Source organism: Kryptolebias marmoratus, linkage group LG7, assembly GCF_001649575.2.
Source record: "Kryptolebias marmoratus isolate JLee-2015 linkage group LG7, ASM164957v2, whole genome shotgun sequence".
Lineage (NCBI taxonomy): Eukaryota > Metazoa > Chordata > Actinopteri > Cyprinodontiformes > Rivulidae > Kryptolebias > Kryptolebias marmoratus.
This window is the reverse complement of record NC_051436.1, coordinates 13,866,917-13,985,294: the sequence shown is the minus strand read 5'-3', so window position 1 is coordinate 13,985,294 and position 118,378 is coordinate 13,866,917. Positions and strand designations below refer to the sequence as shown.

The following is a 118,378-nucleotide window of genomic DNA, read 5'->3' as shown; positions in this document are numbered from 1 at the left end:
CATTATTTTAATATGTTTTTGTTTCTCTGTTTTAGACATATGCTAAATNCGGACACAAAACATCTTGAGAAGATATTCAAAATAGACATCTTCCTCCTGTTCTACCTGAGAGACAAACCTAAAGCTTTGAAAGTATTACAAAAACAGCTCTCTTTAATTGGCTGCACGCTGGAGCTAGATTTTGATGAAGAGGAGGCCGTGGTCAGGGGGGATATTGAAAAGAGGGCTGGAGGAGCTTTTAGTGCTGCAGAGAAGTGGGAACTACAGGTGGATCAGATCTTTATCACTTTCACTGAGAACTACATCTGCCATCATGTGCTTGAGCCGAAAAAAGTAAAACAGGTTCTCCGGGATCCCTCCTTTGTGACTGACAACATAAAAGTCTACCCAGAGTGCGGTTATGCTGTGGTGGTGGGAGAGACTGAAGCTGTAAAGGAGAAGATAGCAATTCTGGAAAAAAGCATGCCAACCCAAAAGGAGCTGCCAGTTGTGGAAAATCGATTCAAACTGGTTGAAGACGAGTTCAGTCGAGAAATGAGCGCACATTATCCAGAGATTAAAGTCACCAGAGGAACAAACATCACCATCTTACAAGGTCCTGATGAGAAGGTCCAATCAGGAGCTGCAAAACTTGATGAACTGATCAAGAAAATAAAAGAAAAGAGAGTTCAACTTCATCCAAGTTTATTAACCTTCATGTCAATCAATGGCATCACCTCCAAGTACGAGACTCGCTTCCTGCAGAGCCTCAGAAGTCCTGTTACTCTGGAGGTTGGGTCAGACCTGGTTCTGTCCAGTTTGTCCTCCAATGCCCTGGATGAAGCAGAGGCAGCAGTTCTGAGAGATCTGAGTGTGGCCAGAGTAAAGCTTCAAGGTGCTGCAGCTGTTCCTCCAGAGCTGACCAGAGTGCAAGAAATCCTCAATGAAGCCAGGAGCCAGGTGAACCGTGGGGAGGTCAGAGTGGAGGTTAGATTCATTCCTGTTTCCAGTGGAACTCCATCAACCAAGGTTCAGCTGGTGGGTTACACTGAACATATAAACAAGCTCAAAGAGCTCCTTCATGACTACCAGATAAATCAGGTTTCAGCTCAAGAGGTCTTGAACCTGCAGTCTCCTGAACTGGTGGACAGCTTTGATAAAATCTTAAAAATGATTGGCATGAAGCAAACAGATGTGACTTTGAAAGCTTCCCATTTTCCAAACCCTTGTGTTCTGGTGTCTGGTCCTCGTCGTCGGGTTCATGAGACCCTGCAGGCCCTACAGTCTACTTTGGCCAGTCTGACATCAGACACTTTGGTTCTGGATGGACCAGGAGCTCTGCGCTACTTTAAAGGAGATGGTAAAGTGAGCAAGGAGCTGGTTGAGACTTCCTGTCAGGTTCTTATCTGGGAACAAGAAGGTGTTCAAACCAAACCAAGAAGCATCAGTAGCCCCAACAGTTTGAGCAGCTTTATACCCCGACCCTCAGCTACTAGAAGTCGCTTCAACACCGTCGGAGGCAGTGGAGACAATAAAATAAATCTAGAGATCAAGATTTGCAGTTTAGAAGAAGTCCAGGTTTGACTATTTTTTATGCAACCTTCATTTTTTGTAAAATAGCATCAAATATTATGTTCTTGTTCATAATATTTTGTAACATTTTCACAGGTGAATGTTATGGTGGCGCCCATGTTGAACAAGCTGTTGACTTCTACAAATGTTGGCAATTGTTTGCTCAAAAAAGGAGGTAACACGGTTCAATCAAGGTTTGATTCCAGAGCTGCAGGATGTGCCCTTGTCCCTGGTGATGTTCTTCAGGTTGACACAAGTGGATCTTTGAGTTGTTCCAAGGTCTTCTTCATAGAGTGCTCAGTTTGGGACGGAGTCACAGGAAGGAGTGTACAGGTAAAAAAACTTGACAAAACAAAAACAAAAACAACACTTACAGTTAGTAGAATTTTCAATTACAAGTTTATTCTGTTCCAACTGGTGATTTTTGTTAAAAGACATCCAGCTTGGAACAGCACGACTAGAGAGATGACAAAAAAGTCACTGTTTTGATGCATTAGACTAGCATTAGCTTAGCACCTTCCTATGAGACCACATCGGCAGCTTTTACTCATTAAGCAGCTTGTTAGCAGCGTTTCAGGTTAATCAATGACTCAGAGTGGTAGACTGATGTGGATAGTCGTTTTTCGCCTCATCCACTCTCCCCATCTAATTCCCTCTCCTCAGAATGATGTGTAACACCACCAACTGATAAGGACTGTGGATCAGGACAACAAACTCAAAATAAAATTAAATTAAATCAAATAAAAAACAAACAAACTACCTCTTTATGGCTCTCATTGCTCTTCCTCTACCCCCTCAACTAAGAGGTGAACGTTATGCTGCCTTCAAGTGGTTTTGTACTATGGTATCAGAACACTTTTACAAGTATACATATGAGTACACACACAACATATCAGAACCAATATCCAATACTGGTATTTAAAAGCTGTATATATCTCTATATATCTGTGGATCCTCCAACTGTATAAATATTTTATGCATATTCTAATAAATTGAATGCAAAGGTTCATTTTCATAACCTGAGTAAGTATGTCACTTACACAATAGTTTGGTGGTCAATGCTGCAGTCTTGTAATCCAGAGGCTGCAGATTGAATCCCATTTGCGTCAGGAAGTGCATCTCATGTAAAACAACTGCCAAATCTTTCATGTGAGTTTGCTTCCTGTGGTAACCTCTGCACAAGGGAGCATCTGAAAGAGCAACAAAGAAGTAAGCCATTTTTGTTTTTTAGGCTCTTGGTAATGGACTGAAGAAGTGTTTGGACCTCTGTGTGCAGCAGGGCTTCAGTTCAGTAGCCATACCTATCATTGGACCCGGAGTGGTTCTCCAATACCCACCAAGTGAAGCCATCCAAGTGCTAACGGAAACCATTCACCAGTTTGGATTATCTGCAGGTTCCACGTCTCTCTCCACCATTCACGTTGTCATTAAACCTGGTTACCCTGACTCAGAGACGGTAAGTATGAAAGCATTTGGAAAAGCACAAGTGGAGTTTACTGACATGCTATTTGATGTTTAATATTTGATTTCTATTTATAGTGCTACCATGAAGTGTACAAACGCCTCAGGTCAAACATGAACCAGAGAGGTCAAGGTAAACCAGAGATCTAGTCAGGCCAAGTCTGACAACAGTTCTTAAGGCGGGTATTGGTATTAAACTATTATTGTCTAACATGAAACTGAATGTCCTGATGCTCTTCCTTTCAGCATTTTTCAGCTGCCTCACCAGTGACCTCGATGACGTCAACATGACTGTAGGAGGCGGGGCTAACCTACAGGTGGTGTTTGGTGACATCACCAATGAGACCACAGATGCTGTGGTGAACACGACTGACTTTAGAAATTTCCACAATGGTAGGTGACAACTGCTATGGGAGAAGATGTTCAAAGTGCAGACCTGATAAAAGTAAAAAATATAAGGAAGGAAGAAAGGAAAGGAGGGAGGAAAGAAGTAACGAACAAACGAAGGAGCCTGTTGTTACTAAAATTACTCAGCTGGGACAGATCAGAATAAAACCTGATCTGTTGATTTATGTATTTCCTACCTTGTTGCTGTATGTTCAAACATAAATTTTCCATGTCAGTGAATCAAACACTTATTTGTTTCTGGATGGGAGTTTTGTCATGTTCTTATTTGTTAAATAAAACAAAACAAAAACTTGCTAAGAGGAAAAACCTAATATAGCACTTGAATAATATTATAAAATTATATCAAGAAATTTTGTCTGTGTTCCTGGACAGCACAAATGTCAATAGTTCACTGAAAAATCATTGTCACTTTGTTATGAGCATGATGTGCCTGGAGCTTTTATTATGAAAAAGATCATTTAACCTATGTTTACATTATCACTTGAAACCCTGGTCACATTTGATGAGAACATCTGATGTTATAGCAAGGAATCAGAAAACAACATCATAGGTTGTAGCACATTGTACGTCTGAGGCCTTTATATCAATAAATGTTTCTATTTTTCAGAGGGTGTGTGCAAAGATATCTTGACTGTAGCTGGAGCAGAGGTGGAGGCTGAGCTGAAAGCAGGTGAGAAAGGAGGACCATTGAGACATTTCAGCCATCACACACTCAACAGCTTCTTACTCCACTTTACTCTGCTTGTCTGTAGCTAAATGGAACCGAGGAGATGTTTTTGTATCCAAGCCCGGACAGTTCCCCTGTAAAGCTATTTTACATGTTTGTGGAGAGAAAGATGCTTGTGTCATTGAGGAACTTGTCTGTAGCATCATTGACCAATGTAAAAACTTTACATCTGTAGCGATTCCTGCCATCTGTGCTGGTAAGTTGAATGATTTTCCAGATGTTTGTTTTAAAACACAACACTAACCATTCAATGTTATTAAGTTTTCATTCTGATGGAGAACAAACTTATTCTGCAGGAGTTGGTGGGTTGGGCCCTTCTGTTGCGGCTGGTGCAATCCTTCGAGGCATCAAAGCTGCCACCTCCTCCCGTCTTTACAGCCTCACTACCATCCGCCTCGTCCTGATTAAGATCAATGTCTTCTTGGCTTTTAAAAACGAAGCAACACAGATGTTTAACACTGTAGTCAGAAAAGGTGACAGGAATTGTATACAAACATTTTTCCCTCAAGGATTTTTTTTTAAATCTTCCTTTGGAGTATTTTTTTAAACAGCATTGTCATTTTTAAATAGAATTGTATTTAAATATATATATATATATATATATTTTGATTTGTCTTCCAGTGTCCGTTCCTCAGTTGCCTCAGACTCAACAGCAGACATCTCTGAGTGCAGACCTGAGCTTTCTTAATATCAGTCCTGTAGGTCAGCAGTCTGGCTTCCAGTTCCTGGGTCTTTGCAGAGAGGATGTTGATAAAGCCATGGCAAAACTGAAGGATCTGTATAAGACACAGTGCTCCACTCACACCTTCAAATATGAGGAGCTGGAGGGCCTCACTGAGGACGACATGTTGGCTTTACAGCAGCTGGTGGACAGCGAGGGCCTTTATATGCAAAATGACCCGACCGGCAACATAACAGTGAACGGTATAAAAGATGGAATCAACAAGGTGATTAGGATAGTTCATGCATCTCTGCATGGTTGCCTTAGAGAACAGGTGAAAATCAGGGAGCAAGATGAGCTGTACACACGTGTGATGTGGTGCATTCTGGGGCAAAGTAGAGACTGGGAAAGATTGCCCAAAACAGCCAATCACAACTTGGAAAATAAGGACACAGCCAGAGGAATACAAGATGCACAGGGAGTCCTGTGGCAGGTGGATCTACAGAACATGGAGGCTACAACACGTGTACCCGGACAGAGAACGAAACTGAAACGACTTGAAAATCTGCCAGGTGAGAGGAGCAGGTTTAGAAATGTTTTACAGTATTGGTCATGAATCCATGAGGTCAGATGTTGTGGGTCAGGATGATGTAACACAACTTAGGCCCATTAGCATTATCATGTTTTAGTTTAGTTATCTTAGCATTTTTTCATGTTACTGTTTAGCGGGCATTTTTGGTACTATTAGTTAGCCTCTTGGTATCGGTAGTTTAGCATTATCATGTTTCAGTTCATGTTAGCTTATTTAGCCATCCTGTACATTTAGTTTTGTTTAGTTTATCTTAGCTCATATTTAAGATAATGTTAGATTGTTAGATTCCTAATTGTTGTTTAGTTCAGCTTTAACTTTATCATGATTTCATTTAGATTATCTTAGCTACTATTTTGACTGTCTTAGCTCATGTTTAGATATGTTTAGTTTCATGATTATAGTTTCAATATTTCTTTTGATTTCAGTAAATCTTCATTCCATTAAATGTCACAGTTCTATCTGAACATTTTGCAGTAAATTATGATTTGAAGCTGAAACTAAGAAGCCTACTGGATCCTTTGTATTGTTTGAGACCTTTTTGATTTCCCGACCTAATAAAACACGAGAAATCTTTTTTTTTTTCTGATATGTCTTCAGACTTCATTTACCCTCTGTACTGGGACAGCATGGCTCCTGGTGAGGCCATGAAGGTGGTTCCACTACAGCCTTCCTCTCAAGAGTACCAGACAGTAAAGGAGGGTTTTAAACGATCCTGTAACAAGACTGTAATGAAGGTCTGATACTTTTTTTATATTCTACCCATTATATATTTCCTGCTTTAACAGATGTAGAAGCATGAGAGAATATGTTGGAGTATGCTGATTTTAAACATGACTTTTTGTAATTCTGTAGTCATTTCTGCAGATGACACATTTTATTGAAGGAACTGAGAATTTTTTGTGGTCCTTTTTTTTACATTTAATGACAAAATAGTGTATTGTATTAGGTTTTTAAATAGGACATGAGCTCAGCAAAAAAGTTTTGATGTCCCCAAGAAACAAGTAATTTCTATTTATAAGTTACCTTTACCTTACAAAATAGCAGTTAAAATCTAGAAAACCAAAAACAATTTTCAATTGCATGTAAATGTCTGTTCTCCTCAATTTCAATTTATGTGCTGAGTTGGAGTTTTGAGACAAACATGACACTGACATCTAGTCTAATCTCTAACTATGCTTTTTAAAAATCACAACAGGTGCATGTTTTATACTTTAACAAATTCTACATTCTCTAATGTAGACAGCTTGTCAGCTGACTGGTTCTTTGGTTCTGATTTTTCCTGTTAGATTGAACGTTTGCAGAACATTCATCTACGTCGTGCCTATGAGGCTCAGAAGAAGCATCTGACTGAGAAGAACATCCAGTCAGGAGGAGCAGGTGAAAAGTTCCTGTACCACGGAACGACGCAGGACAGCTCTGACTCCATCATGAAAACTGGATTCAACAGGCGCTTCGCTGGGCAAAATGGTAATGATTTTCTATGTTGTCTGCAACTCTTTGTTTTCTAATTCACATTGTGCTTTTCATCTAATAAACAGCAAGGTAATTGTCAGAAAAGAGATAAAATATTATGTAAGGAGCAAAAAAGAAAATGCTGCTATGATTAAAGTCTTAATGACTATAGGTCTGTGGCTCTGATGTCTGTAGTCATTAAGACATTTGAGCGACTGGTCCTCTTCCATCTTAAGACCATCACCGCCCCTCTCCTAGACCCGCTGCAGTTTGCCTACAGAGCTAACAGGTCTGTAGACGATGCCATTAACCTGGCCCACCATTTCATCCTGCAACATCTGAACACCCCAAAAGCCTATGCCAGGAGCCTGTTTGTGGACTTCAGCTCTGCATTCAACACAATCTTGCCACACCTGCTCCAAGTTAAGCTCTCTCAGCTCAGTATGCCCAACTCCATCTGCAGGGGGATCACCAACTTCTTGCTGGATATGAGGCAGTACATGCAGCTGGGGAGACCATCTCGGAAACTCGGACGATCAGCACCAGTTCCCTCCAGGGCTGCGTACTTTCACCTCTGCTCTTCTCCCTCTACACCAACTGCTGCACCTCCAGCCATGAGTCTGTAAAACTGATTATGTTTGCGGATGACACTACCGTCATTGGCCACCACACCCTCTCATTGTAAAAAGACCTCACCATCGCCACTGTGGACTCCTTCCGCTTCCTGGGTATCACCATCACCATCATCATCAAAAAAGCACAGCAGAGGATGTTCTTCTTACAGCAGCTGAGGAAACTCAAAATGCCAACTGAGCTGATGGTGAAGTTTTACACAGCTGTCATCCTTACCACCTCCATCACCGTGTGGTACACTGGGGCCAGGAGCAGGGGCAAACAGAGACTACAACGCGTTGTGCGCTCCGCCGAGAGGGTGATTGGCTGCAACCTCCAACATGTACATGACCTGTACTCCTCCAGGACTTTAGGACATGCAGGTCGAATTGCAGCTGACTCCTCTCACCCTGGATACAGCTTATTTAATCTTCTCCCCTCAGGCAAAAGACTACGGTCCATCCGGACCAGAAATTTCCGCCACATGAACAGCTTCTTTCCCCCAGCCACTAAACTGCTGAACAACAGATAATTGACTCTAGCACGATACAGCCACTTTACCCACTTGTTATTATGCACATGTACACTATAATGAATTTCTTCTTTCATTGTTTACTTATTCATTTGTATTTGTTTTATTTGCACCATTACACCAAAATGATTTCCTATCCTGCTAACTTGTTTATTGGCAAAGGCAATAAAGTGATTGTGATTCTGATATTCTTATGTTTTATCACTCTCAGCCACAGCATATGGTGAAGGAACCTACTTTGCTGTAAATGCCATTTACTCTGCCCACCCCACTTACTCCAAACCAGCTGCTGATGGTTCTCAGCTGATGTTCGTAGCCCGAGTCCTGACTGGCGTCTACACTCAGGGGCAAAGTGGGATGAAGGTGCCTCCAGCTCGAGATGCTCAGCAGCCCCACGACCGTTATGACAGCGTGGTGGATAAAACCAACAACCCTGACATGTATATTGTTTTCCATGATGACCAGGCTTACCCAGACTATCTCATCACCTTCAAGTAAAAGTGAGAGCAAAGTACTGCATTTGGATTTTTTACTTCAAAGTGCACAACTAGAAACACCAGAACCTTTCAGGAAATTAAAGAAATCTAAAATAAAATTGTAAATGTGTGGGGAAAAATTGTTTTTTTAATCAAAATTTAGAAATGTTTATGTAGGAGACCTTAAAGTTTATCTTCCATTGCACTTGTTGTTTATATTTTCTTATGAAATAAGGTCTGAATAAAACTGTTTAATGATTGAGACTCTTCTGCAAAAGAACCTTTCACTGTCTCACTTTCACAAACGCCCACATGCAGAAAAAGGACCATGTCACAAAATAATGTGGTGTTTAATCTTTTATTCAGTTGATATTTCCATTCATTTAAAAAAAAAGAATAAAGGAAGACAAAAATTTGTTTATTCGGAAACATTTAAATGTGAAAAATTAATTAAATTTTTTGGGGATTAATCAATATTTCCTGTAATTTATTTTGAAAAAAAAAGTCAAACCTGTCACTCAAATCTATAGAATACAAATAAAAAGATTTTCATTGCTTTGCTGTTTCTGACCAATCATTTTAATTTTAGGCTCTGTTCAATATCCGTTTCCAAAAGCTGCATTTTTAGCAAGTTTTTTGTTTTTCTCACAACTGAACTGTGAATTTATTTAGCTATTTTTGGCCAACGTGTTATAGTGATGACCTTTAAAAGATGTCAGATCCGAGTGTCTGATTCTTTTTCAAAGGAATTCTGGCTTTATTGGCCAAAATGGACCACAGCCTAAAGTTTTAAAACTAAATAAAAACCCCCAAGATTTAAATTCATTGAAAAATCTGAAATAAGTGTTCTTTTTTCTTTCTTTCTTCAGCTTTACAGTAAATTCAAACTGTCCTGTTATTATAGATGCTTAAGTTCATTACTCTTATAATTCTGTTTTTCTGTAATAGGCCCTTATTTGAGCTGAAGTCTAACTGAAGCAGAAATATTTTGGATGTCAGTAATGTTGCGGTGATCCTCAAGCCTCGACGTTGATGGACGCCTGGCCGGAGACCTGTCTCAGACCAGAACAGTCCAAAGTAGCGATCACTCTGGTGCTGCCGGCCCTCTGAGGCCTGAAATTCTCGGTGCAGGTCAGAGAGGAGCCTCCTGGGATCAGACTGAAATCAGAAGGCTCAGAGTTAGATACCAGCAAGACTGGATTGGTTTTAAAAAAACATAAATATGGAATCTAAACACATGATAGCCCCCAAGTAGTGCACAACTCATTGGTTCCAGTTATATTCATTTATGAGTCTTCAGTTTAGTCAGAGTAGATTACTTAGAGAGGGTATTTTACATCCATATAACAGAACATTTTAAAAAGCAAACAGAAATTTATGACACATCTAGAATAAACTCCTGTATAAATGTTCACAAATCATTAATGTTTTACGTGTGTGCTTTATATCCCTACTTTAAAAAGACAGGATCTCTATAGCTGTCTTAAATGTATTAAATATGCCATAGAAACCAGTCAAGTTTTCAAAACATCTACAATTAAATATTTAGAAAATGTTATATATGTCAACACATTTTAAACTCACAAAACCATTGAGCTAATTTGATATTGTTGTCTCAGGTCTCTCTCACGCTGGTATATGACCCCACTGTGACATAAAAATCAGCCAAAAATGTGGATGGTCTTTTGATTCTAGGTAACATCTTCCAAAAAGTGAAATTAAAAACACTGGGCTCCCCATTACACGTGACTGAGCATGGAGGGTTTTGAGCGTACACAAAATGTGCATAGTGAGATCCAGCCATCCATTTTCTTTACCCACTTCTCCTTTCAGAATCGTGGAGAGCTGATATCTCCAGCAGTCACTGTGAGAGAGGCGGGGGACACCCTGGACAGGACCCCAGTCCATCACAGGGCCCATAGCGAGGTTGAGGTGGATAATCAATCATTGTGAGGCAGCATGCTGGGGTCCTGGGTGGAGCCTGGTGACAGTGGGACCACGGTGTGGGGCCAATGGTCATGAGTAGACTTTGCTTGGTTACCAAAAATTTGAAGAAGTACTGGCCCTGACTAGGCTTTGATCAGTGGCTTTGAATCAGTTATGAACAAACTTTTAACATTAATTATAAGTTTATAATCTGTGAAAGCTGATTAGTTTAATATGAAGATGGTACTTAGTGGGTTAATACCTGGTACTCAAAGTGAGTACTCGCTATGTGCTCTGTAAGGACCTGTTTTTAATTTTAAAGAGTCATCTATTTATTTTGAGTCAAACTCACCTGTAATATTTCTTTACAGGCAGCATGACCCCTGGTCCTTCCATACGAATGTAGACATTCTCAAGATTATGAGTGAAGGGGTTTGTAAAGTGCACAGTTGCAATCATCTCCTCACTCACTTTGTTGCTGCCAGACACCTGGAGTGCACACAGAACAAAGAACAAACCTTACAAAACGCAACATATAGTTGCAACAGTTGTGGCTAATTTCTTTTCCATAAACAAATGCTGTATCATTGTGCCCATATATACTGTAGGTCATGTAACTTGTCATCCAACCTTTAACAGACTTTAGCAAACGATATTACTCATGTTTTTAAAAAAGACAAACTAGACATTAAAATGATTGCTCTGACAATGAAATATCTTTAACACAAAAAATACACTTGTGAGATTGTTTTAATAGCAAAATTTGTACTGCTTTGTCTGAGGTGACCCTAATCCCTGAAAGATCTTAATTTAAAGGCCCCGACAGCACGGCTACCTCTTTGTCATTCCTCTACATAATCAGTGTAAATGCAGAAAATGTGTAGGGGCGAAATGGGACTCAGCCTAATTATAAGATAGAAACTAGCTAACAATTTAGTCAGAATGATTTTGGATGAACTGAAAAAAATCAAATAAAAATCAGACCTCAACGATGAGTTTTGGGTTGTGCAGGGTGACGATTTTCATTGCGGTAACGATCTGGCTGGTTTCTTTGATCTTCCCAGTAACGATAAAGTGAAGATTAGCCTGATCAACCAGATGATCCATGTAGTCTCTTGACTCAACAATCACCAACTCCTTCACACCTGCAACACGAACAAAAAACTATTTTATAATCACTTTTTTAATTTAAATCAATTAAAAACATCCTGTGACAAAATTATTCTTTATGCCGCTTTTAAGTTAGATTTTAGGATCCCTTCTTGAATCTCCCCTTTCTTACTTGTTTTTGGCTGAATTGTAACAGTGGGGGTCTCAAAGAGGAACTCGTGGCTGGCGACTCCGGTGTAATACACCACACTCCCGCTGACGTAGGCCTCCACTGTGCGCTGCTGGTCACTGCGGTTGGTGAACTCCAGGTTCAGGTCGAAATCATCGCCAACGCTGATCTCCATGGTTGGCAGGACTATGTCCACATCAGCCAGGGGCGGGTTGGACTTCTCCCCTTTACAGCCGTATTCCTCTGCTTTCTCCAGTACTGTTCGCTCCTCTGGGGTCCCTGGGTTGGATTGACAAATAGGACCCACTTATAGAAACACTGCTTTTGGCTTTAAATTAAATTGTTGACAAAGACAATAATTCACCATGTGTTCACGCCTAAAACACTCACTTTGGATAAAGAGAAGTCATACTGACCTCACACTAAAAACACTGCCTAGTCTGGCAATCAGACTTGATTGGCACATGGTACTTTGCTGCCCAAAACCAGTCAAATGGCCAACATCGATCTATTCTGCTGATTTTATTTACTATCTACTATTATTGCAGAAATAGATAAATGAACCTGATTTACAGGCTAATTGAATCAATTTATCTCAAGAAAAAAGTGTCTCTACCTAATGTTTTACTTTTTACTCATTCAGTTATAAGCCATTTTGTGCAAGGTTTAATGTATTCATGCATTTAAACTTGAATGCTATCGCTGATTATTTTAAAACTGCTCTTTTTACGTTTTCTTTGGCAGATGTCTGGGATAAATCAGAAGCTGAAGCAGGAAAAACAGTTCTGCTTCGTTTAGCACAGATTTCTGTTCGATGTGGTCACTGACCTTCAGGAAACTTGTATTGATCAGTGATGTCGCGACGAGTCACGTCTCCCACAGCTTTGGTCAAAACCATGCGACCTATATGAGTTCGGTTCACTTTGACCGGCTGCATGGTCCCATCATTCCTCCGAGAATAAAACACACAATCGCTGTTCACCTGCAGGAGGGTAAAGAGGAAGAAAAAAACTCACTGAACTAGATTTTACCTCAGCAAATCTAGTTTCAAGTCTCAAAGCATGACAAGTGATGGAAAAAAAAATCTTTTTAAAGTAATGTTATAAAAAGTTCCAATGTTTTTTTATGAACTAACTTCTGCAAACACAAAGGCTGCGTCAAATGGATAGCAAATCTGTCCATGTTTGATGGCGTGGACTGATGCAGGTCCACATCGGTACATGCCTTTAAGGACAAAGTAACAAGAAAAACAACAATAATTTACTTTTATGAAGACACATAACATGACTCATTGCATTACAAAGTGTATTAGTTCATAATATCACTGATTACCGTCGCTGGTTTCCTGTGGTGTTGCATCCACAACCTGCCAGCCTCCAAAACCTGGAGGGAGGTCTGGTCTGGACATGTAGCACTCATTCCAGCAGTGATAGTTCCTGACAACAATAAATGTTCAGTATAGGTAAAGATAGAGGGAATATAGTCCTGTTTATTAAAGGTCTTTTTCTTATACAGGACTTTGTCTGCATTTAAATGTTTTCCACACATGCCACCACACAGTAAAATAAATAAATAAATAAAAGAATCAGCCAGAATATTTTCCATACAAGATGATTCTGAAATGTGCCCAATTAATCCTCTGAGCAAGCCTAATTGTGTTCAGAAAGTCTGATTAAATATGAACAAAACTAAAAGGAACTAAAACAACAACAGGAGAATGAACACCTTTTATCGGAGGCTATAGATATTTGTTCTCTCTGTTAATAAGCAGAGACATTGAAGTCAGTTCGAATAAAAAAATAAAAAGGCTTACAAAAACACAAGGTAAAATTTGTCCTTTGGGTACAGTAAATAGCAGTTTCCTAAATGTTACTCAAGTGTCTAAAAAATTTGATAATTAAAAAGTCACTGATCATAAAATTTATGACTAACTCCTTTTCTGTAAACCATAAATCCTCTATTATTTAGTAAATATGTATTGTTGCCCATTTATTGCTGACAAGTTTTATTGCGGTAACAGAATATTAGTCACTGCAAGCCAATAAAATGAGTAAAATGATATGTTGAAACAGAGCAACTGTCTCAGTTTAATGATGTTCTGAATAAAAAGTTTGGTACCAGATAGAATCCTTGGTGAGTTTTCGATCAATTCTGCCATTGTCATCCAGGATTACATCGGTCTTTAGGTTTCCATCATTGTCGTGAGCAGAAAAGTAGTTGGTGACGACTCGAGCTGGGATACCCAGACAGCGGAGGACTGCAACACACACGTTTAAAATATCATTAGGAGATGTCTTGCTGTCTTTTATTTTATTTTAGATACTGGCTACAGAAAAATCAAATGTAAAAAATTCATGTGACACCGTGATATTGCATGACATGACACATACTGGCATTTTCAAGCTATGACCAAAACAACTCTAAGTATGCCATTTTCAACATAAGAAAATCTTAGTCTAAAATCATTTTAGTTTAAAGCTCATATACTATGTCTTTAATTTCATTGTGCTTTTATCTCACAGGTGTTGAAGACGGCAGCATAGACCCAGCACTGAGCATAGCAGACGGGCATCTTGCTGCTGGCATAGCTGAGCAGGATGTCAGTGCTGCCGGTCCAGGAAGTAGGAGCCACCCCATAGGTGTAGTCTCCACTCCAGTTCCCCACCAACACTCCTTCATCATCACGGGAATTTAGCTGGAGAGAAAACAACAAAGATTTAGATCATTTTTACCCATTCGTGCAATAACTTGGGTTGCAATAATCATAAATATGTTGTAATATTTGAACACATTTTTTAGAAGACAGAAAAGACAGAGTTCTTCTTTCCTCACCATGGCAGAGGCTTTTCTGGTCACCTTGACAGGGTCTCCTCTGTTGGTGATGGGCATCTCAGACCTGTCCATGATGTACAGACACGCATCCAGCACCCCATGGTTGAACTAAAGGAAAGAAAAAGAATAAACTAACTTAAATAAATGACCATGAGTTCCTCTTTGAGACCCCCACTGTTACAATTCAGCCCAAAAAAATGACTTAAATAAATCTTGAGCGCTCTCTTTCTTTTTTCTCCTACCTGTCCATAGTTCCAGTTTCTCTCAGAGATGTCATCATAGGCGCCGTGATAGATGATCCCGATCTCATTCATCACACACTCTTGCCTCTCTTCTTCATCATCCAGAAACACAGCATCAGCTGAAGGTAAAAAAGAACCTGGCTCAGCATTTCAAAAGTATGTACAACTTATACTCTTCTGTAGTGTACACAGACCTGCCAACCAGGGATTAAAAAGGATGTAAAGATCTCGACTGGGGTCTCGTTTAGTCCTGCGGACGCCAAAAGGCGTCAGCACGGCGACAAACATTTGATATTTCCCCACAATGCAGTCCGCTTTAGGGATGATGCCCATGGTGACCATGTTGTTATTGGTTTCTGTGATGCGGCCTTCCCAGGAGCTCTGACGATCCTTTGTAGGAAAGACAGGAATGTAGGTGCCCTTACTGTAGTCTGGGCTGGATCCTGAACAGGAAACATTAGCAGATTTAACTAAATGAGAATGCTTTGTTGCCTGTTGCATCATTTCTAAGTATTAGTAAAGGTGAACTGAATAAAAAAGCAAACTTGTTCTCAGCTGGTCAAAAAGCAAAAAATACTCAAAGGGAAATGCTGGTATTAAAATGAGTGGCTTTACAATCACTGACATAAAAATATATGCATTGCTACTTTAATATCAGCATTTACTGATCAATTTAACTACCTATGAGAGACTCTGAGGCACCTGGATTAAAGTCTTACCAATAACAAACTCCAGAGCAAACTTGTCCTCGTTGGGTTTGTAGGGACGACTGAAGGTGACCTTGACCTGGAACTCTTGTCCTCGTCGAACAATAAGATTGTTGGAGTTGTAGAACTTGGTGTGGTGATCAGTCTTATTGCTTTCATTGGGCTTCTTCATCATATCCACATCCCAGATGTCCAGAAAATCTAAATACACAGAGAGGCACATAAAAAGATGGAGAAAACGAGCTGTCTCAAAACTTTGAAGATAAACTGCTCTGAGAAATGATGGCAGTGTGAGCCAAAGAACCTAGGTCATCTTAGTTTTTCTTTGTCAGATATTTTTGTTCTCTTTTTGACGTTTCCTGCCTCTGTCTGTTAGCAGATAGCTGCAGTGGTTTTCTTGGATTTCTATACTGAACAAAAATGTAAATCAAGGGACCCAGAATGGATCCTTGGGGGGTCCCACAAATTAAAGGGAATGCAGAAAAACATTTCTCTAAGTGAATAAAAAGCTCCATTCAAGTGGAAAAAAATAAATCAAGCTTTCTAGTTATTAAAACCCTCAACAAACAGGTATGTCATGCTAGTTTTAATAGAGTCTGGCCTGGATTTTGCTTTAAAAAATTGCTGTACAGTTTCTGCCTCATACATTTGACCCTGCACCAATTCATAAAAAACAATCTGTGTTCAGTCAACATTTTAATAATCTGAAATATTTAGGATATTTAACAATATCCTTTTGAAGTACAGTGTGAGAGTTGTTCCACTCTTGTCAGACTGTAAGAAACATCAGAACCCACGCAAGCATTCATTTGTGCTTGTTTGGTGCCAGTCAGATAACTCACAAAGTCCCGTCACATCTGGATATCTCTCTGTGCAGTGAGACTCCACAGGAAGTTAGCAATCTTTATCCAGTTTGAACATAACTCATCTGTCAATCATGTGCTGAAACTACTGGAAGTGCTGTCACTTACAAGAAAACAACTTTATCTTTTCAAAGCAGCACAATGTCTCAGCTGTTCTCTGTGCCAAAAGCAGAACTAAGCACTCACTCTTCAGGAGCATAAAGAGAGGTTTCAGCCACTTTAGCCTTTTGCGTGAACCAGTTTTCTATTACACATTGACGGAGTCCCGTACTTGTCAAAGGAGGATATCCTCTGGGACCAGGAACACCGAAGTACTCCAACTCAGGGATGTCTGTTGTTTCAGAGTTGGAGCTGGCGATGGGAACTGAGGAGCGGCCTCGGTTGTTCACCTTGGGAGGACGACCGGTGGGAGCAGGGGGAGCAGGAGACGGGGTCAGGGTGGCTTCTTTATCAGACATGTTGGTGTCAATTTATGGTGCTGTAAGACAAGAATATAAGATAAAGAATACGAGCCACATTATTTCTGCAATACTCTTAATTTTTGAAATTTTGCAAAAGGCAAAAAAAGGACAATAATGTTTTTGCCTGTATCCATATGTGGGTTTGTGTGTCTGCTAGATAATATGTCATGAATTAGAGGATGGATTTTAATGAAACTCTCACAAAGCAATCCCTTGATGTACATCTACAGCCCATAAACTTTTGGAGTCAGGCCACTTCAACATGGCCGACACAGCTAACTCAGACAGTTTTACAGATAATGAGCTAAACTTTGATGTGAGTCATTCACAATACAAACTCTGAGCGTGAGATTCAGCAATAAGTGATGAAACCTCCAAAGATCCCTAATAAATAAAGTGGTTCACAAATCTTTTTTTTTTTTTTACAACACAACTGGTTACCATATGTGTTTGTGGGTTTTGGCAGAGGGGAAATTACAGAAACTCCCCATTCCTGTCAGGGAAGGGGCGTGACTGTCACAAAAACCAGCAGATAAATGTCATAATCTGCTGTTTTTGATTGTTGTTTATGGTTGTTTTGTTCATTTTTGTGTTTAGTGATGCAGTTTCTTTTTATGTGTTGCGTGTGCTTTCCTCCTTGTGACTGTATATTCAGTTATTTTCTCTGCCTCGTCAGTTTGTGAGTTTTCTGTTTATTTTCTTTCTGCCTGCTGCCACGCCAGCCTTTGTTTTTGATTATTATTAAATTTTTGCTCCTTTCATCCAGTCCTCACGTGAGTCTGTATCCTTGGGTCCCATCTACAACAGAAACCTGATTCTAACGTTTATAAGAACAGCTAGCAAGTGGGAAAACCAACTTCTGTCATTTTTCATTTATTTTCTTGTTCTATTTTTCTCTGTTATTTGCTTTTAAATAAAACTGCAAAGGCCAGAAGACTCTTTGTGGAGCAGTTCTTTGGCATGTTGAGCCTCAATCTGAACTGATCCCAGTCAAACCTATATTACAAATATTTATTACTGCTTGTAAATATAGAATTTTAATTCTAATGACTCATGTAGGTTGTATCGGACATAAAAGCTTTTCCCTGTTTGCCTGTTTTTCTGCCTCTCTGAACCTTTTTCAAGACATCCCACAATCTGTGGCCCTGGTGGTTTTAGAAAACAGAGCCCTCACTGTGCAGAAAGATGACTAATGCAGCCAAACACCACCCCAAACTTCTCCGCTGATCACACCCTCATTACATAACCCTGAGTCTAAGTCTCAGCCAGGTGTTTGAAGCTTCACATACTTCAAGTCCTATTAGCATGTGATGAAAACAGATTGGAGTTATTAAATAGTTGAATCATCCTTTCTGATTGGCTTCGTGCTCCTCACGCCCGCTCTGCCTGTTGGAAACATGTAGACCCCATGTGAGCTGCAGGACTGACGTCATTTTAGTTCAGTTTCATTTCTTTGGGTTTAAGTCACACGGAGCACACTGTTGGTCTCTGTTTATGCTGATGTGGCATTTTAACAGACTGGGATGAGTTCATACTGCTTTATCGATTTAACCTTTCCAGACTTTTATTACTTTGGTTACCCATAAATGGAAATAGCTATCAAAAACAATCCTTTTGGCCAGTGCATGCTCTGGTTCTCTTCAAAATGTATTCAGAAATCATTTAGTTTTATCTAGATCATCCTTACTACAGCTACACAATTTTTTTATTGGATAGATGGATGGATGGATGGATGGATGGATGGATGGATGGATGGATGGATGGATGGATGGATGGATGGATGGATGGATGGATGGATGGATGGCTGGTGTCAAAAAACTTGTAAATTTTTTGTAAAAACTTTTTTTGTAAAAACATAACTTAAGATTGCTTGCTCTTTCTGCGGTTTAAATCTACTGATATGTATTCATTATATTCTATATAAAACAAATAAACCTTTACTCTTTAAAAACCTGTGACCGATTATTTGTTGGTGTTTTTGGTTAAACTGTGACAAATAGTTGATTCCATCTATATTTAAAAAGCACAAGTATTACTGCTTTAAACAAACAAGGTTACTCTAAAATAAGACTGGCATAAATACAACAAATCAACATATGTTTGTGCTCAAATTCTTTTTGATGTAGTCTTTTTGGGAGTCCTGCTCAGCATTGTTGTTTCAAGAATATTTCTTATTTTTTAAAATGACTTTGTTGTTGCTAAATTAGAGGTTAAGCTAACTGAAAACAAAAACTCGTTGATATATGTACTAATTTTATTGGATTCTTTGAGCTTTTTTATGACTAAAACCACAAACACTTCTCTCTGAAAGAAAATATGCAATTCTCCCTTCAAACCGCTGCATTGCTGTAAACTAGAGACAGAAAGTCATTCTTTGAATATTACTGCTGGGTTGGGGAATTTACTATGAAAAAGAATAAATTAAAAGTCTTTGTTTGGCGTTTAAAGTATGTGGAGGATTGGTTTGTAGATAACCTTAATAGAAGTTTTTTAGCTTGTTTCAAAGGTTGCACAGTCTTCGCAGGAGTTTTTAATAGTCTCTGAAGTGTATTACATGATTTTAAAGTAATAAACATTAAAGTAATAAAATGTTGCACTAAAACAGAGTTTTACTCACCAATCAGCCTCTGAGAATGAGCTCTGGCTGTTGTGTGGATTCACGTCAGCTGAAGTCTTATAGACGAGCTGCTGTTTGTGGAGTCGATCTGCTGCTGCTCCATCCAAGAGTTTTCTGTCTCTGCTTATATACCCAAGAGGCAAGGAAGACATCCGTGTGTGTGTGTGTGTGTGTGTGTGTGTGTGTATCCAAGCTCTTGGTAGAGAAACAGCGGTTGTGGTGGTTGTTGGTCCAGCTTGAAGCAGGATGTGGAATGTACCATGTCTGTACAACCCACAGCTGAATGACACTTAGAGTCACAAACAAAGTTTCTGTTTGAACTTATTTTGGGACTTTGCACTGTTAGCCTTTCTCACCCTGAGGTTTACAGATCCCACCTTTAATAACATGCGTACATACATGACAGGAGTACAGACACATGTTAACAACATAAACCGAGTGATTGGGAATAAAACCTGGATATTTTCTCTTTATGAAATAGATGTTTTTAACATCATGATCAGCAGAAAATGTATGAAATGAGCATTTTAACTTGCATCATAAACAAAACAACTGCAGTGTGCCCAACAATTTAAAGGAAGGGGAATATAAGCATGTGTTTAATCAAAACAATAAACCCTGGACATTTAAAAATATGTAAAAATAAATAAAACACACATACACTCGAATTTCAGACCAAAGTTTTCCTCTCAACCCCAAACCAGTCGAGGCAGAAGAAAGTTCATCCTGGTTGTTGTTCAGCTGGACGTTTCCTCCTGTTAAAATAGAGTAATTTCTCTCCAAGGTCCCCCACCACCCCATGCTTGCTCAGGTTAAGGGAATAAATCAAAAAGATTCAATGCAATCTTCTAATTTGCTTAGATTGACAACTTGCTACTAATTTGGCATTTTATAATTTATTGAATTTGATTGTATTGTATTATAATCTATGTTGATTTGACTGTTTGTAACTAGAATCTGGTTCTGTTTTGGACTAAATGTTTTGGATTTATGATTTGGACTTGTTGTGAACTGAGACTATAAACAGTACAAAAACATTGAACTGAACAGAGAAGGATTAGTTTCACTTCAGAATTTGGACAACATCGCACCTTCTGGGGGAACAATGGATACGTTTTCCACTTTTGTTTTTCTGTTCAGGAGTTTGATTTTGCCTTACAGCCAGAAGGCCGCAGGTTGAAATCTCAGCTGAGACCTTTTGGCGTGGGGTTTGCATGTGCTCCCTGTGCATGTTTGAGTTTCCTCCCACAAATCAAAAACATGCATGTTAGGTTCATTGGTGATTTGGTCCAAAGCATGAATAAGTGTGTGTGAGTGAGTGTTTGTTTCTACGTCTCAACTCTGTGATGGACTGGTCACCTACTCAGAGTGTTACTTAAGGTTAAAAATATTAATAACAAAAAACGACTTGGTGAGGGTTAAAAAGGATTATAGTCAGAACTACAGAACATTCATTTTATACCACCATGGCAATAATAGATTTCTGGTTTTTCTAGACCTTATGTTACAACACTTTTAAACACTTTTGTCACTTTTCTGTTTGATCTAAAATAGAGAAATAAAATTAATAGGTTAGGATAGACATAAATTTAAAAAAAAAAACAGTTCTCAGAGCATGCGTCCAGGGTGTCCCCCACCACTTGCACACAGATGGCTGGAGGTAGGCGCTAGCACAACCAGGAAGAGCGAAGTGGGTAGAGAAAATGGATGGATGGATGTTTTCAAAGCTGAAAAAAATCAGGGTACCAGTGTTGCCAGATATAAGATAATTATCATATTTATACAATCATTTTAGGGTCTATACAGTGTATGAACAACATTTTTAAAAGTCCAAATATACAGTAGTTTTGGTAATTCCATGCAATGAAAAAAAACTCCAAAAACTTGTTTTTATTCACATGAACACCCATAAATCATCAGAAAGTTGGACCAGTCAGCCAGGTGTGCAACAACCCCCTCCACTCCTGTGCGCATGTCCGCCAATCACAACACACACTTCATCTTAACCCCCACCTGAGAAACAGAGTGCACCCTCACTCAGCACATGCGATAGTTTAAGTCAAAATACAATAATTTTAAAGCAAAAGTATGATATTTAAACATTTACTATTTGGCAGCCCTGGGCTAACATTTCAGTAATGAACGACATTCTAACACTTCATTTGGTGTCCTTATGATGATTAGAGGCTGCATATTGTTGAATCATGATAATAAATTAAAATTTCCTACATGAGTAATCAGTTAATGGGGCCTTTTTATGAGCTCACTATAAATGCTGGTAACAGATCTTTCTGGAACCTTTTCCACAGGTTAAACAAATACAATCTTACAGCCAACATCACTTTAAATATGAGGTTTTGTGTATTTTACAGTTTTGAATTTCTACATTACAATTCCTCAGGGTCTGTGAAGCTGCAGGTTCAAACCACATGCAGCAGCAGCCCCTGATGTTTGGTTTTTATTTAAAGTCAAAGCACTAAAAACATCTTGCGGAATGTGTTTCATGTTTTTTATTAGTGCTGAGTTTGCTGACTTTAGTATTCTTATTTTAGAAAACTCAGTTTAGTTTGAGATTTGAGATGGGTGTAAGGTGGCACAGAGAGGTCGCAGAGAGGTCCCTGTATGTTTGCTCCCTCAGGTGCCTGAGCCTTTCTTTCTTAATAAAGAGCACGTTGTGCAACACATTTACTAAATCAAATATTTGGTTTCTGGTGTGAAACAGGGATGGGGTTAAAGAGAGTTTGAGGCACAAAAAATGCCCCAAACACCTGAGCTTTTTTAAGTAATGCCTCAGATAATTTGTTCAAGAGAGTCATCTAGAAAGTCCTCCATAATAACCATTACAAAAAGGACATGGACTCTTAAGGGATTTGATAAACCAGCTTTCCATCTTGTCATGAACAAATCTCAGTTGATCATTTCTGTTTCAGCCACCATTAGCGTTGAATCCAAATATAAGCTCACGCTTGTAGCCAAGAAAAGAAAAACACAGTAAATACCAATGCTTGAGACCAAGATCCACGTCAGAAAAATCAACTGGAAGCCACCTCAAAATCCAACATGGCTGTCTTGGGTTTAAAAAGTTGCAGTAGCTGCAGTAATAAACTGTTTACTTGCACTTCTGTAAGTTTGTATCTCATTAAACCAGTTGCACAGTTGTCTATAGCGTCTATTAATGAAAATGTGTTCTGCAATGTCTGAATGCATAAACTGCAGAGAAATCCTTTGTTATCTGCTTGTATCTCTAAATAGCAGCTGGTCATGAAGTCTAAGCACAACAATTAGCAAATGGTACTGGTTTTCTGTCTTATAACTGGAACACATTAAAGTTGAGTGTGGCCCAGATTCAAGTCTTAACTTCTGAGGTAAATGTAAAGCAGCATTACAACCCCTGATGGCCTGATACACCGACATTAACAGGAACACTTTGTGCCAAAATCTGTTTATGCCAATGAAACTGCTATATGCAATTGAAGAACGCAAATTAGTTTGTGCAAATAATGAAAAGGCTGCCAAATGATACTCTAATAATACATTAATCTTTCAAAAAATAAAACTTGTCAGCTTATTAAAGCCTGAAAGCCAATAATTTTGCTAATAATGTTTAGAAAAGCTGTATTTCATCTTAAATAACCTTGTTCTTGTCATCACTAGAGCTGTATAAAATTAAAGCCATTACTTTTCTCATCATTCATCCTGATTAACTGTTGCTTACTGTTCAGCTTGCTTTCTGCATTCACTCTTTGTATTCAGTTTTCTACTCTGGCAATGAAACAGTGTTCAAGGCTCCTTAAGAGTAAGAAATGAATCCAAACACTAAAAAAGTCCCAACTACTGAGAAGTGGAGCGACTGCATTGGTTACAAAAAAAAAATCTTTAATTTGGTTCAACCATGAAAAAGAATTTCCATCACGACGAAACAAAACATATCATAAAATGCTGCTTAATGTTTTTCCCTCAGGCTGAAAGATGTGTGTTCTTAATACAGAAAAACAGATTAGCTGGAATCATCTATTTCAGAAAATGTGGTCTCAAGCAACTAAGCAACATAAATACTGAACAAGGAACATTACAATGTATGTATATTTGGTCAAAAACCAAGTTTTCTGTCGTTGTTAAGGTCACTGAGTAACTTGTAAGTAAACGACTAAAGGAGTGTACAGTTACTAATAATATTACATTTTTATTCTGGTTTTAGAAAATGAAACTACAACAGCTTTAATAGTAATAAATATGTTTTTTAAGCTTAAGACAACAAACCACACCCTTTTAATTGGCTTCTCCAAGGCTGTAGGCACAGTGAATCTACTAAATATTAAAGCGTCAGTTCCCAAACTTTTCAACAAATAACTAACAAAATAACAGTGGCAGAGAATTGTGATCAAAACCATTTTTGATCAACATTGGTATTAGACCAATTGAACAACAGAGATCACACATTCGACAACCAGTTGACTATTTTTTTCTCTATTTACAACCATTGTAATTATCTTTTGGAACAATTCTGAAAAAAAATTAAATAAAAAAAAGAATCATGGTATTTGCAGTCATTTTTCCAATTCAATGAAAAAACTAGAAATCATCTCAAAACCCTAAAACTGGTGTTTCAAGGCCAACAGTTGGGTCCCAACCCCCACTTTGGAAACCATTAAAGTGAAGTAGAGAGCTTTTATTATTTAGCTGTCAAAAAATACTGTTGGGTGGTTTGATTATTATTGTTGTGTGAAGAGACAGATATTTCTTATGTTAACTTCAACTTCTATGCTGATGATACTGTGATGTACTCTGTTGCATCTGTGCTGTTTTATGGTTCTTTGTCTGTTTCACAATCCTTTAATGTTGTTCAGTGTTTTTTTGTGCGATATTAAACTTGTTTTAAAGGCTGGGAAACCCAAGCTGATATTCTCAAGTTTAAATTTGAATCTTTAAATTTTCCAATTGTCACCACTCTTCAGGGTTCTGAGATTAAATTATGTCTGAATACAAAACTTAGGAAATCATAAAAAAGAGAGAAATATTAAATCTCAAAACGTGCCTGAATAAATAAAGGTCTCAATCAAACATTAAAAAAATAAATGTTACTCATTGCCACCACTTCACCTCTGCAAATGTTAATTTAAGTGATATTTTAAAGATAACAAATTTTAGATAGTTACATTTTTGAGGTGGTCTATTCACAATGAGTCATTTTGTTGGATAGCCTTGGGCATTTGCAAAAATCCACATGCTATTAACAAAAAATAATAATAATCATGGTAATATTTCACACACAGAGCCCTTCAAAGACCTGAGGACAGCTCTGCTGAGGTTAATGTTGCCATACAGCTGATTCAGTCCTTCCCATAAACAGAGTTTGTTTGTTTTTCTTCCTTAACCGCTGCTGAAGGAAGAGCTGAATCATAAGGAACATGATCTAATGTGAGCATGTGTGTTTTCATGGCACTTGTTGGACAACACTCGGGAACACGTTGTACCATGAAGGTTTAATACAGCCAAAGAGGGAGGTTTGTCCTGCCCCTCACACAAGACAGCAACTGTTAGAAAATAAATGTTTTTTTAGTAGATTATGGAGAAAAATAAAAATGACTGATCTTTTGCTTTTTTTTTTTCATCTTTGCTGATTCAGCTTTGCTCTAATACTAGCTGTGATGGCCATCTTGAATCAGGCTGACTCCAAAAGGGAATCACTTGTAGATGTACACTCCAGTGGTTACTTTCTGACAGTTTTACTAAAATCTGTACAGTTCATGCCAAAGTTTTAGGCAAAGTTGTTGTGCAATGTGTGGCGATGATGCTCATTTGCTACCACACCAAATCTTAGCTGAATATGTGCAAGGACACAGGCAAAATTATTATTTGGCATCAGGCAATACAAAGGGTGATGGTGTAAAATTAAAAGTGGCCTATACACAGTAAATGTTCTTTGCAGTGAAATTCCATTGGCAGCTGCTGCTTTCAGGGTCACAATAGATGGTAACTTGCATGTGTTGCATAAACAATCACTGGAAGCATATTATGTCAAATAAAAGTTAGTATTATAAGTGTCACTGTGAAAAAATACTGTATGAGGAACACAGTATATTAGGGCTCCTCAGTTAAAATTGAGATAAGACAAACTTCCTCATTTTAATGCCATATTCTAAACAAAACCTTTTGATTACATGTATCATTGCAGCATTAAATCAATGATATTTAGTTTAAATTATTTGTCAAAGCTTCCCTTAATTTTTCTTTTTCTATGTAGAAGTATTTTCAGACTTTAGTGCTTTAAGTTGTATTTCTCTGACTTGCTTGCAAGCACAGGAAACAGGCGTTTCACAATTTCACCACAGGGCAAAGTCTTGACATTTACACACTAAACTGTTCTTGAACTAAGATATGCATGTCTGTTTTTCTGCATGCAAACACATGTTCCGTGTGCATGCATCGTGTGCGTGTATGAATGAAGCTCCACACCAGCTGTGTTCTGCATGCATTTGTGCATTTGTATATTTTTACAAGCATGCACTGTTTCTTAAAACCCTCAATGTGCCAACTCCTGACTTCCTGTCGTGTTGAATGAGAGTACGTTAAAAAAAACCACACATGGGTCACGTGACAGAACAAGTCTGCGACTTTACGTGTTCATTGTGTGCAGCACAAGTCCTTGTTTCAGATCACTTCATTGCCGGAGTATATCTGTTTTGTCACAATGATTCTTCAGAACCTGTTCCTTTAGAATACATGCACTAACCAAAAAGAGGAAGAGGAAGAATAGAAACAACGTGGACAGAGAAGTGATGGACTTGACAGATGAGAACTGCAGTGCAGCCACAGACACAAACGGTGGTGAGTTCAGTGCTGCTTTTGTTTCTGAAAATTGTTACATTCTGGGCTCGTTCAGAGCTACTTTAGTTTAAGAGTAGTTTAAGTGTTACATTTTTGATCAAATCTGGAGTTTAATGGCAGAATATTTAAATATGTTATTTACAAAGAAGGTTTAATAACAGTGTTGTTATGTAGTTGTTGTGTAAAATAACAAAAAGGAGAATTTAAAGTGTAATGTAGAGACTAGATATCTGACAACTGTTGTATTTCTTTGCTTTGTGTCATTCAGCTTATCCAGTACGATGCACTGAGGAAGTACTTCTCCCTTTCTTCACAGATGAGAGTCTGCAGGCCGCCATGAACCTCCAACACTTGTCTGCCTCCCCAGGGATCCCGCCTGTGGTTCCAGAACTTCGACTGGTCCTTTTGGGAAGAAAAGGAACAGGCAAGAGCGCTGCTGGGAACACCATCCTGGGAGGCGTTGGTGGGTTTGAGAGCGGTAAGCCCACAGAGGAGTGTGTGAAAAGGCGAGCTGATGTCGCTGGGAGAAAAGTCATGGTCGTGGACACACCTGGATGGGAGTGGTACTACCCACTGAACAGGACCCCCAACTGGGTGAGGAGAGAAACCTTACGCAGCGTGTCCCTTTGTCCTCCTGGACCTCATGCTGTGCTGCTGGTTGTACGGTCCTGTGCTTCCGTCACAAATAACTACATCAAGGAGATCGAGGAGCACCTGGAGCCACTGGGGAAAGATGTGTGGGAACATACCTTGGTGCTTTTCACCAGGGGGGACGAACTGGGCCTGGTGACCATGGAGCAGCGAATCCTGACGAGTGGCCCGGCACTCCAAAGGCTCATCCAGAAGTGTGCCAACAGATACCATGTTGTGAATAACCACAACAAAGGAGACGGGACACAAGTCAGAGAACTGATAAGGAAGCTGGAGGCGATGGTGGACAGGAAGAAGAAAGGGAAGAGCCATCTCGAGTTGGATCATACTGTTCTGTCGGGTCTGGAGGCAGAAGGAAAGAGGAGAGCCAGAGAGAGGAGAAAGAAACAAAGGCAGATGGAGGCCCAGGTGCAGAGAGGAACCATCAAAGCCGCTCTCATGAGTGAGTCCTTCACATTCTTTAATTTATATACTCCAACTTCACGAGTGGCTTCAAGTGCATGAAAACATTTGATTTTCATAATAAGGCTCAGAAAATATAGAGAAGGCTCCTGCAGTGGAAAGCACACCATTTAATCAACATTTTATAACTGAATGAAATGAACGACACTTCAGACATTTGAAAACCTTGGTATTTTAGTTTGAAAAGTTTGCATGTTGTTGAGGTTTTCTAAATCATTAGACTTTTAAGCTTTAGTTGAGTTTTTTTTTATTTCCTCCTGAAAACAACATTTTCAATCAATCAGCTACACAGCTACAAGACCAAACTGAATGGCACTTGAATTTACAGATAAGAGACACTTTATCCTCATCACCAGGCCAGAGGGAGATTTGCATTTCTGAAACATTTTTCATTTGGACAACTGTAACTTTTTGTAAACAACAAATTCATACTATTAGATAGTAATGAGTGAGTGATAGTAATATAACTGCAATTTGACCGCAAATATGTCAGCATCGATTGCAACTAAAGGATTAAGTAAATCAAGTCGTAGCCCTAATTTAGTCATGACCCTAAAGAGATAATGTCTTCATGCTAAATCCCTCATGCCAAAAGCCTATGCTAACTGCATTTTTATAACAAATTTAACCAGTGCATCCAAATCAACTGCAGTTACGAGTTCCCTGACCCCAAGCACACAAATATTTCAGCTCAATTGTTGGTGGTGACAAAAACAGAGCTAAAATTGTAGATATAGTCAGCACCAGTATAGGTAAAAATGGCTGCTGTAGCAGAAAACTCCTTTCAAACTGTGTAATCTGCATTTATTGGATCTGGCTCTTGAATCCCCCACACACCTCCTGGTAGGAGTGTTTCTCTAGTGAAACCAATACTTTAGAAGATACTGAAGCTCTGTTTATCCACACTGGAGAAACTCAGAAGTTTCACAATAAAAGCCTTACAACTGTGATACAGCAGCATTTTATTTTGCCTATGTTTTTGTACAAGGCAGTGTTTATACAATAAATCATATGTAACGCAGCTGATGACAAGATTTATGTGTTGTAAAAAACAAGGCAACATGACTGAACATCAGTCACAGTTTTGTAGAGGAAGACAAATGGTCATCAGTTATGATACCTGAGTTATGTGTTGTTGTTGTTTTAATTTAAATTTTATGTAGGTATTCTGTTGGATGGATTGAATGGTTGGAGTGACAAAACAAATTATTTTTGGAAAATATATCAGTGGGGCGATGGTATTCTTTTCTTGATTAGGTCAGACAAGCTCAGATTTTAGGGTTAATTCCCTAACATGAGAGGCAGAGAAGGGTATCATCTGAGTAGCAGTGAACAAAGCCATGCAAGTGTCAAAATCTGCAGATAGGTCAAGTAAGATAAGAAATAAAGACTGTACTGCTGCTCTGGCTGCCTTTGGGGCGTCTGTCAAAAAGAGTAGAAATTTTCCAGTAATGTGGCCTCCTTTAACCACCTTTAACTTTAAAAGGATAGCATGGATTCTAGTTTTCAGTTTGACCAGGGTTTAGAGTAAGCTTTTTAAGGCTACCCAAGCCTCTTTGAATGCAGTCATGTATGTGCCTAAGATTGTCAGGATTTGGGTATTTTGTGTTATTTTCTTGTTCTTTATTTGATTTTTTCCTGTGATCCTTGTGTTAAGTAAGTTCCTTTTGTTTTCGTGTTAATATTTATTCTTGTATTGTCTTGTTCCTTGTGTTCCCTGTGTCACTATTCACCTGCCCTCAGCTCAGTAGCCTGCCACGCCCATCTCACCTGTTCCCCATCATCTCCCAGCTGCAGCTCATCTTACACTGACCTACAGTTCTTTATATTCAGTCTCTGGTCATTTCCTCTCTGCTGGTTCGTTGCTGTTTGCTTTCTGTTTTCTGTTTTGTTGCTCATGGTTTCTGCGCCACACTCTGGTTATGTTCCTTGTGTCTCTTTGTGGTTCTGGGTGTTCTGTTTCTTTTGCTTTGCTGCCACATCAGCCTTTTGTTTTTGTTATAATAAATCAGTTTAAGTTTGAATGGGTGTCTACGCTCTAGGTCCATTTACCTCGCAACCTGATAAAGATGAACAAAGCGCAGTTCAACAACTGAAAAAGGGCACAATGGTAGAGGAAGTGGTTTGACAATTAATAGGCGATAAGTCCAACACAGAACTGACTGATTGTTGTCACCTTGAGGCTTATGGTTGGAGGAGAATAGTTCAGTCACTTTTCGACAAAAGTGATACCAGATGGGAAATACTTTCCAAGATTAAATGGACTTTTAAATGGAGTTTTCTCCCAGAAGTTTTGAGATTAGTGCACAGTTATCTGTTGGTGTCAGTCTGACGTGGTAGTGTAGGTTGGATTAAAGTGATTTGATGGAAAGAGGCTACAGGCTGCCCACGCATCAACTCTGTAGAGTTCATAGAGTCTGTATTATAATACCTAAAGAGAACAAAAATTGGAAGTTAAAATGGAAGTTAAAATATATATATAAGCAATGAATTCTTCCTTGTTGTAGATAGCAGCTCTTTGAGCATTTTCAGTTTTGAGAAATAAAGTTTCATTATGACCAGATCAATAAGATAACAACTAGTCTGAGTGGGATCAAGTGAACTGCTGCTGACTTAAAACAACTCTACTCTCAAAAAGGTCACGGTGGTTCATACAAACACTATTTTATAGACACTTACATTGCTGCTTATTTTATATTATTGGTTATTTATGTAAACTTCTATGGTTATCTGCAAACACAAATAGTGGCACCAGCAGCTAGCTGTAGCACTTCTGGTGCAGCCTGGGACACTTCCAGCAGGAATAATATTTCTTCAAGAAAACTCATGTAATACAAACTACATACAGATACAAAACTCAGTCAATGTGACTTTGTTATAACTACTTTGATGACATTAAAACACACTGATTGAAGCTTTTTGTTCTTTTTTCCCCTTCAGGTGACGGACCTCAAGGTTCTGAGCTCGATGCACACCAGTCGTTCTCCAAGGCTTCTCGGCGGCTTCCAGAAGTCAGACTGGTTCTCCTGGGTGAACGGGAAACTGGAAAGAGTTCTGCTGGGAACGCCATCCTTGGAAAGACAGGCTTCTTCAGCTCAGGAGAAGTAACAGAGGAGTGCATTCGTCAGCAGGCAGAGGTGGCCATGAGACTGGTGACTGTGGTGGACACACCGGGCTGGGAGGCAGGAGTGGCTGGAGCTACGCCAGAGAGAGTCAAAAGGGAAATCATGAGTAGCGTGGCGTTGTGTCCGCCTGGGCCTCATGCTCTGCTGCTGACTTTAAGGGTGGACATTCTGGTGAGGGCGGGACATGTGAGGGAACATCTGGAACTTCTGGGAGAGGGCGTCTGGAGGCACACCATCTTACTATTCACCCACGGGGACCAGCTTCGGGAGGGGGTGGACATCAAGCAGCACATCCAGAGCGGAGGCAGGGACCTGCAGGGCCTGCTGGAGAAATGCAGGGGGAGGTACCATGTGATCGGCAGCAGAGACGGGGGAGGAAGGGGAGGCGAAGGCGCTGCAAAGGTGACTGAGCTCTTGGAGAAAGTTGAAAAGATGGCAGCAATGAACAGGTGTGAAGCTTTCTCTAGTCTGGTTCTAGAAGTCAGGGATTTAAGCCAACAAAGGAACGAAAAGTTCAACCAGCGGCTGAAGGAGATCGGCGATAAGATGCTTCGTCAGGAGGGGGAGTTGAAGAAAATGAGAGAGAGGGAGATGAAGAGCATTAGATGGTTCTTCGATAGAAAGAAGAAGGTGAAATCACCAGGGAAAGCTGACATCCAAAGAGAAGAAGAGGAGGATGAGGACAGGAGGGTGGGTGAAATCAGGAATGATATGGGCGAGCTGGAGGAGAGGATAAGATGGCTGACAGAAGACAGAGAGAGGGAGATTCAGGATTTAAATCTAGAAAATTCCAGGATCCACATCACACTAAACCAAAGCCAACAAGAGAAGTATGAGGTGGAGCTGGAACTGGAGCGGAAGGAGAGGGAGCTCGAGGAGCTGCAAGAAAGAACCGAAGAGCAGCAGCTGAAGCTTCTGGATCTGGAACGTTCCTGCGTGGAAGCCGAACAAGAAAAGAAACAAAGAGAGGATGTTATAAGGGCACAAAAACAAGAATGGAAGAAAGAACTGGAGAAAAAGGAAGAAACTATAGAGATGCTCAAGAAAGAGAGACAAGAGTGGATCGAAAAGCTTGAATCTTTAAATGTAGACATGAAACAAACCAAAATACACTATGAAGACATCCTTGTTGAAAAAGAGCAAGAAAAAAATAAGGAGATGGAGGAGAGGGAGGAAGAACTGAAAAGAGAGATGGAAATAATGCTGCTTGAAAAAGAAAAACAGCTGGAAGGACTGAGTAAGAAAGCTGCAGAGGAAAAACAGACAGCACTTGAAAACATTAAACAACTGGAAAAAAATATGGAGAACAAACTGGAAGAGCTGAAATTACAACATAAAACTGAAATGGAAAGAAAAATTCAAGAGAAAGAAGTCAAGATAAAAGCCATAAAACTGCAGCATCAAAAAGAGATGGTCAGAAAAACATCTGAGATGGAAAACATTGTGCAGACAATGAAAGTTCAACAAGAAGAAGCTGAGAAGATGTTAAAAGAAAAGTCTGATCATATAGAAGACATCAAGCAAAAGCATGATGAAAAAATAAAGAACATGAAGCAAGAACAACACAAACAGGTTACTGAATTAAAAGAGCAATTTGCAAGAGAAAACAAGGAACAAATACAAGCAAAAAACAGAGAAATGGAAGAACTGAAACAAATGTTTTTAACTCAAATGGAAGCTAAAATGCTGGAAAATGTAAAAGAGAAAGAAACAATTAGACTTAAACACAAGAAAGACATGGAAGAGCAAAAACAAGAGAAAGAAAACATAGTTGAGGCCTTAAAACGAAAGCACCGGGAGGAGATGGTCAGAAAAATATCTGAGATGGAAAAAATGACAGAGACGATGAAAGTTCAGAAACAAGAAGAAGCTGAGAAGATGTTAAAGGAAAAGGCTGAGGATTTACAACAGATCAAACAGCAGCATGCCGAAGAAATAAAGAACATGCAGCGAGAACAACAAAAACAAATTGAGGAATTAAAAGAGGAGTTTGCAAGAAAAAACACTGAACAGATGCAAGCCAAAAACAGAGAAGCTGAAGAATTAAAACAGCTGTATCTTGCTCAAATGGAAGCTAAAATGCTGGAAAGTGAAAAAGCCAAAGAAACCACTCAGCTAAACTACCAAAAAGATATGAAACAACAGAACCGAGAGAAAGAAAAAGTTTTGGAGGCCTTAAAGCTGAAGCATGAGGAAGAGATGGCAACAAAAATAGATGAAATGACAAAACTGATGGAAGCACTAAAAGCTGATCACCAGAGGGAAGTTGATGAAGCAGTCAAACAAAAGGAAGAGGAAGTTGAAAAGGTCAAACACGAATACATGGAGAAACTAAACATCTTGGAGCAAAAAAGAGAAAAAGAAACCGAGGATCTGAAACAGCAGCTGATCAGAGAAACAGAGAAACAACAGCAGGAAAGACAAAAACAGATAAGAGACCTAAAACAAAAACTCTCTGCAGAAATAGACGAAATTAGGCTGGAGCAGACAAACATGTCGCAAGAGCTGCAACGGAAAGATAAGGTGACAGAGGAATTAAAATGTCAGCTCGAGAGTGAAACTGAAAACAGGAAAAGAGAGAAAGAAGGGCACAAGAAAGAGATGGAGGAGAAAGAGAAAGAGATCGAAGAGATGACGGTAAATTTCAAAGAAATGAAGGAAAAAGAAAACAACCTGTTGAATGAGATCAGAGCAATGGAGCAAAACGTGACAAAAGGAGAAAGAGAAATTGAGGGCATGAAATTGAACATTAAGGAAATGAAGGAAGAGCTACAAGAAAAGGAACAGAAAGAACTTCTTTACCTGAGTCACCAAAAAGAAACCGAGCAAAAACTGGAGGAAGAAGAGCTCAAAACTGAAGCAATGAAAGAAAAACTGAAAGAAGCTGAGCAGCAGCTGTTGCAGACGAGAACAGAAAAAGAACGAGTCGACTTCGACCACAAGAGGCAGATGCAGCAAATGCTAGAAGAAAGCAGCAGGACGACAGAAATGTTAAAACATCAGCTGAAGGACGTCGACGAGATCCTGCAGAGGAAAGAAGAAGAGCGAGGGATGATTATTCTGAGCCAAAAGAAAGAGGCCGAGCAGCGACTGCAGGACACGGAGAGAAAGATGGAGGAGATGAGACGACAGCTTTTAAACGACATGGAGAAAGAACTGAAAGAAAAGGAAATGGAGATCGAAAGCATTAAACAGCAGGACGACTACAGAGAGACGAGATGGAAGGAAGAGCTGAGGAAAAAAGAGGAGAAAGACGCGCATGAGATGAACAAGCTGATAGAAACAATAGATAGGAAAACAAAAGAAATAAGAGAAGCGCAAAGTCTTCTTGCACAGAGAGAAAGCAAGGTCGACGAGGCAAAAAGGCTGTGTGCAAATTACTTAAAAGACACCGAAGAGCTGAAAAAAAGCAATGAAAAGGAACAGCAAAGGTACGCAGAGCAAGAGACGAAGATCAGAGCAGAAACGATGCAAAAACTTCAAGAGAAAGAAGAAGAGCTGGAACGTTTGCAGCAAAAGGACAATGAAAACGAGAGAGAGCTCATCCAGCTGAGGCTGACCATTGAGCAAACCAAGTCTGAGCTGAAAGAGCTCACCAAGAAAATGGAAAAGGAAATGACGAGCATGATTCAGAAGTACGAAAAGGAAATCGAAGTTAGAAATGAGACCATCGAAGACAAAGACGGCCATATAAGCCGCTTGGAAGAAGAGAGCCGAGCTGCAACAGAGAAATACGAGGAAAGCCAAAAGAGAGTGAAGGAACTGCAGGAGCAAAACGAAAAGATGAAGAAGGAGGCAGACAATTTCCAAATCAGGTTTGAGGAGCTGAGGAAGGAGAGCCAGGAAGAAGTTAGCAAAAATCTAAAGCAACTGGAAGAGAAATTAAAGACCATAAACGCTGTAGTTCAAGACAAAGATGTGGAGTTAAGAACCTTAAAAGAGGCCAATAATGAACTGCAAGCAGAGATGGAAAGGCTTAAAGCTATGGAGGAAATGAGCAAGGCTCAGGTGGACGAGCTTAGAGAGCATTTTACAAAGCAACTGATGGAGAAACAAAACAAGAATGAGGAGGAATTCTTAGAAAAAGAAAAATTAGCCAAAGAAAAGGAGCACATTCTGAGCAGAACGGAAGAAGAGCTGAGCAAAAGAAGAAACGACCTCGACGCAATAGAGAAAGACCTTACTGAAACTGAGGTAAAGCTGGAGAGGAAAGAGCAAGAGCTTCAAAAGCTACAAACGAATCTAGAGATAAGACAAAAAGAGCAAGAGGAAAAAGATAAACTCAAGGAAGATTTGATCTTGAGAGAGCAGAATCTTGAGAAAAAGGAACAGGAGCTCGATGCCATATTTCAAGTTCTGGAGGGCACACAGAGGGAGCTGAGCTCTCATGGCCAGGATCTCCAGAAGAAGGTCAGAGGACTGAAGGATCAGGGCAAAGAGCTGAAGGACAGAGAGTGCTACTTGAAAAACGAAGAGCAGGAGTTGCTCAGCTTGAAGTCAGAACTCCTGATGCAAAACGAGCACGTCAGCTGCACGACGCAGGTGTTGGACGAGATGCGCCGAGAGATGGCCTCGCTGAAGGAGGAGCTGCACACCCGGGAGAGCAAACTCAAGGACTCGCTCAAAAAACTGAACAAGTGGGAGCAGAATCTGAAAAAACGGGAGGAGGAGTTGGACAAAAGGGAGCAAAGACCTGCGGCATGGGATAAGCTGGACCACGACGAGTTATTCTATCAGCCGGCTGCAGTGGAGAACTCAGGAGATAACGGGCCTTTGATTTACGGAGAGGTCAGTGAGAGGAGGGGAAGAGGAAAAGAGTCAAACAGAGACAAGGGCACAGAAGACAAAGAGAATCAAGAGATGAAAATGGGTTTATCAGCTACAGAGAGCGTAAACTGTCACCTCAAAGCACTTAAAAAAACAAACCTTGAGATGAGAGAGAGAGCAACAGTCAGCAACATCACACTGATATCTCAGAGGCCTGAAACATCAAACAACAAGGACTCTGGGTCAGATTTGAGGGTGATGATATTAGGAGAGACCTGGTCTTCTCGCTCCCCAGCTGGAGTCACCATCTTGGGCGCAGAAGCGTCCAAAAACGACGGATCCAGCTTCAGGTCTTGGAGAGGTCAAATAGCTGGGAGGCGTCTCGCCGTCGCAGAACCGCTCGGACTGAGGTGGCGAGACGGACCCGACCCAACAAACGCGTCGCAGCAGGAGAAGGGCATCCTGGACGGCGCGTCCTGGTTCCACCCGGGCGCTCACGTCGTCCTGCTGCTCGTCCCCGCCTTCCTGACCTGCACGCAGAAGTACAGACGGGCCGCAGAGGAGCACGTGGGTTTGCTCGGGGAGGACGTCTGGAGACGCACGCTGGTGCTCTTCACGTGGGGGGAAACTTTAGGCGAGAGCGCCGAGCAGCATGTCCTGAGGAACGGGGAACTGATGGGGCTCGTGGAGAGATGCGGGGGCAGGTATCACGTGCTCAGGAGCAAAGGAGACAACGCCATGATCGAAGGACTGTTTGAGAAGATGGAGGACATTGTTGCTCTGAACAGCAGCTGAGACTAAATTATTTAAGCATGTAAAAACTGCTTTTTATTTGTTTTTGTAAATATATTCTTTGAAACACAAATCTGGAGATTCTTGTTGTCTAAACAAGAATGAAACTGGTCTCAAATAAAGTACAACCTAAAATCTTTCATTGTAACATTGAGCAATAAATTGCCTCTCATAAACACAATGCATCTTCTTTTTTATCTATGGGAAATCTTAATCTGTGAAGTGCTAAATAAATTTAGTGAAGGAAGATTTGCCCTTTGGTAAAATTCAAATTGAAAACTGCACTTAAGTACACATAATCAACATCTTGCTTAGTGAATGATTCATGAGAGCCCATAATTCATTTATTGCATTTTTAAAAAAGAAATCCTGTTATAAGCTGTAAATCTGCAATGAATCCAGAAAACCTAATTTGACCTAAAACTATGAGGAAGTTGTGTTTTTTCTCCACTAGATGGCGACATTGTGCCAACATGGAGTCCACTTCCTGTGAGCCAAATGTATCACAGCTGAAAGTCACAGATGGTAAAAATGATGATGGTGAAAGTATAATGAAGCCAGTCAAACATGTTTCAACAGCGTTTTACAGTTGTCTGAGTAATGGTTACTTTAAGGGAGAAAAAAGTGAGGCACACAAAAGCCTCGACCAGCAGAGCCGCGCTTCTTCTTTGACTTGAGGCATTTCAGGAGAAAACCGTCCCGCAATTATAACCCCAGGGGGCCCAGCCTCCATGCTGAGAGGACCTCCTGCTTTGACAAGTAAATTATGACTGTTGATGAGAGGAGCGCGGCTCTCGCTCAAAATGCAATTTCTGACAGCCAGGGAAAAATAGGAGTGGATACATACAACAACTTCCATCATTTACCCCTCCCCTCAGCCCCCCCTACCAGAGCCAGATCCAACAACCAAAACCACTTGTGTGCAATCACCAGGCTAATAATTATGGAGTGTGAGTGCTGGTCTGAATCCAACATGGCAACAGTGTTTTTTTTTTATTTATTTATATATTTATTTATTTATATATTTATTTATTTTCCCCTACAATCTGTCCATTCAGTGTGAGCTGCCTTTAGAGGCGAGATAAGAGGGTGTTCTGTCAAGATGGATCTTTGATCGTCTCTGTAAGATGAGTCCTTTTTTTTTTTTTTTTTTACTCTCAAAGCATCTGGGAGGAAAAATTAAGAAAAGAAAAGGTCTGACAAATTGCAGTGGATATGTAATTTTAATGCACTTAGCATAATGTTTTATGTCCGAGACACAAAATCAGCGATAATACGTATCTCATAGGCAATCTTTATATTAATCATGACATGCATCATTTTAATATCACAGAACCTGATTTACAGATAGATAGATAGATAGATAGATAGATAGATAGATAGATAGATAGATAGATAGATAGATAGATAGATAGATAGATAGATAGATAGATAGATAGATAGATAGATAGATAGATAGATAGATAGATAGATAGATAGATAGATAGATAGATAGATAGATAGATAGATGACCTTTATGTTTTGGTTTCACGTGATGTGTGACCCTTTAACACCCCTCTTAACACCATATTTACATGATGGAGCCACATAATGTGTTAAAACGACATGTCAGCACTCAGAAAGAATCTGAGTCCAAGCTTCTCCTCCATTTTCATGAGTCTCAGCCAGAAGGTCATGTTTACATGTCTTTCATTCAGATAAAGGTAAAAAAATTTAAGTTTTATTGTTGTTTTTTTCCTGCTGTCTAATCTAGGATTTTTTTCCCCCTTCAGCCAACTTCCACTTGAGGCCATGTTCTTTAAATGTGACACTGAATCTTCTTTTAAAGAAATACACACAAAGGTAAACTGTAGCTTCCATCCTGTAGCCTAATGTAAGATTTTGATTAATAATACAATAATTCAATGTAATACAATCTGCCTACCAGTATATGAAGAAAAAAAATAATTACTTGTCCATATATTGCTTTAAATGGTTTTTTGTTTATTTATTTTCTCCAGAAAAACCTGGATTTAAAATGTCTGAGCATAAAAACCCAGCAGTTAGTTAAAAAAAGAGAAATACTTAAACAGCGATTTTTCTTTTTCAGAGTCAAGTTCTCTCATTCTTTGCCTCTTCATAACGCCTTCATGCTCCTGACAAAGACTGTCAAGGAGCTCTGAGGTTCGTCACAAACTCAATTACTTATCTTTGTATTCTCATACTGGATGATCTGCATTGTCCTTTTAAACATATTCTCTCTAATGAAGCTATTCTTGCTTTTTTCCCTTTTTATTACAAATATAAAATCCTCCCAAACCTTTGAAAAATGATTGACGATAACAATAATTTGGACTAAATTAAGAAAAAGGGATTTTATTATGCTGCACACATACTAATATTCAATAATTTCTCAGTAATAAAGATAGCTTCAACATTTTCCTCACCGTGACCATTTAATATCTGCAGTGTTGGAACATGAACAAGTTAGATTTTAGCCTTGGTGCTGTGACGAACCAGCTGGGACAGGGTGTGACCAAATGTTTCTGTGTGATTATAAAACAATAAGTCAGCACGTGGATCGACACAAACAGCTGTAGGAGTTTTGCCAATTCAATTCCTGGATGATTTTTTTTTTTTTAATTGCCAGCCACCAAAGCAGCAGGTGATATCTAACTTGGTTAGGGTTCGGAATAAAATCCTAGACTGGATTTTTAAAAAAGCACCCTTTGATAAAGTTTGCAAAGGCAAGGCGTCCTAACAAAGTGGCAATATGTGACATTTTCTGAGCTATCCCTTAGTTCTGCTGCTATAAGCTGAGGTACCTGGAGGACAAACTGACCACGTTTCCTCGCTCTGCTGTCTTCACTGTCTATGCTCCAGGTTCAAACATGTAATTATTGGTTGCCAGGCTTTATTTTTCTTTCCAAACTACACCTGGACCAACCCTTCTGTATTTATCTGTCTCTTTCCTGTCCTGTTGGACCTTTTCCCCTCTTTGTTTAGTGCCTTGAGATTACTTCTGTCGTGAATTGGCACTATATAAATAAATGGAATTAAAATCAAAATGAATTGACATACAGTAATTGGCTCAAAAATGTAAATATTCTGTAAAAAAAACATTTCCTGGCTTCTCTTAAAACAGATTTTTCAGCTTCATAAAGTGGTGATTTAAACATTTTGAAAAGCCCTCCAAACCTGTCAAAATATTTTGTCTTTCCATTAAGGACCATTCAGATGACAAAATCACTTCTGTTACTGTGAGATCAGGGGTGAAACTTTGCTTCATATTGTCATTCTCGTCCAGAAAGGTGCAAACAGTGGTTGATGAAACCACTTTCTGGCACTCATTGTGGTTTTAGCTGGCATTAGTTCGGATTAAGGCAACACTGTAACCCTAATTTATCTTTATTTGGAACCTTTTAAGGTCTTGATTGAGGCTTTTTGTGGAAATATGTGTGGGACCACATTTACATGCACCACAATAGACAGCAGCTGCGCAGTCAATCATGTCTGCAAATGTTGGAAACCAAATTATTGGGCCTTTTTAAAACAGAAGTTAATGGCTGGGCTGATTTCTATTAAGGTCTGTGCACTCATTTGAATAATGGCCTTTTCTGCAATGTTTTTTTTTTTCTTTTTTGCACTTGACCCAGGAAGGAAATAAATGTGATTCCGTTTAAATGCTTCCATTAATATTCAAGTGGTTTTTAATACTGAAGGTTTAATTCGGACTCACCGCAATTAGCACAACAGCCTGGTGCTGGTTAATGATAAATCATATTCTGTGACTGTGCATTTGGTGACAGACAAACAGTATCATAACAAGCACAACATACAGGCTCTGCACAGGAAGAGGAGAACCAAGGAAACAAATGGTGCTGAAGGTTCCATCCATCCATTATCTACCTCTTGTTCCAGAGTCGGGTCGCAGGGGGGGCAGCAGCCTGAGCAGGGAGGCCCAGGTATCTGTTTCCATAGCCAGCTCTTCCAGAAGGATTCCAAGGCATTCCCAGGCCAAATGAGAGACATAGTCTCTCCATCGTGTCCCGGGTCTTCCCCAGCGTCTCCTCCCAGCTGGACGTGCCTGGAACACCTCCCTACTAGATGCTTAAACCACCTCAACTGGCTCCTCTGGATGTGGAGGAGCAGCAGCTCTACTCTGAGACCCTCCCAGATAACCAAACTTCTCTTGCTGTCTCATAAGTATTTTTGAACTGCTCTTTGTCTGGCCTGTCACCGAGGACCAATCTGCCTCTGGGGGGGAAAGGGTTAAGGTTAATAAATGAAAAAAAAATAACAGAAACATTTCAATCAAATTATCTTGAAACATTTTGTTCAACTGAATCCCTGTAAAAGGTTTTCTGAACTTATTTTGTTTTCTTTCTGAAAGGAACAAAACTACTGTTGATTTTGCATTAAAAAGTACATTTTTCTTTATTGTCCTTTGGAGTTCAAAAACAGTGATTTTTAAATTGATTTTTAATCAGTTTTGTTGTCCGTTTAATTACATCTTGTACTTTGCAATTAATATTCTTAGCAATAATAAATTACTCATTAATTACAAATAAAGCCACTGGTAAAGGCAAGTTTTATTAGAAAAAGGTACTTTATGCTTAAGTTGCACCTTTCACTAACTCGGAAAAAAAAAAATCTTTTTATTTATTTAATTTTCTTCCTGAGCACATCACTCCTCTTTGTACTGAAGCTTCCAGGTAAGACGAAAGGTAAATATTTGCATGGTTGTGGTTCCAAAAGGCCCGTCTGGCCCCTTGATGATTAGGATTTAATGTATCTTGAATCTGACCTGAAGGAGCTCCAGATCAGCTCCTTGCTCACAACTAAAAGGACACGTTTAGTTGAAAGTTCACTGATTATTGTTCTAAATAGTTGATGTTGGCGTATATGAATTAAAGGGATAGTTTGGATCGTTTGAAGTGGGGTTCTATCACGGTGTCAGGAGTTTTGGTATTTCGAGTGTGTTCTTGTCTGGTTTTAGTTTCATGGGATCTAGAGTTGTTTTTGGTCATGTTTTCTCACCTCAACCATTGCTCTCCTCAGTTGTCCTTGTTGTTCAGCTCCACACACCTGTGACCCACCTGTAATCAGCACACCTGTCTCTACTCAGTAATCACCCATAACAGTGTAAGCCTGTTGGTTTTGCTCAGCTTTTGTTAGGGCTTGTGTTTAATTTCACTTATGTTGCCTCATTACTTTAAGCTACTAGTACATTTGTTTAGTTCCTAAACTCCTTAGATTTACCTGCTTCCTGGTTGTTTCCCCTGCTAGATTCACCATTACACTGATCCATGACAGAGTTCTATGGAAAAGTTACAAACAATTAGCAGTACCTAATTGTAGACAACAGCAGTCCGTTTTTGTCTTGGTTTTATTCTAGTCACGAGTAAATTAAACTTTTTGAAGCACTGAAGCTTCCCAGTGATCTGTGTTAGAACAAAGTTCATTTTTTGAGACTTCAAACTCTCAGTAGTTCCTTCTGTTGATTAATAGTTTTGAGACAAGAAATTATGAAAAATATAGGCTGCCAGTCAATAACTCGGTTTTAAGCCAATTTCTCCTGCCTTGTTGACATTGAAATGAAGATTCTGGTAATATTTAAAAATTTAAGACAATTAAAACCGAAAGGGGCTGTTTGGCTTTGTGTATTGTCTTGTAAAGAGGAACCTCAGACCCGACTCATTCATGTTCTGATGGATCTTAATAGTAAAATCTTCAAATGTTTTGTATTGTCCTGATGTGCTTAATTATTTTAATAAATCCAAGTTGCACACAGTTTTTTAACAAAACTTCCTAATGGAAAAAGTCAAATGTTAGAAGCTAAAAGAATAAGTGTTTGCAAAACAATAATTTATGATAATCATGGCAAGTAGATAAGTAAAGGTGGGTTTCCAAGTGTGAAGTGAGAGGCAAATTAAACTCAGAAATACCTTAAAAAGGGGGTTTAAATTGTGCTTTTAAAACACTAATATAATAAAAACACTTCTAAAATTAAGAAAAATCTAAACATTACCACATTGGTAAATATTTTCTCTTTGCTCACTGCTGAATCTCCACTGTCACCAACAAATAACCCACAAAATATGGCAGAATATATCTGAACTCCTTCATAACTGCATTTTGACTTCATTCAAGAAACTTCTGGAAAGTTTCTTTATACTTCAAATCTTATTTAATTTCTCTTTCTGTTGAACTATTGCATTTCTGAGACTGAATTTAGTGAAGTGGATCCATGCACAAATCTGCAGATGAACCAGTGTCGGGTCTGTACTGAGATGAAAATCTCGAATTGGAGCTTCACCTGAAACTTTGAAGCTTCAGTTCAAAGGTCCCCAGACTAATAAGCCGTCAGCTCATCAGTCTGGTCAAAATTTACCTTTATTTCTCCAAACTGAGGTTCTTAAAAGAGCTTCCTCCAACAGCTAAGATAAAATAAAGCTAAAATACTAAATAATTATTAGAAAAAGATCCAAGTTGATTTTATCTTCAAATAAAACCTCATTTAGTTTTCTGCCAAGAAGTGTAAAAAGTATTTCCTGTAAAGCTTTAGTGTAAATATTTGTTATGATTTTATTTTTAAAAGTAGAAAAAAAAAAATCCCTAAATGTATTCAGTAGTTGTGTCATTTTTTTCCCCCCTCCATGTTTTACTTCCTCTCCTCTCCAGAACAGGGAGGTGGGGGCAGTTAAAGCGAGGTAAGAGGAGGCGATGCTGCAGATGATAAATCCCCCTCTGGACCGCATCCTTTCCGGCTGAGTGCATTCAGTGGGCCAGAGCCAGGTCTTGGAATCTAGCTAATGAGACACACCCCTGAGGGCCACATGCCGTCTGATTGGTTGAGAAGCTCGCGAGGGGCAAGCCGATTGGCCGATCGAGTCCTGTCAGTGTGTTGGACATCAGACTCGCAGCATTCATATCCAGTGTCACACAGTAAACGAAGCTAAATGAGCAGAGTGAAATAAATACTCTTAACATTTGAAAGATCTTTTTTTTTTCTATATGACTTTTAAGATATAAGATTTTACATGTATTGAGATCATTATTTTTAAAATTGGGTCTTATTTGAGGCTCTTTTTTGCAACAAATTCAACTCTTTATCTCCAGCAGCTGTTCTGTGTTGAAGCTGTTGTGTTTAGGCTACTTTCACAGCTGAATGAGTTATGATGTCTCCACAGAAAGCACATTCAACATAAAGGCATCAAAATACTTCCTCCAGATCTGAGAGCATGTTCTACCTCACTGTAACAATATACGACTATTTCTTCAGTGAAATGTCAGAGCTGGGTCTTTGACAATGACAGCTACATGCTGTGTATCTCACTACATGGATTAAATATTGGATTTATGATTAAAACGCAAACCCTGTCATCTGGAATATCCCCAAATATCTTTTAGTTTATTTGGAATAGCTGTTCAAAATATCACCCAGATGTCCGGTGCAAAAAGAAACATTATAGTTTATATGAAACCGTTTAGAAAATATGAGTTATTCTGAAAGTTTGGACATATATTGTTTGCATTTTTGCCAATGGATCACACGAGTTCAAGACATTTGAAATGTACTTAAGTGAAGGATGTGAAAAAGTCCAACCTTCTGCTTTTTCGCCCCATCTTTGACATTTAGCTTCTCCATCTCAGCGGCCTCCTCGCAGCTGTGAGCTGAGTTCAGCTGAAGGTCAGGACGCAAGAAGGAGCAGAGGATGAACATTTCTGGTCCTAAGTGGGCGTTCTCTGATCACCCCATGGTGGCAGATGCCTGAAGGCTGAATGGCAGGAGAGAGAAGGAGGAGGAGGAGGGTGTAGCTGTTACCAAGACCGAAAAGGGAAAATCCAATCTGTGACTTCCAGCTGACAAGTCAGGATGTGGAGTAGAAAGCATGGATGAGTAAGATGGCACACTGACCATCTCACCGTTGTCATATGGTAGCTTCACCTTACTTTTGTATCTTTTTAAGTCTACACAGGTTCAGTTTGCATATGTCTCATATTTTGCTCCATCTTATTTTATGTTCCTATTCAGTGAACTCCAGTCAGTTTAAGGGCCAAGCTGAAATTTTAAGACTGCAGGAATTTGTGGGAAATATCTGTATCAAAAGACAAAACAAAAGACTTTTGAGTGTATGCATTTGTATTTCAGTTTTTTTTTTTTTTTTGCCTGTATCATATTTGCCTTTTGCTTTAAGTCCAATGAACAGTAATATCTTACCTGTTGTAGATAGCTTCTTGAATGACCTCAGCTTGGTTAAATAAAGTTTAATTCTGTCCAGATTGATGAGCTAACAGATAACCTGAGTGAAGAGAAATGGATCAAAAATTTCAAATTGGTTTATTTGAAAACTGTTTTGTAAACATCTAGGCCACTGTCAAGTTCACATTTCACAATTATTTCCAAAGAGTTTTCTGATTATTTTGTAAGGGCAAATTGAGCATCTACATGTATTAAGCAGGATTCGGTTTATGGGAGCTTCCATGTTGTATTTTTGGAACCAGAGTCTGTGCAGTGTGAATGCAGAGCTTTGAGTCCCACCTACTCCCTGCTCACAATCATGGTGTCACGTAGCTTTTAAGCATAAAATAACTAATTATAGCTAAACATGTTTCAACATACAGCTTGAATTCATGTCAATGAAATGGAGGCAGCAACAACTAGCTGTAGTACTTTTCAGTACAGTCTGGAGCACTTCCTGCAGATATATATTATTTCTGTCCTAAAAATAACATAATCTAAAATTGACAGTGATGCAAAGATTTCCTAAATAGTGTTCACATGAACCACTCTTAAAGTTTTGAGACTGGAGTTGGAGGACAGCAGTAGAGGTGCTTAATTAGGTTAACTTTTGGACTCTGGTTAATCTGAGTCAATCACTAAAGTGAACCAATTCACTTGAGTTGGTCACACTGAGCGACAATCCCCCCATCCCCCCTTTAACAAAAAAAAAGAAAAACACTATGGCATGGATTTTCATTATTCAGAGATGTTTCTTTTACACTTTTATACACCAATAAATAAACATCCAGCCATTAGCTCATCAGTGTGGTCAGAAATAATCTCCACTGCTCCAAACTGAGGTTGTTTAAAGCGTTTTCCACAAAAGGCAAAAGGTAAGATGTTAATTATTCATAACTTTTCTACAGAAACTCACTTCAAAAGATCTGAACTAACAATTCTGTTTTTTAGAGCGTTAAAACAAAAGTCAATTTTAAGATAAAAACAACTAAGAAGTACAAAGTCATATAGTAGATAATGGAAATTATATAGAAGACCGACAGATAATAAAGTTTTTCCACCTATTTAATTAGAAACCCATTCTTTTGCAGTAGGCTAATAAAATGTTGTACAGCCATAATCCTTTATGTTCATATCCATAATCTATAAGAAGGGGACATTTTGTCTAAGATCAGGAATTTGTGACCGTTTTTCAAACTGCTTGGGGAGCTTGTTCCATCTCAGGGAATAACAGTTCATCCTTGCTGTTTCTGAAATCGTTTTATGTGTTTTAGCTGCTCAGGTAAAAGGTTGTTTAAGCTGGAAGATGTTTAGCCTCACCTAAAAGCTTGACCCTCTTTGTGCTTTGAGGCAGCGTAAATGGGAGAGAAACAGATGAAAAACCGCATGAGCTCCTAGGTCAGCTCCGCACACAGCGAGAGCAACGTGTCTTTGAGTTAAATCTATTCCCACTCTTGTGTCAGCTCCTCTCTTCCCTCTCCTCCAACACTCCCTTCCTCTTTTCTCCTCCCTTTCATAGTTTGTCAATCTGCATCACTTCATGCTGCCTGTTTGCTTTCCGTGCTTTCATCGACGCACAGAGCTTCTGTCCTCGTTCGGAGGGTCATAGAGTCAGTGTGTGCCGCAGCATTCATCTAATTAATCAAAGCTGGATCATATTATAACAGATGTGATGGTGTGTGAACGCCTAGCAGCGGGGGTCAAAAGTTCACAGAGGAGGAGCACACTCTAGCGGTGAAGTTTCAGCTGTGCAATATGTATCACATCGCAGGCGGATGTATGCACAGATGCACGCATGCATGAGTATACATCCTCGGGCAACAATTATTTTGAGATATTTGCATCAATTTGCCATGCTTTGACCATGTGCTGCTCTTCTCCGATCTGTGTGCTGTCCATTCCTTTATAGTTCACACACACACACTGAAGTGACCGGCTTATTTCATCCCAGCAACATTATATAAGACTGAAAAATTAGATTTGCATGACAGACCAGCAGGGAGTTTTGTGGCTTTACAAACAAAATGACAAACACTACTCTCCCTGCTCTCAGAGGTCAGCTGACGAAACTAAGCAAGATTTACCTCATTTCAACTCTTGATGAAAAAACATCAGCTGTGTTAGGGGAAAACATTCATAGTTATGTAGGTTATGCTTAATGCCGAGCATCAACATCCCACATGCCACAGTTCACTCAGACCTGCGGAGAAGATTGGATTCTATTCACTCGAAACCATCCTAGGGCCATCCGGGGTGCACATTTGGTTAGGAAATTTCATTCAAAGAGCTGCCTAGCACCATGTAACACCTCAAAAAAACATTTACTTTCACCTTTCCTTTTGGATTGAATGGAAGGGGCATTTATTCAATTTTGGCTTTATCTCCATTACCTTTATGAAAGTTTGATAAACTGGCCGAGTCACAGCTCCGAATGGAGGTGAGGAGCAAATAAAAGATTAATTGTCTTGGTATAATGAAGTCAGCCTCTGAAGGAATGTTCTCCCACCACTCGGCTACATGTGTGTTGTGGGCATGTGTGCACCTGTTTGACTGAAAGGTTTGACGACCTGAATATGGTAAATAAATAAATAGAAAGGTCGAAATGAATTTAAAAAATAGTTTGTAAGAAAAGCTTTCAAATGCTTGAAAGTCATGATTGTACCGGTTTGTATAAGGTTATAAATCAATCTGAGGCAAAAAAAAAGAAAAAGAAAAAGAAAGAAGGGATGAATCATTTGCTTTAAAAAGTGACTACAGATGTAAATATGAAGTAGTCATGGGAGAGGTGGCTTTGGCCCAGTGGTAGGGAGGTTGTCTTGCAACTGGGGGATCAGGAATTTGATTTCCAAGTCACTGAATCCCCTGCTGTTCTGGATATGCTTATCGGTATATGAGTCAGAACATAAAAAGAGCTGTAGGTGGAGTGTAAAATGTATAACAGAAAGATATGTGATAGATTTTCCTTTACAGAACCTGGAGGGGCTAAAAAGATTTATATTCAAGTCAAACTACGCCAAGATTTCCACTTTCTGTGCTTTCATTTTTATTCTTTAATTTCTCCAGGTGGAGTTGTGAGTAGGCACTGCGAAGCTGAGATCACCCAGCAGGCACTGCTGCTGCCTCCCTCTCTGGCTCAAGGGGTCACACCTGCCTCTCATTACCTCCCAATCAAGCACCTGTGTAAAAGCTGAGTTGGGGGCCCTGCTCGTTGCCAGATTGTTGAAGTCACTTCAGCCTCCTCGTTGTGGCCACTCCTTTGAAGTTGCCCCCGTTGAAACATCTGAACATCTTTGTGTGAATCTACTAATCTTCAATCTGTAGTAAACTCCAGCCTTTATAGTCACATGGATCCTCACCTGCCTGCTCACTCTCCTCATCTTCTTTCTCATCGTCCTTTCTTCTCCTCAGGCACTTGGACCAGTCAATTCATCTATGTCTGCAAAACAAAAAAAAAAAAACAAGAAACTAAGACACTGGCAAGACTTCATGAATATCACTGTTTTTTGAATCCTTGAGTTATCGTCTCCCTCTATTTCCATACCAGTGGTGAACCGAAGCTATTGCACATTTCCATAACTGTAACAATAAAGAGGGTATATGGATGAGCTTTTAACATGTAAATGTGATCTGTGGTCTACCCTTTCAAGTTCTATTTAAAGTTTTAAATTCTAATATCGTGACAGTGTTGATCAGACAGTTAAATGTCCCAACATCTATGGAAAGTGAAAATTAAGGTTCAGACCAGCTTTGCTGTCATTGCTGATAATCTGTGTTCAACTGTTTCTCTCCACAGCCTAAAGCCACCATAACAAGACACTAGAAGCCTTTCATGGATGTTTGAGCTACAGGCTTTTGCTGCTGCACAAACAGTGAAATAACCCCTGCAAAAACTGAGAGCCATTCAAGAACAGCCATTCAGCTACTTGTCTTCGGATGTAAAGCATCAAAGTGTGTTGTAGCCCCTGGAAATCATGCAGACGTAGGCCCTTGAAGTAAGCATTACAGTGATTCACATTGTGCCCAAAGTCATTAATTCATATATCTGTTCCAGTCTGTCAAATTAGGTCGACATTTGGCTCAGCTTTGTGTGTGTGAGTGTGTGTCACAAGCAGCAGTTTAGGCTCATTTGTATAAAGCCTTGAACTGAAGCATGTTTGATATACACTGATTTGCTGTGTTAATTCAAGTCAACAGCAAAGACAAAAGTTTGTTTCAGTCATAAAAAATAATGTTGATAAAAGACGTAGCTGTCAATATGTTAAAAAGTAGATGAGATGTGTTAAAGTGGGATTCTGTTCATAGTCTATGAATCATTAATATCTTACTTGTTGGAGATACAGCTGTTCTTAAAAACAAGAGTTAGGTGCACAAGTTTGAATTTACTGTGGATTTTTCTCATCCATGCAGGGTCAAAATGATAAATACAGGCTCAAATATGCAAATACTTTTCCTTAAGTCTGTTAATAAGTGGTGCTGAAGGTTCTAGGGTGTATGTAAAACCAAGGCCTATTAACTTCTCCCCAGTGATCATGAATGACTGCAGCTGGTAGTTCCTCTTTGCCAAGCATAAAAAGGAGCATTAAGAGTGACCAATGACCAGAACAATGCCAACGTCCAAGAAACTCAGTGAAAATCTAAAAGGGGGAAATTTAAGGGTGAGATTTAAACAAGTTGGGAAAGTCTTTTACAGCCATTTCAAAACAACTCCAGATTCCAAGATCATCACTAAATAACTGAACGCCAGTACAAATTACTGGAATGTGTCACCAGTTTGAAAAATTAGGATGTCCAAGAACAACTAATGAACCACCAAGGCTTAAGACTGATCTGGAAACAGCTGGAACATCATAACACCATCCACATTGAAGCCAGTTTTACATTTTACTGAACGGAGAGGGTTCCAACCAGAAGAGAGGGCCCTGCTCCAAAAGAGACGCCTTTAAGCTCGATTGAAATTTCCAGCTGACCATGTGGACATGCAACATGCCTTATGGTCAGATTAAATAAACTGTGAGCTGTTTGACCACAATGACAAGGTGTTGTTTGTAGGTGTCAAAGTGAGGCTTTCAAACCTAAAACCACTGTACCAATATCAAGTGTGGTGGTGGTAGCATCATGCTGTGGTACTAGTGCACTGCACAAAGTGGATAGAAGAATGAAGGAGAAGGATGACTTCCAGATTCTTTAACTTCACCTCACATCAACAGCTAGACATTTGAAACCTGGAGACCTTTTGTTGTTCCAAGAAGTCAGTGATCCCAGACAGGGAAAATCTGGTTTCTGAATGAATAAAACAGGCGAACATTGAACTTCTGGAATGGCCTTTCTAAAGCCCCAACCTCAACCCTACTGAACTTTTTTGTTTGTTTGTTTGTTTTAAATCTGGTCAGATTTAAACAGTTTTTCCACACTGAGGTTATTCAAAGAGCAATCTGCATTTGATAAAATATTCATTGTTTCCTAACCGTTCCACAGAACTCCAGTTTGAGAGACCTGAACGATGGCTTTAAGCAATTGGACAACTGTTTCAAATGAGTCATTGCTAACTCTGTCTTATATGCTGGATGGTGTTAAATGCTAAAGCTTGTGCTTTTTATACTGGAAGTCAGTGTGACACATAACCTTTCCACAGAACCTCGCTTCACAAGATCTTAACTCTCACATTAATACCTTTTATATGCAAAGAGGACAGATGTAAAGTCTGTATTATAAAGATTCAACTAACGCACCACACGTATACACAGCTGCAAAGCCTCAGAGCTTGTGGATGAAGTAAATCTTCCATCCCCTCCAAGTAAGTAGGCCTGCATCATAAAAAATGCATTCAGTGGCATATGGTGTGCCAATCTGTGTTAGAGGAAATACAGCTGCAGCCTGTACACTCACACCGTAAATCCATATCCATTACTGCCATTACTCTTTTTTTAACTGCAGAGTTCAACAGTTCAAATCTCGTCACACGGGGGCAACATCTGCTTCTGTTGCCATGGCAACGGCTGCATCCACCGCTGCTTCTGATGCTGCTGCCGTCTGACAGATAGGAAGAGAAGGAGGATGAGGGGAGGAAAAAAAAGAGCATGAAGGGCTTGTTTTTTTATTTTTATTGCTGCTGGTGCAATTTAATGCATTTTGATGCTGACTAAACAGTGCAGAAGTCCGCTTTTCAAGAGCGCTGCCGGTCTTTGCCTTCAATCCTCTCACACACCTGGACTATTACAGGTGTTTTTCCAACACATCGAAAGCCATCTTATCCTACCGGATCCTGAGGGAAAGAAGTGTCGAGGTGTCCTCTGTGCTGTGTGTCACAGAAACACAGCAAAAAGTTCAGCGTGGATGCACTAACCAAAACTGAAGTATTGTGTTTAAAGAAGTAAAGTCAAAATTTTTATGTCCAACATGTAAGGCTACTTGTTAAACCTGATGTAATTGTCATTATGATTGTCAATCACAATCATAATTATTGTGGTACAATATTGGAAAAACATGTTATTGCAATGACAATATCAGCTGCGGTCAAACCCACACCTTTAAAGTGTCCATTTTTCTGTTTGTTTTTATCATGATGCTCACAACTCTGTTTTTTTACACACTATTACAATGTTGATACATTTTCAATACATTATGCAACCATATTCTACAGTCACATCCAATGTGGTGTGTGCATAATACTATTTTATTTTATATTTTAAAAACAATATTGTTAAAAGCATGAGAAAACAGTATAAGAGTGCCTTAATGTTTTGAGGTTTTGAAGTTTTTTTTCTGATTTTCATGCATATTTTAATGCAATGAGCTGTTTTTAATCCATTTCACAAAACAATTTAAAAATATGGCTGCAAAGTTTGTCCTGCCTTTAAGGTGCCCCTGGCTGTTTATAAATCACCAACTGAGCTGGACACATTGACGATATGAGCTTTTACAACTGAAGCTGGCATTGATGAACCAAGAGAAGAGTGGAGCACTACGTATTAAATGTGTATCGAACATCTCAAACTCTAAATTGCACAGCCGGCCATTCAGACTGTCTGTTATAACAACGTCACTCCCTCGAGCGACAAAGCAGGCTTAAGGCGGAATCATACTGGCAAGCGAGTCATGGCTCTACAAACTGTGACGTCAAGAGAGTGGAGTTGCTGTTTATGCCGAGGCTTCAGACGTTCGGTGCTTACTGCAGTTCTCTCCTCTAACAATAGGTGGCGCTATTGAAAAAAATACCATCATGTAGCAGGAATGGTACAAGAAGAGTCGTGCACAGTATGTACCTTCTTCATACAAAAACGTAACTAAAACTTAACTTTGTTCAGTCATATGGATGCTTGTGGAAATGAACATGCTCGCAGGTTCTGCCTTGATCCGTAGCTCACGACAAGTTACAAAAATCCCGCATGATAGACCAAAACAACACAATCCCCTCATGCACGACAAGCTCTGTGGCATCAGTTTTGTTGAGAGATGCCATCCATTGCTCTGTGCATGGCCGATATCAATCAGGCTTTAGTCTTACGCTCTTGCCCTTTCAGTTCTGTGACTACCTCACCGGTAGCTCAGGTGAGGTGAGGTGAGGTGAGCAGCAATTAGGTTGACTCCAAACACCCCAAAGCCACATCGGCCATTTCATGAAGCACACTGGGGCAGTGAGAAGGCATCTTAGGCCCAGCTTGAACTGTTTTGTGAAAGAAGCTGTCGTTAGAGATGCTTAACTTGGCCACAAAAGGAAAACTTTGCATCTTTAAAAATATTCCTTGCTGCATTCAAATACAAATAAATCCAATAGAGCTGATTATTTGAATAATCTCACTGGTGCATTTTGTGCATTATAAAGTTGAATTTACCATTTCTATAGCCATTTAGAGTAGGTTTTAAAATACTGAGGTATTACTATAAAGTCTTAAAATATTAAAATATCAGCTACATCTCTCAGCCCTGACAATAAGTTATTTTTGGATTTAGCATTGTCATTATTTTGGGATTTAAAAGTCAAATCAGTTCTAGGGATCACTGACATTTAATCCTTTCTAAAACTGAATTTAGAAACAATACAGAAATACAGTAACATTTATTAATTAATCATTTAAAAATGGAGAAAAAAGATAAATAAGAAATAAGGTACAGTTCTAACATAGAAAGTGGTTCATGCAGCTGCTGTGAAGCGTCACTCTGCATGCAGAAGGAAGAGGTAGTTGACCAGTGGGCCTTTAGCAGGAGCTGGTAAGTGTAGTTGTTCCATCAATTTTAAATGTAACTGGGAGTGGATCTTTTATTTCAACAACCTCAGCCTCTACAGGAACCTAATGGACCAGTAGGATCTGTGGGGGAAAATGCATTTAGAGAAAATATTTACTCAGTGATGAACCTAAAGTGACCTAATTATGTTTCTGCCTGAATACGTGTAAACCTCCATTTAAAAGATTTGCACAAGCAGCTTCTGGCAGTTTCAAAAGAGCAAACACACACACATGCACACACACACACACAGAACCCACAGCAATGAAGCCACAGAGAAACCTACTGAGTGGATAAAACTACATAAAAAATAATAAAGGATTGGGAACCACTTTACAGTAAGGACCGCTTTAAGAAAGAATATTAATGCTTTATAATTAAGTTATTTATGAGTTTGTAAACAATTTGTACAGCATTAACAATCACATATAAAACAGTCATAAAACACTGTTCCTCCACTGAAGCAGGCTCATTCAAGATCAAGCGTTGTACTTTTATTCATTTAGGTAAATGTCATTTTTCTGCTAGTTGCTCATCTTTCTTACTTTTACACTAAATAACTTTATATTTCAACATGCTGTCCATGTAGTGCTTACTTACTGACAAATGTTTGATATTTAAAAACTAAATGATGAAGAATATCGATAAATAGCGAGAATGGAGAGTACAAACAAATGTTGGCTCACTATTAATAAGAAACAAGTCAGTACTGACAGTTTATCTAATGCCCTGTAGCTGCTTATTAATGGTTTATTAAAGGTTTACAGCGCTAATTAATACTATTTATTAGTCTTTTATCGGGGCACCCATATTGTAAAAATGTTAAAAGCTAAAAACACGTGACGGCAAAAGCATAATTCAGCAGTGACTTTGCTAAATACTTGATATGTTTATTTAACAAAAATACCCTTGTGTGTTTTTATTGTTCAAAAAAAAGCCGTATGAATAAAATCATAAAGTTGATCAGTCAATATTTGTTTTTTTTTTTAATCTATCTCTATCCAATCCCAGCTGCAGGTGTAAAATGAAATATCAGCTTGTCTCCACAGGCAAATCAATGAGCTGTTACACTAATTAATAGCTAAATTAGCTGTTTGGAGTTCTGCTTCTTCACATGACTGTGTTGAAATTTAAAAATAAATTCCCCAAAATCTGTTTCCAAATTAACACACAGATGTGAGACTGCTTAAAAAAAAATCCCATCATCATGTTCATTTAATTTAATCTGTAATCTCATCCACAGGGGTTGGGAATAATAACAATAATAACTGTGATGTTTTTTTCTTTTCTTTTTGAAAAAAAAAAATGCAGCAATTAGCGTGCTCATTTGTGCGTCCGACTGTGAAATGAATAATTCATGAAATTAGAGTTAACAAGAAAGAGGAAGAGGGGATCAGCTTTCCCACTGAGGAGGGATTGGTATAAAGACAGGAGACGCTGCTGCCTTTTCTTAGAAAACATTTAGTCGGCTGCTGCTTCGCCTGCTTGGATACAGCTGCACGATTCAGGTAATTTTTACCTACTAAATTACAAACATTACATGTAAAACTGACAATTTGCAAGTTTGTTTATTTTGAATATTACTTTAGATGCTTGTTCTTGAACTGTTCATTTTAATAGTGATAACTTTTTTGTATTTTTAGTTTAAAAAAATAATATTTACAAAAGTATTTTTGTGCATTTGCTTCTAAACAGCTTGTAGAGAACACCAGGTTTTCCCCCAACATGTGTTTTATTGCTGCAGTTAGATAGATTTGTGTTAATTGCTAAAATAAATAAATAATTCTTCTCAGAGGCTACTGATCAGGTAAGATATTGAAAATGTTGGTTTTAAATGAACATCTACACCCAAACTATAATATTTTTTTTTTGTGTGTGTATGACGCCTGCATTAATTCCAGTTTTCTATTCAGCACTCTGATCCTGCAGGAGAGCTTAATTTCCAGCATTTGACGATCCTCCTTGAAACCGGCGGGGCCCAGGACCTGGAGGCCGGAGCGTGGCCCAGTCCCTCCGCGCGGTGCTTTCACAGTTCACAGGCATCTCGACCTAAATGCGATGTGACAGGAGAACCTTTACTGAAACAAACGGGAATATAGTATCAGGGAAGGCTGACCGAGCTGTGAACCGGGGCCCTAACACGGAGCAAATTAACATCAGCAGAAACAGCTCCACAGTTTTTTATTTTTTTTGTTGTTGTTGTTGTTTTTTCACATCGCTCTGTGAGCTGGCCAGCGAATGCATCAGAGCTTGTCGTGTCATTTAGAACCTGCAGATGTCTAATTAAACAGGCTGATGTTTGGCTGAGCTTCATTCTTGATCTCTGACCTGACCGTTGGACTATTTCCTGAGGTGCTGCTGTTTTGGCGTCCTGCGGGCAAATGTTTTCTGGGTCTGAGCTTTCAGCCGTCCATCTGAGATCTCCTCCGTGATGTGTCCTGGTGGGCCGAGCCTCTTTGCCAGTGGAAATCTGAGGGGCGAGGTTGCCCTGCTGCAAACGCAGTTTGACTGTGAGGCCACTGAGGGGCTTTTCCCTGCTTCCCCGCTCGTGTGTGCCACAGCACGGGTTCGGTTTATGCAAGGTCAACGTCACCAACTGCATGACAGAGATGAAAAGCTGTCAAACCAAAGCTTCTGTTTCTGACTGACAGACAGTCTGTCGTAGACAAGCTGACCGAGCTGGTTTAGATTAAATGACAGTGGTGCGTTTGGAGGGATCTGGAATTGCAACATGGCTGCATGAGAGCACTTCAATGGGTCATGAATCACATTCAAAGCTGGTTTTAGTCAGCAGGGGTCGAAAGAAGTCAAGGGCAGTGCAAACTGAGTCCTGTGTATGCAAAATATATACAAATGATAGAGAAGATATTTGATCACTTTGCTCTAAGTGCTCATGGATTATGGAGGTAGATTCCTGTTTTTCAGAGTCTGATACTTCTGGATATTTTTATTATACTGGTGGGGGGAGGGGCTGCAGATAAAGAGAACAACACAAAAAGTGTCAAAGTGGTGGAAAAACATGAACTGCAACTTAACAAAGAGAAAGAACTTACAGTTCCTCTCTCTTTATCGGTTGTTGTTGGTCATACGCCCTCACCCTCACAAAGATTTTAAGCTTTTAAATAGCTCTGAACTACAAACATTAACATGAACATTAAACAACTGGGAAGTTGAAGCCAGAAGAGTAACAGTTTCCACAGGATGGTTCCAGTTTTCCAAGTGTAAACAAATGAGACTTTGCTGTCATAAAAAAATAAAATTTTAGATATTTCTTGAGGTGTTGACTTATTAATAGTTCTTTTCTTGTTGCTGTATGCTCAAATATTAATTTTTCTAATATGTTTAGCTGTAATTAGTTATATCCAGCTTAAAAGAAAGCTCCCGTGACACCATGATTGTGTGAGGGTGAGTAGGCGGGACTTAAAGCTTCACATTGTGAGTGCACAAACTCTGGTTCCAAAAATACAAAGGTGGCAGCTCCTGTAAGTTCTCAAGGACGAGAGAAGACAGGATGGTCTAATATTATAATACATATTGCATATTAGGGATCATCACTACATCACATTAAGTAGATGTGGCAGAAGTTTGAGCTGAATCAGGTTTTCTTGCAAATTTATTCATTCTTTTTGAATTGGTTTTTACTGAAGCAGCACACACCTTTCACTGCTAACATGAAGTTAACTCCAGAAACTCATTGCACTCGTGTTAAGTGAGCTATGAACGTGATGAAATAAGCAGAAAACAGTGACTGTATAAACCTTCATATATCTACAAAACATTTCTGAAGAAAAACAAACTCAAGAATATTTTGCATATCCATTGGGTAACTAACCTGCTCTGTCCATATTAATCCATCCATCCATCCGTCCGTCCATCCATCCATCCATCCATCCATCCATCCGTCCATCCATCCGTCCATCCAACCATCCATCCATGCATCCATATATCCATCCATCCATCCATCCATCCGTCCATCCATCCGTCCATCCATCCATCCGTTTGTCCATCCATCCATCCGTTTGTCCATCCATCCATCCATCCATCCATCCATCCGTCCACTCATCCATCCATCCATTCATCCATCCGTCCATCCATCCATCCATCCATCCATCCAGTATACCTACTCTAACCTGTTCAGGCTCACAGGGAGCTGCCGGTTCCAGCTGCCATCTGGGATAGAATCATGAAGATGGGTGAACCTTGGGCCCACATATTTACTATTACAACTACATTAAACATAGAATTGCAATTTTAGATATTATACATAATGTATCTCTGGGAAAAAATGGGAACATCAAGAGAAAACCTGCACAAGCAAAGAAGAAAACTCACAAACTCCACTCAAAAAGGCCCAGCCAGAGTTTGAAACCAAGTCTCTTGTTGGCGTGAGGCAGCAGGAAGGTAAATAGGGGTTGAAACTTCACTTATGCTTGATGCATCAGTCAATGTTGGGGCAAATATGGCCTCAACACAATGCTGTGACTGTTCATACCATAATAATAATAATAAACTGAGTCACGCAAGATGTACATCACTTATACACAAACAAAACTACACAATTTGAACTTCTCTGTTTTAATATTACAGTAGGTCATTTTTAATGTTTTTGCTAGCAATAACTATACTTTCTTGGGTTTTTATTGGTCTTGTTTAAATTTTGGGCTGTATTTTAATTCATATAAAAGTTATCATGCCCTTTTATGTTTTGACTGGATGACTTTGATTAATACTTTTTTTTCACTTAGCACACTTTAAAGCTAAAACTTCTAACATAACACCCCCTCAGACTACAACAGTGCTGGTTTATTTCTAGTGACGGTGTGTTACAGAAAGGTACAAATACTGTGAACCACAGAAAAATTACATTATTAGCCCATTAAAGATACAGTAAGGGCAAATCCCTGTTTGATAATACATGTAATGTTTGGTTTTAAAAAGTGAAAGGCTGATACTAACAAAAGGAAAGGGTACACATCATTTGTTCAGGAGGGAAAAGACAGGGGAGGTGACAGTCAGACCCCCTCCCTCCCTTTCTCCCTTCATTGCTTCAAAGCCCATTAGGTCAGAGCCAAATAGAGAGTGCTGCTTTTAGGCTAGGGGTGTATTATTGGACAGGACACAGCTGGGGAAAGGACCGGAGAGGTTTTTAAAAGCCCGCGTGGTTGGACGTGTCAGTGAGGTGAAATGTCATTTCCTCTCACTGCCTGGGAGCAGCATTATAGAGATATAACAGAGTGCGTTTTCTCAGCAGCTGCTTAAAGAGAAGAATCTGGATTATCCAGATGAGTGAAAATAGACCAGTTATTTATAAGAAACCAGCTTGTAGCTGCACAGTTATTCTCAATAACTCTTCTAATGTAATAACAATACGCTAAATAACCCAATTATTAATTGGACCAACTTTGTTCTGATCAAGATTGCAGTAGGTGGATGTACAGATGTGTGCCTATTCCAACAATCTCAACAAGCAAGCGAGGTACACCCCTCCCAGATGTGTAAACTGCCAATTCCATAGGCACTAATGCGCCCCCATACCATCAGAGAAGCAGGCTTTTGAGCTTTGACAACAGGCTGGATAATCCCTGTCCTCTTGAGTATTGAGGATGTGGCGCCCAAATTTCCAAAAGTAATTCCAAATTTCTGTTTGCCTTGCTACGATGTTGATATGGGGAGGACCTGATCCTCTGACTGACCTGTTTCCTACTAAACTAAATTAATGCAAAAAAAAAAAAAATGCTTCTCCAGCTATTTTTATTTGTGCCAATTACTTTTACAGCCAATTTTTGCCCATATCCCAACTTTTTTTAGATGTGTGGCTACAATAAAAATTTACATAATTTTTTTTCTAAATAAATGACATTTTTTTTAGTTTCAAAATTTGATATGTTTACTGTGTTCTGTTTTGAATAAAATATTGATTTGTGAGGTTTGTTAATTGTTGCATTTTGTTTTTACAGTTTACACAACAACCCCAACCTTTGGAGGGGTTTTTGTTGACAGTTTAAAGTAGTAAAAAAATGTTATGTGACTATATGGACATCACAACCAGCTCAATTTTGGGTCTATACGTTCTATTTCCTTCTTCTTCTTCTTCAGAAAACAGACATTTCAGGCCTCAGTTTTTATATTTTACCATTTTACAACTAAAATGTTAAAAAATATATTTCCTAATAAGCTGTTGTTTCTGAGAAAACTGCAGCAAACAATATACGAGTATAAAAGGTATGAGTGTATGTATCAAAAACTGTTCTGCAACACTAACTTTTACCAAAACATGGCAATAGAGTAAAGATAAGTTACTTTTTAATCCTTACATGTTGTTTCCGTGTGATGTTTTGATAAATTTAGGATGAAAAACTAACATTGAGACAGCAGCATTACTACTAAAGAGAAACCATCCTATTTTTTGTCTACATAAAAATCAGCAGCAGTGCTTATTTCAGCACCATCCCCCACAACCCACACTGTGACCTTGTCGTGCATTATGTCAAACTTCATTTGCTGCATACACACAGATATTCGCTCTTCTGAAGATGTTTCCCTCAGATGAACAAACTGAACTGTACCTTTCCATGTCTCTGAGGGAATTTGCTTTCAAACCTCAAACCCCTGGTGTTTGAAATGAGAGAGGAAAAAAGGCAGAACAAATAAGTCCTTTAACACCGTCTCTTTGTCCTTTGCTTTGTAGAGAAAAAACTCTCAGAATCATTCAAATCCTCCACCTCTTCTTTCAGCACATTAGTGTTATCTGAGGTGAGACAACACCTGAGAACCAGAAGAGCTAGACTTTGTACAGGGTGTGATTTAATCCTGATTTATCATGCCCAGACTTCCTTTCACACTTGGATCACAATTGTTAAGTCCACCCCAGGTCAAACATCTGGAGAAACCCTCAGCTGACTTTGAGATGACACAATGAAGAGGCTTTTGGCTTCTTTTTTGGGGTCATATGTCCTTCCCGATGGTGCTTTCTCACATATGTACATGAATATGAATGGTCTGGACATCACTACTTGTGGATGTGAAACACATGAAGATGCAAATGGAATGCATCCGTTCCACATATTCTCAATTAAATTCAATAGGATTATACGGTGTGTACATAAGGTGATACCTACATCGTCATCCAAGCAGCCAGTGATGCACAGCACATCTGACAGAGCTATCTAAGCCATATGTGCTGATGTCGCATGATGCAGCTGATGGCAACATTTACCAACAGGGAATCACATGGGGCTGCACGAATGTGTTAAAAAAAACACTTGTGGTGCTGTCACAGATACATAGACTCATGCACATGAGCTGTAAGAGCATATTGCGGTGAACACAGTAGGCTCCTGCATATAGACAAGGCTGAAAATGTGGAAAGAGCCTGAACATGCCAGACAGCATCAAGATCTGCTGCCCAGTGCCACGCTGATTTCAGGACCTCCGGACAGAGGAGATGGGCGGGGAAGGTGGTACACCTCAGTGTGGGCTCTGTGGTGGATGCCAGGAGAGGTGAAGGTCTCACACACACACACGCACACACACACACACACACACATAAACTTCTTACGAGCTGTTTCACAAAGTATGAAAAAAAGTTACTTTTGTTTATTGAATATTGTCAGATTGTCTGCTGCCATTCATGCCAGTTTTAAACCAAGGTCATCTTATATTGAGAAATTATGGAATTATGCTCATTTTGACCACATCTTGAAAATAACATTATGCTCAAGTAACATTGCAGAATTTGTTCAACCTGTTAGCACTCAGAGTATGTGCTGGGGATGACTCTCAGCTACTGCCACATACAATTTTAGCTCAACATGAGTAAACTTGACCGAGTTATATCAATTTTTGTGTTTGCTAACACTGATTAGCTCTAACAATAAACACAGGCACAAAGGCACAGATAAAAATTATAGGTATGAACAGTTTGTACTCTTTTTGCAAAAGATCACAGCTGTCATCACTGCTCAATCTAAATATGACCTTCTGTCATCAACACGAAAAGAGACAGATATAAAGAAAATAAATTTCTCTCAGTGAGCTCCAGGGCTTAACAGATAAAGTACAGAAACCTGCCTTAAAACTGTAGGAAGACTATCTCACTGTATCAGGAAAGACTCTCTAAACCAGGGGTGTCCAGTCCTGGTCCTGGAGGGCCACTATCCTGCATGTTTTACTTGTTTCTCTGCTCCAACACACCTGATTCAGTGGTTAAATCACCTCTTCTTGTTCTGCAGAAGCCTGTTAATCACCCATTGATTCAAATCAGGTGTGTTGGAGCAGAGAAACAAGTAAAACATGCAAGATGGTGGCCCTCGAGGACCAGGATTGGCCACCTCTGGAGTCTAAACCAATACTTGACATTTTGTACTTTCTTGATCACCACCGCATCCTCTTATTTCACTTGATAAATTACAAAATGAATTTTGGTCTCTGTCCCAAATCAAAGGGTGCTCTCTTTTGTTGGAGATGGTCGAGTCCCCCTTGTCTTCAGTGCAGCTCCCAACCAGAGTAGACTGTCCTCATGGTGCCTGAGCAGTACCAATCCTAATTACAATTTCATTTACTTTAGGTTCTTTTATTAACCTCAATATGTGAAACCCTATCTGTTAAATCATTTTAAATTCATAAGGTTTTGCATTCTGAATGTAAAAGAGCATAGAGAGTTTACACACTTTTGACAATTTCTTTGTAGATTTAACAATATCTGACACTCATCCCTGGAAGGGATGTTGAATTAGACTTTTTGTGATATACTTACCTTCTTTTTGTGAAGGCAGCAGAGCTTAGCATTGTCTCCTAATGTTTCCTCTGGAATGTAATCACCACCATCTTTCAGGAAACACTAAATATTTTACGCTAACTGCGTGCTGCAAACAACACAGAGCTTTGGGAATGGAGTGCTTTTAGCACTGGCAGTTATTTACATAAATATGAGCATGTTTTTCCTCCACGTGTATCTCATTTAAATGTGGGCAAACTGCATCAACTCAGAGAGACACACTACTTAGTTGACAGCGCAGTTTGAGACACACAGCTCCCTTTTCCGGGGTTTTGTGAATTAGATGAAAGCACAAAATCTGTTTTGCTCCTGCAAAGGATGTGCAATCCTTTGATTTGTCTGGGCCTCTCAGTTGCCAGCTAAATGAATTAAAACTTCCCAAAAAGATCTCTACAAACTTTGTACAAACATGTAAAAAAATGTCTTTAAACAATTTCAGAGTAATCAAGATATTGACTTGCTTTGTGATTTGCTAGAGACAATTTCCTATTCACATGGATATTTGGCAAGTAGACACTGACTTCACAGTGACAAGCAGCTATAATAAAGACTGATTGCAGAAACATTTTGAATGCCCTATTAAGTGTTTTTGCTGTTGCCACATCCACTTAAAGGATTTTAATCACACCGGCATTCTCAAATAAACCTCACAGCAGCCGCAAATTGGTATAAAATGAGCTCCCTTTTATTTAGCCCTGGCAAAAGCACACAGCATTGATAATTTGCAAATGTGTCTTTCTTTTTTTTTTTTAATTCTAAATGGAAGAACTCTGTTTGAACTTTGTGCCCTTGTTGTTCTGCAGCCTTAAACTGAACCTCACCGCTGCTGATTTTTACAGTACTTTTGCTCAAAGGGGAATTCCTCCCTAACCTCTAGAACTTATGAACCCTTTACATAATCAACCTGATAATGTCAAAATTGCTTGATGTCAAGCTAAAAGCAAAGCTACTTCCCCTTTCCTCTGTGGAAAGCCAACAATTTGTTCCAAAAATGTATTCACCTGGCACCAATATTCTCAATGAAGGTTTTTTTTTTTTTTTACACACCTTATTTTAGATTGATCTGTGTGTTCGTCACAACATGTACATTTATCTACTGCGTGGGGTCAAATTGAGGTCACTCCCAGGTGCACATGAGGTTGTATCACTTTGCCCCTACAACATCCTCCTAAAATCCTCCAAGTCTCATATTGATCAGGCTTTTTGTCTGATAATCACAGTTTTCTTGAAGTTTGATGCACTGATTTGTCCTCTGGATGCAATGCTGTCTGTCTTTAGGTACAAAACTAATTGAAACTATGTTGACAAAAGTGTGTAAGTGTTTTAACTGAAACAAGTTTGTTTTTACGGTTACAGATCTGACTGACACCTAGGATATCTGTACTTATCTCCTTTACAGTTAAGAAAATTGTAAACATTTTTATTTTACAATTTTCTTAAATTTAATTTAGTCCAAGAAAGTAAATTCCTCAGCTAGGTTTAGGAAATAAACTTCTTGGGTTTAAAAAACAATCTCTTAGTGAGGGCTGGGAAACCAAACGTCCTGACTACGTTTAGGGATTAAAAACTGCTTTGTTTAGAGTTCATGATACAATACAAATTTCAAATTTCAGACCACAAAATGTCCTTTGAAACTATATCCTTGCTAAATGTAATTTTCCCATGAAAATCAGGCACTGGATAGGCCAGCTGTAGGTACGAATGTGACCTTGTCATGGTGTGAGTTTGTCGCATTTTGGATTAAGTTTAGTTTCATTTAGTTTTGTCATTGTTCTCTGTTCCAGCCCGACTAATGCTTGCTTTGTGTTTTGTTATTTCTCTGTATTTATGAGTTTTAGGTTAAGTTTGATGTAATTGTTGTTGTATCTTTAGATAGTCTTAGTTCAATATATTTCCAGCTTCCCATTTCTACATCTGCTTCCTATTTTCCAATTGGCTCATCTGTGTCAACTTTCAGTTCACATCCCCCCAGCATATATACTCTTTGGATTTCAGTCATTTGTTAGATCTGTTGTTTATGTCTCATTGCACGGGCATGATTTGTTTTATTTTGACTTCCTGCACTCTTGTTTATTGTTTATTTATATTTATTTATTGTTATTTTCAAATGCTGTGTCTCAGAAGCTTCAAAACGATATATTTTAATTTAAATTTGGTGATTTATCCCCTAGCCTGGCAACATGCTAGTTTTGTTTACAAGAGTGCCGGTTTAAAAACTCGATTTTTATTGGTCTGGAGTAGCAGTGGTAAATTCGGTTCACTTTATGGACTCGGGTTAATCTGAGTCACTCACTCAGCACCACCTCCAGTTTTTTCGAGCTGCTCCTCATTAGTTTACACTGCTTTCATCTACAGCTTTAAGCCTTTTTAATCCTGCTCAGGTTATTGCACTGCTTTAGCCCACTGGCCCTCATGTCTCTGTCTCCATGGAAGCTCCATCTTCTTTGTCCATTAGCCCCGACTTCAGACTCTTCCTCATCATCTTCATGGCACCCTTTGTTGTCCTTTTGTTTCCTTGTCCCGGCTTTGCAGCTAATGTCCCTGAAGACTCAGCTCTCCAGCCTTCTCTGCTCTGTCTCCTTCCACAGCGCCATCAATCCCATGAACTTTTTCAATAAAATATCTTCTAGCCTGCAGCTGCTCACCAGTCCCCCACTTAACAGCCTGGTAAAACATGTAGCGTATCCAACATCAATAATGCAGAAATCAACATGTTGTACTGTACACAGCTCATGTGGCTGCACCTCTTTAGTTTTGTCAGTCCACAAATGGATTTCTGCAATTCTACATGTGGTTACCATGATGCATAACTAAGTCTGTAATGATTTCAGGTTGTATTAATTCTACTTTTTTAGGATTTCAATTATATCTATCCTTCAGTCTGACACACAGGTTTTCATTTATCTTCCTCCAGCTTTATTGTATTTGGCCCATTTCAAGTTCAGTAAACCCATAAGAGCAAAATACAAAAACACAAATTGAACAAAATCGTATAAGCTTTCATTAAAAATAAAATGCAGATATGTATAGACCAAAGTGTGAGTGTATAAATATCTCTGTTGTATCTTGTTTATTTATTTGGCATATGTACATATATTAAAGGAGCTGTGATTTCCCCATCAGAGTGGTATTTGCCTTTATACTGCCCACTGCCTAAGGCAAAGGCGGAGCAATAATGTTTTTTATTTTTATTTTTTTATTTGTCCTTGTCTGTGTGTGTGTGTTTATGTGTTTGTTTGTCTGTAACGTTAGCAAAATATCTTACAAACCACTGGATGAATTATAACTATGAAAACTATGAAAGTAATCATACATCTACAACTGATTAACCTTTGGAGTTAATCCGTTTCGAGATGGCTTCTACAACTAATTCATATTAACCAACCCAAAAATGGATATAACCCTGTGAATTTTACAGATAATGAACAAAAATTTGGTGTTGTCGTATCTGATAGTTATTCACAACACATACTCTGAACACTACTACTGTAAAATGTATTTGCTTTAAACTTTGGCAATGACTGTTGGAGTCAATGTTGTCTGTTAGCAAAATATCTTTTTAACAAAACTTTCAAAATGTAATCATTGGATGCACACCTACAACTGGTTAACTTTTAGAGTCAATTCAAGATGACCACCATAATCTGTGTTAGCAATTGCAGAAATGGATGTAACTTTGAGTTTTGAGTTAAAAATTTGGTGTGGTAGTAGCTGAGAGTCATCCCTTACACACAATCTGAGCAGTAACAAATTTAACAAGATCTTAGTTTAAAACTTGGGATGCAAGGCTGCAGGCAATATGGATTCCTTCAAGGAATGCTAGTTTTATTTGAATTAGACTTTACGCAACTTTCAGATGAAAACCCATCTGTGTCAGGGAGGAAACACTTTATTTTTGCAGGTGAACAAAGCAGAGCTTTTTACTTTGTGTTGTTTGCAACCCAAAGTATACTTTTTGCTGTTTAATGAGAGCTGGTCATAATTGCATGTCAGGAAAAGAAACAGAGGAAGAGGAGCAATTTGATTCACTACTGCCTTCACAAAAAGAAGACCGCCATGTCAGTAAAAATGTCAACTGTCCTCATATTTAATGATGTGTCAGACATTGTTCCATCAAATGGCCAAAAAATTCTGAGTAAAATCCAGCTGCTTGTTGTTTTAGATTCAGAAAGCAAAACCCTATGAAGATAGAACCTTTCAGTTGGTGCTTCACAACCAGACGTTAACAAACAGAACCCAAAGTAATTATCTCATGGGATAACTATCATTGGAGTGGGTCAAATCCTCCATATGGAGGGTTAGGATAAAAACCAGGGGCTTATTATTTTTTTTTTAATTTATTGAGTGAAACTAAAAGGATGCAATGACGGTCAGTAAAGCACAAAATGTCAATTACTGATTGAGAAATGTCATCTCAAACTTAATTCCCTTTTGATACAGTGAGATTTTGCTGTTACAGATTCAGGAAATGTATTTATCTTTTGTATGATAACACCTGGAGCTTTATGTGAGAAAACAATCTTCTTTTTATCTTTGTCACTTTAGGGCCTGCTGTGTTTGTGGCAAAAAGGTTATACTTAAATTGCGCAGGTAAGACAATTTTGCGTTTTGACGCAGAAGAGGATAACTTTCTCACTCCTGTAAAACTTGACGAGCTTGATTGCACCGGCATATAATAAGCATCATGTGCTTTAGGGAGACAATGCTGAGAGGGAGCAGAGAGTGGGCGCAAATGCTGCACAAAAGTTGGAGCAAATATCAGCACATTTTTCATGAAGCCAAGCCTTAAACCGCAAAAACCTAAGTAGAACCAAACCAATGTTCAGTCTTAATAAGATTAAAGACTGAAGTGGAGATTGGTGAATAAATTACAGGAATTTAGAACTTGAAAAGGAACATGAAAGACACTCAGCAAATATAACCCCAATTCCAAAAAAAAAGTTGGGGCGTTGTGTAAAAGGTAAATAAAAACAGAATCCAATGATTTGCAAATCTCATAAACCCATATTTTATTCACAATGGAACATAGTAAACATATCAAATCTTTGAACTAAGAAATTGTTCCTTTTTAAGAAAAAAATAATTAATTTTGAATTTAATGACAACAAAACATCACAAAAAAGTTAGGAGAGAACCATGTTTCCCACAGTGAAGTATCCTCTCTTCTTTTTCAAACAGTCTGTAACTATCTAGGAACTGAGGAGAGCAGCTGCTGCAGGTTTTGGAGGGAATACTGGTCCACTATTATTAGGTACAGATTTTCACAGACTGGTTAAGTTCTGCCCATCCTTACTTTTGAGAGATTTAGTTTCTCTAAAATGTTCTTTTTATATCTGTCTGAACTGTTGCCATTTAACCTAATTAGTTGCTTCTCCAGCTGTTTTTTATTCGTACCATTTACTTTTAAAGCCTTTAGTTGCCCCGTCCCAACATTTTTGAGATGTGTTGCTACCATTAAATTCAAAATTACCTTATTTATTTAAAAAAAAATAAAATTTCTTAGTTTAAAAATTGTATATGTTTACTGTATTCCATTGTGTATGAAATATGGGTTTATGAAATTTGCAAATAATTGCATCTTTATTTACATTTTACACAACGTCCAAACTTTTTGAATTTGGTGTTGTAAATCAAACAGGACAAGTTTCCCAAATAGCAGCTGAATATTTTTTTATCCTCCCTGCATAGGCAAATGATACATACATCTTCTGCCTTCCTTGCCATCCTCTCTTTTTCTCACTATCACACTCCTTTTATCTCACTCCTTCCCTCTGGTCATTTGTGCTGAGCTGGAAGGCCCGAGAACAAAGTGTCCCAGGGACATGGACAAATGTGAGGATCATTGGAAGGTGTTACAGCAGGACGTCTTTCAGAACCTCGGGGACAAATAAGCAAAGCCTGAAAGTTGTGCAGAAACACCTTCAATAAGAACTGATATAATCTATATGTCCCGAAGCAGCAGCAGCAGCTTTGTGATTCAGTCGCCTCCAGGTGCAGAATATTTGGTTTCTGTTTGATAAGAAAAGCATAAACGCAACTTGGAGAGCAACTCGGTCTTAGAGGCATTTGTCTTTGTGCTCCATAAGCCGCAAATGCCCACATAAATGCTCACCTCCTCCAATTTGACACTAATAGGTCACATGTGGCACAAAATCATCATCAGGATGAAGATATGAGTGTGATTCACCCTTTCACTGTTGCTAATTATTTATCTTCCTGTCATTTGATCTGATATCTGCGAGTGGCAGATCCCTGCTTCTCCATCCTCTCCTCTCCTCCTTTGACCCTGCACTCGCAGCTTTCATCCTCTCCCTGAACAGGCCCTGGCACAGCACAGTGCCTGTGTGCAGCGATGCTGAGGGAGGTCGCCGTTCGGTCACTGCGTAAAGCCTAGTCGCATTGTGACTCGGAGCTGCAGAATGTGTCATGGTGCATTAGCGCGCTGCCGCCTGGCCAAGCATGAGGCATAGAGAGAGGAGGAGGAGGAAGAAAACGGAGGAGGAGGAGCTAACACACAGAGGAAAGGGGCAGGAAGAAGGCGAGATAAACGGAGGAGGACGTAGAAGATAAGGAGTGAGAGAGGACATGAAAAGAGGAAAGTGAGGACATCAGCGCACTTACACAAGCAGAGCTCAGAGGCTCCGGGGGCACAGGTCCTTGTAAGGTGGATCATCAAATATGAAGGAACATCCAGGGTGTGTGTTCACTCTGGGAAGTACAGTACCGCTCATATTCTCTTTCCTCTTGCAGCTCTCTCTCCTCCTCCTTTCTCTGGCACTTTGTTGCTCACAACTTCTCATCTGGAAAGTCACACCTAAAGAAAAGAGAGACTTTTACAGCTCTTTTTTTTAACCTTAAAACTTTATATGCAGAGATAAAACCAACCTAAGTGAAAATGAAACAAACTTCTGCTAAACAACAGATTGTTGTCTCAGTAAAGTCAATACATTTTAAAACTGCAACAAAAAGGTGCATTTTTCAATTCCAAGCAATTGATTTATATATATTCACAACACAAGTCATTTAAGGGCAGTACACAAAAAATCTAAATTATATCAATTCATATCCAATCCAATTTTTATAGATAGGTCTAAAAACTAGATTAGTATCTACTGTTTACCCTTTGTTTTCACCCACCACCATGACAAGTGGCCAATAACATTTTTGTTTGTCTGTAAATTAGTAAATATCTCATGAACAATTGAATGAGTTTTAATGAAACTCTCAGAAAAATAATCATTGGATGTGCATCTACAACTAATTAACCGATCTTAGCAAACACAAAAAGGGCTATAGTATCTGACTTTGAGCTCAAAGTTAGTGTGGTAGTAGCTGATAGTCACCCCCAACACATACTCAGAGTGCTCACAGATGGTGCAAGATCTTCGTTTCAAACTTTGGCACACACCAAGGCAGACAATATTCCTTCGAGGAATGCTGGTTTCTGTCGTGCGGTGGAACTATGGCGGCGAACCCAGAACGCAGACTCAACTTAATCCACAAAATTTTATTAAACTAAAACTCGAACAAAACAAAAGGCTGACTTGGCAGCAAAAACTAACAATAACAGAAATCCAAAACGAAAACAAGGCAAGGCAAGGCACTGAACTGAACAAAGAGACATGACAAAACGGAACGAAATGACCCAGTGGAGAATGAAGAACAAAGACCGGTATTTAAAGACTGAGGATCAGGAGGAAAATGGACACAGGTGAGTGATTGCAAACAGGTGAGAATAATGGCAGTGATTGAGTTGTTATGGTAATGTGGGTGTGGCATGAAAGACTGGAATGTAACAGAACAGCATGGTATGGAAGAATGAGGCGTGGCAAGTACTGGGGAAGGTGAAAGTGACAAGACATGAACACAATTTGAAGAAACAAAGCAGAACAAAAACTAGAAAACCAAACAAAACATCAAAACCATGACAGTTTCCTCTTATTTTGATTTATTTTATTTTGATATTTCTTCTTTTTGTCATCCCACTTATTCCTATTACCCATCTGCCTTTCAAAAATGTTTGAATGTTTCAAACAATTGCAAAAGAATCAATCAGGTGACCCAGAATTAAACGGTAGTGCATCACATGGCACAAAAGTAAGGAGTAAATCAGTAATTCTTTTTTTTAATTTTTTTATTTCAAACTCTTTTTAAATCAACTGATTGCACTCCAACCCATCCCACCCCCACCCCAGCATACTGGTATTTGGTAACCAATTGGTTAGGTGCCACTTACTGAGCAGGAGCTTGTGCTGCAGAGCCAATAAAAACAGATGGTGTGTGAGTGGATGATTTAATGAACCAATGAGAGAGCTTGCCGCAAGGCTGCAGGGATATGATCTCATTTTCATCCTCGTGCTAAGCAGGTTTAGAGCGCTCTCATTAGCCTGTGGCTAATCGGCGTTGCACCAACTGCATGACTTGTAGCTAATGCATGCACCCACCTACCCCCACCCCGCACATACATGCACCAGTTTGATGGTAATTCTGCAACATAACATGCAACTGAACGTAGAGGAAACTTAAAGTCATTTGAATTTGTTGAAAATTACCTCCAAACTATTTTTTTCACGAAAGACCATTCTTTACAAGCGCATATATGGCAAAGCTCATTCAGTCCCAAGACAGAGGTCACGTTGGGGTCTTTGTCCGGGGACTTGTGCTGAAAGTCAAACAAGAAAAAGAGCTCTACAGCAAAAGGGTTCTTGCAGTTCTCCTGAGAGGTGACCGAAGTCAAAGGAACAAACTCAGGTCACAGTGGGGTTGGGTTGCTTTCTTATTGTGTTATTAAGTGAGACACGCATACACGCACACACACACAAAGGTTTAAGACAGCTGCACACAAACATGAGCTTCACTTGTACTCACGCGTTTCTGCGTCACCAGCTGCTGGGCTGTGTAACGATGAAGGTAAGGGCCCCAGGGGGGAAGAGGGGGTGGAAGCCTACTGCAGGAAGCCGGGAGTTCATGGCCCGTCCTTGACCTCGCACCGGACCCAGAGACTGATGGAGAGTGAAAGGCGAGGTTACTTTTAAAGAACTAAATCAAATATGAATTTTCAGCCAACCAAAGGCAGTAGCAGCATTGATTAGAAGCCTTGAGAGCAAAAAGTGACAAATTAAAGTGAAACACGATGACCAAGTCATGAAATATTAAGTTTACTAACTTGTTAAAAAAAAAAAACCTGGCTGAAAGCTGCAAGCTAGTAAGTGGCTAGTGATGAATTTGAAATTCTATAACAAACTTTAGAGAGAAACGGAGAGATTAATAGGGTGTTAAAAGAGGAATGTGTCGTTCATATTGCAGATGCGCAAGTTCTCATCACTTCCAGAAAGTTTTCGAAGGGCGGCAGATGGGGGCCACTACTCAACTCATGAAAGCTTGATCTATCCTTTCCTAAACTCATCTTCAATAATGGAGCCAGCACTCTTTCAAGGAATGAGTATCACCTGCCAATCTGCATGGCAAAGTTATAAACAAGGATTTGTTAGCGCTCAGAGTGTTGGAGATCAGTCTCAGCTGCTACCACTCCAAATCTCAGCTCCATATCTGTAAAACTGACTGAGTTAAAACCATTTTTCCAATAATGACTGTCTGGGAGTTTTTTTAAAACCTATCTAGTAGTTCACAAGATATTTTGCTAACAAGCAAACTCACCAGGGTGGCAACAACTGGCAGGGGGGGCGCCTCTGATGAGTGTTTTATTTTTTTTCCTAGATGTAAAACTATACATTTTTCGATTTTTGACATTTGCATTTTTTTTTATTTTTTTTTACTCTCTGACTTCAAATTACAAGTGAAAGAAAAACATCCAAACAGAAATTTATTGAACAACTATTTGTCTATTGGACAGTCTATTGCACAGGTAAAAGGTCTCGCTTGTCTATTTAAACATGAAAATGTCAAAAAATAAATTGGAACACAAAATTTACTCAATGTAAGTTTTCAGATAAGGACATTTGTGCAAATATTCATGATGAAAATGATTTTTCCTAAAGCTGCTTGCTATTAACAAATTGATCCACATTTTGATATATAACATTTCATTGTCCTGTTGAAACATTGTTGATTTATTTAACTTTTATTTCCAGTTTTCTTTTTTGGGTGGAAAGGAGGAACCTGGGAAAGGGAAATTTATAAATAAGCAAATCAAATTTGACTGATATTTAGGATTAAGGCAAGCTAAGCTATTTTTAATCAGGTAAACATAGATTAACAAGAAATTAAACAACATATCTTATTCAATTGCAGGGATGTCCATTCTTAAGTATTTGAAGACGTACTTTAGCACTAAACTCATACCTGCTGTACGCCTATCATGACTTTATTTTCTTCTCTAAGGTGCGGCACATCACATCCAGTTCAGTAACGGGTCAATCGGTCAATAGCTGTGATCGGGGAGGCCTGCTGCCCGGCGAGAACATCGACTTCTCTGCTCAGCTGAGATTATAACCGTCCCAGTTCACACCAGTGTCACGTGCGGCGGCACGTCTGGGGTGCAGTGGAACAAATGAACCCCCTGAAGTCTCCACGGCTTCGGCAGAATTGATCTGCATTACTGAGGCCAAGTGCAAGTGAGCAATTCAAATGGACCGTCAATATGAGCACGCAAGGATGTGGATTATATGGAGCGAGTGGTGGTGGGGGCAGGAAGTATTCATTTCTGTGCTCTGCAGCAACTTTTCTAAAGGCTAATACATTAGTTGTTGCATGCTACTTAATAAGCTGCAGACAGAGGAGGGGCTTTATTCTAACTTTAACAGATGGATAATCAGGCTTGACTTGTGTCTTGATAAATTACACAGTGTTGAAAGGTATAAATAAGTGATGTATTTTTCATTTTGTTTAAAAGATTGCATGTGAGCCATAAAGAGTTTGCCATACACAGAATAAAAACTAAAATTGCCATGATGTTTGGGGCTTTGTTATCTTTCGTGTTTTTAGTATTTTCCTGTTTGGTCATCATTGTATTGTTTTTGTTATCTCAGTCATTGATCTCCTTGGTTCCAGTTTCAATCACACCTGTCCCTCATCTGTAATCAAATTAGCTATAAATCGGTCAGTTTAACAGATTTTGAGCTACAATTTCATATAGCAGAAGTTGAGAGTCACTTCAACGCAGTGTGAGAGTTGCATCACACTGTCTCCTGAGCTTGTTTACATGGGTTTGACCGACACATGAGCTGGCCACTTCCTTGTTGCGACGTTTCCATGGCAACCATGAAACCCGTCAACACGAGCAGAAGACGCGGAAGACGTAAAACCCGGTAAATTATTATATATAATTTAATATTTTAAACACAAAAGTTGTCATTTCTGTGCCTATCTAACAAAGAAAATCTAAACCCATTCAACGTGTTAATTATAAATGCTAGTGTTCTGTTATAATAAGACTCATTAGTCTTTAGAAAGTGCGTTTAGCCTATTAGCTAGCATAGCTTAAACCAGAGCCTTGATGCTGCGCAGAATAGCTCCGAGCACAGGTTACAAGTGATTTCTATTTTTACAGGAAACTGTTCCCCAAAGTTCCGTCAGGTGAGCAGATGTTGCCAGATGTCGGTGCTGACAGTCCAGAGATCACCGAGGAGGTACTATTATCATCGATACCAACCTGAAACACTCCTACTGCCCGGTGTTTACTTCTTTACCACCATGGAAATTACAGCACTGTGCACAAGTCTTCAGTCCTGGTTCATTTCTTTATATTTTGCTCTCAAACACCCAGACCTTTTAGACTTTTAAAGTGGCCTTGAGCAATAGCTCCTCGGCCTATTTACTCATTTTCAGTCCACCATTTATGGAGGACCTTTTCTCCCCTTTAAGCCGTCTCTGGCCTATGAATCATTTAGGTATAAAAAGGCTGCTAAACTCAATCGACACATAAAAGACAACTTAGCGAAACAAACAAACAAGAAAAAAATATTTAAAATGTAGGCCCTTAAAGCCAAAGATAATCAATTTAATACATCAAATAGTATTATAGCACCATCAAGGTAATTTCCAAAGAGCTATTAGCAGAAAAGTTAACATATAGTCAATGAAGAACTAGATCTTTTACTTTTTTTTCTTAAAAACATGACTTTCAGATATTGGTTATCTGCTGTGAATTGATTTTATAGGTCTGGCACTTTGGTTTTGATTTCAGCTCTCCTAACTTTTAAGCACACATCACACAATATGTGGACAATGGTCAGGTCTGGATAAAAACATTAAGTTACAAAAGCAGCCAAAGTTCAAGGAAGAAAACCCTGGAGAACTATTGATCAACCGCACTTTACAAAATTGCATAAGAGTCTGCCTGCTTGGCTATAAAACATCAAGAAATTAGGTAAGATTTATATGGACCATAGCTTGGGTTTTTGATGTTCAATTCTTCAATTTAGAAAAAAAAAAATACCTTTTCATATGTAATACTGTTGTAACTTAGTTCATTGATCAGATCAGCTACAAATTTTGTTCTTGATGAACCGTGGATGTATTTAATAAGAATTATTGCTCAGCTTCATTTTGGTGCCTATTTCATTAAAATCCTTGCATACAGCTGCTATTAATGTTAATAATAACATGTTTATTTGTACTCTGACTACATTAAAATTAATGGTGCAAAATAGGCATGATGGGTATCACTCATTTAATTTACCTTTTTGAAGGATTGAAAGGTTTTTTTAAAGTGCTGAGCACACTCTTTGTCCTACAGGGTCTGCCGGCGCTCCACGCTGCCAGCTTTTATAAAGAGCTGCCTACTATCCAGCACCTGGTGGAGACCAGACCGTGGTGGATCAACGGCAGCGACTCCCAGGGTTACCGGCCCCTTCACATGGTTCTGTCCTCTCGAGGCTCCCCCAGCACCTACACCTGCCTCAGATATCTGCTGGAGCACGAAGCCGACGTTAATGTGTAGGGGCTTTTCTCGTAAAATAATCCTCCTTGCTAGCTCAGTATTCTGAATCCATTTTGGACTCAAATGAACTGAAAACGCAAAATTATTTTGACCTAGAATGCTTTCAGCTGCTGAAACTTTAAGTTCATTTTAGCAAAGGAAACCTTCTGAAAAACATGTTTGGAGTAAAACGAGTAAATGTCATTTATTAGGGACTAAAACTTCATTATAAAGACGACGATGTAAGAACTAATGGTATTGATGATTATGACGCCAGCTAAATAAAACAATATGTTCGTTAGCACCACAGATTCAGGTCAGACCCCTCTGCACCTGGCTGCGTCTGAGGGTCTCCTTGAATGTGTGGAAATCCTCGTGAAGGCCGGAGCAGACGTGCTGGTGAAGGACAGCATGGGACTTACTCCTCTGGACTTGGCCTGCGTCTGGTGCCACAGGAAAGTAGCAAGGTACCAAGCTAAAGGGACAGCTAACGGCAAAATAAACGCTCTGCTAGACAATTTCAGTTCACAGTCAAGGTTTTACTGTGACTCGAGCCTTCTGTCTGTGTGCAGGTATTTAAAGGACTGTGAGTGGCAGGCTAATAAGACAAGAGAACTGGAGGAGAGGAAGCAGGCTCAAGCATTATACAGAGATCTACTGAATACATTCAAACACAGTAATCTTAATAAAAAGGTGAGTTATATTGAAACTGAATTAAAGAACTGCTTAAATCTAATGACGACATAGAAACAAAACATTTAGATACCAACACACTAAAGTGAAAGACCTACTGACGTCAGATAAAATTTATCAGTTTTAGCACATCATGAAGAATTTTCTGTATGCAAACATGCAACTTTAAATGCATTTTCTTTATTTATTAGACATTTATTGATGAGAAGATGGCAGGATGGGCGAAGAGCAAAGGCTTGCCCCTGCTGAAGGATTTCTCCCCCAGAGTGCAGGAGAGCAAGTACCACAATCAGTGTCTCTTACCAGACCACATCACCTCTAAACCACACCATCCCAAGCACCAGCCAGAGGGGCCTGAGAAAGACAGGAGCACCACGGCTCAGCTGCCTGCAGCCTTATCCTGCAGTCCGTGGACCATCTTCATGGGCCTCCAGCCAGAGAAACCCCCCAAAGAGCCGGATCTCAGGGACACCGTCACCCTGTGGAAGGACAGCAGCACCCAGAAGCTCCTTTACACCACCAAGTGGGCCAGCGCGCCTCATCCCACCCCCAACCTGCCTCTGGATGTTGTCGAGAGAGTGTTATTCCCCAGAGCCTTCCCCTCCAGGATCACCACGTCGCAGTCCTTCGAGCCGCTGAGCATCGACAAGGTCCAGCATCGAGGATGCCCTCAGGGACGGAGCACCTCCCCATGGACAGAGGTGGCCATGCACCTGGCTGAGGTCCTGGAGCTGGGACACTACTGAGCATCCAACCATCTACTGAAGGGATTTCAACCAGAGCTGAGAATGACTGACAGGTTTAGAGGAGGTGCATTAAAAATACAACCCTAACAACTTCCAGCCTTTAGAATCAAGTTTTAAAAAGATGGACAACTCAAGTTCAGGAATATTTCTTTGAATCAACTCAAAGAAACAGAGGGAGCAACAGGTTTATACCTGTGTGGCACCAACAGCCTCCCTAATCGGCACCACAATAACTTCTTTAAAATCCCTCCAAGAATGAAAGATGCCAAGATGTTCAAACAGCTTCCAAATTCCTCAGACCCTGATTTTATCAAGCATCAGTGGGTTACACAATCCTTATGCACAAGGGCCTCATGATAAAAATACCAAAATATTTGTTGCCAACGTCATGGTACCAGAGAGGACGCCAAACCCAAGAGGTCTTACTGGATCAGAACTGTTTGCACTGAGCCTACAATATCATGTAGCTAGTGTTAATAAGGCTGAATGTTTGTGATGAATTTATACCAAATGTTTGTGTTTTAAGAATACATATGGTGGTCTGTTACACTATATTCAGTCATGCCACAATTTCTGCTAAGTGACAAACTCAAAAAAGCCTCACACAGTAGATGTTAGGCGAACAAAGGCATGGCGAGAAGGGGGGTGAGTGAAAGGTGAGAAAACCTCCGTGAACTGGGTCACCTGTCACAGATGTACCTCTGCACTTTCACTGATCTCCCCCAGGGAAACGAATGGAGATCCAGGTGGGGGCTCGTAAACAGCATGAAAGCGTGAACCATGAGCCGCGGCCTGTCAGCCGAAGACGTACATGTTTGTGTGTGTGGGTGTGTGTGCGCCCGTTGTGGATTTGTCTTTTTCTTTACTTCATGAAGCACTTCACACCTCAGTGGGGGTCAAAGTGCACACTGGTATAAACGTGGTGCTCCCTCTGTGACCAAACCGCACGGGACTGGAAAAACATTTTTTCCGTTCACAAAACACACATTCTGACCGAGTAATGGTCAGTCTACGGGGTGAGTAGATACATTAGGGTTATGGCTGGAAATAATGATCAGAACCGTCTCACCCTTCATAGTTTTAAAGTAAAAAAATAAAATAAAATAAATAAATGTTAAAAAATCACAAATTACCTCAACAAAATCATTTATTCACAGTTGTGTGCATACCAGTTTTTGATAAATCACACTATGCAAATGGTAAGAAAATTTTCAGCCTATATAAGGTTGTTTTTTTTTTCTTTCATAAAACTACTTTGAGCAGCTTTTGTCCCCAACACCCAATTTATTTTTAAAAAGTCATTGCACAGGTTTGACCTTCATCAGTGTTTACATTTGCCTTGGATGCTGGGTTTACTCATCTGTAATTTTTTCTAAAAATCTTTCTTTTTATATAACTATGTGTCCCCCCCCCCTCAAAAAAGAAGACTGGCTGGTAGCCACTCCACAGTGCTGGTAATCAGTAAATGTTCTGAAGAAAAACCTAACAAACTTTGCGATGAATGGTTTTTGTGGTCAAATGTTGATGATGCAGGGTTGAGGGGATTCCTTGTAGCTGAGATTAAAATAACTCCTTTTCTTCGGTGTGTTGTTGCAGGACATAGTGTATTTATACAAGAACAAGACTGCATTGTATTCCATACAGACAGGTCTTTTTTGGGTGATTGGTTTGCAGCCGACTTACCATTTAAACATTTTGTGCCATTCTTTGCTCAATTTGCATTTTCCCCCTCAACCAGTTCTATTCATCAGAACAGAATGTTTATGGGTTTATTTAATCTCCTTAACTAGTTTCAATGCTACCTTGTACATTATTTCAGATAAACATACAAATGACCCCCCAAAAAAATCCTTTTCAACAAGAGAGCTGATCATGATTTATCTGCCCAAGCCAAAACTCGACAGTTTGTTGTGTCTTTTTTTAACCCACCTTCCAAATATTTCTACTCTAAAGCTTAAAAAATGAAGTCCGACATATTACAAAAAGCGTTGCGCTACAGACAAGACCCCCACTAGGAGGTCTCCAGTAGGTGTTGTTGGCAGTCAGTCCAAACACAAAGATGAACATATGTAAACTAGTTTGCTCATCCAGCAGGAAGCTCTCTTCTGTTTTTTGGTCCATCTTTTTTTAGGTGCTTTTTTTTTTTACCCCCTCCTTTTTGTTCCATCAGCAAACAGTGTCCATTGTTCTTCCTGCTTCCACCACATGCACACACTCATTCACCCCCAGCCCACCCACCCCCTGAGGCTGAACCCCCAAGTCTGAGCTCCTCAGTACATTTTCTGTCGGCTGGGCAGTACTGCCTCCTTCAGGAAAGAGAACACGAGGAGGATCCCAGACCTCTTGCCCCGTTTGCCCTTGGTGAAATAATTAGACACCACATCATCTAAAGAAGAGAAAAGAGAAAGAAAGTTGTCGTCAGTTTGACTTTACAGTGATCTGAAGTCTTTCAAAGTAAATTCCATGCTGCACTGATATCCAGAGAGTAAAAAAAAATATTTCTACAATGTGCTATAGAAAATGAAGGTGGACCACTGACTCCTTGAAGGAGTATCCCATGTTGCAATGTTAACAGCTACTCTTCACAACTTCAAATTTGGGGCCATGGGGTACGGGGAATGCTAAGAAATGGGATTCAGCCTTACCCCTACATTTTGCACATTCACACCAAGGTTCAGGGGTGCCTGACCCTTATAATTTTAGGGCAGGGTGAACTGGAAGGGTTTTCTGACTTGACAAATGTAAACTTTTCTTTCAGGGGCACGCTCCTAACAGAGTCTTATGAGTGTTACACTGGAAAAGAAACTAACAAATGCAGTTTTTCATTGAAAAAATATTGTATTTGTTTATTAACCATTGTAATATCTACTTTGGTGTTCTTCTAACATGTCAGTCTTCCTTACAAATATCTTTAAAAATATAGCATTTTCCGCCAATGTCTATTACAAACTAGATAACGTTACACAACATATTAGAATGTCAGCAAAATCATGTTCTGTTAGGTTATGTGAAAGAAATTTAAAATAATTGTGTCAGCTTCTTGAAAGGTTGTTGCATTTTGTAGGGGAATATTTTACCCGTTACCCTATGTTAGGTTGAATTTAGAGCCAACGAAGCACTTAAAATCTAGGATTATGTTTGACACTAGGAAACCAGATTCGCCCTGAAAGTCTTACGCTCTCCTGCCTGAGCTAACTAGCCTGGTAGCTAATCATGATATGGTGCTAGTCAGCAAAAAGTATTCCTGAAAAGATTTGTTCGGGTAATGTTGATGAATACAAAACAAAGCTAATGCTGTCAGAGATTGAGAGCCTCATCATTTAATCATACCAAACCTTTTAACTCCTGCCCATCGTATCATAAAGCAGAACAGATGTCTGTACGACTCTCACCTCCCTGCTGCATGGTCGATGGAAGTACATTCTCTCCCGCAGATAGTGACACAAAAAAGGCAAACGGGATCACCCACAGGCAGATGGTGAAGTACGCCAGCACCTAACATTAGCCACAAACAAACAGAACAAGGTTAGACAAGAACAAAAATGATGGAAGGCAACATAAATGTGAGCTGAAGTTACCTCTGAGAACGGATAATACTCTTGCGCAAAGTACTGGAAGGCCATGTAATGGTTCACCACAACCAACACTGCAAAGTAAAGACGAGGAATAAAGCTGTCACATATGATCTTTTTATTTTTCCCCAAAAAGCAATCTGTTTAACGAATGAAAACGCAGAAAATCTAAAGCGAGTTTATGTGGAACGTACCGCAGGAGAGGATGAAGTTCGGGGAGCTCAGGAGTATGTAGGGGAACGTTCGCAGGAGGCCAAAATACACCAGATTTGTAAAGAGGCCGATCCCCACCATAAAGAGAGGAAAACCTTCGAAAAGATAGAGACCTGCCAGCACACCTGTCGAGAACTGGACACATTAAAACACAGTGAGACGGCAGTTCAACTACACATTTTACTGCGATGTAAGTAAAAAAACACTTACTCACCAGTATCATGTACTTTATTATTCGACTGGTGGCTACTGTGTACTCCTCTATTAGCTCAGCCAAGTAGTACAAGCCAGCAGCTGGGTGAAGACGAAAGGTGATGAGCAACAAACAGGAAAGCACTACATCAAAATATCCATATTATGAACCACGTTCTCATATTGTTAAGCATTAATAATTAGCACGACACATCCAGTACAACAGTTGATGCTGAGTATTGTTGCTCTGAGAAGATCATCAGCCGTAAATAAACCCTATATGACTATCAAAGTGTATGTTTTCATAACACAAACTGGAGATATGTCAGATTTACAAACACCCATTACTGCAATTATATATTTTTTTAAAAATAGGATTTTGGTATTTTCTGTTCATGTATTACCAAATTTACTAACATATCAACTCTCTTATTTTGCACATAACTTTGTAGCATTCCTGGGATTCATTATTCATTCTAAAATATTAAATACCACCACAAAAATAGTCAGTTTATTTCAATCACTGAGAGTAAATAAGAATAGAATAGACCTGGAGAGTGGCATCAACAATAAGTTCTGATAATTTTACAAGAAAGAAATTAAAGAGGGGGGGGGGGTGTAAATTACAGCCCTCACATGAAATATGCAAAACTTTGTGTTTTTTTCTATCTTTGTACATTTCAAATGTCATAATGCTGAAGAACAATTAAAGAAGAATACAGTGGTCACATTTTAATGACCAATAAGTTAATTTACTTGGTAGTAAACACACATCAGTCAGCTGGTGGTACGATTCAAACCCCGACTTGAATATGAAGCAAAGCAGCAGGTGTAAATCTAACTCATTTGAAGTGGGTTAATAAGGATTTAACTAGGTTAGTAAGCAGACATGGAGGCAAAACCAAACAAAATCAGCAACCAAGCAGCACTAACAGCTGTGTAAATTCTGACTTTGAATTTATATTTTTGGCTGTCTTGTTCTGTGACACAAACAACTTATTGCAGCTTTTTGCTGATCAAATGTCACAAAACAATTATTTTAAAATTCTAAGAGGTTTTTGTGGGTTTTTTTTTTTCAAAAGTCAACTGGACTTCCTTTTTCGTTGTTAAAGATGTTTCCCTTCTCCTCCAAGAGGCTCTCTTAGGTCATACTGAAAGGTGCGGGACTGAACAGCCTTAAACTGCACGAGAAGCCCCATTTGGTAGTTTGGGTTAAAATAAAAAAATTCACACATCTTCATGAACATGACCAAAACTGTTCTCATGAAGACCAGATCGACAAAGACCTACGACCCCCAGGAGAGCGGGGAGTCGGAATAATCTGCATGTAAACTCTGTTTGCATAAAATGAGCGTCTTTTGCAGTTTAGAGCTTTGCAGCCCTGCACACTTCAACAAGAAGAGTCAAATAGTTGCATTAAAAACAATTAAAATTTTAACAATGAGCAATAAAGGATGAATATAGGCTATAAAAGCAAAGAAAAAAAACAGAGATAAAAGGTATCTGATACCTTTCTATCAATGCCTAAAAGAAACCAGCCAATGAGTAAATATTTAATAATAAAGCACTCTCCTAATCTGAAAAAGAAAATCCTATTTAAGAGAATAAACACGTGACTAACACACCTGCCAGGTGCAGCACTGTTACGTGGCAAGGTAAGCCTATAACATGCAGCAAAGACGGAGATTTTCTCAAGTTTAAAATGTTTATGACCTTGTTATGTTATTTTCTTATATCATATCAAACATTACACCTTCAACTAAACCACTGTCAGAGATGTAAACAACTCCTTTAAGGTAAAAAAAAAAGCTGTCAAGTTTTTACAGCAACCTTTACACTTAAAGACCGAATGTTGGAGCTCCTTCAGCTGATCTTTACCACCTCTCTAACACGTTGTTCACGCTGGTTAATTATTAATATTTATTGATTACTGAAAAAGATGCCTCACCTGAACTCAATACGCAGAAAAATCAAGTTACGCGCTCAGCAAGAACACCTTCAACCACCCGGGCCGAAATATGTCCACGCGTGAATAAAAAGGAAGGGGTGACGTTTGTGTCACCAGGCTCATTCACCTGACATTTACCTGACGTGCCTTCACCTGCTGACTGCGTTAGCGACAACAAGCAGAAATGCGAGCCTCTCCGTTAGCACCCGTCCAGGTTTTCAGCTTGTACTTACCTATTGCTAGAGTTATGAAGGATATCTGGATGACCAACGACAGCCAGCTGAGTAAATAAATAAACCACATCTCTTTTGCATGTGCTACAACACGCAGGATAAAGAAAACGACACAGAAGTCAGCTAGCCGGCTGCTAACTGTTAAAGCTGCTTCCGCTGTGTTTCCGTCCAAGCCAAGGAGAGCCGTAAAGAAGGTCCTCCTGCTGAAAAACACCGCGTTGATTTCACTGTAGCGCCACCTGTGGTGGGAGGAGAATTGCAGCGTCTCCTCGGTTCTAATGCTCATTACTAGTTTTTTGTTTTTTTTAAACTAAAATACACATGATGAGTCTAATGTGTCTGTATGTATTTTAAGGCACAATATAAAACACCTACTACCAAAATCAACCCTCAATTTCGAAATACGGCAGTCAAATAAATGTTGTTTGTTTTAGGAAGAAAAGAGAAACAACATTAACCTTCGTTACTGAACAACACCCAAATTAATCAAATACTACTTCCTTTAAGTCATTGTGGTGGCTGGGACTGCACACCCTGTTGGCTCACAGAGACACCTTTTGTTTCAGAGAAAACAAAATACTTCCCAACTCCTTTATATTCTGTTTCCAAGCAGACAAGCTTTCTTTTGTCCTTTTAACGTGGTCTTGATCAATAGATTGTTTTTCAGGCTTTCTGGAGGTCTTTCAAAGTTTTTCTTTTTTATTCATTTTCATTTTGTACCGGCCCAGGTTGTTATTTAAAAACTCAGGAATGCAGAAGAACATAATCTGAAAGTTTTATTTATTTATTTTTTATTTTTTAAGAAACAGAAAAAAAAATCAGCAAAGACCTGACATGGAATCTGACAGAGGCATCACCATTCTGTTGATTATCCACCATCTACTGTTTTTCAGCTAATAGCTTTTTGGACATCACCTTGTTGGTGCTAAAATACTAATTGCTTTGTTACTCATCTTCAGTCCAGTGCCTGACCATATTCAGAAATGTTTTCGGTTATTTGTTTAAGTAACTTAACTCTGACCAAATAATCATTCAGGCATAAAAAGGTTCCTGAACTCAGGGGATGAACCTGTGTCATGCCAGTATATAACAGATAACTTAGAAAGAAAACGAAAACATTTTAAATGTGATATTTAGGTACTTTGTTACTATCAACTTATTACAAAGAGACAATTTGTCCACACTTCTAAAGCAGAATTAAAAATAAGAATAATAATTTGACATATAAAATGGTATTTTATCACCAACAAGGTCATTCCCAAAGAGCTATTAGCTGAAAACTGGTCATACAGTGGATGATCAGCTGAAGGACGATGCATCTCTCAGGTTCTGTGTCACATATTTGTTAAATATTTTCTCTTTCTTAAAGACATGACTTTCAGATACCGTTTATCTGCTCTTATATCGTGCTTTTAGATCTGACACTTCTCCTTTCATCCTCCTCTTCTCCACTTTCCTCATTTTTTAGGCTTAAACTTCACAATATGCTTCCATGGTCAGGTACAAGAACAGACAAGAAGAGTAAAAATACTTTCAGAAAGTTTGAAAAATATACTAATTAAGACCACTTTAAAAGATTACAATAAAGGCTGGCTGCTTGGAAGCAAAACATAAGGACATTAGAGATGATTTAAAACTGTTTTGCGGCCTTGTACCTGTGTTGGGTGAGTGCTTCACTTTGTTGTCATCATTTTTAGCTTCAAAAAGCCATTTGCACAAATAACTGTGGTCAAAATAGGTTTTGTATTCAGCATTTCAGAGGAGTGAAAAATCTTCCCCAAAAGTTACTGTGAGCCTTGACTATTGTAGCATGGCAGGTACAGTGTAGTCAGTGCATCAAGACGAAGATATTATTGTGTGTTTAATTTTGACAGTGTGCACTTAGTCAAGCATTTCTTAAAAATGTTTGCCAATTAATCTCAGATAAGATGTTCAGGAGTAGCTTTGCTCACAATGAGTGGGAGTCTGAATGAATATTCAGTTCTTTGTCAGTACCTTGAAGCTCGCAGTTTTGTTCTTACAGCTTGGTCTGAAAAAATAACTTCTAATATAAAAAAAAAAGGTCATGCACAGTCCACCGGTTCACGCAGTTTCTTGTACTGTTGCTTCTCCTTGCGTGCCTCCTTCCAGTCTCAGACAGAGGGTCAAATAGTCACTGCAAAACTTTGCTGTGACTCTATCAGAGGATTTCAGCTTCCAGGAACAAGTCACCGTGAACTGCATCAACCTCACCCAGTCTAAGGTTTGAACAAATGGTGCTGAAGTCTTTTTTTTCAGGAGGAAAACAGGCTTATCTTTATCGCCTGCCACCAAAATACAAAGGCGGAGAATCATGTTTATGCCTGTGTTTGTGTCGGTTTGTGTACCTGTTACTAAAATATTTCAAGGAGCAGAGAACAAATTTAATTCAAGCTTGCAGAAAAAAATCATTGGGTTGATCTCTACAACTGATTAACTTTCTAAACCAACCCAATTCAAGATGGCCTCCACAGCTAATTGACCTCAGCCAACACAAAAATGATTGCAGCTCAGAGAATTTTACAGATATCGAGCTAAAACGTGGGGTGGTTGTAGCTGTCAGTCATTCTCAACACGTACTCCGAGTGCTAACAGAACACACAGAATCAGACAAGATATCACATAAAGTTATGTTTGAGATTGGCTACAACTTCATCATTTCTCAAAATAAGATGATTTTAGTCTAAAACTCTAGCATAAGATATTTTACCATCAGAAGAAAACACGACTACATTCAAACAGGGGCAAAAACCTTTTTTCCGATTGTTCAACCCCAAACTTAAGATGTTCTTGCTGACCTGGAAAATCCTGATTTTCCTTTAGTTGTACTAAAAAACATATTAGGCTGTGAAATATTGTACTTTTTTTTTTTTTTTTACACACAAAAGTGTCTTCCTTGTTGATTTCACACTGATTTAGGGCAAGTTTATAAGAATTTAAAGTTCAAGAAAACATGTCAAAAAAAAAGAAAAAAAGTAATTGAATCGCTTTGGATTTCATTTCTATATGGGTCATCTCCAGTTTCTTCCCAGGGTCATTTTCTCTGATACAGAAGATCATTTTCAGAACTTCCTGTCATCACCTTCCTCTCTCTCTCTCTCTCTCTCACACACTCACACACACACACACACATTCACACGTGCATAGATATAATGACAAAGAGTGGGTAGCCTGCATTTTCATATCTCAAAAGCCAACACCTCCGAGTTTTTAGGAGGGAAAACAATAAAAAATGTATGTCTGGGAGTGAAAAGGCAGACCTTTCCGGTAAAGTGTTAAATAAAGTAAATAGATAATGTGAAACACTGTGAAGACACTAAAATGGTGTCAGAGTGAAAGGTGAGAGTAATTTCATCCTCTCTTCAAATGCTTTCAACAAAGATAGAAAGGTGGATAGATGGGTGTAGTGTGTGTGTGTGTAGGGGGTTGGAGTGTTAAGGTGTGGTGCACTTACCCACCCAAACACACACACACACTGATCTATGCAGCATCTGTGCAGAGGTGAGAAAACAAAAGGGGGGCCTGCTGCATTAAAAAAAAAAAAAAACTTCCAGGATGGAGGCTGCGGATCACCTGAGGCTCTTATCTCGGCGACGCCTTTGGGCCCTGGGTGTGACGGCTTTAATGTGCCAAAATAAAAAGGCAGCTTGCATTCTGCTGCCGGATCGCGCTTCAGGAGAAAAGACACCTAGTGAGAGAAGTGGCCAAGGGTATTCATAGAGGTGTTTTTTTTTAATGGCTCTATTTTCTGCGCTGCTTTCTTGCACTTAGATCAGCTGAAAAAAAAAAAAACAAGATGACAAAAAAAAAAACGGTACTGGACATTGAACACAACTGGAAATGCTCAGCTCCCTATATACGTCATGCATAAAGAACTGGGTTAAATGGCACTTGAAAATGATTTTCTTTGATATTCCTTATCCAAAAACATTGAAATTTAATGATTTTCTTCCATATACCTCATTTGTTTGGTGCTCCAAAGTAAATAACACAAGTATAGAGCTGCATATTTTATTTAAACCTTTCAACATAGAACAGAATCAGGCAAAGCTTTCCTGTTGTGGCAGTAGAAAACACACAAAGGTATTAGGTAGGTATAGCAGGTATTTGTTCCAGAGGCTGCTGCAAGGCGTTGTGGCTGATGATCAGAGCTGATTCTCGGATGCGGGAATCTCTCTGCTCCCTGTTCTGCCTCAGCCTCCGGAGCACAGGTGCGGTGCTGCTCTCTCCGGCCCAGGGACCAGCGCCTGCTGTGGGGACACACTGCTGCCCTGGTTGGGGATCTGACCAAGAAATCAGCACATATTCAGCTCAGGCACGGGTCTAAAGAATGAGATCTACAGGAAGCCCCGGGACAGGCTGGTTAGAATAAAAAGCTTCGTTCGGATTTTAAATAATCTTGGTCGGTCAGGAAGTGACAGTGGTTGTTGGCCTGTGAGTGAGCTGACAGATAACTCTTATTCTTTTCCTTTTATTACAGAAGGAAGTATTAGTGTTGCCCTTTTTCTTTTAAAATTTACATTGTTATATTTATACCTGTGTTTAATTCAGCTGTGCAAAATGAAATCAAATGTAAGCTGCTACTGAAAAAAACACATGAAATAAGGAAAATAAAAACAGAGACGACATGTTACTGTGTTCCTGCATGTCTCATTTGTTACAAGTTCAATTTCATTTGCTTTAGAAAATCAAAACATTTCCTAAAAATAATATTTTTCTTAATGCTTTGGTTTTCTGCAAAACCTCTTAGATGAAAGTCAAAAATAAAAGAGACAAACACACCACCCTCTGTAAAACCAGTCAGCATACCACAGGTTTGAGTTGAGGACGATGTCTCCTGATTTTCCCCGATCGCTCTCCTTCTTCTCTGGAGCACCGTCAGGAGCTCGGCCTCCCCAATGTTTCGTCCGATCCCCCTCCTGGAGGGCACCCTGCGGTGGTGTTGGCGCTTAATGTTGTCCTTCAGAGTGAAACGAAAAACTGGGATCAAACTAATCCTAAACATTTCAAATACCTGTTTGTCTTTATAATGGGAGAAGTATTTCATGTGAATTACCAACACTCCCTTCAACTCCAGGATGGCCGATTGTCTGTTTTCACTCCTCTGGTCCTGTAACAGGATTTGGTAGATTTTAATATATATATATATATATATATATTTCATTAGAATGTTCTCAAAGCAAAGGAACAGATAGAGAACTGACCTTCCAGGAGCTTTCTTCTTCCTGCGAGTGAAGAAGTATCAATTATCAGGCAAAGCTCATCAGTTTTAGGTCACTTTTAGATCATTTTATCATATAAATGTCTAAAATGTAAAATACAGATCCTCTTTTTTTTACCTGAATGGCTTTAGTGGGCTTCAGGACGATGCCTTTCTTGATTCTCTCCATCATTTCATTTACAGCTTTTGCCTTTACGTCCAACAACGGTGCTGGCTCTTTAAAAAAAAATTAAATGAATTTAAACATTGTATAAAATAAATACTTTTAAATTACTGTTTTATAGTTTGCATATTGCTCTGAAAAATACAGGCATATAAAAATATAAGTAAAAGATCAGGTGCAGCTCATTAAATGAGTCAAACAAGTCAATAAAAGCATTTAAGTATAGGAACCCAACTGAAGTTCTTCAGTTTTAAATTTCCATTAAAAATTGCAATTAGTGCGATGCAATTAAAAGGATGAAAAGAAACCGACTGTTTTGATCAGCTGCACTGACTCCATCTCCCCTCCTGCTCCTGAGGAACTCCTGTAAACTGAACGAGAACAGAGGCAACAGGGTGTTTTTACAAAAGTGGAGCATGAAAAAGTTTCAAAATAACATGTAAAAGCAAAGTGTAAAGGTATGTTGTTGATTTTTTTTTTTTCCTGGTCAGAATAGAAAAAAAAACGCCTGAAAATTAGTCTTTGAATGGAAAATGAAACTATTTTCTGTTACTTGACGACAGGAGTTTGTGGTGGGGGTGGAGGTGGTGGAGGAGGTGGAGGTGGAGGTGGAGCAGGAGTGGGTTCTTTCACCAGTTCGTCAGTTTCCCCCTCCTTGCTCAGTGTTTCTTGTAGCTGTTTCACTGCAAAGAAAAACGGTGGAGAAATACAGATGTGGTCCGGCAGATCAGGTTCACATCAAACATCTGCATATTTAAACTAGAAGACAAACGAAGGCGGGACACCATCCTACAGAGCTCTGTTTAACCCATCAGCAGAAGATGGGGAGAGTAGGACATGACTGCAAACCTCCCAAGACCTGGCCGTCCACCTAAAGTGGAGAGTTAGGCTGCATTCACACCTGATTGTCAGGTAGACTCAGTTCGATTGGGGACCAAAATGTCATCATTTGTTCCATTTTCAGCTGCTGTGGTTCCAGTTCACACTGAACTGAGTCAATCGAGCCAAACCCTTTGAGCAACCTGCCCCCCCCACCCCCACCCCCTCACCCAAGCACTATTGAAGAAAACGACACAAAAACCTCTGAAGAAGACACTGAGCGCAACTTCCATCTTCCGGAAAATGAAACAAAAATGGAGTGGCATCAAATTTTAGCAGTTTTAGGATTTCTGTTTTGTGGATGTGTCAAACAAACCATGACCCATTTCTCCTGCTAGTGGTAAAAGTGAACGTTTGTTTTGGTTGTATTTACCGAGAAGGATGATGTGTACCAATAAAAGACAAACATTTTCTACGTGTCATTTGTACCACAATCATGGACCTGGAAGAGGTTGATGTGCAAGTTGCTGTTGCCAGACTGTGAGTAGATTCAACAGAGAGCACTGTGGGGGTTCTCTGTGCAAACAGCAGCAGCAGGTGGCTGTAGCACTTCTGGTGAAGCCTTGAGCACATGGTATAAAAGGTTTATAAAATAGTGTTTGTATTAAATATTTGAAACTTGAGTTGTTTTAAGATGGCAGCAGTCCACTTTGTCAGTCTGGTCAGAACTAAAGTGTTTCTCTGAACCGTCAACGAGCTGTCGACAACAGGTACAGCATTAATTGTTCATAACCCCACTACAAAAGATCCATTTTAGTATTGTTTTTTTCAGATAGTTGCTACCTTCCTCCTCCAGCTGTGCTACAGATGTGTTAGCTTGAGCCAGCTGAGTTTCCAGACCCTTCCTGTCCTCCTCAGCCTTCTCCAGCTGCTCTCTCAGGTTCTGCAGCTCAGAGACGACGACGCTCTCTTCGTCGGCGCCTTTCTTCCGTTTCCCCTGAACACAAGGAGAAGAGACACTGAGGCAGGACGAAAGGGTGAACCCATAAATCCAATTTGCTCTATCGTCACAATAATTTGCACACCTGCTCCTGGTAGTAGAGCTGGATATCAGTCAGGGCTGTGCTGACGGTGGATATTTGCCCCAGCGCCTGCTGCAGCTGCAGCTGCATGTCGCTCTCTGAGATGCACGCCTCCATCGGGTTCCATCTTTGGGCCGTGGTTTGCTCAGCCAACATCTGATGAGACAAACCCCCTCAGACATTTTCAGCAAACCTTTATAATCATCTGCTTCTAAGAAAATAGAAAAGAAATCCTTCTGTCGCAATGAACCACCATTAGAGGACAATGGCAGGAATTGAATTGCTGGTTGTAGAATTCGTCCCAGTAGGAGGTTGTCACAATGCAGGCAAAATGTTTTCAAACCAGCGTTTGACTGAATAATGACTTGGAAGCCATCATTACTCGTCGGCTTCACTGTAGAATAGGAAACAATGTGAACAGGATGATTTTCTCTGAGACAAAACATCATTATTCTTCTATTATAATCAAAAATACCAGACTTTGCCTCATTTCACAGAGCAAATGTTGTTCTTCCTCTATAGTTTGACAGATGAATGCCCCAAGTTGCTGTTAGTAACTGGCATGTTCCTGTGTTATCAGAGCACTTCAAATAAACATTTTCTTCTTTTACATTTGATTTAGTCGGAGGTGTCAACTTTCATTTGCCTGAAAAGTGAACAAAAAAAATGTATTTAAGAAATCAGAATTGATGCATCTCCTGGACCGATCTACAAATTATGAGTGATCAGCAGTTGCAGAATAAAAACGGGAAGCTGAATGCAAACTACCAATATTTTAGTCTGAACTTGTTAATAAAATGCAAAATTGTTTTCAGTATAATAGAAATGTGAGTAATATATAAAATGTATTCTTGACTCCTGCCTGCTGGGAGTTTCAGCCACACTTTTGTAAATGTTGAAGCAATTTAAAATTTACAAAACTAAGTTTTTCACTGACAGATTTAAAACCTCTTCATCAGTTTCGAATTGAATTTAAGGGCTAAATTAAATTAAATATTTAGCTAAAACACCCAAGACCTTGACATTAAACCAAGGCTTTTTAACAATGAGTGCCATGTTTAGGCTCTAAATGATCCTAGTAGTGCTTTAAGTGCAGACACAGTAAGCAAACAATATTAGCACCTCCACCTTGCCTTCATTTTGTCACTTATGAATAAACTGATGCACAGCTGCCCTTTGGTTCCATCTAACCATAATACATGAATTCAGACAGTTTGTGACCTATTTTTAAAGCATATTTGTTCATTTTAACGTGTGCGTATTTGTGGCGCTCAGCCTTACACAAAGTTAATTGTGCAATATTTGAAATGGGCTCTATTCATCTCTCCAGATTGCTCCATGTCCTCCTGAGGCTCAATAAATGTGATAAATTTTTATCTCACAGTCTATGACAAGATTCACAGGTTTGTTTGACTGAGATTCTTCTTGGTGAAAGCGGATTGTGATTAGACGGCTCAAGTCTTTGGAACAAAGCAAACCTGAGTTTGGAGAAACAGAGTTTAATAAACAGATCGATTAGCTATCAGCCAGTCTGAGTGGGGCCGAGACCAAAGTGAGCTGCTGTGCCTGAAAACAGATCAAAGTTCAAAAACTTCACTACAGTTCATGCAAATGCTGTTTTTTAAACTTTTACGTTGCTGGCAAATTTGAGTTACATGTTTAGCTACATGGAAATTTATAGCTATTTGCGAGCACAAATAGGAGAGGCAGTTAGCAGTAGCACTTCTGCTGCTGCCTGAGACACTTCCTGCAGGAATGTTCTAGTATTTTTGTCAAAATGACTATGTCATGCAAAACTGGAGGGTTTAGAAAATAGCGTTTGCTTGAACCACTGTGAAATCTTTGGGATTGGAGTTCATTTAAGATGGCAGTAATCCAGTTTGGTCTTTGCCCCGCTTGGACTCACCATTAGTTCATCAGTCCAGTCAGAATTAAACTCCATTTCTTCAAGCTGAGTCTGAGTCCACAACAGGTAAGGCATTCATTTTTCATCACCTTTTCACAGAACCCTTACTTCAGCAGATCAGAACCATTGCTTTAATAACAACGAATGTCCTTAAAACAGCAGTCTGTGTGATGTGAAAGGTGGGACAGATTATTACAGATGCATCTCCACATATTTGTGCTGATGACACAGTAGTTTACTGTCGCTCTAACGCTCCTGAGCTTTGATCGTCTGCAGTCCCTATTTAAAATTATTATCCCATTTGTTCCATCTCCAACTAGTATTAAATGCTGCAAAACTAAAGGTCTGTTCTTCTCGGAAAAAAATAAAAATCCCTGCAGTTTTCCCAACTAATTCCACCAGGACACCCCTATTGAATTCTGCCGTTTTACAAAAATGTTGTAAATCTAAATGATGAAAATCTTTATTTTAAATCTCATACTAAAATACTATTTTAAAAAGAACAAAATAAAAATTATGGTTCCTTTTGAGAAATAAATCACATCTTTTTTTCTTTCTTTCTTTTAAAGTAAAGGACCTGCTTTTGCTGCCACCTTATTACTTCATGTACTGTAGACTATAATGACTCTGTGTCATTATCGAGCTCCTGTTCATTTTCTAAAGATGTTAGACAATGTTTACCACATTGTACTAACATACATAACACTGGACACGGCACAGGACTTTCAGGTTAACTGGCCCCTGTTGTCCACACACAGACATTTGCATTGGTATGACTTAATTTAAAAATCCATCCTTGGCTTTTTCTCAAATTCTTCCTAAATGTCACATAAACAAAGCAGCAGCACACTTTTGGTACGAACAGAACTTAGTGGAACAAAGCATTCTCCTACACTGCTGCATATTGGAATAAACTACAACAATCCAGCTTCCTTTCATTAAGAATTTTGAGCTTATTTTAAGAACAATGAAAAAGGCAGTATTAAAAATAAATCTGTACCGGTTCTTAGGATAATCACAAATGAAGGTGGAATGTTTTATGTAAAAGTGGTCTAAATATTTATTTATGTAGAGCTGATAAAATGACCTTGGTCATAAGTGAAAATTACGAAATATTAGCTCCTAAAAGAGGAAGTGAAATGCTCTAATATTGTTTGAGTGCATGATGATTTAAAGGCAAGCACCCCTCCCCAAGGAAACAAGAAAAGATTGTTGTGTTTGTATGAGTGTCACCAGTTATATGAACATTTTTATACATTAACCTGTGATCAAGGAACAGGAAGTGTGAACAAACAAGTTTTCAGTTCTGTTTTTTTTTTTCATTAAAAAATAAATAGCTGCAGGTTTGGTCTGCATCAGCAACATGTACCACAAGGCCTCACCCTGCAAAATACGCCGCTCCGATCTTTGGTTCTCCCTTCAGCGGAGAGCAATTTTCACACAGCAATTAGCACACTTATTTCATACATATACACGCAGATTCAGTCACACGCAGCAACACAAAGAGCCGAAGACACACACACACACACACAGAGCTCCAAATTGTTTCCTGTTTGAGGATCTGCATCATTATACCCACACACATCACGGAGGAGAGGTGTGAATGGTTTGTTGTTTTCAAAACACATGAAAACAGACAAATAGCAGTGCACACAAGAGGCATTCAGCGCAGGGGGGGGTCTTTTACCGCGAATTGAGAGTAAAGGGGCTGAATTGTGTGAAGAGTTGGGGGTCCTTTTCACAGGTAAGGACCCCTGCGAGGCGGCCCATTGTGCGCCTGTCCGGTAAATGGAGGACACCGCACACAAAGGCGACAATTGCTATATGTGCTCAGCAAAACATAAAGGTGTCAGGCAAAGACAGGTTGTGCATAAAGACCACTATTCTCCTGCAGCAGCCGTGATGACCACTAATTATGGGGAAGGGAGGGACTAAATGGGAGGAGAAGGAGAGAAGAGACATTTTTGAAAGAAAAGCCCTTCATTAAAGGTGCAGCTGGGACAGCAGGAACTGTGCCCTGCCTGTGTGTGTATCTGTGTGTGTGTGTTTGTGTTTGTTTAGGTTGGAGGATTTTAAGTGAATTCATGTTTTTCTGTTTGTGTGTTTTCTCTTGTGTGTGAGCGCCTTGCCTCAATGAGAGCTGAAATCTGGCTGTCGAGGTGAAAACAGAGACCCTCTCAGCTGACCTGCCACCTCTGCTGCTCTCTGACACCAAGACCCTGTCTGTTTGTCTGTGTGTGTGTGTGTGTGTGTGTGTGTGTCCATTCCCGTCCCACCCCTTTGTCTGAGTGTCCTTTTTCTCACCGCGGCCACCCGAAGGTCAGCCCCAACACTCCCCCTGCCTTCCTGTGGCACGACCTGTCACCTTCAGAGTCTATAGGTGTGAATGTGTGACAGAAACATTTTGTACGTTGCTGAAAACACACACACACACACACACACCTGGTGGGCGAAGACTTCAGCATGTTGCCGGAGGCCCTGCTCCAGCTCCAGTTTCTGGGACATTTCTGTGAACTCCTCTGTGACAAGCTGGGACACTGGGTATACAGACACAGAACAAAAAAATAAATATGAAAATAAACAGAAAAGAGAAAGGCTGTTTCTTGTCTCTAGTCCTGTTCGAGGTGTTCATAGACAGGATCTCAAGACATCATGGAGAGGAGTGTGTCTGGTTTGGGATGCTCAATGTCTCGTCTCTGCTTTTTGCAGATGATGTGGTTCTGTCTGTGTCTTCAGCATATGTCCTTAAGCGAGTACTAGAGTGGTTTGCAGCTGATTGTGAAACAGCTGGGATGAGCGTTGGCGCTTCTAAACCTGAGGCCGTGGTTCTTGAATGAGATCCTGGATACAAGCAGATGAAATTGGCTTCCTTCTTAGGGTGGCTGTGCTTAAGTTGACTTCATACTCCAGGAGAAGCAAAAAAATTTAGTCATTTTGTTCTCAGATGAGCTTCGAGAGCCTGTTCTGCGCAGAAGGTCCGGTATGCGTCAATTATTGTTTGATTGAGAACTTTCAGAACTTTATTGTGGGCGTGTTTATGCAGAAACAGCAATGGGGTCATGTCACTACAACTGCTTTGCTGAGGAGCAGCTGGCTCAGGCTGTTAGAAAATACAGGTATATTTACAACTGTTCCAGCAAATCAAAAGGTGAAGAACTCGTAAAAGGAGAGAGCACAGTTATTGTGCACGGAGGAGACAGTGTGAAGACACGGGAGGCTCTCTGAGGCTGTGCTGGGACATCTTCCCTATGTTCACTATTTGTGCACCATATGTTGAAAATGATGGTGGTCTCTTTGTAACAAATTTACTGTCTCAGTCTGTATAATATAAATGTCTGGTAAGGGAAGCAACAATCTGTACAGCTACGGGAGAATGGAAACCTCGGGAGGAGTGGCTTCCAGGAGTTCTGCCTACAGTTTCTCATTAAGTCTAAAATGTTTGTGTGGAAAATAAGAAAAAAAAACTTCACAACCACGTGAGGGAGAGCAGATTTCTTCACTTCTCAGGGAGTATGAATCCAGCTTTAGCCTTAGAGACAGACTGTTGAGCTCCATTATCCAGGAGGAGCTTTGAGTGAAGATGCTGCTCTTCTCCACTAAAAGGAGTCAGCTGAGGTGATTCAAGTGTTTGATGCATCCCGGGCACCTGTTTCAGGAGGTTTTCCAGTCATGTCCCACTGCAAGGAACTTAGGGAAATTATATATCCTTTCTGGGCTGGGAATGCCCTAGGATGCCTGGAGAAAGTTGCTGGGGAGATGGATGGATGGATGGATGGATGGATGGATGGATGGATGGATGGATGGATGGATGGATGGATGGATGGATGGATGGATGGATGGATGAGTACTCCTTGGTTTAGCGCTCACATTGTTTGCAAACTTACCTCCTTATGTAAAACAAAATGTAATTAAAAGTCAATCAGAAACTACACTTAGCCATTTAAATGTTTTTTTCAGTAAATCAAACTGTTATTAGTGGTTTGATGATGACAGGAAAAAAATGGCATAAGATGTCTTATGATGAAATTTTTAATAACTTTGTTGTGTCTCCTGATGTAAAAGGCTCAGCAGTGAGGAAGTGCCACAGCACAGATGTATTTAAGTTCATTCACAGTGGTAAGATCAGTTTTCTGCCACAAAGATTAGTTTCTGACAGCATTTCTGAAAGCTGCTGTGCAGCAGAGAAAGTCAAACAGAACAACCCTGCTCAGCTGAGTTGTAATTGTAAGTTTAAAAACTGCTGATTTACAATTGTGCTGCATATTTGTAATGATCAGTATTATTTTTCTGTTTTAAGCAGGAGTCATCTTAACAAATAGCAAGTCAACAAAATGGGCAAGCATGTGATGACTTTGGTGGATCGTTTATGTTTGGAGCTTTTTAGCCAAAAGCTCCACTTTTTGTTGTATATTGATAATGGATGAAACTAGTAGCTGATCATGATCAAGCCAAGTTAAACCCTTCATGTTTAAATATTTCTTCCCCTTTCCTCCAGTCGTCATTGCACCCTTTTCAGGAGCACAATATATTAACCATTGTTAACATTTTAGCATTTGTATGTTTGAATTGACATTAATGACAGAACTGTGACAGAGCTTATTACAAAAAGCAAAACAAACGTTCATCAGCTATAAAACTATCTACAAAATTACCACAAAAGTGCCCTGGTGTAAGCAAAAAAATGTCAGTAAATCTATAACATGCTGCACGACAGCCCGTTTGTCAGTAATAAAAGTGATTTTATCATAATAAAAACGTACCTCGTTTGATTTTGTTCATGTTCTTGCTCTGTTTGCTCATTTTCTTCAGAATGGCTTCTTTCTCCTCAGTTTCCACAGCAAGCTGCAGGAAACCATCAGTGTTAAACTCTCAGTGCCTCCATGCATTCACATGCTGTTGTGTTTCATTGATTTCAGAGAATGTTAACTCAAATAACTTCCTCAAGGTTTTCTATCCTTAAACATAACATTTCCCTCCATTCCTACACTGACAATATGACTTCACTTTGAAATGTAGTGATTTGAGTGATGGGAACTGCTGATTACACAGTCAGCAAGGTCACAAAAATCTGAGCTGTAAACACTCCTCTGCTGAGGGGACAGGTGAAGATGATTCAATTTATGCCACCACAGAGCTGACGCAGAAAACATAAACAGCCCTGTTTCTGCCTTAATACCTACCCCCTATGACACACACACATTTGTAACTCTGCTATTATTAGAATATTATATTAACCACTCATTTCTGTAGCCTAACTCTGACACGATCTCTAAATCTGACCATAAAAGTGACCCCAACACTAACTTAAACTCAATTCACACCTTAGCCCGAAGCTTAACCCTAAAATGCTTTTCCACCATATTAGGATTGTGGTTTGGTCCAAATAAGGACTACTGCTTCTGACAAGGAAGGTGATTTCACCAGAAAATGTTCTAAAGAAGTAACAGAACCAAGCACACACACACACACACACACACACACACACACACACAGTGGTGCTTGTACCTGCTCTCTGAGCTGGACCTGCTCTTTGGTCAGTTCTTCCACTTGTTGCTCCAGCTGGAGCTTCTCAGCCAACAGACCATCCACTGATGCCTGCAGTGCTGACACACACACACAAACACACACACACAGAGAAGTGCAAGATCAAATTCTTTTATCATTTAAAGGAATTCCTATCCAGATTCTCATTAACGATCTGTGTTCATGCATGCACTGCTGGTATGAAATATTTGAGATGGTCTGAAGAGGAGATCTGTAAGAACGCAAATATTCTCAGCATTCACTTCAGAGATATGACATTTTCTTATTTTTCCTGCTGTCCATTAAAATGTCCAGAAAATCAGCCGACAAGACAACGTCCAAACACCCGGTAGGAGCAAATCTGTCATTTTTTCGGGTTTAAAACAAATATGTGCTGGTAAAAGTTACTGCTTCTTACTTGTTGCTGCTCGCCTGATTTCCACTGACTCATTCATACTGGTGTAAGTTAAGATACTGTATATGTGATTTAAGAGCTTATCTGTTATTCTTTTAAGGTGTTGTAAAGAAAACAAATGGTTTCGGCATCATATCCTGCTGCCTGTGCACCGTGGACCACATCTATCCCACCCTCCTCGCCTCTCATTTCCAGCTGTGGGACCACGTATCCTGCAGGAAAAACCTCCTGCTGTGAAGTGCGTGCGTCAGCGGCAACTGTGGAACAAATGTCTGCATGTCTTTGTTCCCAGTATTTATACGTAAGAAACAATTTTACTGAGGCACTAGCCTGATAGGTCCACAGTGAATGGCAACAAAAGGCTGAAGGGAGCATTTCTTTGAGCTACATCACAACACCTGCCTGATGATGAGTTTCAGATACTTATAGTGACAAAGAAAAGGAGATAAGTAAAGTAAAAGCCAACATAAATGATGTATTATTTCTGCTTTTCTTAATATTTTCATTTAAGTCTTCCTTTCTGACAGTAAGCAAGGCAAGAAAGCACAAATTTAACTTAATTAGCCTCAAGTATTTTTCCCTTTAAAACACAACCAGGAAGTGACATTTTTTTTATTTTAATGTCTTTTATGCTAAAATGTCTCCAAGGAAACAAAGAAAGTGATTCCCATTAGTGTAATAGTCTCATTGTAGTACGTAATAAGGGAACTTTTAAGGGATTTTTAAGTGGTTTGTGTGAGGTTTCTGTGTCTTGTCTTGTGGCTGTAGCTGCTGCTGGGTGTTTGCGTTTCCCTTGGGAATAATAAAATATCCATCCATCTAGTAAAATGGATGTATTATCATCAAAACCCCTTGACCTTGACTAAAAACCCCTATAGGAAACCACAAAAAAGTAAATATTTTATTACCAGGAGTGTTGTCTGAACATAACTAAGAAAAAGAAAACGTTTGCTGTAACATGGACCCAAACTGTCCCCAAGCTCATAAAACTGTGGCTTAATAAAGGAACCACTGACATTTGCTCTGATGGATGAGGAAAGAGTCATTTGGGCGTAACAATCACAATGTAAGGTTATTTAATTCTGAGATATGGAACGCATGCTGAAATCCTCGTGCTGCTCTTGGTTGTATTCAATGGGTTTATAAAAGCCTGATATGGTTGTTTGGATTAAAGGGCTTGTCAGTTGTGGGGGGATGAAATTGGAACGGGGATGTCGACTGAACAAGAACGTACTGTATGCAGCTGATTATTTCAGCTTTATCTTGAAGGACTCAGTCCAGTCTAGCAAAGATCTGAAGGCCACCTTTGTTGACCAAAATGGAAGATTTCACAAAACATATATAAAAAAAATACATCTAACTGAAGCCTTTGTGTATATCTTAAAATTAAAGGCAAACAGGCCTTTTCTATGGCAGCAGCCCTGCAGTTGGGTGATACGACTCCGAATGCTAATATAATGTTTTCAGTCACCTCAGAAACTGGAGGATCAGAAGAGTTTATTTCAAATTTGGAATCATGCGGGGCTAACCTGTGATCTTAGCCTGACTCTCCAGCAGCAGCGCGTCCTCGTTGTTGCAGCTGCCTAAATCAACCACATCAGTCCCAGCTGAGAGGTCGGTCCCCTCATCGAGGGGCGCAGGAACCAGGATCCCCGGCAGCTCGGAGATCAGCGGCAGCAGCATCTGGCTCTTCCTTTTCAGGACTTTGTTCTCGTTGCTAACCTGTGCGACAGAGGAGACGGTGGGTGAAAGTGAAGGGCGATCTAGCTCTGCTCCTTTAATAGTTTAAATGAACTTTCATAAATTCTATCCTTTGACAAGCAATGACAGGAGAAGAAAAAAAAGGCACAAACAGAAAAACGATGGTTTAAGTCGTACTTTGAGAGCCAGGGCCTCAGCGCTCTCCCTGCAGGAGCGCTCGATCTGGAACTGCATCTCCAGAACACTGATCTCCTTCAGGAGCTGATTGGAAGCTGTTCATGGAAAAAGGACTAAATAAATCAGTCATAGATGTAAAAACAAAACAAAAAAGCACAAAAATCTTCGTTATATAAATACGTTATGAAGGGACACATCTGTATCCCTGTCATTCTTTCTGCTTGAGATCATTTCTTATTTACTGTGATTACTTTTTATCCCGAACAAAACACAACATTTAAGAAAACACAACAACAAAACCACAGCATTTCAGTAACCACAACTAGTTCAAGGAACAGCAAAAATAAAATAGCTGAAAACATAACCTTGTTTGCTGAATTACAGTCAGATTTCATAAAACAAGAAACACTAGAGTCTCTTTAGAAATCCAAACATCTCATAAAGCAACAAAAAACAAAATAAGTGTTTTTAGTTCTTTAACTATGTGTAGTTGTATCATTTTTTATTGTTGTTTTCTTTGTGTTGTGTTTTCCAAAATAGTCTTCATGGTGTTTTTTGTTTCATTGTGTTTTTAAACTGTCTTTTAAGTTTCATTGTTTTGTTTTGGGGTTTTTTCTCCCAAAAACATATATTTGATTTTGTACTTTCAGCTGTTTTTTTCTGTTTTGTTGTCAGAAAGTTTGTTGTGATGTTTGTCAGTGTTGTGTTTTTGGCTTTGCTGCTTTGGAAGATGTTTAATTCCTGATTTATTTTTAATTGTTTTATTTACGAAAGTTTGTATCATTGTGCTCTTGTTCTGTTACGTCAAAAATATTTAATTCTGATTTTATTGCCTTATTGCAAATTGTTGTTCTGTTTTGATGAGTTTTCTTAACATGTGTAATATATTTTGCTGTTGTTTTTGTTTTGCTGCTGGAACTTTGCTTAGGATTCTTGTTTTTGTAGTTTTTGTCCATTTGATCTGCAGCATAAAATCAATCTGTTACTGACAACAAACACATTAAAAATCCTAAAATTCTCACCTTCCTCCAGCTCAGTGAGTCTCTGATTGGCCTCATCCCTCTGCTGTTCCAGGATGTCACACTAACAATCATTCAACAGAACAAAACGAGAGAAATGCGTGAAGATCAAATTGATTCAGCTCATTTTACTCACACCTTTAACTTTTATCAGATAACCGAGGCACCAAAATGACTTTTTCTCCTACATGTAATCAAGATTGCACGCTGTCTTGATTCAGCTACACTCACTGTCAAAAAAAAGGTTCAGTGAGGTGGTGAAAATAAAAAAAAAACTACATGTGTCGTGTGACTGTAGTGCAGTGATTAAATATTATATTGAACGGTTAGCAGACTTGGCAGAACAGGCACTCTGCTGGTTCCATGTCAATACGTGTGCCACCAACGCTGCCCTGGATACAAAAGGAAATTTGATGCAGAAAAAAGGCATACAGACATTTTATCCTCTCTTGTTGCAAGTCTGTCCACAGATGTTGGAACTGGCCCTCAAGATCCAGCAGATCGGTGTCGGGTCTGAGTTCACATCCAAGTTGATCCCACATATATTTGATTGAGGAAAGATTGGGGAACCTGGCTGACTACTGAAGGACCTTCCTCCTGTTCATAAGCTGTCTGCGTCATGTATTCGACTGTGTGTGGACTGATGTCGTTTTATTGAAAGTTTGTATTAGGCTGCTGTGTCTGGACGGGTAAGACATAAAGACACAGAATGTCACTGATGTAGCTCTGTGCCAACAATCCCCAAATCATTACCAGAGGTGACCTGAAGTCGTGCCCTACGCTCTCACACCAGCAGGAGCAATGCTGATGTGTCTCTCTACGACATTAGCAGGATCGGTCCTCTCTTCATGGAGCCACAGACACAGTGCTGCTTGCCGTTGTTTCACCACCACTCCAAATGCCGTTAACATTTGTTCTAATGTTAACAGCAGACTACGCATGTGACAGTGAACCTGTTGTTGAGACCAAGTGCAGACTGACACAGGGTGTTGTAAAGAGTCCAATACCTGTGTCTGGGTGATTAGCAAAGTGTCATCCTGTAATACCTGGCGCACAATACAACAACCCTCCCTTAATGTGGTCTGTTTTTGGTGACCTGACCCTTTACAACAGTGGTTCCCAAACTTTTCAGCTTCTGACCCACAAAATAGCAGTGACAAAGATGTGTGACCCCATCTGTTGGCTGTTTAAACATCCAAAAGTGCTAATGATCCTATTAAATAAGGGCATAATGACAACACAAACAGTCTTAGCATCCATTTTGCTATTTTTGGAATCATTAATTGACTTGTGTTTCAATTCTCTGTAACAATTATGGTGTAAATCTATCATAAAAACTGGGTTTTTAAATTATAACTTGATATCTGGAGATTATCTAAGGACCCCTACTTGGTGTTGGGTGACCCACATTGGGGTCCCGAGCCCAACTTTGGGAATCATTGCTTTACAACATGTCTGGTTGTCCTCATGCACCCATAGGTTCTGTAAGCCCCACATGTTGAGCAATAATATGACCACCATCTCACCATCTCGTGTAAACGTGATCCATATCAAACTGTACTAGTCATGTTTTCTAATACCCTGTGTGTCTGCTGACCTTTCCTCGCTGTTTTGACAAATTCTTGGTTGCTCTGGCAACTGCCTAATAACACTATTGCTCCACTAGTGATGCCACCATTTATGGTGCTTGTTCCAGATGTGCCAGCTCCTTGCAAATCAAATCATTTACACACCATTGCCGGTCTGCATGTGTGGCAAATCACATCTTCACTGGACCATTTCTTCTGTTTGGTTTAACTTTTTTTTGTGTGTCTGTGAGTGGATTTTGTTTTAATATTATATAGCATTTATTTTCAGTTGATCCAGGACTCAGTGCTTACCGAGGTGTAACAGCATTACCTGGATATCTCCCCAGTCTTCAGAAGATAAGCTGCTTTCTCCATCAGAATCTGTGGGAAGAAGACAATCGTTTTATTCACACTAAACAGAAACCAGCATCTGAAAACAGGCATGGTTCGACGCTCAGCCGAAGTTACGACAACCAGAGAGTCTCACATCCCATCAGCGTGACTGGGAGAGGAAGTTCGGGAAGACTTTGGGTCAGAAAAATAAAGGAAGTAAAATTACAGAAGGATCCAGGTTCCACTTTCTGTGTCAGCTGACTCACGCTGAATCACAGGCAAAAGAAAGTTATACTTAGAGCTTTCTTTTCCTGAAAACAGAAATTATTGTAACCCTGCTAAGAAACAGATAAATCTATTGACAATATTCTCAAATAATAATGAAAGGAGCAACATTTTTTAACAGGAATGCATATCGCCTGTTGCCTTTGATGCAAACATCTAAAACTAAGATCATCTTCTGTTGAGAAATAGAGTTGTAGCTGTTTTGATCAAATATTGAAAATAACATTATGCACAATTTTATTTCATATTGCAAGAACTTGCACGATTTGTTAGAAAAGTATTGGGGATGACTCTCAGCTACTACCACACCAGTTATCTCAATATCTGTAAATTTGATTAACTTCGAGCCATTTTTGTGTCAGCTAGGACCACTTATCTGTGGTAGCCATCATAACCCAGGTAGACTCCAAATTCTAATGAGTTGTAGATTTGCATCCATTGATTACTTTCTGAAGGTTACAATAAAATCTGTCTTGTGGTTCATGTGATATTTTGCTAACACTACAGATTATTATTAATAATTTTACATACATTAATGCCTGCCTTTTCCCTTTTGACAGCAGGTGATAAAAACTGCAGGAAAAAAATCCATTTAGACATTAAAAGTTTCAAACAATTTGTGAGACACGATGAATGCTAAACATGAAGTTCGACTTGTGAGTAGGCCCATTCTTTTTTAATCATCTCTTGTAATAAAGGGCTGGCTATGTGTATAAAATATGCACAGCACATTACAGTTTGTGAACTTTCCTGACATGCAGCTGCTGCTGAAACTGAACCAGCTAGTGAGTAAAAGTCCAGGTTGGGGAGTTTAATGTTTATGGGAAAAAGAAAATGGTTTGTTTATACGTAGGTTAGGAATATTGCTGAATTTGTAAAGCAAAAAAAAAGTCATTCTGCGTGAGGAAAAGATGTCAGTAAGACGTTCTGTGTTGCTCCCTGAGGTTAACCTTTGAGACGCGTTTTCTCCTCACGTTCACCTGTTCTCCTGCTTCGCTCTGACATTTCCTTCAGTTTACCTTCTTCCTGCATTTCTCCCCGCTTTTCCCTGCAGCGCACAAAAAAATCTAAAAAAAAAATAAAAACATAAAATAGCCTCCGTGTTTCTCAGCAACATTGTGGGATGAATGTGAGCTGAACTGAAGCTGCTTTCGCCTTACGACCTTCTTTTTTTGTCTGTCTTCTGTTTTTCTTTTGCCTCCATCATTTATTCTTTCCTTTCTGTCTTTAAAGTTGATACCTTCAATACAAATCCAGTTCCTAAAGAAAAATGAAGCACCTATGACCTTTGACCTTGTCATCCTATTTCCCTTTATACTATTGACAGGGAGGCCCACATAAAAAACTATTTATATTATAATTATAATCATATCCCCCAGTTAAAAAGGGGGGGTACAGAGGTACAACTAGCAAAGCTATTAGCTGAGGTTAGCTAGAGAACTTAGAACCAAGTACTTTAAAAGTACTTTATTAAACATTTTATATGCCTTGTGAAATACATCAAAAAACATATCTTTGTGATAAAAAAAAGTTTTTTAACAAATGAATTTAGCCGTTTTGATACTCAACTGAGCAGAAGTCATCCGATTTCTGATGTTAAAATGATTAAAGCACTCCAGCAAAGCGGCAAATTTAAGTTACATAAATTTAAGAACATGACATAAAGAAGAAGAAGCTGCATAAGGACATAAAGTTGGAGCATTTTTATAAAGTTGGTCTTTTTTATTTTCCTGTCTTCTCTTTAACGTGATCGGCACCTTAAATAAAAGTCTTTCGTTTTACACCCAGAAATCCAAACTTGAGAAACTGAAACTCTTTGTCTTTGCATAATAAAAGCCTTACCTGCAGCAGCACCGTCCTCATCCTGTAGCCACATTCTTCTCTGTGCAGCCAGTTTTAACCCTTCAATTAACCAAATAGAGCTGTATATTTCAACACAAATAAAAACCTCTTTTGTCACTGAACAGCAGCCAGCTTATGCTGAAAGTAGCGAGTGGGAATTTCTGCTCAAACCCTCCCCCACAGCCAAGATACAAAAAAATAAGGAACTTACTCCTCGGCTTCTTGGCTAAAAGAACGGTTCAACTATCACAAGTGTTTCCCAGTTGTAGTTAATATAAAAGTTATTTTCCTGCAGCTTGTGATATTTGTTGATCTTTGGTTTTGATGTAAGCGCTTGCGTGAACCTTTCTGCCCTTTTCATACAGGGCTAAAAGGGGAAAGTAGCCTTGCTCCATACATGTGGTCTCCAAGGGACGGCTCTGTCTCTCTGCTGCAAGCTCAATGTCACTCAGGCAGGCGGGGTGAAGCAAAAGCTGCTTTCACTCCTCTATTAGCATCTGTGCTAAAGTTCATGACCTGTGAAACATCAACCACCTGCCACAGGAGCCACATTACTGGGTGAGAATTCAGCAGATGACAGGGATGGGTGCCACCGATGATGCCGATGACACACACTTCTTCATTATAAATCATTGAGGAGCTTTGAACTCCCCATCCCTTGTTTCTTTCTGTTTCTTCACCTGCCTTCCAGGAGCTGTTCAGAGAATACAGTCAGGGTTCATCTATTATACTTGCATTTAATTTACAGTATTGGGCTCCTGCTATCATCACTCTAGTAGTTTGAAAACTGAAGTTTTCTTCTGCTTTTGCACTTCCTGTTCGTTCACATACAAACAAGCCTTTTGGTAAGAAAGTAGACTTTTTAAAAAAAGCTTCCCAAAGAAGCTTTTGATGTATCCATCTGGACTTGAAATACGCAGCTTTTACCGTTTTATTTCCCTCCCGTTTCTCTAGGTGGAGCTCTGAGCTCCTGTTTCCAGCCATCTCACCTGAAGCCAATGATCTCAGCAACCTTCAGCCACATAAGATCAGCTCAGCCTGTTTGGATCATACCGTCACCTTGGTGATTACTTTGCTAAATCTGTAGCACATTTCCTTTTGCTTACTGGTGTGCTTTTAATCCTTCCTTTGGATTGCATTTTTCCTGTTTATAGATGGCTGGAGAGGTTCCCTGCTAGTGATCAGCACATTAAAATAGTACTACCTGCAAAAAGCAGGCTCTTTGGGAGTCAAATAAATGTACATAAAAGAAGGAGATCAGGATTGATTGGACTGATAAGCTAACGGCTAGTTCAAGTGGAGACAAGATTGTTTCTATTTAAAACGATCTTTAGTAGTGAGGTCCTGTGAGAAAGTTATGAGTGGTTAATATCTTACCTGTTGCTGATAGCTCTTTGAATCTTCAGTTTGGAAAGTTTAACTTTGATTGGCTTGATGTGCGAAAGATTAGTCCAAGCGTCAACAGCTCAAAGATTTTATAGGGTTCTATACAAATAAATGTTTAATTTGAGGTCAATTTTGCCTTATGCAGTCATTTACATAAAAGTTTATGGTTGTTTGCATGTGTAAATAGCAGCGGCAGCAGCTAGCTGTAACACTGTTACTGCAGCACTTCCAGCAGGAACTTAATATTTCTGTTAACCGTGTACTGAGAAACAAACAGTGGGGTTTACAAAACGGGTTTAACAAGAACCACTTTAAGATATTTCAGATTGGAATTAGCTGTTAGCTCGCTAATCAATTAGCTCATCAGTTCAGAGTTAAACTGTATTTCCCAAACCGTGGTTGCTCAAAGAGCTACTGACAACAGGTAAGATGTTCACTGATCCTAATTTTTCCACCTAACCTTACTATAAAGCAGGGGTGTCAAACTCCAGGCCTCAAGAGCCACAGTCCTGATTCAAACGGTTTAATTACCTCCTCACCAAATCATCAAGTTCTCCAGAAGCACGTCCACAAGTCATCCATTTAAACCAGGTGTTTTAAAGCAAGAATACGTCTAAAACATGAGACAACTCCCCCAAAGAACAGAGTTCGACACCTGTGCTATAAAGGATCTGAGCTATCGCTTTAAATGATGACATAACGTGGTGATTTTCAGGTTCTAAAATAAATCCCACATGACATTTACCAACAAGAACTTCTTGTATGAATTATTTTAATCTGTGAAATGTCCACACATCCTAACTTTGATAAAACGTGAAGTGAATTCTATAAAAATGTTGATCTCCAAAAAATTCTTTCAAGCTACAAATGCAGTCTTTTTTGTCTGTTTCGATGGATCATCATCATTTAGAGGCACCGCGGGTTCATGCAGCTCACACTGTTCTTATGTGATTTAAGCTGTGATCGGCAGCCTGCCACACACTGATGGGTGAACACAGTCGTTTCTGTCGAGGGCAGAGAAAGGTTGGAGGGGGGGGGTCGGCGTGCTCGTGAGTTAGTCATTTTACTTCGTTTCAAACTCGAGCCTCAGCGTTACTCAACAAAGCACAGCAAGCTGATGAAAGTTCATGTTCGCGGCCGTCTGAGGACACCGAACATGTGCAGAGCTCTAAGCCGCCTCCAAACCGTAGCTGCAGCGTTCGTTATGTCGTTTCATTTTGAAGGATATAAATAGTGTATCTGCTCTCAGCTTGTATTTGAAGCCATGTGATGCTTACACAAAATGAAATAATCTGACCTAAAAAAAAAAGAAAGAAGGAAAGAAACATCCAGCCTGCGTTTCATTGTAGCTGCTGCATACTGTGTGATTTGTGAAGGCAGGCAGCGGAGCAGTAAAAGCTATGGGATGGAAGATGATGAGTTTTAATAAATCCTCAAGTGACTCCCACTTCACATGATGGGCTTTTAAAACATTGATCCCGGTTCAGATTGTTTTCTCAAGAGTATTAAAATAACATTTAGTTCATAAACATCGAATATTCCCTCTTATGGCTGTCATGAAAAAGTCGACAGATCTTTGGATCCACTGTTGAAGCAGTTTACGATGTCTTTATTTTATTATCATTAAGTATTTAAGAAAAGGACTGAACAGAGATGGAGAAAGACAATGAACCTTTGAAGAATTAGAACGAAGAAAGAAATATAAATATTAAATGTCTCCCATGCAAGAATAAGGCTCAATCATTTTCATTAGTCAGGTCTAAACGTACACTAAACAAATAATAAAAATAAATATTTCATCAACTTAAGCACAAATATGCATAACAAGACATTAAATTTAAGCTTAAGTCAAATGAGTTATTTTTGTTAGTAAATCTAAAACTTTGAATATTAACTTGAATGATAATTTAAACTACCTTTAACATTTATCCACAGAAATATATTCATTTGTTTTAAAGTAATCTATTGGCTCAGCGTTATCTTTTAGGATTTACTTTGCTTCTTTGTTTTCAATTGTTCTCAATTTAAAGGGACAGTTTAAACTTGTTGACCTGACGTTCTCTGTAAAGTTATGAACAGTAAATATCTCACCTGCTGCAGATAGCTTGTAGGAAGAAAGTTTATTTCTGACCAGACTGGTGAGTGAACAGCTCAGCCAAGGGGGCTCAAAACTGAGGTGGTTTGCCACCATTTTTTAAATTATAGCAGTTTTTGCGAACACTGTTTTAAAAATCTTAACACCACCATCACTTTGAGATTACACAGTTATTCCAGCAGAAATATCATAACATTCCTGCTGGACATGCACTAGGCTGCACAGGAAGTGCTACAGCTGGCTGCTACCGCCATTTGTGCTTGCAAAAAAATAACCTATTAACGTAATTCAAATAAATGTGAAATTGACTATGATGAAAAGGTTCCTAAAACAGTTTTAAAGTGACAACAATCCACTTTGGTCTTGGCCACACTCAGACTAGCCATTAGCTCATCAGTCCAGTCAGAATTAAACTATTTCTTCAAACTAAGGTTGTTCAAAGAGCTATCTATGACAGGTAAGACATTTATTGCTTATAACCGTTCTACAAAACTGCGCTTGAAAACATCTGAACTATTGTTTTAACTTGGCTGATTTCAACAGTTATCAGATGGACCAATATTTCTTTTGTCAGGTGTAATTTTTGTTTTGTTGTCTCAGTGGAGCAAACTTTCATTACTTCTATAATACTGGCACAAGATATAAGATGTAGTTTTTCACACAATAAGTTGTTTTGTTTTTCTAAAATGTCTGATTTAGTGAGACTTTAAACCAATCTGAGAATCACATTTACTGGGGAAAATTAGTTTGGCCGAACCAAAAAAAAAAGAATTGGAATGAAAATATTGAATGAGCCCTAAAATATTATGTTGACTGAGCCCAAAAATATTAAATTATAATATAATGTTTCATCTGAAACAAAGACATGAAACTACAAAACAAATAAATAAATCAACAAGTTCTTTTTTTAGTGTAAAGCTGAGACACCCTGACAACAAAAGACAGGAAATTCTAACGAGGCGACAATTAAGACGTGCCAAAGCATCTTAATTGCTTTTTTTTTTTTAAAAAAAGCAAAGGGACTCTTGGCTTTTTTCTCGTCATTTAAATCAGGCTTCTTTTTTATGTTTCCCTTTAAGATTGGCGTCAAACATTCCTGTCAACCTGCAGATCTCAGCCCCAGCAACCCCTCCCTCATCTGCAACAAAAAAAAAAAACAAACCCAAAAAGCAAACAAAACTGATGTTTAATGAAGCAGCATCGGCGTGTTTAATACTCGCAGCACAGTTGGGCCGAGGTGACAGATGATTGGATTTCACCACCAATGATATGATGTGTTTGTGAGCGGGATGGGGGGGGCTGCGAGGGGCCGAGGGGGGCGTTCATATAGTGCATAAAATTAGCTAAATCTGAGTAAAAAAGGGAAGATTAGGAGATAAAGAATGCACACAAGCATGCTCTCCCAAAAGCCCCCTCACCTGTTCCGGCTCGGGCCTACTCAGCACTAATGACTGTGTGATTGGATTATCCAGGCTTTTAGCAGCGCCACAGCTGCAGCCGACAGAGGCGCTATCCCGCTTAGGTCGAGCCGGGGTCAACGGGAGGCCAGCGGGGCCGTGACCTTTTCGCAGAACACCGAGCCTTCGGCGGACCGGGGGGGGGCGGTGGGGTGGACCGTGCACGAGGAATGAAAGATTCTAAGAGACAAATCGTGGGAGGAAGAAGGGTTTCAATTTTTATTTTATTTTTTTTAATTATTATTATTATTATTATTATTATTATTATTATTATTATTATTATTATTATTTCTTTTAGCTCTGCGGTGACAGGTTTGATTTCTGGAAATTCATACCTAAATTTACAGGGTGGGGGAAGCAGGGAAAGATGGAGCGTGTTGGAGGCCGGAGACGGGATGTGTTGTGACAGAAGAGCCTTGCAGATACTGCTGGCCTCCTGGTGACTCCACTGTACGCCGAACACACAAACAAATAAGCCCACTGATGCTGCTGCTGCTGCTGCTACGGGCTCCATCCACTCTAATGTGAAACTCTCAGATTTGTTACCTTGCACATCCCACTGTTTTTTGTTGCAGTTTTTTGTTTCGTTTTGGTGTTTTTTTAATCGCCGAAGCTGCATCCGAGCAATTTTGTTTTGTCCAAACAAGCGGCGTCACTTTCATGCGTTTGCCTCGAAACAGACACGTGTCGCCACTGTTTCAACGCCGCTTTCCCGCCCAATTACAACCGTTTTAGTCCGCAGCTGTGCCGCGATCGCCACCTGATATTATATCATGAAGTCGCAGCTTTAAATCACGTTCCGTGGCCCACGAAGAACGATTTTGAGGCTGCAGGTGTAGATGAATATGTCCGGGCAGTTGTTACTGAGAATAGCAGCCTGATTATTCAGTCCCCTATGGGGGGGATTTGTCTCTGCATCGGTTTAGACCACAGGACGATGTCCAAGTCTATTGGTGCGAGTCAAGTGACGATACTCTCCCCGTGATTGGTCTCAGCACACCAACGTGAGCCGATCCACGCTCAGTCTTTAGGAGGGGGGTAAAAAATGGAGGAAGATGTGCAGAAATGTTTGATCGGGCTGATCAACTCTGAGGACGTGATCGGGCTGAAACATGCGAACGCAGCACTCGAAAGTCTAATTTGTGGCGGTAATTTATTATTAATGACCAACACTCTGAACTCAGTGTCGTATTTAGCTGCACCTGATTGAAAAAGGACGGGCCGTAAATTTGAACAAAGCATGTAACATACGTGGACACAAAAACAACAATAATTGTATCTCTGTTGTAAAATCTTGAGATAACTCAGCTGTCCCCTAATCAGGCCAGCATGGTGTTAAATTACTTTAACTGTATTCAGAAAATTAACAAATCCCAATAAACAAGGCGACCATAAGACAAAAATCTTATATACTAAATATTTAATGAGCAATCACAGTTAACAGAAAATAAGGTTTCAAATTATTTAAAATATTTAAAGATTTGAATGTTGTTTAATTTAATTGCTAGTCTTATTTTAAAGTGCCACACAGAAACAGGACAAAGACAAATAATAATAAAAAAGAAGACATATTATTATTTGACTGTAAGGTCCTTAACATAAAGTGAAGAGGGACACCCGTATCCACACCTCTGGTTGATTGACTTTGCTTATAATTTAACTATAAAAATTCTAGTCAATAATAAAAAAGAACTGCTCTACAAAAATTTCTGGTCCTGCTTTAGATTTTGGGAATTGTTTAATTTTTAAACTGCATTTTCATATAATTGCTTCAGATTTTAGGAATGAAGGCAAGAGCTATTTTTTATTTATGTATTTTTGAGACGAGTTTATGGTAAAAGCAAAAATAATTTACATCAGATTTGTGTCAAGATTGAATCCAAAGCACAATAAGTAAGGATTTTTTTTTTCTCAAGCATTATTAAAACGTTTGCATCATTCCAGCCCTGATGAAGTCGACTTATTTTGATTTAATTTCAAATGTATGGAAACAAACATTAAACATAAAACAAAAGCAATGAGACTGAATGTATTTACCTCCGTGTAATTACGGATCGTATTTTAGCTTCCTGCGAACATCCTTGCAGCAGATTTGGACTGAATGAAACACTGTTTTGTAAATCTTCTCTGTAAAAGCCTACTTTAGATGACAAACCTATGACTCATTTCTGTGGAGTACATTTATCTACATTCTGACTCTCGTCACCAGGAACACTTCAGCTCTAATTTAAAATCTGAAAAAAAAGGCCCAAACAGAGCATGTAGAGCCCAGCTCTGTGAGTTTCTGCCGTCCTCTGGGCGCTCTGTAGGTGTCACTCTAACTCTGTCCTCTGCCACTTGTTGCTCTGCAGTTTCTTCCTGTCTGAAAAACTCCCACCTGAATCTGAAAAACAGATGGAAACACGTTTCTGCTTCGCTCTAACCTGAAGGGAAAGTGTGTTTGGTGGATCTCTGCTGCTCTGCACTGATTTCTGTTTCTGTTTCAGATGCAGGTGATCCCTCAGCTACTTCATGTGCACCAAAAAAAGCTCCCAGACGAGCCGTCATCAGCTTTCGAAGCGTTGCCTTACATCACCGTCTCGCAGTGATGATGTCAGAGGTGGAAACTGTCTGCTGGACCTGGCACAACGTGGCACAGACGCCCGACCGCCGTCCTTACAGCAGAGGAAGCTGAAGGTGATGTGACCCTGTCTGCAGCACAACCCTCAGCTCTGACTCTGCTCCGCTGAGCGTTTGTCGTTAAATAGTAACACAAATCTAATTTAATCTAAATTATTTGGTATTTTCTGCCTCCTAAACTGTAAGCCACTGTCTGTCTGACCCCCTCACCTTCCCTGCTGCTCATTTTATCTTTAAAAAGCATCACTTTGTCTGTAAAATGACATGTTTGCAGTAAAAGACAAGCTGCTGCAGAGCCAGGGAGGAAACGGTCAGAAGTGGAGCTCTGTTCGGTCTCTGCTGAACAAATTAAAACAGGGATTAAAATAGAAATGCTTTTTGTTTTTTTGTCTTCACTTTTTGAATCAAACTCATTCTCATGTCCCAAATTTACTAGCTCATCAAATGTTGGAACTTGTTGGTTGAATAACTTTATGAAAGCAAAATTTGACCCTTTTGTTTTTGTCTTTAACTTCAGTAAAAATAAAAAAACAAAATAGTTTCAGTTTCATGCAAACTCTTTTTAGTTCATATGATGCGATAGAAACGAGAGGAGATAAGAAAAATAAAAGTTCTTTCTGCTTTATTTGTTCTCTAATGTTAGATTTTTGATGGGAAATTGGAACTTTTTAATGTTAATTTAAATTAAAATGTGTGAGAAGTTACATAAACATTGGAATTTTTAAAATCTAATTAACAACTTTGTTTCTAACTCATCAAAACTTTATTTTAAGGCTTCAATGGTAGAAATAATTTGAAAAAAACTAATGGTTTAATTTGAAAAACAAAGGCTATCTTTTATTGTTTTTTTAGATTGTAAATCTTTAATTTTAACTTTAAAAGTGAGTTGATATATTTAGTAAGCACATTTCAACACGACAGGTCATAACCAAAGTGCTGCACAGAAAGGATTGAATAACAGGCAGAAGCAAAGACTAAGGCAACAAGAAAAACAAGTTTAAAATAAATTTAGAACGATTACAAAAAGAAGTAAAGAGTGAATCAGAAAAAGATCAGCTCACGCTGGGATCATTATCAGAGGGATTAAACATGAGATTTAAAAACAGGAAGTGAAGAAGTCTCTCTTATGGCAGATTGTTTCAAAGTTTTCAGCATTTTGAACTTTTTCCACAATGTCTTCAAGATTGCAGTTTAAAAAAGGACAATAAAATTGTACTTTTACACAATAAAATGGTGGGAAAAAATAGAAAATACCTTCAAGTAGAAGCAGAAAGTAGCGTTCAGTAACTCAACTAAAACATCCAAATGAAACCTTTTTACAGCTCGTTAAAAAACACTTTATATTTCCCTTATCACTTTATATATTTATATTTTACCACTTTGTTTTTTTTCTCTCTCAGTAAATTCATCTACAGAAATATCTGTTAGCGTTTAGTTTTGTTTGAAAACACACACAGAGAAAATTACAGAGTTATTATAAAACCTTTAAAGCTCATTATAACCCAGGACATTCACTGGGAAAAAAATAACATCTTCTTCAGCTCAAAAATAATCAGTAAAATTATTATTAATAGTAGAAATCCTAAATTTATGGGCAATTAAACTATCATTTCAATTTTAAAACAATTTCTTTTACTCTTTTTTTAATGTAATAAATTAAATAATCAATGTCTTCGTTTGTGTAAGGACACACAGGGTAGCAGTAAACATGATTTATTTTTAAATAAAAATATTTCTAGTATTTTAAAATTTAAATAAATGTATCCTTTAAATCCTAATGCTGTAACTCCTCAAACCGAATGGTTCTGAAAGAAAACATTTTTATAGTTCAGTTTTTAAATTATTGTTTCATAGTTTTTTTTTTGTTCTACTTTTTTAAAAATCAATGCTTTTGATAATTCAAACATGTTTTTAACACTTTATAGCATTTACAAACTGTTTTATGCTCAGACAAAATGTGTTTTGAAGCTATAAGAGATATTTTTCTATCCATAGCTGTCCATTAAAACCAGGTAATGTAACTAAATATAAAAGTATAAAGGTAACATCCTGCCTGCTCATGATGAGTTATGATCAATATTAAATCCTGTAAATATTTTTGGACTCTTTATGATTCTGAAATTCCTTTTTATCTTTTAAACATTATTGTGATCAGTGAAACATATTTTTATGACTGTGTTCATTTTTGTTTCCATATGAAATATTGAGTGAATGTACAGAAATTCCTTTGTGGCCGTTTTATAAAGATCCTTTTGATAGAACTGATAAAACGGGAATGAAAGGAAGACAAGATGACCCGGAAAGAGAGGCCAAGGAGGAAAAGAGTGTAACCCCACCCATACACCACCCTCCTCCACCTCGTCATCCCTCCCTCTTTATGCTGCCTGGAGCTCTCGTTTTACACGGCCTCCTTTCAGTTCTTACCTTGAGCTTCCCCTGAATCGCCATCTTTCTCTGGCCCTCGGCGTCCATCCGTGCAAAATTCCTAATCCTTTTTTCCTTCTCCAACTTTTCCTTCTCTGACATTTTACAGTCACTTCTCCTCCAAACTTCCTCCACAAAACAGCTTCCTCCACCCCCTCCCACTCCACAAACTTTTTCCTTCTCCTCCCATCATCCCTCCCAAATCTTCACTCCTCCTCATCCTTTTCTTTTTTTTTTTTTACCTCTCCCCTTCATCTCCCTCCTCCTCCTCCTCTGTGTGCAGCTGGTGGGGCCCTTCCATTAGTCCTGCCATGCAGAGGCGCTGATTCTGTAAAGGTCCTGACCCCTCGCAGTGGGCTTCGCCAGGGCTTAGCGCGACACACTCACACATCTGCGTGGCCTGGGATGCCCACCGCGTGGACAGCGTGCACACACGCGCACCCCTGCACACACGCACACACAAACACAAACTGGGGTTTGCGCGCGCACACACACCTCTGGCCCACTTTCATCAGTGCTGACAAGACTTAACCCCTCCCTCAGTAGCACCAACTGAGAGCGCAGCCGCTGTGTGTTGGAAGTGTGTGTGAGGGTGTGTGTGAGAGTCAGATGTGCAGTGGGAGAAATCCTGATTAATTGGACTGCTGCGGGCTTGGGGAGACCCACAGCCGATCTTTACCTCTCACTCTCTCGTTCTCACGCCTTCCTTCCTTCCTTTTTCTTTATTTTGTCAGCTTGAGCTGCTGGTTTGTCCCCGAGTTGTTCAACGTCACAGAGCAGGCACCGGGACTTGAACACGTCACTCATCAGGTGTCGGTCAGTGGATTCATTCAAGGTGTAGCATTTCCTGAATGAATGCATGTCACCCGTCGCCTTTGATGCCAGAGATTTAAACTAAGTTAATTAATCACGTAGGTTGACTCCAAAAGATAATCAGTAGATGGACACCCAGTGGTTACCTTGTGAGGGTTTCATTAGAATGTGTTCATTGTTTCATGAGATATTTTGCTAACAGACAGACAGACACTCAGACACAGGCAACTAGGTGATCTCCACCTTTAGACTAAAGGTGGTCATGATTTGTTTCGATCTTCACCCAGATTTTGGCTCCACTTTTTAGTTCTAACACACCTAAAATAAAATAAAACCACGCATGTCCTCCCAGGTCAACATCTTTTGTCCTTTCTCTTCTCTCTGCAGTGAGTCTTCAGCTCAGTTACATCACTTCTGTTCGTAGACATTCCCCTCTCATCCCGGTCATCCCTTTCCTCCTTGTTTCCTCCTTGTTTCCTCCTTCCTTTTCCCTGCTTGTCTCACCTGTTTCCACCTCCCCTCCCTCGCTCAGTCCATTCATTCTGAGTCTGTTGCTCCTCACTGTAACTAACAACTTTTCTCCTCTGTCCTTTTTGTGGCCGACACAAAGGTGGTGGTGGTGGTGGGGTGGGGGTGGGGGTGCCCCCTCACAGGCTATGTTACAGGCTGCCACATGAGGCGGACACTCTGGGACTGCCCGGCCTTATCTGCTGTGACAACTCGGATTACTTCCACAGCCTCCCATCTGATCAGCACATCCAGTTCAATTAGTGCCAATTAGTCCTGGTAACCCCCCCCCCNCCTTTATTTCCCCCAACCCCTTTACCCCATGCCTGCTGAGACTCTTCCAAAAAAGCCGCAAACTCACACAACCTGGTAAACTGGCTTCTGAACAACTTTGGGTCAAACTGCAGCCCCCGATCCCCGCCATCCATTCACTCCCACCACCCTCACCCTCTAATTATCCTCCCTCACACACACACACACACACACACGCACAAAGACTCATTCACACATTCATACTCAGATGCACCAGCAGAGCACATATTCAAAGTGACACATCCCATAGAAACCGTCTGTGTCCGCTGAGATTTCTGTGCTCCGACTCCCACAGGTTCCTGTTCATCAGTTTAATCTGCAGTTTGCACAAAGTTGGAACACAACCATGAAAAAAATACCAGCAGCTACAATAAACCTTTTCAAATCCAAAAGCAAGCAACAAAGTAAATGTTTAATAATAAATTAAAGGCCTAGCATTCCTTAAAAATAATGTTATGATCTTGCACAATAAGTAGCACTTGGAGTATGTGTTGTGGATGACTCCCAGCTAGAAACACGCCTAATTGTAGCTCAACATCTGTAAAACTGACTGAATTATTGTCATTTTTTTCTACTTTATGAGGTCAGTTGGCTGTGGTGGCCATATTGGGTTGGCCTTTCAATTGCTTTAACTAAATCAATATGGCCCTCTGAACGTAAAATGTTGCCCAGCCCTGTTCTGTTTCTACTGTTGTTGTGTTATTGTTAGATGTTTTTAATTCATGGTTTGGTTGATTTAATTAGATTTTTTTACTTTGATTCAGGAACAAATTATAAATGGGGATTGAATAGAACATTTATTGCATATTTCAGTTTCCATTCTGTCAAAGACACTGTAACAATCTCACAATGGGCATCCAAGTCATTCGTTTCATGTTAGCAGGTTGTCTACAGGTTAAACAGAATTCTTTAATGTTAGTGGAGCGCCATTTTCTTTCCAACTTTCTAGATGCTTGTTTTAGGGTACATAGTTCTGAATTAAACCAATGAGCCTTCTGCCTCTGACTGATCTTTGCAACTGTAACAGTTTCAACTCTTCTGGGAAGGCTTTCCACAGGTTTAGGAGTGTAATTATGAGAATCATTGACCATTCTTCCAGAAGCTCATCTGTGAGGTCAGACACTGATGTTGGACAGAAGGCCTGTCTCTCAGTCTCTGATTCATCTCAAAGGTGTTCTGTCAGGTTGAGGTCAGGACTCTGTAATCCCCCTGCCCTTTCCACCAAACTTTACACTTGGCACAATACAGTCAGACCCAGACTCATCCATCAGATTGCTTGGCTTGGATGCAGCTGCTCAGCCATGGAAACCCATTGCATGAAGCTCTCTAAGCTGGTTCTGAGCTGATCTGAAGGCCACATGAAATTTGGAGGTCTGTAGCTGTTCACTCTGCAGAACGTTGGTGACCTCTGTGCTCCTCAGCATCCTCTGAGCCCGCTCTGTGGTTTTACATGGCCTACCACTTCATGGCTGAGTTGCTGTCAATCTCACTTGCTTCCACGTTGTTATAAGAGCACTGTATTCCAAGCTGACTGTGGACTTTTTGCACATGTGGAATCATATCTCTATACTAGCTGAAATTCACTGAGCTCCTGAGAGCGACTCTTTCTTTCACAAATCTTTGTAGAAGCAGTCTGCATGCTGAGGTGCTTGATTTTATACACCTGTGTCCATGGAAGTGATTGGAATACCTGAATTAAATTATTTGGATGGGTGAATGAATACTTTTGGAAATATAGTGTATAACAGGTAAAAGTGTTTTTTCCGATTTCCATTTTGGATGAGAAAGACTCAGAGTCAAGGTCTCAAAAAAATTAATTAAGTAATAATTAGTGTAGCATTAATCAATAATCCTGACTGACAAATAGCAGCCACTCCTCTACCTCAACCTGTTGTTTTAGAAACATGAAAATTTAGATAATTAGCAGGAGTGGACTCATTTAAACTAACAAAAGCCTCCTATTGTGGCCAGGTTTCTGTTAGACAGAATAAATCAATATGATGATCAGTTATCAAATCATTATCTAACAGAAATGCATTGCTGCACTAACTTAATTGTGGCTCCCCTTGGTGTGCCGCCCACCCGGCTCTCTTCTCATGCCTTTTCTCACCCATAATCAAACCCCCCTCACCCGGCCACACTGTGGGTCCGAGCACACCTGGCCCTCACAAATTAGGGCCCTGGAAAACCAGCGAGCAAAGAGGAAACCGGGATGCACGGAGGAGCGAGGGGCGGAGGCGAGGGGCTGCTCGGTCGTCAAGGTCTTTCAGCATTCCGATGGAGCAAAAAGTTAATGACGGCCCCATTGTGTTGGGAGAAAGCTGGCTGGAGGAGAAGTGTTACATGGAATCACCGCCTGTACCAGTGAGCAGCGACAAAAGGGGGCCGGCCACAAGCTGCACTGATTTGTGTGTGTGTGTCTGTGTGTGTGCATGATGGATAATAAAAGGTGCATTTATAAATTGTCACCTCCGCTAATGAAACATTTTATCTTGGAGAGGCAAAGCAGTGGATGTAAACTGTTTAGACACACGTACAGTTCAGAGCTTCTTGGATGATTCTAAGGGAATCCTGCCTTGGACGATTTTATTCCCGAATCTGTTTTTAATCCTATTCGATCAACTTCTCACTCTTTAGCTCCCTCTCTTGCCTCCCTCTCGATGAAAGCCACCCCGACACGCCCGCCTTCCCTGCAGGCCTTAATGCGTGCTGACAGTTTCCCTCCCTAATTGGTGATCACACCCAGATGGATGGTTCCTTAATTTGCTGTTCCCAATAAAGCCAGGCAGGCAGCTCAAGGGAAAAGGGGCAGCAGAAGGGGGGGGTTGGGTTGGGTGAGTGTGTGTGTGTGTGGGGGGGGGGTCGCAGAGCTGTAGTGGTAGTGGCGGTGAGGGGGCCATCTTTGATTTGTTGGTCATAGATACAAGAGCGGTAAACACCCTAGGCTGCGGGCCCGACAGTTTGACCAG

The 118,378-nt window shown here is 39.5% G+C and overlaps 7 protein-coding genes and 1 long non-coding RNA gene across 13 annotated transcripts in view; 4 read left to right on the top strand and 4 right to left on the bottom strand.

Annotated features, from left to right (window-relative positions):
• LOC108245915 overlaps positions 1-4,551 on the top strand; it is a 7,925-nt gene extending 3,374 nt beyond the window's left edge. Inside the window, exons 3-10 of the mRNA XM_037976736.1 lie at positions 36-1,557; positions 1,648-1,884; positions 2,783-3,007; positions 3,091-3,145; positions 3,259-3,405; positions 4,028-4,090; positions 4,173-4,343; positions 4,409-4,551. Of these exons, the coding sequence (XP_037832664.1) occupies positions 40-1,557; positions 1,648-1,884; positions 2,783-3,007; positions 3,091-3,145; positions 3,259-3,405; positions 4,028-4,090; positions 4,173-4,343; positions 4,409-4,551 (2,559 nt within the window). The 5' untranslated portion in view covers positions 36-39. The remainder of the gene's footprint in view (positions 1-35; positions 1,558-1,647; positions 1,885-2,782; positions 3,008-3,090; positions 3,146-3,258; positions 3,406-4,027; positions 4,091-4,172; positions 4,344-4,408) is intronic.
• On the top strand, positions 4,464-9,072 carry LOC119616600 (protein mono-ADP-ribosyltransferase PARP14-like). Of its 2 annotated transcripts, XM_037976718.1 has the most exons (6): positions 4,464-4,620; positions 4,769-4,778; positions 4,815-5,380; positions 5,998-6,134; positions 6,687-6,867; positions 8,208-9,072. In XM_037976718.1, the coding sequence occupies exons 1-6, from the start codon at positions 4,596-4,598 to the stop codon at positions 8,492-8,494; spliced, it is 1,206 nt and encodes a 401-aa protein (XP_037832646.1). In that variant the 5' UTR covers positions 4,464-4,595; the 3' UTR covers positions 8,495-9,072. The 2 variants fall into 2 exon arrangements, with proteins under 2 accessions (XP_037832646.1, XP_017288661.2); XM_017433172.3 differs by having other exon boundaries at positions 4,769-5,380.
• f13a1b (coagulation factor XIII, A1 polypeptide b) lies at positions 8,817-19,556 on the bottom strand. Its single transcript, XM_017433149.3, has 15 exons — positions 19,400-19,556; positions 16,593-16,799; positions 15,471-15,659; positions 14,946-15,194; positions 14,752-14,870; positions 14,510-14,617; positions 14,198-14,372; positions 13,796-13,934; positions 13,010-13,113; positions 12,813-12,901; positions 12,506-12,659; positions 11,681-11,956; positions 11,383-11,543; positions 10,751-10,887; positions 8,817-9,630 (listed from the first exon to the last, which is right to left on the bottom strand). Exons 2-15 carry the CDS (start codon positions 16,777-16,779, stop codon positions 9,489-9,491), a joined length of 2,229 nt encoding a protein of 742 aa, XP_017288638.1. The 5' UTR covers positions 16,780-16,799; positions 19,400-19,556; the 3' UTR covers positions 8,817-9,488.
• A 6,457-nt stretch (positions 19,557-26,013) lies between these two features.
• Positions 26,014-36,159, top strand: si:dkey-185m8.2 (trichohyalin). Of its 2 annotated transcripts, none has more exons than XM_017433209.3 (3): positions 26,014-26,227; positions 26,544-27,320; positions 30,281-36,159. In XM_017433209.3, exons 1-3 carry the CDS (start codon positions 26,179-26,181, stop codon positions 36,025-36,027), a joined length of 6,573 nt encoding a protein of 2,190 aa, XP_017288698.1. In that variant the 5' UTR covers positions 26,014-26,178; the 3' UTR covers positions 36,028-36,159. The 2 variants fall into 2 exon arrangements, with proteins under 2 accessions (XP_017288698.1, XP_024865628.2); XM_025009860.2 differs by having other exon boundaries at positions 26,496-27,320.
• A 9,381-nt stretch (positions 36,160-45,540) lies between these two features.
• On the bottom strand, positions 45,541-69,171 carry LOC112451229. The gene is made up of 3 exons (XR_003040012.2): positions 68,604-69,171; positions 67,869-68,061; positions 45,541-47,684 (listed from the first exon to the last, which is right to left on the bottom strand). It is a non-coding gene; the product is annotated as an uncharacterized LOC112451229 (long non-coding RNA).
• Positions 69,172-72,379: 3,208 nt separating this feature from the next.
• si:ch211-1o7.2 (ankyrin repeat domain-containing protein 53) lies at positions 72,380-77,398 on the top strand. The gene is made up of 6 exons (XM_017433146.3): positions 72,380-72,514; positions 72,757-72,835; positions 73,945-74,144; positions 74,430-74,594; positions 74,700-74,820; positions 75,012-77,398. The coding sequence occupies exons 1-6, from the start codon at positions 72,426-72,428 to the stop codon at positions 75,564-75,566; spliced, it is 1,209 nt and encodes a 402-aa protein (XP_017288635.2). The 5' UTR covers positions 72,380-72,425; the 3' UTR covers positions 75,567-77,398.
• Positions 77,399-77,649: 251 nt separating this feature from the next.
• tex261 (testis expressed 261) lies at positions 77,650-81,899 on the bottom strand. Its single transcript, XM_017433147.3, has 6 exons — positions 81,725-81,899; positions 79,566-79,645; positions 79,333-79,486; positions 79,145-79,212; positions 78,959-79,061; positions 77,650-77,952 (listed from the first exon to the last, which is right to left on the bottom strand). Exons 1-6 carry the CDS (start codon positions 81,792-81,794, stop codon positions 77,837-77,839), a joined length of 591 nt encoding a protein of 196 aa, XP_017288636.1. The 5' UTR covers positions 81,795-81,899; the 3' UTR covers positions 77,650-77,836.
• Positions 81,900-85,739: 3,840 nt separating this feature from the next.
• On the bottom strand, positions 85,740-113,883 carry shtn2 (shootin 2). 4 transcript variants are annotated; one of them, XM_037976755.1, is made up of 17 exons: positions 113,778-113,883; positions 101,649-101,717; positions 99,772-99,832; positions 98,750-98,844; positions 98,401-98,593; positions 96,439-96,536; positions 95,694-95,775; positions 93,376-93,470; positions 89,031-89,183; positions 88,789-88,942; positions 87,680-87,809; positions 87,439-87,497; positions 87,082-87,179; positions 86,947-86,967; positions 86,799-86,852; positions 86,552-86,702; positions 85,740-86,025 (listed from the first exon to the last, which is right to left on the bottom strand). In XM_037976755.1, exons 4-17 carry the CDS (start codon positions 98,804-98,806, stop codon positions 85,829-85,831), a joined length of 1,542 nt encoding a protein of 513 aa, XP_037832683.1. In that variant the 5' UTR covers positions 98,807-98,844; positions 99,772-99,832; positions 101,649-101,717; positions 113,778-113,883; the 3' UTR covers positions 85,740-85,828. The 4 variants fall into 4 exon arrangements, with proteins under 4 accessions (XP_037832683.1, XP_024865622.1, XP_017288662.1 ...); XM_025009854.2 differs by having other exon boundaries at positions 101,668-101,717; XM_017433173.3 differs by lacking the exon at positions 113,778-113,883 and adding an exon at positions 103,797-104,192 and having other exon boundaries at positions 101,668-101,717.
• Between the last annotated feature and the right edge of the window lie 4,495 nt (positions 113,884-118,378).

Excerpts from the sequence above, each read along its gene's own strand:
- shtn2 (XM_017433173.3), bottom strand. The coding sequence starts at position 103,830 with ATGTGGCTACAGGATGAGGACGGTGCTGCTGCAG. Across the intron at positions 87,810-88,788 it reads AGCACAGCTGGAGGAGGAAG|TGAAACAGCTACAAGAAACA; the intron begins GTAGCAACTATC and ends TTTTCTTTGCAG. Across the intron at positions 87,180-87,438 it reads CAGTGCAGCTGATCAAAACA|AGCCAGCACCGTTGTTGGAC; the intron begins GTCGGTTTCTTT and ends TTTTTTTTAAAG.
- si:ch211-1o7.2 (XM_017433146.3), top strand. The coding sequence starts at position 72,426 with ATGAGCTGGCCACTTCCTTGTTGCGACGTTTCCATGGCAACCATGAAA. Across the intron at positions 74,595-74,699 it reads TGCCACAGGAAAGTAGCAAG|GTATTTAAAGGACTGTGAGT; the intron begins GTACCAAGCTAA and ends GTCTGTGTGCAG. Across the intron at positions 74,821-75,011 it reads ACAGTAATCTTAATAAAAAG|ACATTTATTGATGAGAAGAT; the intron begins GTGAGTTATATT and ends TTTATTTATTAG.
- LOC119616600 (XM_017433172.3), top strand. The coding sequence starts at position 4,596 with ATGTTTAACACTGTAGTCAGAAAAG. Across the intron at positions 4,621-4,768 it reads TAACACTGTAGTCAGAAAAG|TGTCCGTTCCTCAGTTGCCT; the intron begins GTGACAGGAATT and ends TTTGTCTTCCAG. Across the intron at positions 6,135-6,686 it reads GTAACAAGACTGTAATGAAG|ATTGAACGTTTGCAGAACAT; the intron begins GTCTGATACTTT and ends TTTTCCTGTTAG.
- tex261 (XM_017433147.3), bottom strand. The coding sequence starts at position 81,794 with ATGTGGTTTATTTATTTACTCAGCTGGCTGTCGTTGGTCATCCAGATA. Across the intron at positions 79,646-81,724 it reads CTTCATAACTCTAGCAATAG|CTGCTGGCTTGTACTACTTG; the intron begins GTAAGTACAAGC and ends GTCTTCACCCAG. Across the intron at positions 79,062-79,144 it reads AGTATTATCCGTTCTCAGAG|GTGCTGGCGTACTTCACCAT; the intron begins GTAACTTCAGCT and ends GGCTAATGTTAG.
- si:dkey-185m8.2 (XM_025009860.2), top strand. The coding sequence starts at position 26,179 with ATGGACTTGACAGATGAGAACTGCAGTGCAGCCACAGACACAAACGGT. Across the intron at positions 26,228-26,495 it reads AGCCACAGACACAAACGGTG|CTTATCCAGTACGATGCACT; the intron begins GTGAGTTCAGTG and ends TGTGTCATTCAG. Across the intron at positions 27,321-30,280 it reads CATCAAAGCCGCTCTCATGA|GTGACGGACCTCAAGGTTCT; the intron begins GTGAGTCCTTCA and ends TTTCCCCTTCAG.
- f13a1b (XM_017433149.3), bottom strand. The coding sequence starts at position 16,779 with ATGTCTGATAAAGAAGCCACCCTGACCCCGTCTCCTGCTCCCCCTGCT. Across the intron at positions 11,957-12,505 it reads TCAATACAAGTTTCCTGAAG|GGACCCCAGAGGAGCGAACA; the intron begins GTCAGTGACCAC and ends AATCCAACCCAG. Across the intron at positions 9,631-10,750 it reads CCTGTAAAGAAATATTACAG|TCTGATCCCAGGAGGCTCCT; the intron begins GTGAGTTTGACT and ends TTCTGATTTCAG.